The 144,179-nt window shown below is 45.1% G+C and overlaps 1 protein-coding gene and 1 non-coding gene across 10 annotated transcripts; both read left to right on the plus strand.

Annotated features, from left to right (window-relative positions):
* The first annotated feature begins 32,664 nt into the window (after positions 1-32,664).
* Snx10 (sorting nexin 10) lies at positions 32,665-95,462 on the plus strand. 9 transcript variants are annotated; one of them, XM_052173733.1, is made up of 9 exons: positions 32,665-32,784; positions 40,183-40,329; positions 41,450-41,496; positions 69,105-69,151; positions 80,518-80,604; positions 85,473-85,573; positions 85,923-86,021; positions 93,718-93,930; positions 94,381-95,462. In XM_052173733.1, the coding sequence occupies exons 4-9, from the start codon at positions 69,128-69,130 to the stop codon at positions 94,454-94,456; spliced, it is 600 nt and encodes a 199-aa protein (XP_052029693.1). In that variant the 5' UTR covers positions 32,665-32,784; positions 40,183-40,329; positions 41,450-41,496; positions 69,105-69,127; the 3' UTR covers positions 94,457-95,462. The 9 variants fall into 9 exon arrangements, with proteins under 9 accessions (XP_052029693.1, XP_052029692.1, XP_052029695.1 ...); XM_052173732.1 differs by lacking the exon at positions 40,183-40,329; XM_052173734.1 differs by lacking the exons at positions 32,665-32,784; positions 40,183-40,329; positions 41,450-41,496 and adding exons at positions 52,546-52,640; positions 52,724-52,754.
* LOC127679516 (U1 spliceosomal RNA) lies at positions 44,340-44,496 on the plus strand. Its single transcript, XR_007976818.1, has one exon. It is a non-coding gene; the product is annotated as a U1 spliceosomal RNA (small nuclear RNA).
* Positions 95,463-144,179: the final 48,717 nt, after the last annotated feature.

Here is a 144,179-nt window from a genome sequence, read left to right on the forward strand (position 1 = left end):
GAAAAGCTACAAACAGGCAGAACGGCTTTCATTCAGTAGGAAAGAAAACTGTAGCATGTAGTTTCTACTAACCCGCTTTAAGTTCTGGGCAGACTGGATTACCAGCAATCATCCTGGTACCCTAGGATTAGTGGATAAAACACACACAAACACACACACAGCTCACTTTTAACCTGCCTCATGGTTCAGCAGCTGGGCTCTTGTAAGCCTCTCCTTTACTCCTTGCTCAACACTAAATATCCCCTTAGTGTAGTTGTCTAGCTACCTTCTCCTTGTTCAACACCTGCCCTCGGTTTGCATTTCTAATCTTCCATTTTGGGAAGCCACCAATGGACACTCCACCGATAAGACTCCAACCCTCAGTAAGTGGTACTTACTTCAGATGCCCCCAAGTGAGACACAGAGATGCAGACCAATACAAAAACAGGCAGTTTTTCTGGCGTATTGGGGTCAACACTCAATCAGTCCCTCTAGGCAAGTGACAAGAAAGTTATTACAAGCAGTTTTATACTTTTTTTAAGGACACAGATTTCATCAGCAAGGTTACAGTTCAAACTTACTAGTTAAGCACATTGACCTTTAAGTCTATTGACTACATAGAGAAATATAAAAATGCAACAGCCAATAAATATTTGGGGGAATGTTTTGTTCTTGTTTGATTTTTGGTTGTATCTTGTTTGGGTGGGTGGGTGGGTGGTTGACTTTTTGTTTGTTTGTTTGTTTGTTTGTTTCAGACAGGGTTTCTCTGTGTAGCCCTGGCTGTCCTGGAACTCACTTTGTAGACCAGGCTGGCCTCAAACTCAAAATCAGAAATTTGCCTGCCTCTGCCTCCCAGTGCTGGTTTTTTTGTTTGTTTGTTTGGGTTTTTTGTTGTTGTTGTTTTGTTTTTTGGTCCTGGAACTTTCGGATAGACAGGGCAAACCTTGGGTTTACAAAGACCTGCCTGCCTCTGTCTCCAGAGTGCTAGAATTTAAGGTGTATGGCACCATTGGCAGCCAAATAATTATTTTTAAAAGTGTTGGGAATTTCTAGCTATTAGGGAAATGCAAATTAAAAATGCTGTGAGATTTAATCTCACCCCAGTCAAGAAGATTACAGCTGAGAAAACAAAAGCAGGTGTGGTGACCTACACCTTTATTGTTCAAGAGGGAGAGGTGGGTGTTCAAAGCTAGTCTGATATATATAGTGAGTTCCAGGCCGCCCAAAACAGAAGACATATTTACATATATTTGTTGGCTTTTTCCTCTTCTTTCTTCTTTTAATCTAATACATTATGAACAATTGTTACTGATGGCCAAGGTCCAGGTCAGGTCTTTTCAGGTACCTTTTATTCAAAAACCTGAAAATAGCCAGCCAGTGATTGAGCATGCCTTTAATCCCAGCACTTGAGAGGCAGGCAGATTTCTGAGTTGGAGGCCAGCCTGGTCTACAGAGTGAGTTCTAGGACAGCCAGGGCTATACAGAGAAATCCTGTCCCGGGAAAAAAAAAAAATCCCAAAAACCAAAAACCAAACAAACCAAAAAAAAAAAAAAAAAAAAAAAAAAAAAACAAAAACCAAACAAACAAACTGAAAATAAGAATTTAATCAAAGTTGTTTTGGGGGTTGGGAAATCTCACTCGATAACCTTGGCTGGCTTGGAATATACTACGTAGACCAAGTAGGCCTTGAACTCACAAAGATCTGCCTGCCTCTGCCTCCACCTCTTCCTAAGTGCTGGGGTTAAAGGTATGCATGCCCATCTATCATACCCTTTAAAATAAAGTTTTGCTCACCATCTAGTCATAATGATACAAGCCTGTGACACTAGTGTATGAGTAGCTATAACTAGAGGATTACTGTGAGTTGAAGGTCAACATAGACTACATAAGACTTGTTCTCAAAAAACAAAGCAATGCAGTTGGCATAGTTGTGCAGTATGTTATGAAGTGGAAATTTCTGGTTTCCTTGGAGACTCAATTGTGTCATGTGATATTTTTCTGGAAACCATCTTAGAAGAGGATGCTTTGTTGAAGTTTACATGTGGAAGGATGTTTTTCTGGAAGATGTCGAGAAAGTGGGCATGTGATATTTTGCTAGAGCAGATGCTTGAGAGAACATATGATGTTTGGAAAGGATATAAAGACAACCCAACAGACAGTGGATGATGTTGGATGGTATTGGTATGCCTTGCTATTCTTTGCAGGTCATTGTAGGGCTTGGCTGATGCTGGTCTTTGCTGGTGTCTCTGGGTGGTATTAGTACACCTTACCATTCTTTACTGGTCATCATTCATTGTGACTTCATAAAGAGAAATGCACCAAAAAACTTCTGGTAGTATTCTGGCAACGTCTTGCCACTTCCACAGTCTTGGGCCAATTGGTAGAGCCTTGAGGTTTCTTCTGGATCGACCTGCTATTCTAGACTCATGAACGGTGTTTGCAAGTCCTACCAATGGTGATTCATAAATAATGTTTGTGACGCCGGGCCGTGGTGGCGCACTCCTGTAATCCCAGCACTTGGGAGGTAGAGGCAGGTGGATTTCTGAGTTCGAGGCCAGCCTGGTCTACAGAGTAAGGTCCAGGACAGCCAGGGCTACACAGAGAAACCCTGTCTCAAAAAACCAAAAAAATAAAAAAAATAAAAATAATAATAATGTTTGTGAGTGGATTGAGCTGCCTTTGCTGATTTGTGTGAACTAAACTGCTGATATCCTGACAACACAGATTGTATTTGCTCCAAAGAAACATTTCTGAACAGGTCCACATCCTCTTTGTTCTGTTAACCTTGTTTCCACCACCTCAGGTAGGTAGTGGACTAGAAGGGATGTGGTATATTTACACTATGGAATACTACTACCTTATTAAAAGTACGTATTAAAAAAAAAACAAGCTTACACAGGGGATGGGAAAGCTGGGGCAGATGACTGGGACCCTTTATAGAGCCAGGTTGGGGGGTTTGGGAGTGAAGAAATCATTGCAGTTTCAGGGAACTAGGACTACAGTTTCTCCTGCAGTCTATTTTTCCTGAAACTGTTTGCCCAGGGTGAGACATACGATCAGACATTCCTCTCTGGGATGACTGATAGTAACTGGGTATAGTCACCTGTAATCTCACACAAATACCCTGTTTTACAACCAAGGCAGTCTATCACTGAAGAGATAGCTCAATGACTTAGAGAATCTACTGATCTTCATAGTATTTATCCTTTTAAATTTACTTAATAAATTATACCTGTAAAGACATGGGATGTGGGAGCTGAGGTAAAAACCTGCTAGCTCATCGAGGTAACTTTATTTTCTTAACTATATACAAAATATCTATTTACAAGCCATATTCTACAACTAAACTGTTAGCTCCTTAAAAATCTCTTTCTGTGTTGTTCTTCTGAACCACTCTATCTTTCTCTGAGCACTCCCAAACCCAAGTGGGCTCCTTAGCTCTCTTTCCTAGAATCCTATGTTCTGCTAGCTGCTTCTTTGTGATTCCTGAAAGCCAAGAAAGTAAATCCCCATTTCTTAGTCAGAGCTTCTTCCATGACACTCTTCTAAGCCAAGTGGGGGGCCAAAAGAGCAAGTTCTGAAAGGTCCAATTGGCATCAAAGATGTCTCTAGCTTCTCCCCTACACTCTTGGCAATCTAAACCAGGTTGCTGTCATGGTGGGGGGTGGGGCTCCAAGTCATGGGGGCTGAACCATTTCTCCACCATCCAGCTGAGTTTGACCTGTGTCTCCCCCACCCCTGCCCCCACAGGGTTTCTCTATATAGCCCTGGCTGTCCTGAAACTCACTCTGTAGACCAGGCTGGCCTCGAACTCAGAAATCTGCCTGCCTCTGCTTCCCAAGTACTGGGATTAAAGGCGTATGCCACCACTGCCTGGCGCCCTGTGTCATAGAACAATGACCACAAGACCAAGCAATTTGCCTCACAATAGGCAGGACCTTTCTTTAAAGTTCTTAAATTCTTTAGCATTCTTGTTATAGGAGGCTTTTAGAGGTACACCCAAACTGTATCTCTGTAGTACACACCTAACTACACCTGACAATTGCAATATCTTTCTAAGCTTCTATATTTTGCTAACAATTAGCTCTTCTTTGTACAAATAATCAAATATCCTGTAACATCTTATAGAGTACCCAGGCCTGGAAGCTCACAGCTGCTTATTAACTCCAGCTCCAGAGAACTTAATACCCTCTAGAGAACTCTGTGGCTACCTGAATTCACACATTCTCACACACAGACACATACACATGTAAAAACTTTTTAAAACATTTAAAAAACATCTTTTTGTTTAATTAATTAAATAATTAATTGTTTGTCTGTGGCAGAAATAGATGAACAACAGTATGAACAGGGAAGTTAAAGAGTTGACTCTTTCTTTCCCCCATTTTGGTTCCAGGTTTGACAAAGAATGTAGACAAGTACCTTTACCTAATATGATCTCTCCCTGATTTTTTTTTTTTTTTAGATAGCCACATGTGGTTATGCTAAGATTATATAAACCCCATTTTAGAACCAAGCCTGACTTTAAAAGGAAAAGTTATCAGTTCCAGGAACGGACCATAAAACCCCCCTAAGTCATCAGTCTCAGGAACTAGGTCACAAGCCACCAGCTCCAGGAAAAGACCATAAATCCCAGAAACAAAGCCATAGAATCCCCCTCCAAGGAATAACCTGGAGATATCCACAAGGATGGGAAGATATCTTATCTCAGGATGGACCATCTGTACTGGGCAGCCTTCTATGGATTGGGTATCTCATCCTGTGGTTAAACGTTCATGACACAGGAATGCAGCCCACTGACCTCGTGGACACAAGCCAATTAGAAATGGACCCATGTAATGTCTCCAGCACCCACCAGTGAAGTTTTAGATTACCTAACCCTAGCTAAAATTCCCCTAGTTCCCTATTAAAAAAAAAAAAAAAAGCCTGTGTGCCCTTGTCGAAGGTCATCACCATTTTTGTAAGTGGCCAACTCCTGCACACAGGCTTTTATGGAATAAAAACACTCAAGTGAGTGTCTTTGTGTGATGCTTTCAGACTTAACACATGACTTTAATCCCAGCGCTCTGGAGGCTAAGGCAGTTGAATCTTTGTGAGTTTGAGATCAGCCTTGTCTACACAGAAAGTTGTTCCCCCTCATATTTTTATAAAGATAAGATCTCACAGTATTCCAGGCCGACCTAGAACTCACAACAATCCTCCTGCCTCAGTTTTCTGAGTATTGGCATTACAAGCATCAGCCACTGCACAGAGAGCTCTTTTTTCCCCCTGGTTGCTGTCAGTGACTTGTTTGTTTATTCTGAGGCAGTGCCTCACACTATACTCACACAGGTCAGTACAGGCTGACCTGAAACTCATCATGTATACCAAGTTAGTCTCAAAATTATAATTTTTCTGCCTCACCTTCTGTTTTAAGTTAGGATTTCATTACTGTGAAGAGACACCATGACCATGTCAACTCTTATAAAAGAAACTTTAATTTGGGATGGCTTACAATTTCAGAGGTTTAATCCATTATCATCATGGTGCAAGCATGGTCACATACAGGTAGACATGGTGCTGGAGGACCCCAAAATTCTACATCTTGATCCTCAGGCACGAGAAGATGACTGTGTCACACTGGATGGAGCTTGAACATATATAAGACCTCAAAGCTGGCCTCCAAAGTGACATACTTCTTCTAACAAGGCCACACCTCCTACTAGTACCACTCCCAAGGGGCCAAGTATTCAAACACATGAGTCAATGGAGCCAAACCTATTCAAACCAGTACATCCTCTCAAAAGCTGTGCTTAGAGATGTGAGCCATATAGGCCAAGATTTATATAAGTTTGAAGCCAATTTGGACTGTATAAAAAAATAAAAACTCATTAAATCTGGAGGTGAGCATGGTAGTCCTTGCTTTCAATCCTAGCACTCAGGAGGCAGAGGTAGGTGGATTTCTATGAGTTGCAAGCTAGCCTGGTACACAAAGCAAGTTCCAGGACATCTAGGGCTCCCCCAACCCCAAACCAAAAAAAAAAAAAAAAAAGAGAGAGAGAGAGAGAGAGAGATGCCAGATGGCAGTAGTGCACGCCTTTAACTACAGCACTGGGGAGGCAGATGAATCTGAGTTCCAGGCCAGCCTAAACTACAGAGCGTCTTCCAGGACAAACAGGGCTATGCAGAGAAACCGTGTCTTGAAAAACAAAAGAGAAAGAAAAAGAACAAGAAAGAAAAGAAAAAAAAGAAAGATAAAAGAATCTTAGAGCATATTAGGTCAAGAATGAACCCAAGTTTGAGTTCTCCACTTCTCTCCCTGGGTCTTTCATCTGCCTGTAGTTTGTGTCAGTGCATGTTTCACGACTGTCTGTTACTAACAAAAGGTTTTTGTAGGCTTAGATTTTTTTTAACCTACTTTTAATAAGAGTTCACAAATGCTTCAACCGCCCTTGTAGCCTACCGTCTAAAGGTAGGGAAGAAAAGAAGGTATATAGGTCAAGGGGATGTGGACCTGTTTAGAAGTAGTAGTTCCTTCGGGCAATTTCAATCTCCATTTCTTCAGTAGTGTCAGGATACCAAACATGAATCAGCTAGATCCAGCAGAAATAGCCAGGCCTCCAACAAATCAGCACAAGTCAGTGGGAACAACCAGAATCAGCCCAGATGCCAGAAGTTCTCTGCCTTGCGTCCCTCAACGAAGGTCAGCAGCAACAAAGATCGGAGACCAGCGCTGGGCAGTGGTGGCACACGCCTTTAATCCCAGCACTCTGGGAGGCAGAGGCAGGCAGATTTCTGAGTTCGAGGCCAGCCTGGTCTACAGAGTGAGTTCCAGGACAGCCAGGGCTACACAGAGAAACCCTGTCTTGAGAAAAACAAAACAAACAAACAAACAAAAACAGCAAAAAAAAGACTGGAGACCAGCAAAGCTGGCTATGCAAGCTCCCCTCCACTGTCCCGAGTCCTATTTATCCTCTCTCTAAACATCATGAGTCCTCCCATGGGTCTTGACTTAGCAAAACATCACGTGAGTCTGTATCACATGACATATCCAGAAACTTCCACTTCAGGTTTTGCTATCTATTAAGTGAATATCACAGAAAACAAGGTGTGGGAAAGGAATGAGGGGTACTTTCTACAAAAGTCTTTAACAGTTTTACAAGGGAAGAAGCCACTTAACTGGCCTAGAACTACAAACAGATGTTACCAAACTATCCGCGGGCTGCTCCCTATATTTATGGTGGATAATTATCCTAAGGTTACTTTCAACCTGTTAGCTGCTTTCAGCAAGTGATTATCTCAACACACACCAACACACACACACACACACACACACACACACATTATTCTGGACCAGGGGCATGGAAGACTATATAATTTAAGATTAAGCCTAGGAAGTTATGGTTTATCAGTTGTAAAAGCCGATTACACGGTGTGCTGGCTGCTTTTAATTCAACTTGGCACAAACCAGGGTCATCTAAGAGGAGGGAACCACTATCAGATGGGGCTGTAGGTGAGCCTGAAAATCATTTTCTTACTTAGTGATTGATGTGGGCAATGCCGCATTTGGGCTGGTAGTCCTGCGTTCTATACGAAACCGGGTTGAGTAAGCTATAAAGAGCGAGTCAGTAAGCAGCACTACTTCATGGGCTCTGCCTCCAGAATTCTGTCAGGTTTGAGTTCCTGCCTTGGCTTCCCTCAGTGGACTATAATTCAGGATATATGAGCCAAATAAACCTTTTCCTTCCCAAGTTGCTTTTGGTCAGGGGTTTCATTGCAACAATAACTGCAACTAGGACACATAAGTCAAATACATGGTAAGGTTGTTTATATTATTTTCTTAATGCAAGTTGAAATTAGAGTCCACAGTAAGAAGACAGACTGAGAACACAGTATTAAGTGATCCCAAGGCACATCATGAACTTGGTTGCAAAGTCTGGCAAATGCTTAGTTTCTGAAGCAGAACTGCACTTTCAGAAAAAGTTGTTTCCACGGTTAATGCCATCAGGGCTAGTAAGACTGTGGTCCTGAAGGGAGATTCTCTTCTGTTCCAGAGAAACAAAGGTTCCAAGGGGCCAGCCTAGGAGGGGTTCCAAACCATGTGACATAGGCCACCTGTCATGAGCCATAGATAAAAGAAAAATTATAATTGAAGGTTGTCTTGGACCTGGGGATGAAGTTGGGGACTGAGGAACTGAGTTAGATCTCCAGAACCCACATACACACCCTCATGGCCATGCATACAGCATACACACACACACACACACACACACATTGAATAAGTAAATGTAAATATAAATGGTTTGCTTTTTTTTTTAAATAGAGTCTGTCTTTGTTGGAGTTTTATTGCTGTGAAGAGACAACATGACCATGACAACTTGAATCATTTATTTAATTGGAGCTGGCTTACAGTTCAGAGGTTTACTCCATTAGTGTCACGGTGGGAAGCGTGGCAGCATGCAGGCAGACATGGTGCTGGAGGAGCCGAGAGTTCTACATCTGGATCCACGGGCAGCAGAAGGAGACTGTGTGTCATACTGGGCAGAGCTTCAGCATATATAAGACCTCAAAGCCTGCCCCTATGGTGACACACTTCCTCCAACAAGGCCACACTTCCTAATAGTGCCCCTTCCTATGGCCAAGTATTCAAACACATGAGTCTATGGGAGCCATTCCTATTAAATCACCACAGAGTCTATGTATCCACTGGCTGTCTTAAAACTCACTTGTCAAGCAGGCTAGCCTCCGACTCACAGAGATCAAACTGGCTCAACATCCCAAGTGCTGGGATTAAAGCCATGAGCCATCCCACTAGGCTACTAAGTGTAACAATTTTTAAGTGAAAAGATGGAGGTTACAGAGATGACTCAGTGAAATTACCTTTAACTCCAGATCCAGGGACCCTGGTGCCACTTCTGACCTTTTTGAGAACATACGCACATGGCACAGACACGTAAATTAAAAAAAAAAATTAAATCTTAAAAAAACCATTTTTTGAGAGTGAAAAGATATACTGTACACCATACTGGGTAGGTCACAGACCCTAGTGGGGAAGGTGCCACAGTTGTTCTCTTAAGTAGATATGTTGTATCCATCAGCATTGTCTTCTAAATATTCGTGTCCATGCCCATGACTGGTGCTGCCATCAGTTTGGGTCAGGGAAGCCTCCATCAGTTTGGGTCAGGGAAGCCTCCTGGGCAGTGGCAGTTACTGCAGAGACTGTAGAGTTGAGGTTCTGAGAGTAGCGGCTAGTAGCTAGTGTGAATGCTGGCCCTGAGTGGGGCATCTACACCACCCCGCCAAGCCGCCAAGCCTCAAGTTAGGGATAGGAACAAATAGTAAATGAGGAGTTATCAGATTGTCTTACCCTGTTATAGGAAACCTCAGCAGGGAAGCCTCACCACTGAAATAGCAGCAGAAACAGTCTCGAGGATCGAGATGTTTATCACATTGACGGCAGTTCAGGAGTTGTCTCTGAAGCTCCTGCACTGCCTACTGAGCTACTGCACAGAGGGTGTTTTCACTTATTTATTTTTTGGCAATATGTATAGGCTTTTCAGCATTATTTTTAACTACTTCATCATTGGAAGGGTTAACTCTCTATCAGCCTTAGAGAGTCCACAGGACAAAGATCAAATTGAGGAATCTCTTGTGGTCAGGCATAGAGACAGAAGCAGATAGAGTGCTGAGGTTAGGACATCTTCCCTTCTTGTAAAGCATGGTAATTGCAGGCAGCTGTCTCCCCAGATAGCTGTAACCAACCGTTCCCTCTAGGTTGTCTCTACAGTTGTTTTCTCCTTTCATTTTGTTTCGACTTTATTTGTTCCTTCAATCCAGTAGGTTAGTCCAGCAATGGCTTCCCACTTGAGAGACTGAGAATCTAGTAGTCTCCAACAAGCCTGGGGGCCTCAGCAGTCCCAACTTGACACCAAAGGCCTGAAGAATTCCTAGAGCACCACTGGTTTTCTGTCCAAGTAGGAAGCCAGAAGTGGTTTGTTTCTCTCGGGGAGCTCACCATCTAGAGTGCAGGCCAAGAGCAAAACTACCATCATGCTTCTCATCTTCTGGTCCTTTCACTTGCTACCTTCACGAGGCGTACCCACATGTAGGGCGGGTCTTCCCACATCAGCTAGGCAATCAAGACAACCTCCCTCCCCAGACCTTCTCCCAGATCAGCTCAATGTGGACAATCCTTCTGTGAGATTCTTTGCCCAGGTGATTTTAGGCTGAATCAAACTGATAATTAAAGCTAACTATTGCACGGCAGTGATAGTACACGCCTTTAATCCCAGCACCTGGCAGGCAGAGGCAGGTGGATTTCTGAGTTCGGGGCCAGCCTGGTCTACAGAGTGAGTTCCAGGACAGCCAGGGCTACACAGAGAAACCAATAAACAAACAAACAAACAAACAAACAAACAAACAAAAGCTAAACCATTACAATCACCCTCACCAAAAAGTGTCTTAGTGGATGCTCTATTGCTGTTAAGAGACACCATGACCAAGGCACCTCTTGTAGAGTACACAAGTGCCCACAGATAAGCTCTGGAGAAACTCATGTTACTCATGCAGAGTTGACTCCTCAGCAGAGTTGATGTTTACCTGTTTACTACCAGGAAGGCTGGGGTGGATGTCGCTAATGACCTGACGATCCTTGCTACCAGTAGGACCAGGCCTCACCCAAATCCCCCAGAATGTTTATCCCAGACTCTCCCTCCCTAGACATTTATCTTCAACTTTGTTTGTCAGTCAATTGAACCCATCCTTAGGGGAGATGTCACATTTGCTTTATAGCCTGGCGACATCAGATCCTACAAACAAGAAGCTGTTTGAATCAGTTAACACACCAGCGAGAGTGAGGCCCTTAAGCTAGAAAGAGAACCCATCTTCATGGTACAGATCACCTGTACTTTGCAAAAGTGTTCTGATGTAGTCATGCCTTAGGTTTTATTGTACATAAGGGATTGGGATAATTGATAACAAACTCTTTTCCAAAATTGTACTGGATTTCAATATGTCTAAAATAAACTGGTCTGGTGTCGGACTCCAGAAGTTTGAACCAGCACCAACTAAGTTGTGCTGAACTTCTTACTTTATTTTGACTGTTTCTCTGCCAGCTGTGCTGCTTGCAAAGATACCACAGACTCCTATAAAAGAGAGCATACAGCCGGGCGGTGGTAGTGCACGCCTTTAATCCCAGCACTTGGGAGGCAGAGGCAGGTGGATTTCTGAGTTCGAGGCCAGCCTGGTCTACAGAGTGAGTTCCAGGATATCCAGGGCTACACAGAAAAATCCTGTCTCGAAAAAACAAGCAAAAAAACCCAACACACAAACCAACACACAAAAGAGAACATACAGTTTCAGAGGTTTAGTCCATTAACATCATATCAAGGATCATGGCAGCATACAGGGCAGTCACTGGAACAGGAAATGGGAGCTACATCGTAATCTGCAGGGAGTGGGGGAAAGAGAGACAGAGTGGGAGAGGGAGAGAAAAAGGGAGAGACACCCACACAGAGACAAAAAAGACAGGAAGAACTGGGCCTGGCATGAACTTTGAAAGTGCCAAGCCTACCAGCAGGGCTCTGCTTACTACCAACAAGGCCACGCCTCCTAATCCGTCTCAAATAGTGCCCTCCCTGACGACTAATCACTCACACCTAAAAAGCCTAAGGTGGCCATTCATTCACACCACCCCAGAGGGGTAGGAAGGAATGTAAGAGTTGAGAAAGGCTGGAGAGATGATGCGCTGTTAAGAGCACATGCTGCCCTTCAGCAGGAGCTGAGTTCATTCTAGCATCCACATCAGGTGGCTTACAGTCATCTGTAACTCCAGCTTCCAGGCACCTGCATTCAAAAGCACACTCCTTCCACAACACATATATAATTAAAAAAATATTAATAACAATGATGAGGAAGGGGTGGAGTGTGGTGGATGCTGTTTTCTGTCTGTGTCATGACTGCTGTGCTCACCAACTCACAGCAGCTGTGAATACTTGTGCAAGACCTACACACAGGGCTGGAGAGATGGCTCAGGGGTTAAGAGCACTACCTGCTCTTCCAAAGGTCCTGAGTTCAAATCCCAGCAACCACATGGTGGCTCACAACCATCCGTAAAGAGATCTGATGCCCTCTTCTGGTGTGTCTGAGACAGCTGCAGTGTGCTTAGATATAATAATAAATAAATCTTTAAAAAAAAAAAGGAGCATTAAAGACCTACACAGGGCTGGGGTGCAAGTGTGGGAAGGTATGGGGAAGTATAGATGCAGGGCATGGTCCTGACGTGAGGGTAGGGTTTAAATAGAAAGTAAGAATCATGCATAACTAAACAGTCCAGCAAAGTGTGTGGTTCTTGCCTGTACTTTACCAGACTCTCCGACAAGGTCATCTGATAAAATCGAAACTATTTCTGCAGGAGATTAGCTCCTGTACAGGCTACTCCCAGGGACTCTGCTATGTCTTCTCCCAGCAGGAAATTTCTGGGGAGAGTTTAATTCCTGAGGGTCCTTTCTTTAAATAGTCTGGTGGCACAAGTGTCTCTTTAGAATATATTCATTTCCGTCAATCTGGGCAATATCATTAAAAATAGTAAAATAGAGAACCTAACAGTAAGTTGAATAAAAGATATGCAAAGCCATGATCCTGGAGAAGATATTATTACCTAAAAAAATTCGGTTTAAGAGCATAAACAAAACAACAACAAAACCCTTGTAAACTCTGAGTCTGGGGATATAGTCAGGGTGGCAAGGAGAGCGCTTGTTTTGCATTCACAAAGTCTCCAGTTTATTCCCCAGTACTGCCTGAATAGAACATGATAGGATATTGCTGTAACCCTAGCACTTGGGAGGCAGCAAGGAGGATTAGAAATCTAAGATTGGGGCTGGAGAGATTGCCCAGTGATTAAGAGCACCTTGGGTACTTGGGTTTAATTTACAGAATCCACAGGTGACAAACAATTATCTCTAACTCCAGGCCTAGGAAATCTGATACCCTCCTTGGGCACTGGGTTCACATAACACAGGGCGCAGAGACATAAATGCATGCAAAACATACATAAATGAATAAAGTATGGGCGGTCATTTGTAAGAGCTCCAGACCCTTCGTAGGCCCCTACACCTTAGCACGACTGACTCCATGTTATGCAGGCCATAAAACTCAGCATATAAACAGTATCACTTGCCAAAACGGAAACTAAGGCATTATCCATTAAAGTCCATAGTTCTGGGAAAGTCTCTGTGGTAATTTGTATATGCTTGGCCAGGGAGTGGTAGTATTAGGAGGTGTGGCTTTGTTGGAGTGGGCGTGGCCTTGTTAGAGGAAGTGTGGGTGGGCTTTGAGATCCTCTTCCTAGCCATGTGAGAGGCTTCTGTTTGCCTTCAGAACAAGATGTAGAACTCTCAGCCGGGCAGTGGTGGTCCATACCTTTAATCCCAGCACCCGGGAGGCAGGGGCAGGAACAAAGCAACAAAATAAAAGGCTGGTTTCAGACCAACTTTGCAGCGACCTTATGAGGAAAGTGTACAGGGAGACAAGCAAACAGGGCCACTCCGGGGATGAATAAAGTTTACAGGGGTTGGGCGGTGGCGGTAAGGGCACATGCCGCTAATCTCAGCAGAGACAGTAGGATCTGTGAGTTCGAGGACAGCATGGTCTACAGAATGAGGTCCAGGACAGCCAAATCTACACAGGAAACCCTCTCTCAAAAACACAAAAACAAAAACAAACAAAAACAGTTCCTGGGAGCAAACTGCTGGGCTGCGTCTGAGAGCCCTGGAGAGTGCCAGCAGGTTTTAGCTGAAGGAGGGCAGGTGAGCAGGCTCTTTGAGCTGATAGAACTAGACGCCCTCAGGTGGGTGAGGCTGTGGGGGAGGGGTGCGGGCAGATAAGGGCGGTATTGGGTTTTCTTGGTAAGTAGAAATCCATGCACTACCACTGCCTGGCTTCTTTCTTCTTTTAATCAAATACATTATGAGCAATTGTTACTGATGGCCTAGGTCCAGGCCAGGTCTTTTCAGGTATCTTTTATTCAAAAAACTGAAAATAGCCGGCCAGTGGTTGAGCACGCCTTTAATCCCAGCACTTGAGAGGCACAGGCAGGCAGATTTCTGAGTTCAAGACCAGCCTGGTCTACAGAGTGAGTTCCAGGACAGCCAAGGCTATACAGAAAAACCAAAATTTAAAAAAAAAAGTTTTATTTATTTCAATTTTATGTTTTTAACTGCTGAGACATCTCTCCAGCCCCATATACGTATAGGTTTGTAGACTGTGTGTATGTGTGTGATTTCATAGGTATTTTTTATACAAATTTATTTATATAGTTTTGTAATGTTTGGTTTTTTTTTTTTTTTTTTTTTTTTTTTTTGGTTTTTTGAGACAGGTTTCTCTGTATAGCCCTGGCTGTCCTAGAACTCTGTAGACCAGGCTGGCCTCGAACTCAGAAATCCGCCTGCCTCTGCCTCCCAGAGTGCTGGGATTACAGGCATGTGCCACCGCCGCCCGGCTGTTTTGTAATGTTTTAAACTTAACATATATTACCATATTATTCAACATATGATAATAATTTAGTATTTCTTTTATGGTTGTTTGTGTGTATGAGGGTACAGGCACATTTGTGGGTATGTACATGTTGTGGATGGCAGGGATTAACCTCAGAGGTGTTGGTTATTAAATATATATATATACACACACACACACACACACACACACGCGCGCGCGCGCGCGTATGTGTGTATAATGTATGAGTGTTTTGCTGGCATGAGTATCTTTGTTGTTTTTTTTTTGTTTGTTTTTTTTTGTTTTTTTTTGTTTTTGGTTTTTTGGATTTGGTTTTTCGAGACAGGTTTTTCTGTATAGCCCTGGCTGTCCTGGAACTCACTCTGTAGATCAGAAATCTACCTGCCTCTGCCTCCCAGAGTGCTGGGATCACAGGCGTGCGCCACCACTGCCCAGCTTGTGTATCTTTGTAATATGTGCGTGCAATGTCTTTGGGACTAGAGTTACAGATGATTGTGAGCTGCCATGTGGGTGCTAGGAATCAAACCTGGGTCCTCTGGAAGAGCAACAGTGCTCTTAACCACTAAGCTCTGTCTCTGCCCTCTTGTTTTGTTTTTAACCAGGGTTTCTCTTTAGCCTGGAACTTGCTAGATTAGGCTGCTTGCTTACTGAGGAGTCAGAGATCCATCCACCTTTTCTATCTCTCCGGATCTGGGGCTCCGGGTGCATCCCACCCTGTCTGGTTTGTGGTTTTTATTGTTTTTGTTTGTTTGTTTTTAACTCGGGTGCGGGAATAAACTCAGAGTTCATGGAAAGCACCCTACTAGCTTAGCATAGACTTACTTACTTACTTATTTACTTAAGGTTGAATATCATTCTGTAGCCCAGGCTAGCCTCAAAAAATCAAGACAGCTCTCCTACTTCTACCTCCAGTCAGCTGGATCCCGCCTCAGGGCTCTCCGCGGTCAGGATTACTGGTGGCTTCCAGGTGCTAACCTGAGATACAGCGCCACCTTCCCTCCTCCAGCAGCTAGAAGAGCCCCTTCCTGAGATCCCTCTACTCGGGCGAAGACAGATTCTTTTTTCACTTTTTTTTATTGAATATTTTCTTTATTTACATTTCAAATGTTTTCCCCTTTCCAGGTCTCCCCTTCAGAAACCCCCTATCCCATCTCCCTTCCCCAGCCTCTACGAGGGTGCTCCCCCCCTCCACACACACACACATAGACAGATTCTTAATACATGGAAGAATTCCTGCAGGAAGCAGTTATGGGTTTCTGACTAGCAGGGATGACTTAATGACCATGAGTTAAGCCCTAGGCTAGAAGGCCGAAGGGGTTTATCAGCCATTTTGTTAGTTTTTGTTTTGTTTTCTTTTATTGTAAATGAGAGTTTAGTTTTGCTTTTGAGGTTCCCAGAAAATGCCTGGGTGGGAGTCAGGAAGAGAGAAAGCAATATGGTCTTCTTCATAATTACACAGGTTCCGGCCCTGAGCAGGGGTCATGGCTAATCTAGCATTGGTTGTTTTTTTTTTTGTTTGTTTGTTTGTTTGTTTTTTTGTTTTGTTTTTGCTTTTTTTTTTTTTTAACAGAGCTGAGAACTGAACCCAGGGCCTTGCGCTTGCTAGGCAAGTGCTCTACTACTGAGCTAAATCCCCAACCCCTCTAGCATTGTTATCACATCCGTTTTGGGTGGTCAACTGGCAGCCGGAGCTGACAACTATGCTGCATTCTTTGGTCTTGGTTGCTGAGAGCTTTCAACCAGACTCCTTCCTTCCCTCCTGAGCTCCCTTAATTTCCTGTCTTTTTGTCCTGCCTGAGGATTATAGACATAAGCCCCACAGCTGGCTAAATTGATGGTTCTCATGTCTGGCCGTCTACTGCAATTACCCAGAAGGAATATAAAACTGCAGAGTCTAGGTCGTACTCCACATAGTTGGACCGTTAAACCTCTTTAGGTGATTCAGTGAGACACTTTCTCTTTATTTATTTTTTTCTTTTTGAAACCAGTCTCACTGTGTAGGCTTTAGAACTCATTTTGTACCCCAGGCTAAACTCACACTCAACAGAAATCAGTCTGCCTCCCTCTGAGTGCTGAGATTAAAGGCAAGTGCCACCACACCCAGTTTATGTAGTGCAGGGGACAAAACCTTGGCATCCTGCAAGTGGGGCACGCACTCCACCATCGGGGCTACATTTCCAGGGAAACACCCTTAAATGTTATCCTGCCTCAAGGTTCGCTGGGGCTGGCACTGAGTGTGGGGGGGCCAGTCCCATCGTTTAAGTTAAATACAGTTCACTTTCTCTCTACCTCCCAGCTAAGTAGGAACTGAATTTCCCAGGAAGGGGGTTGTGGGGGAGCCACACCTATCTCAATGATTTTGCACGGCTGGCTGGTTAGAACGTCAGGATTGTGGAGCATTAGAATGTTGCAGATTCAGAGATAAATTATCCTGAGCAATCTTTGATCCCCTTCATAGCTATCTGTTGCCTACATCTGTGTATGAGCTGTGTGTCACTTGTGTTGGGGTGTATTTTTTGCTTGTTTGTTGTGCCTCCCCCCCACCCCCAGCCCAAGACAGGGTTTCTCTGTGTAGCCCTGGCTGTCCTGGAACTCACTCTGAAGATCAGGCTGGCCTCGAACTCAAAAATCTGCCTGCTTTGTTTCCCAAGTGCTGGGATTAAAGGTGTGCACCACCACCACTCGTCATGTTGGGGTGTGTTAAGGCACTACTTTTCACCAATCCCAAAGCCAAGAATAGCTATAGATAGCATCTCAAAGCTATGGTAGAGACTCCCGTTTATTATAATCTGTTTGCCCGGTGTTGTCACCAGTTTGGAGAAGCACATTAATTTATGGCTGCTTTGTTCTGTAACTGCTCCCATGTTAGACATGTTTGACATTTGTGGTCACCTGACTGTCCTCAAGCATAGTCACTCCTAACTACTTTCAGCATAAACACTCCTCCTGTGGTGAGAGCTGTGTTCCGAGGAAGGGACTGTGGAGTCTGAAGGAGTCTGGGCATTCCCTTGGGATAGCATTTTCTTCCTAAGCAGATTCGAGTCTTTGTTGCTTTATTGAAAAACTGGGGATGGGAATTAATACAGAAAGATGGTTTGTACTTAATTTTTTTTGGCTAGAACTGGGAAGGCAAGAGCCCTCAGCTTCTTTCTACATTGCTTGCAGCAGCGTTATGATTTCCAAAGAAGAAAGGAGCGCAGGCAGTGCGCAGGCTCAGCTGTGAGCGGTTTCCCCTGGGGGACAGCGCCGCCTCTGGCTTGCTCAAGCGTTTGAGATTCTTATCGACGCCAGCATGGAACTTTCTGGATAAATTTTAATTCTTTCAGGTCCTTGTTAGAGAGCTTAAACTCCGAGGAGAGAAAGATTAGAACGTTGAAAAAGGATCAACTGATCGGACGGATTAAGCTTACCTCTGAAGCTGCTTCCTGGTGGCCTGGTCGAAAGAACCTTAGTGAGCTGGACAGTTTTTTGTTTTGGTTTGGTTTGGTTTTGGTTTTTCAAGACAGGGTTTCTCTGTGTAGGCCTGGCTGTCCTGGAACTCACTCTGTAGACCAGGTTGGCCTCAAACTCAGAAACCCGCCTGCCTGTGCCTCCCAAGTGCTGGGATTACAGGTGAGCGGGCACTGCCAGGCAAACTGGACAGTTTTATGTCCGTCAACTCGTCACAGGCTGAAGGCATCTGAGAGGAGGGAGGCTCAGCTGAGAACATGCCTCTATAAAACCAGGCTTTAGGAAAGCCTGTAGGGCATTTTCTTAATTAGTGATTGGTGGACGAGGCCCAGCTCATTGTGGTTAGGGTGGACTGGTGGTCGTGGGTTCTCTAAGAAAGCAGGCTGAGCAAGCCACTAGGAGCAAGTCAGTAAATAGCACCCTTCCGCGGCCTCTGCACCATCTCCTGCCTGCAGGTTGCTTCTTGACTTCCTCTGATCATGAGCAGTGCTGTGGAAGCCTAAAACAAATAAACTCTTTCCTTCCCAAGCAGCTTTGATCGTGACGTTTAATCAGAGTGATTATAACCCTAAGACATTTAGCTTTACGGGATCCTGTCGTTGGATTCCCATGGCTCTGTCCCATGAGGGACGTGATCTGCACCGTCTCCTGCTCTTTCAAACTCCAGCTTCAGTGTGTTGTTCTATCTTGAACTCTTTTTATTCCTTAGTTTGAACTATTCAGCCTTTGTAGCTCTGAGTCGAAGGGGATGGCTCAGGACATCCTTCCAGAAGAGGGCGCTGTTCTACCCTCGCTGAAATCATTCTGAGAGCCATCAGGTTTTAAGGGTCCCAGCACTAGCAGGAGCCAAGCTATTCCAGAGAGATTTGTGTTCCTAATAAGCAGAGGCTAGTGGCTCTCTGTGAGTTCCAGGCCAGCCTGATCTACAAAGACCCAGTCTCAAAAAACAAAATGAAAAGAGAGGTATACAGTTGCCAGAAAATTGTGCTTGATAGAAAACAACCAACCAAAACTCTCCTCTATTATCTGGCGTGCCTGATGTTCATTTTAAAATATAGTGGCAGAGGCAGATGGATCCTTGTGTGGTCAAGGCCAGCCTGATCTACAGAATGAGTTCTAGGACAGCCAGGGCTACACAGAAAAATCCTGTCTCAGAAAACCAAAGGCAAATCCACCACCAACAAAGCACTATTTATTTATTTGTTTATTTATTTGAAATTCTTTCTCAGAAAAACCAACAAGAACAAAACTTTATTTGAGAAACCCTGTCTCAGAAAACCAAAGGAAAAGCCACCACCAACAAAACATTATCAATTAATTAATTAATTAAATGTATATGCATGTGCTTGTGTGCATGCACTCCATAGTGTACATCATAGGAATCAGTTCTCTTCTTCTACCAAGGGGGCTCAAGGGATTGAATGCAGGTCATCAGGTTTGGTGGCAAGTACCTTTAACCGCTGAGCCATCCTGCTGACTCACCAGGATGCAGTGAGCTCAAGGTAAGAACCTGTATTTAAGTGTATAGAGAAGCTCTCGTGATGTAATTTGCCCTGACTGAGCACTGCCCGGCCTTCTCAAACCCTGTCTGCAAGGACTGTGTTAGGACACTTCATTTTCTGGTTCACCAAAGTCCTGGAAATCTGTGGTCTTGGAATGAACTTTGGGGCTTTAACAAAAATTCCCCTTTTAGAGAAGGCAGGAAGTAGCAAAGATCTGCCCAGAGGCCCGTCTTGCAAGCTTAAACAATGGTTAACTTAGAGATAAGGACTAAGACTGTTGTTGGAAACCCCAGGATTCCAAGATCTCTTGGGCTTTGTCCCAACGCGGCAGGGGCATCCTGGGGGGTGGCGGGTAGGATCAGAGGCTGATTCCCTCTCCTATGGTCTAGTGAAGCAGAAGATTAGAGAATCAGAGTAAGAGTGGATGGGTGGTGAACAAAAGAGGCTGGATAGAAAGGGCAGGATATGGGGTGATAGTAGCATAAGCTATGTATACAATTCAAGCTCTGGCTGAGGTGTGGCTCCGTAGCCTAGTACTTACCTAGTGAACCCAAGGCTCCAGGGTCCATTAGTAACTCTGTGGAATGAATACTACAATAAAAAGCAAAAAACTGAAAGATCAAGGCCCAGAGTGTAAATAACGATTCTATGAATGTATGTATGGTGTGTGTATGTGTGGTGTGTGTGGTACATGTGTGTGATGCATGTCATGCATGGTATATTTTATTTTTCAAGATTAATTTTATTTTTTTATGTGTATAGGTCTTTTGCCTGCATGTACGTCTGTGCATCTAGTGCCCATGTGGGCCAGAAGAGTGAACCAGATACCCTGACCTGGAGTTACAGAGGATTGTTATCTACCATATAGGTCCAGGAATCAGAACTGAAGCCCTCTGCAAGAGCAACAAGTGCTCTTAACTGTTGAGCCATCTTTCCAGCCTTCAATGGGAAGTTTTAAATAGAATGGAAATATGTGCAGATTGCCACTTTTAGAAGGTAACTCTACATAGTACTTAGAAGGAAAATGGTAACTACAAGAACAATAGGAACCAGATGTCTGGGCTCTTGACTCAGCAGATAAAGGCCCTAGCCACTAAGGCTGGCCACCAGCTTTCAATCCCTCGGACCCACCCATTCGATAATGAAGGTTTTAGAATGTGGGCCAATGGAACAAGGCAGTAAACAGCATTCTTTCTGTAGCCTTTGTTTTCGTCGCTGTTTCCAGGTTCCTGCTTTGACTTCCCTTCATGACAGACTGTGATTTCTACAGGTAAGCCAGAGAAACCCTTTCCTCCCTGGTTGGTTTTAGTCAGTGTTTGATCACAGCCACAAAAAAAGCAAACTAATTGTACTGGCTGGTTTTGTGTGTCAACTTGACACAGGATGGAGTTATCACAGAGAAAGGAGCTTCAGTTGGGGAAGTGCCTCCATGAGATCCAGCTGGGGGTCATTTTCAAAATTGGTAATCAAGGTGGGAGGGTGGTCCCGTCTCTGGGCTGGTGGTCTTGGGTTCTATAAGGGAGCAGGCTGAGCAAGCCAAGGGAAGCAAACCAGTAAGAAACATCCCTTCATGGCCTCTGCATCAGCTCCTGCTTCCTGACCTGCTTGAGTTCCAGTCCTGACTTCCTTTAGTGATGAACAGCAATGTGGAAGTGTACGCTGAATAAACCCTTTCCTCCCCAACTTGCTTCTTGGTCATGTTGTTTTGTGCAGGAATAAAAACCCTGACAAAGACAAATTGGTACCAGCATAATGGGGTATTCCTGTGACCACCTGACCATGTTTTGAGGAGGACTGTGGAACTTTGGGCTAGACGATCCATTCGGTGTTAAGAATTCTGTGTGGGGCTGGTAAGATGTTCAGCAGTTAAGAGCACTGACTGCTCTTCCAGAGGTCCTGAGTTCAATTCCCAGCAACTACATGGTGGCTCACAACCATCTGTAATGAGATCTGATGCCCTCTTCTGGTGTGTCTCTAGACAGCAATAGTGTGCTCACAAATAATAAATAAATCTTTAAAAAAAAAAAAAGTAAAAGCTCTGTGGCATGTTGTGTAGGAGCTTGGGAGATAATATTGAGAACAATGCAGAAGATGGAGGCCTGGCTTGTGAAATTTCAGACTCTTATCAGGGCCATGTTTTGATTGTGAAGATTCTGTGGTTTTTGGTTAGCTGGGGCTGAGGAATTAGCTGTGATTAACAAGATACCAGAACCACTAAAGCAAACCTTTGTGTTAGCTGGAGCTAAGAAATTAGCGGTGATTAAGAGGAGACCAGGCCGGGGTGTTGGGGGGGGGGGTGGCGCACGCCTGTAATCCCAGCACTTGGGAGGCAGAGGCAGGTGGATTTCTGAGTTTGAGGTCAGCCTGGTCTACAGAGTGAGTTCCAGGATAGCCAGGGCTACACAGAGAAACCTTGTCTGGGGTGGTGGTGGTGAGGGGGAGGGAGACCAGCATCATTGAAGTGGTATTTTCTGTAAAAGTGTTTTCTGAGAGCCCAGAGGCTGTGTTCCAGAGAGAGCCAAGGTTGTACCTTGTGCTGGGGCTGGACTTGGTAATATGTAAGAGTCACCCGGTGGTACTGGTTTTGAAGGCATGAAGGGATCATGAAGAACAGCTGAGGCTTAGAACTGTGAGAGGCTGTAGAAGGCCATTGGTGAAGGTGCATTCTCAGTTGCAATTGATGGCCCAGGACTGAAGGGGTCATGCAAAGGAATTGAGGCTTGGCACCATGAAGACAGCCTATGAGAGGCTATTGGTGAAACCTAGTTACAGTGGAAGATAGCAGTGTTTTTGTGACGCCAGTACCATGAGATGACCACTAAGAACAGCAGCAGCAGTGGAGTACAGGCATCTGGAGCCTAGAAGACAACCTATGTGCTACCAAAGGCGGGGCTGGAGAAGTGATCCAAGCCCTTGGAGGAGCCCAGAAGATCGTGAATTGGATCCCAGACATTCGATGGTTAGAGTTTGATCTTGCTTTTGATTGTGACTGTTCCCTGATATTTTTCTCTCTTGACGGAAGAAAGTATTTTAGTGGAGTCTACAGTTTAGAGACTTTGAATTTTTAAAAGACTTTTTTTTTTAAAAGGCTTATTTATTGTTCTAAATACACTGTATCTGTCTTCAGATGCACCAGAAGAGGGTGTTCATTACATATGGTTGTGAACCACCATGTGGTTGCTAGGATTTGAACTTGGGACCTTTGGGAGAGCAGTCAGTGCTCTTAAGCGCTGAGCTACTGTGGGTCTGTGAAAGGCAGTCTGTGGTCTGGTTGAGCGAGGCTTACTCTGGAGACCCAGTAGAATATTCTACAAGGGACAGAACCAGTGAGCCATGATCCCAGATACTCTGGCTCATACTCTTGACTCCTCAGCTCCATAATCCTGTGGCCATCAGTCACGTGGGGCCAGGCCCCTGGTTTTCTGGCTGGACTCCACCCCCACAATCACCTGGCTACAGCCAGTTTTTTCCCCACCCCATAGTTACTTGGCAACAGCCAGGTAACCCAGCCCACTTTAAAAGGAGGCTTCTTGGCCCCTCCTAGCTCTCCTCTCTTGCTTTTCTCTCTCCTCCTTGCTCTTGATCCCCTCTTCTCCTTCTCTCCCCCTTTTCCCCCTCTTCCCACGTGGTCATTGTTGGTATTCTGTCTAAGCTCCACCCCACACCTTCCTGGCAATAGCCAGGTATGCCCCGCCCCATAGATCTGGCCCACTATAAAAGGGGCTACTTGCCCCTCCACTCTTCTCCCTCCCCTCTCCCACATCCTACTCTCACCTCTCTGCCCCTTGGGCTCTCCTCCCCCCCTCTCTCCACGTGGTTATGGCAGGCCTCCACTCCACTTCTCTACTCTCTCTCTCTCTCTCTCTCTCTCTCTCTGCCTTTCTCTACCACTAACTCCCATCCTCTACCCTGAGTAAACTCTATTCTATACCATGCCTGTGTGTGTGGTCCTTCAGGGGGAAGAGGTGCCTGGGCAAGGGCCTGCCTGGGCACCCCCTTCCCCCACACTGCCGTGCCACATTCCCTTAACCCCCATCCTCTCTTTTTTTTTTAAGATTTATTTATTTATTTATTATATGTAAGTACACTGTAGCTGTCTTCAGACACACCACAAGAGGGCATCAGATCTAATTACAGATGGTTGTGAGCCACCATGTGGTTGCTGGGATTAGAACTCAGGACCTTCGGAAAAGCAGTCAGTGCTCTTAACCTCTGAGCCATCTCTCCAGCCCCGCCATCCTCTCTTTTTAAGCCCCTTCAGTCATGGACAGCTCTCATCCCTCTATCTTTTCTTTCTCTCTTTACTTCTCTATCTCCTTTCCTCTTCCTAGCATTGAAACTATGGACTGTCTCTTCTTATCAAAACCTGCCGTGTAGGAGCATGGAACAGGCCTCAGCGTCTCCAGCCACCAGGAAAGGACCCAGGACTCCCTGCCTGGGCAGTCTCTCTCTCTCTCTCTCTCTCTCTCTCTCTCTCTCTCTCTCTCTCTCTCTCTCGACAGGTACTCGGGCACCCGCTGTCCCTATCCTAGTTCAGTGTGCTGGCCCCACCCATTTTCCCAGCTGTACTGCTTGGTGGCTATAGCTGGGCAGCTTCCCCTCTGCCAGCTTTCTCTATGGCTGATATGTGAGCCCCGCCCATTTTTCCCACAAGCCATCTCTCCAGCTCGCTTTAAAGACTTTGAATTTTAAAAGATATTGGATATTTTAAAAGTATTGAAACTTTTAATATGTAAAGACTGGGACTTTTAAAGTTATTTAGATCTTGGGGACGAATAAGAAAGTAAGGGTTGAGGCTTAATAGTGATGCATTTGTGTGTCAAGTTGACAAGGGGTCAATTGTACTGACTGGCTTTGTGTGTCACCTTGACACAGGCTGGAGTTATCACAGAGAAAGGAGCTTCAGTTGGGGAAGTGCCTCCATGAGATCCAACTGGGGGACATTTTCTCAGTTGGTGATAAAGTGGGGAGGGCCCCTTGGGGGCAGTACCATCTCTGGGCTGTTATTCTTGGGTTCTATAAGAGAGCAGGCTGAGCAAGCCAGGGGAAGCAAGCCAGTAAGGAACATCTCTCCATGGCCTCTGCATCAGCTCCTGCTTCCTGACCTGCTTGAGTTCCAGTCCTGACTTCCTTTAGTGATGAACAACAATGCAGAACTGTAAGCTGAATAAACCCTTTCCTCCCCAGCTTGCTTCTTGGTCATGTTTTTGTGCAGAAAGAGAAACCCCGACTAAGACACTAACATAGTAATAAGGTAATATATATATATATTGATATTTGTAATAATAATAATACGATATGTACGTACTTGGTTGAGAGTGTTTATTGATGTTGCAGAGGACTAGAGTTCAATTCCTAGCACACATGTCAGGTGGCTCACATCTGCTTATAAATTCCAGTTTCAAGAACTCTTAACACTTGTGGCCTCCAAAGACACTTTGTCTCATATACACTTCCTTCTCTCTTTCTTTCTCCCTCTTACACATCTATCTATCCATCCATCCTGTCATTTATCAACCTATCATCTATCTACCTGCCTATCATCTATTTATCATCTATCTACCTAACATCTATCTACCTATCTATCTATTTGCCTGTTTATTTGAGATGGATCTTACTATGCACCTCTCACTTTTTACTTTCTCCTTACCTAAGTGTAACCTTCCAGAGAGAGACCTCGCTTACCTGCACATGGCACGGGCACAGCACTGAAACCATATGAATGAGTGAAGCACGTGTGGTGTTTTGAATAAGCTTAGCCCCAGGAGTGGTACTATTTGGGGGTGTGGCCTTGTTGGAAGAATTGTGTCACTGTGTGGTTGGGTTTTGAGACCCTCCTCTTAGCTACCTAGGAGGTAGATTCAAGTCTTAACCTGTTTGTCTTTGGAAAAAGATGTAGAACTCTCAGCTCCTCTAGTGCCATGTCTGCCTGGATGCTTGAACTTTGGACTATCAGCAGGAGTCTTGGAAGGCCACTCCATCTATTGGCTGCACACGGCTATCCACTGCAACGCACCTGTGCTCTAAAGCAGAGCAGGGTAAGGACTAGCGTCTCGAGCCGAGCACAGCAGAACAACAGTGCCTCAGAGAAGAAGACATTTCCAGCAGACGCTCACTCAGGCTTTGTAGTATTAGTCACACCACAGCAGGACTGATTTCAAAAGTCCAGTAATTAAAGTTTAGGTTCAAGAGATATTCAATAACACTAAAGTTGTTTTTAACAGATTTTCCTTTGTTTGTTTGACACAGGGTCTTTCTACATAGCCTTGGCTATCCTGGAACCCACTATGAGACCAAATTGGCCTGGAGATTAGCTAAACTCAGAGAGATTAGCCTGCCTCTGCCTCTCTCTCTCTCTCTCTCTCTCTCTCTCTCTCTCTCTCTGTGTGTGTGTGTGTGTGTGTGTGTGTGTGTGTTGGGGGAGGGGAGATTAAGCCAGGAGCCACCACTCCCTGCTTTTCTTTGTCAGTTGTAACTAACCAACTTATTATTTTTAGTTTGTAGCAATAGCATCAAATTTGCCATTTCAATTAATGTTTATTTATTTAACAGTATTGACTTATATTTTATTTTTTAAAAAGATTTATTTATTTTATGTATATTAGTAGCTGTACAGATGGTTGTGAGCCATCATGTGGTTTCTGGGGATTGAATTTAGGACTGCTGCTCACTACCCGCTTGCTCAGGCCCAAATATTTATGTATTTATTATTATATGTAAGTACACTGTAACTGCCTTCAGACACACCAGAAGAGGGTGTCAGATCTCATTACAGATGGTTGTGAGCCACCAGTGGTTACTGGGATTTGAACTCAGAACCTTCAGGAGAGTAGTCAGTGCTCTTACCCACTAAGCCATCTCACCAGCCCCAATATTAATTTTTAAAATGAGCTGTCTTTAGCTGGACACACCAAAGGGAGAAGTGGGTCAGAGCTCAAGGTCATCCTGTGTTACAGGACTAGCTAGAGTCAGCCTGGGACACATTAGATAGACCCCTGGTGGTTCAGGCTTTCAATCCTTTTTTTTTTTTAAATTTATTTGTTTATTTATTATATGTGAGAACACTGTAGCTGTCTTCAGATACTCTAGAAGAGAGTGTCAGATCTCATTACGGATGGTTGTGAGCCACCATGTGGTTGCTGGGACTTGAACTCGTGACCTTTGGAAGAGCAGTCATTGCTCTTAACCACTGAGCCATCTCTCCAGCCCCAAGGCTTTCAATCCTAAAGCCCTCAGAAGAATAAATAAATAAACTGGGCAGTGGTTGCATGCAACTTTAATCCCAGCACTTGGGAGGCAGAGGCAGGCTGAGCTCAGCCTGGTCTACAGAGTGAGTTCCAGGACAGCCAGTCCTACACAACAAAATCCTGTCTTGAAAACTAACAAATACTCAAAAAGGATAAATACACATTTTAATTTTGATAATTCGGTGCTTTCTTGAAGAGGCGGCGTCTTTCTCCCAACCCCCCCCTAAAGTTTGAAGGGATGAGGCTTTTGATTATTTTAAGATAAGGTCTCACTATGTTAGCCTTGGCTGGCCTAGAGTTCACTATGTAGACCAGGCTGGCCTCAAACTCACAAATCTGCCTGCCTGTGTCTCCCCAGTGGTAGGATCAAAGTCTGTACCACCATACCAGGCCAGTTTTCATTTTTTGCTGCCTTGTGCTGTTGAGGCCTAGGTAGAAGGTTAAAGCCTAGGTAATGCTACCTATGTAGCCTGCCATTTTGTGCTGTTAACTAATAGTATAAGGAAACTTTTCTCATATGTTGTTTCTGGTATGGCTAGGAAACTTTCTCATGCCCAGATTGATTATATATTCTGTATATAATCCTGTATCATTACATAATCTGTATGTAATTATGTTCTGTGCTCTTGAAAACCAATCACAACAGATGTCAGTCAGAACTGCTTTGAATAGTTAGCCACAATAAACTTGGACCCAAACCAATCACTAGGCAGCAGCACTTCCTGCATCTGTGTATAAGATTTTTTGGTTTTTGTTTTTATAACCTGCCCCTGGGGTGGACTTCAACACAAGAGAAACACCTGCACCAATATAAGAAGTTATTTGAAATAAGATTTCCATTTTGAGTAGGGAGTCAAGTAAAGTTTTGGTTTGCTTGGTCTGGGAACTGACATCCTACTTGGCAGAAAGAGACTCATACATGGGTAACTGACATCCTGGTTGGCAAGTTAAGACATGAATGCTAGACAAGGCAAGTCTCCTGTCACAGCTGAATACCCCAACCAATGAATGCAGGATAAATGTACAACAAAGACGTGTTCCTAAGGAAGACCCCTATCCCTAAATCCTGATTAGTAAATTAACTTGGCACATATATTTGTGGCTCTCAGGCTTAAAAGCCCTATAAGATCTTGACTCAAGATTGCAGTTAGCTCCCAAATCTGGTCTGCAGCCCTGATTGATCAGTTTCGGAGTGAACACTCAATAAACTATTCCTATCTGAGGAGATTGGTGTTCTCATGGTTTGTAAGTTAACTCCTGGACCTCCATATTGGATCTTGCAATTTTTTTTTTCAGAGGCAGAATAAACACCCAGTTTGAGGCAGAATGGATATAGCCTTTTGTCATGTATTTAATGCATTTAGCTAAGAGATGTTAGAAATACAGGATAAGGATAAAGTTATACTAACAGTTATAATGAGCTGAGTATCATGGCACATTGCTATAATGAAGCATTTGGGAGGCTGAGTCTGCAGGACACCTTTAAGTTGAAGGCCAGTCAGGAATACTTAGTGAGTTCAAGGTCAGCCTGGGCTACTTTTGAGACCTTGTCACAAAAATCAGAACAATAGAGCTAGGGCAGTAACTCAGCTGGTAAAGTGTTTGTCTTGCAAACATGAGGCCTGAGCTGCCTCCTACAGCCCACATAGATAAAAGGTTTGCCCTGTGGCATACACTTGTCATACCAGTACGGGGAAGATAGATGGATCCCTGGAGCTTACTGGCCAGACAGCTTGACCTACTTGCTAAGTTCTAGAGCACTGAGAGACACTGCTTCAAAAAAGAAAAAAAGTAAATGGATTTTGAGGAATGACACCTGTGGTGGCTATCTTGGCTGTCAACCTTACATCTAGAACCCAACCAGCTTGCACGCTATTGAGGGATTTTTTTTTCCTTTTTCTTTTTTTTTTTTTTTTTTTGGAGTGAACACCCACATTAAATCTGGGCCATACCTTCTGGTGGCAGCCCCGCATAAAAGGCCACAGAAGAAGGGAGATTTTGCTGTTTTGACTACTTGTCCTCACTCTTGCTGGCCAGCTCATCTGTCCTGCTGCTGAGACTGCTCATTGCCAGTGTAAGAACTGCTTTGAGATTCCGACATAAATTGAAGACCAGCTGCAATGGTGGTTTGGATGAGAATTGTCCCCACTGGCTCATGTCTTTGAGTATTTGGTTCCCAACTGCTGGATTGTTTAGGAAGGATTAAGAGGTATGGCCTTGTTGGAGAAGACCTGTCACTGTGATGTATGTTACTGTGTGTGGCCTAGAACTTGATAAGCATGGGTCTTTAAAGGAGAATGGCCCCCTTAGGCTTACATATTTGAATTCTTGGTCCCCAGTGGGTGGAATTGTTTGGGAAGGATTATTAGAAGGTGTGGCATTTTGGGAGGAGTTGTGTCACTGGGAGTGGGCTTTGAGGTGTCAAAGGCTGACAACATTCCTAATTAGCTCTCTCTGTGGATTGAGGTGAGCTCCAGTTACTGGTCCTGCAGCATGTTCACCTGCCTTCTGCCACTCTCCCCATTATGATGGTGTGAGACTGGAGCTCAATAAACTCATAGTCTATAAGTTGCTTTGGTCACTGTGTCTTATCCCAGTGACAGAAAAGTCACTAAGACAGTAGTTAGCTCCTAATACAACCAAGCTAGCTTCGAATGTGCTGTGATCCTTCTGCCTCTATCTCCTGAACGCTGAGATTACACAAGTGTGCCAGTCATTACCTTGCCATGCTCTAAATCCATAAAATGTTGTAAATCTTAAGTGCCATTGTCAAACATTAGGCAGAGTAGTGCACGCCTTTAATCCCAGCACTTGGGAGGCAGAGGCAGGCAGATCTCTGTGAGTTTGAAACCATCCTGGTCTAAATAGAGTTCCAGGACAGCTAGAGATATATATAAGACCCTGTCTTAAATAAAAACAAAGAATAAACAAAAACAAAACATAACAAATTCTATTGTCCTCCAATACTGTATACTAACATATTGTAGCTTAAAATCATCTATTAAATCGAACACTTAAAGTATAAAGCAAATGACTATTCCATTAGGGTGAATTTTTGTAGACATTACTTGAATACTTGAACATAGGTTTGAAATGTGCCCAGATTGCTTAAAACTATACATTAACACGACAGGCTTGAACTGCATAAATATCACATATTCAATTCTCAATCTCCAGGGATAAATGCTCTCATAGTAAAGTTTTTGTACTTTTCCTTAAGAGCATTTTTATGGTGATTTTATCAGCAAACTGCTTATTTAAACATATACTTTTATGTCTGTGCGTTCACAAAGGTCAGAGGAAGGAAGGCATCAGATCCCCTGGAGCAGTTGTCCACATAGGTGCTATGATAAAATAATTACGTCCTCTGAGAGGAACAGCAAGTGCTCTTAATCACTGAGCCCTCTCTTTCCAGCCCCAATCAGGCTGTCTTTTTTTATCTATTTTCATTTCCTTTTTTCCTTTATGGTTTTTTTTTTTTTTCTTTTGAGACAGGGTTTCTCCATGTAGCCCTGGCTGTCCTGGAACTCACTCTGTAGACCAGGCTGGCCTCGAACTTAGAAATCTGCCTGCCTCTGCCTCCCAAGTGCTGGGATCAAAGGTGTACGCCACCAACTCCTGGTTCCTTTATGGTTTTGGAGACAGGGTCTCTCTAACCCTAGGTGTCCTGGAATCTAGTATATAGACCAGACTGGCCTTGAACTCACAGAAATGGGCCTGTCTCTGTCTCTTGAGTGCTGGGATCATAGGTGTGCACACCAGGCTAGGCCTAGTTTTTCTTAACTACAACAGAGTGCAGACTTTACCAGTTTTCACTGATGCTATAACAAAAATATCACAGTCTTTAAAAGGTGGCTGTAATAGTTCCTTGAATTCAGATTGCAAATTATGATTCTTAACCCAGAAAAATGATGTAGTTGCCATACTGTTGCTGAATTAGACCAAAACGAACTTTTATTACTTTTAAGATTTGTTTATTTTATGTGTATGGGTATTTTTTTAAAGATTTATTTATTCATTTATTTTATGTATATGAGTACACTGTAACTGTACTGATAGTTGTGAGCCATCATGTGTTTGCTGGGAATTTTGACCTCTCGCTCTGGTCGACACTGCACACTTCAGCCTAAAGATTTATTTATTTATTATAGGTAAGTACACTATAGCTGTCTTCAGACACCCTAGAAGAAGGCATCAGATCTCATTATGGATGGGTGTGAGCCACCATGTAACCACGGCTGGGATTTGAACTCAGGACCTTTGGAAGAACAGTTAGTGCGCTGAACTGCTAAGCCATCTTTCCAGCCACAATAAGTACTCTTATTAATTAAGTATGGCAATGTAAGTTTGTGATTCTAGTACTTAGCGTAGGGAGGCATATGGGTGGTGAGTTCAAGGCCAGGCTGGGCTACTCAAAGAGATTGTATGTCAAGGAGGAAAAAATAAAACAACAAATAAAACCTCAGTGTAGTGGTGTGTCTTAGTGTCTATTACTGTAAAAAAACATCCTGACCAAGGCAACTCTTATAAGGAAAACATTTAATTAGCGCTGGCTTACAGGTTCAGAGGAGCCAAGAATTCTATATCTTGGTCAGAAGGCAGCCAGGAGGAGGGTCTCATTTCACACTGGGTGGAGCTTGAGCATGGAAGCCTTCAAAGCCCGCCTACACAGCGACCACTTCCCCCAACAAGGCCACACCTCCTCCAGTAAGGCCACACCTCCTAATAGTACCACTTCCCATGGGCCAAGTGTACTCAAACTACCACATGGTGTGAACTTGAACTTTTAGCATTTAGAATCACAGGCAAGTGCCACTGTATCTGATTAATTGTAGCTTCTTTCTTCTTTGAATTGTTTTTTTCTCTCTGGCCCATGGCTCTAACAGTAGACACTGGCAAGGTTGCTTGTGGCTCTGCCCAGCGCTATGAGGTCAGGTTCTGAAGTGTTGGGAAGATCATCTGTACTTGTAATCCCAGTACTTGGCACACAGAAAGAGTGATTGCAGTGTGCGGTCCTGGCCGGCCTTGCCTGCATGAGCTCCAGCAAACACTAAAGTCTGAAGTCACGTGCTGGGTAGGCAGGGCTTAGCAGGCACTCTGAATCTTAGCTATGTGGTGTTTTGTTTTCCAGAAAATGAATTTCACTCACTCAAACAAAGATTTGAAGGTAAACAAAAACAAAACTCAAAAACAACCGATAGTTGCATGTATTATAGTTTGGGTGCAATTTTAGGTCATTAAATAGCAAAGATTCAGGACTCAGAGATACGAACAAGTCCAAGATAAGACATTGCATTTTGCTAAGTTTTGTTCAGGACATCAGTGTAGCTATGGAATACAGGCATGGACTTTTCTAGGAGGATCCTGGATGGTCCCAGATTCAAAGAATTCACTCAAATCGCTGAGTTTTTCTTTTTTTTTTGTCCTTAGATTTATTTACTTTGTTTTGTGAGTGTTTTCGCTGCTTGTATGTATATGCACCACGTGGGTGCCAGGGCAGCAGAGGGCGGTGATCTGGAGTTAAAGGCAGTTGTGAGCTGTGGTATGGGTGCTGGATGCCAGGTCCTTCGCAAGGGCAAAAAGTGCTCTTAACACTGAGCCATCTATCTTCCCAGTCTGCACCATGAGGTTTCCCATGCACACAGGTGAGTACGATCCAGCCCAAATGATCTTTAGGAACCGGGCATATCTTTGTCAGACCCTCATAGCTTTCTCCTCACCGTTCATGAAAATACATTTTTTAAAAAAGTTACGGAGATTTTAAAAACATTGTTATAGCAAACAGTCACATGCCCTCCCTCCATCGAGATCCTGCTGTTAGCATCTAGTCATGCTTGTCTGTTACTGACCTCCCTCATCTTGATTCCTCATGGCTGGATAGGGAGAAAGACCCGCTAACTAGGTGGCCTTCCCCACGTTCCGGTAGGAGGCTGGCAGTGGCGGGTGGGGGTGGGGGGCGGCGGCGGGCGCGCAGGGCGGGGCGGGGCGCTGCGTGCGCTGGACGCGGGGCTGCGCTCCTCGCGTGCGCTCCTGGGCGCTCGCCGCCGCCACCGCCACCGCGCCTTGAGTCAGCAAACTCCGCCGTGCTCCGGGCCGGGCGTCCAGGACCGCGCGCGTGAGTAAGCTGAGCCTTGGGGAGCGAGCCGGGTGGCGGATAGCGGGCGCCGCGCCTGCCCGGGCACCTGCTCAGCCGGGCTGGGGACGCCGGAGACTCTGGCGTGAATAGGTTCTTCCCCCCCACCCCCGCGGCCCCCACTTCTTTCTGAATACAAGGCCAGGCACCTTTGAGTTTAGAGGCTGGGAGGGTTTTTGGTTTTGGCTTTTTTTTTTTCTTTTTTTTTTTTTTTCCTTCATGGGATTGTGGGATTGATGGAAAAGGCCGAGGAGGAAACCCACGCTGATGATCGGTTTGCTGAGATAGGGAAGCAACAGCCTGTTTATCGGATCTGGGCAGATCACACTTTGCTAAAATTACAAGGATTGTTAAGGGGATGGTCACGGGATGGCTGCTTCCGCAAAGCACAGGCGCGTGGAGAGCGATGGATTGATTAGGAATTGAGAACACTGATCTCAATTTACGTGATCTCCATCAACCCTTTTAGTTTGCGACAAGGGAAAACCAAGGTCTGAAAGGGTGGAGCAGCATACACCCGGTGGGAGGGGTGTATGAAAATCCCTCTGGGAATGGGCTTGTGGGAGTGGCCGGAAGGGGGCTGGGGACATTAGGGCCGGCTGGGGACATTAGGGGACTCCTTCAACCCTTGGCCAATCCCTGGGGGGCTCTTCTTGGGGGAGGAGAAGAAGGAGTAGGTTAAGTGTTCTGTAACAGTTCCTCAAGTGAGATTGAGGAGTCTGCATGGCTTCGATTGGTTCCTTTCCCTAAAGCAAGGATACAGCCAAACAGTCTTTCGGGTCTTAGTTCCGTGCCTTCCTCCCTTCTGATCCTGATCATATTATTAGCATATTATTTTACCACTGAGCTGCACAGCCTCCGTTTATTTTTTTATTTTATATAGCTGTCTTCAGACACAACAGAAGAGGGCATCACACCCCATTAAGATGGTTGTGAGCCACCATGTGGTTGCTGGGATTTGAACTCAGAACCTCTGGAAGAGCAGTCAGTGTTCTTAACCGCTGGGCCATCTCTCCAGCCAGCCCGTTTGTTTTTAAAGGAGTGGTAGAGTTGAGATTGACTGACATACTGTTTGGAATAGCGATATAAATGTAGATATATTTAGAAGTGACTTATGTGGAGATGTTCAAGACCTCTTTAGCAGCTTCGTCTAGTTAACCAGACCATCCATCCCGGGTTTTGTCAGCGCATTCATAGTTACAGAAACGGGTCTGACTGGCACTCCCCTCTGGGATGTGTGCCCGTGGTGGTGGTGGTGGGGTGGGGTTGCAGCCTTTTGGTCTGCATGCTTCTCTCTCCACTGCTCTGGACCGTGTTACCCACTTCCTCTACTTCACTTCTGGGAAGACCTTCCGAGATTGGCATCTTGAAATAAGTGCCCTCATTCTTCCTGTGTTAGAGTTTCCTTTATCACACAGCCCTCGGCTACTCTAAAGCATTCTTGCCCCCTCCCCTCTTTCAGCCTAGGCAAGGCACTACTTTCATTTTGAGTTAAACCAGTGGGGAACTAGTTTCTTTTTCCTCTTTTGGTATCAGAGCTGGGATGTCACAGCTACTGGAGAACTGCAGAGAACTGCCTGAGAATAGGATCCAGCCTATAAAAGCAGGGCCTTGGCTGAAGTAATGGTGGCTGAGTCCCCTAGACTTTAGGGCGGTTATCACCAAAGGACTTTTTATTTATTTTTTATTTTTTTATTCTTTTAGTAATGCAATAGGTATGAGTTAACATGCAAGTTCTCTGTGCCGTGTTCCAGCTAGAAGCTATGCAGGAAGGACTATGCGTTAGCCACAACTTCTGGTTTCAGATCCTTCTGAGGTGAAATCTTGGTGCCCTTGTTGCTTCTTAAGTTATTGCTAGCAGGTCAGGTCGGGCATGATGGTGCCTATCTGTAATCTGGACACTTGGGAGGTGGCAGCAAGAGGATCAGGGGTTTGAGGCCATCCTTATGAGTCTTTGTCTCAAAATGACTAAACAGTGTTCTGGAACTCAAGATGTGGATTAGGCTGACCTTGAACTAAGAGATCTCCAGCCTCTGCCTCCCAAGGGCTGAGATTAAAGGTGTTACCAAGACAGGCCTGAAACCAGCCCGGAGACACGACACGTGAAAATTTCCCTCAAAAGTAATTAATTAATAATAGCAATAGTGTCAGATATGGTGGCTATTATCTGACACTATTATTATTACTAATTTAATTAATTACTTTTGAGGGACATTCTCATGTGGCCCAGGGCTGGCTTCGGGCACAACCCTCGATCCTTCTGCACCTACTTTCCAAGTGCTGGGATCACAGGTCTGTGCCCGCCACCCGATGATTCAAAGGGGATTTTTCTAGCCGAGCGATGGTGACACTTGATTTTAATCCCAGCACTTAAGAGGTAGGAGGATCTGTGAGTTCAAAGTTAGTTGGGTCTGTAAAACTAGCTCAGGAGAGCCAGGGCTATGCAGAGAAGCCCTTTCTCAAAAACTGAGGAAGACGGGGGAGGTGGGGGACTAGGGGGGGTAGGGGTGGGAGGGTGGACTGAGGGTAGGGCCATGGTGGAGCACTTGGCTGGTATGGGTGAGGACCTGGATTTCATCCCCAGATTGCAAAGTCAATTAGAGCTCTATGTGGTAGAGTCACTAAATCATATGACAAACTATAAAGCCAGTTTTATTATTTTCCTCAGCTAACAGCTGGGGAAACTAAGGCACGAGGTATTTATGCTTCTCCAAACTCAGTTCACAGTTTTAATCAGCAAGCAAATGTCCTTTCTATAAAAGTACTTGTGCATGCCCTTTTAAGCTTTATTTAGTATTGTACTCTGTATATGTGCACATGCGGGTGATTGCTGGGGTGCAAACATGTGGGTACTTGCTGGGATGCACACGTGTGTGCTGGCTGGTGTGCACACGTGGGTGCTGGCTGGTATGCACATGTGGGTGCTAGCTCGACTGCATATATGTATGCTAGGGATTGAGCTCATGCTGTCCAGTTTGGGAGCATACATTTTACTTCTTGCTGGCCCTGAATCTATTCTTTTTGTGTCTTCTATTCTTTATTATACTTTTACTATTTATTTATTTTTGTGTGTATACATTCATATATGGGTTTGCACGTGTCCCCACACATAAGTGGAAATCAGAGAGCAACTTTGGGAGTCATTTCTCTCCTTCCTTCCTGTGGGTCCTGGAGACTGAATTCAGGCCTCCAGGCTTGGCGCAGACACCGTTACCACTGGGGCTTCTCACCGGTTTCCTTGCTCCCGAATCCTTGTTGTTTAATTTGATGTAGCTGAGACTGGCCTTGAACTGCTGATCATCCTATTCCCACCTCGAAGTGCTGGGATTATAGTTGTGTGCCACCTTGCTCATCTCCTGAATCCTTTAAGAAGAGAAGCAAGGTATTTTCTTTTGTTTTGTTTTGTTTTGTTGATAATTATACAAGGTGAGTTTTCTTTTGATAAAATTGTTAAATACCAAGTTAACGATTCATCAATAACTGAGACACATATATGTACCAAGAATTCAACTTCTCACACAGTTCTGTCCTCATTAGCAGTCCTGCTGCCCAAGAAGCAGGCTCTTCTAGTCTTGATAGGTGCTGTTTTTGGAATCAAGTTGAATATTTGTACTAGATTTGATTAATGTCAACACTGACACTGAATCAGTTTGCTGTGCATGGCTGTTGCTTGTCCCCCAAGGGATGGAGGATTTGTCCCCAGTGTGAACCCATAACAGGTTGTAAAACTTGTAAGAGGTGGGGTCCAGTGGGAACTCCTGAAGTTACTGGGGGCTCTGCCCTTAAAAGGGATCGAAGAATGTTCTCCCAGGACCGTGAGTTAACTCTCCTGCGGGAAAGTTGTTCTAAAAACCTGAGGCTGACCTCTGTACTGCTCTTTGACGTTCTGTCTGTCATGTGATGTCTTCATTTTGTGCGCGCTCTGTCCACCTCCAGGCCTTTAGCGTAGCATGCCGATATTCCCATCATGCACTTGTGGTGCTGCACACAAAATACACCTCTTTAAGTTGTGAAGGTACCCAGTTGTAAGTGTTAAGTCACAGATTGGATTAACTTCCAATGGAAAGAAAGGGAGTCTGGAAAGGTAGCAAGGGGCTGAGGGGAGGTGAGGGAGGCCTCTAAGGACAAAGGCGGCCTTGGCCGGGGCCAGTCCTTGTGTCCAAGGAGTGTGATGGAGCTTTCTGATTTCCTTCCAGGGATATTTTATGCTTGTTAGGCACGATGAGACAGATGTTTTATAAAGGCAATGAGGACAGCTATTCACGCTGCCCAAGCACTTTGATTTATGTTATTTAATCCTGTGAAGTAGGAATTGTTATTGTCAGTGGTTCAGAGAGATGCGATGACTTGAACAAATGAAGAGAGAATTTGCATCCCATGCTTTCTCCTGGAATATTCCCATCGCCACGTTTGCCTTCAGAGACAGGATGGTATTCAGATCGCATCCTTCAGGGGTCAGGGGCAGCAGAGAACCTAGGCTTTGTCCCCAGTACCCACATTGGGTGTTATTGAATGATTTGTAATTCCAGTTCCAGGTGTGTAGTTCTGGCCTGCACATTTGTTCTGTGTGGAATCTGCAAATTCCCACCCCCACCAAACCAAAAAACACTACTGCTACCACTGCTGCGGCCACTACTGCCACCACCACCTCTATCACCACCACCACCACCTCCTCCTCCTCCACCCCCTACTCACATACAAATAAAGTTTATCCAGCATAGCGGCATATGCTTGAAATCTCGCACTTTCTGAAGCAGGAAGATCTTGAGTTTGGGGTCAGGTTGGGCCACATATGTAGACATGATTACAAAACAAGGCAAAGGGAAGGAAGGTTGAGGCAACACCGATTTGGGTCTCTCCAGCGGAGGTCAGTAGTGATGGAGAATTTGTAGCAGGTCACTGCTAGCTTTGAAGGACTTTGTCACCGATTTTTCAGGATTCACAGTGCTTCATTCTTCCCTTTGTGCTTTGATTGTTAGGAGACCCCTAAAGTTGGTAGTAGCAACGGGAGCATATGTAAGACACCCCAGGCTGCTGAGACAGCTGCTTGGGACCTGCCATTCAAGCACACAGTCCCTGTCTCCCATGGGCTTCAAGGCTCCTAGGTTCCCTTCTCTGTGCCTCTTCCTGGAATCTTTGTGTTTCATGTGGCTGGCCCGGCGCTGGCCACACCGATGGCCGGGCGCTGGCCACACTGATTTCTGATTCAGTGCTCACTGTGCTCTTGTGCACTTGTTCTTCTCAGTGTGTGCTTTGATTCCAGGTCCTTCCACCGCCCTCTGCTTCTCGGTGCTTCGTTCTGGCCTGATCCTCTGCTTCTCTTAGATCCTTCCAGTGTGTCCTTCTTTCTACACTGGCTCTCTAGATCTGTGCTTTTCAAACTGTAAGGGTCCATGATTCACCAATGATACCCAGACTCAAATACTATGTAAACACAAAGAGTGTTTTATTCTGCCGAAGTCCGGCATGCTGGGGTCTCCCCATTACCAAGGTAGAGAGACAAACAAGTGAGCTTGCAGGCCTAATTTAAAGCACTTTAGTGGAATCTCAGGATAGGTGGGCTTTGCCTTTCTCTATCTCTAGGCATTCCAGAACCATTACCAGGGCATGGTGGCTGGAAACTTGCTGAAGAACCCTGGAGTAGGTGGGCTTTGTCTTACTTTATCTCTAAGGACATTCCATTACTGGAGGGTGGGGCTGGCTGGAAACTGCCCATCCACTGTCCGGGTGGTGGGGCAGTTTCTGACTGGCTGCCTGATGCCAGGGTTTTAAGACCTTGTCTCCTTAGCTGCTAATTTGAAGCATGTCACAGAATCAGACTAGCCTTCTCAAAACATTAAAAATATTTAAATATTATTTATTTAGTTGCGCGCGCGCGCGCGCGTGTGTGTGTGTGTGTGTGTGTGTGTGTGTGTGTATGTGTGTGTGTCTGTTACCTGTGTGTGTATGTGTGTGTTGCCTATGTGTGTATGTGTGTTGCCTGTGTGTGTGCGTGTATACCATGGCATGCAGGTGAGGTCAAAGGACAGCTTGTTGAAGTTGAGGTTGGCTGTATCTGGACATTTTGCTTCTTTGTGGGTCCCTTTTTTTCTTTTACCCTTCTTCATCCTTCTTCTTCTCTTTAGCCTCACCCCAACACTAGGTCGGAAAGAAAAAAGGATAGAAAAGGGGGCAACGATATTGTTAGACTATTTCCTGCTGATTAGGGGCATTGAGTTTCCTAGAGCAAGTTTGATCTTCTGTCAGAATATCTAATTTCTTCTCATCTCTTTGTTATGACTACTTAACAAACTGCAACAAACTGCACCCAACACCAGTGGGCCAACCACCTCCTTCTAGTGGGGCTCTAGAATTAATAGAATTAATAGATCTGAAAAGTCACCAGAATTCCAAATGTCACACACTTGCAAAAACTGTCTGCAGCTGGCAAAATCACATCCCTGCTGGAGCACGAGGCAAATCATAGTCAGCTGCTGTGGACAATCTGAAGCAGCCCCATATCCCACACCTGGGGTTAAAACGAAAACACAGCCTTACTGCATGTCTGTGTGTTTAAAGTTGGCTCTCTTCTTTCAGTTTGTAGGTCTCAGAGATTGAATTCAGGTCTTTGGGCTTGGTGGCAAGTGACGTTACCTGCTATGCTATCTCGTTGGCCCTCTCAGACGTTTTATCTGTAAGAATCATGGGAGAAGAAGCAGATTTTTGGGCCTCAGGGCTTAGTAGGCCTGTGGTGAAACCTGGGAGTCTATTTCTCATTCTCTGAGGCTGTACAAGTGAGGTTTGTACAAATCATTGTTAAGCCAGAGACTGCCTTCTGTGTAGGAGATGGAATTCAGAGTCTCCTAGAGCATGCTGGGCATTGAGCTATACCTTCAGTTCTCAATTCTGAGTTCATTTGTTTCACAAACTTAACCCCTTCCTCACTGATGAGAAATCTAATTCTATTCTAAGGTTTGTCTGTCTGTTGAACCTCCTAGGTTAAAAGAGAAGCCACCTGTGTAGCTCCATGTCCCTCCTGAATTCCAGCACCTTTGTTCTGTAGCTGTGGATACCACTCAGTTCTTCTTTCATTTCTTTTGTTTTTGTTTTAGCTTTATTTCTTTATGTAAAGGCATATAGTAGTTTGAATGAGAGCAATTTGTAGAGGCTCATATTTTGAATGCTTGGTCTCCAGTTGGTAGAACTGTTTGGGAAGGATTCGGAGGTGTGGCCTAGTTGGGGGAGGAGTGTCTCTGGAGGTGGGTTTGGAGGTTTCTAAAGATTCCCATGATTCCCAATGCTTTCTCTCTGTGATTGTGGATCACAATCTGCTATTCTTTTGCTCAGCCATAAGCTAAATTAAGTGCTTTTCTTTTAAAGATTTATTTTCTATGTGAATAGGTATTTTGTCTGCATGTATATCTGTCTACCACATGTGTGCCTGTTTCCTTTGGAGGCCAGAAGAAGGGGTTGGATCCCCTGGAACTGGAGTTACAGACAGTTATGAACCACCACATGGGTGCTGGTAATTGAACCTGGGTCTGTTGGGTGAGTAACAGATGCTCTTACCCACTGAACCATCTCTTAGGCCCCTAAATACTTTCTTTTATACATTGCCCCACTCTATAAAAAAGTAAGGAAGAGATGGCATGTATTCCATGTTATGTGTGTATATGCATGTGTGCCATGGTAGGCAAGGGTTATTTATGGTCAGAGGACAACCGTGGGCGTTCTCTCCTTCCTTCTACATGTGCATCTCAGAGACTGAATTCAGGCTATTGAACATTCTGACATGCCATTTATCAAGTTCTTTTATCTGCTGAGTCACATTGCCATCCCCTTCCCTCTTCTGTGAGAACCAGCTTATACGGGTAATGCATGGAGTAGAACACAGGGCTTCATGGGGAACTAGTATTCCTTGAAGTCACAGACACAGACATACCAGGAGTTCTGCATGGCGCTATGATTCAATTGTGACTTCTTCCTGGCAGAACAGGTAGTGGAATGACATTGGAGGAGATGGGGGAGGCAGGCTGACCCTGCTGCGTGCGAGGCTGGGCTCAGAGGGAATATCTAACTTGCAACCTTTTATTGGTTTGCCTGGGAGTGATCAGGTTCTTGGAAGCCAAGCTTCATCTGTCCTCAGCCTGGGCCATGTTCCCATGGGCTGGGAAGTCAGGGATATGATTTGAATCAGGGCGCTGGGTCATTGCTGGCTTCATGATCAGTTCATTTCTCTGATGGTTGAGCAACTTTGGAAGACTGAAAAACTGTGACCTGTGTTTTGAGAACTTGGCAGAGCTGAGTCTACAGACATATCAGATGCCCTTGGTTTACTTCAGTGTTTCTGGCAAAAATGAAGTTAGGAATAATAACCTTAGTGTTTCACCTCCTTCTAGAAGGACTTTATGTGTATCTTAGACTTCTTCATCTAGGCCAGGCCTTGGATGTCTGAGAGTTAAGTGATGTGACTCTCAAAGCCGATGGCCATGATATACGCTTCACACTGCCATGTGAACCTCAGAACATATAACTGAAAGCATATGTCCCCTAAACATTAGCAGATACAGAGGATATTTTAAGGAGACTGATTATAAAGGACCACGTGACTGGTGGTGGGAGCTGGCACCGGGAGTGCCAGGTACTAGCCTCCATATTCTCTCCACAGATCTTTACAGCAGATCCATGAAGGGCACAGTTGGCTCGATTTAACAGGTAAGGAAACTGAGGCACAGAGATTCTAAACGATTTCCCTTGGCCAAGGGCAGGGTGTGAATGGACAGCCCATCAGTGAACAGCTTCACTCACCATTCCTGTGCCCTTGGCTGAGCGTAGAAACGCCTTGCTCACTCACCGCGTGCTCGCTGTGTCACCAGGCAGACCTCCCTTCTGGCTTGTCACCTCTTCACATTTGGAGCAGTATTCTGTTGGGCCCTTTGTGTTTCATCTTTCTTGGTGCCACACGCCACGGAAACTCCACCCAGCACCAGTTTTTGGCTCCTGTAGCCAGTGTCAAAGGTGGCGATCACCCCGTGTGTTGCAATACTTCTGTTTTTTGTTTCCATTGTGTGGTTTTGATGCAGTGACTCTGTCTGGAGCCCAGGATGTCCTAGATCTCACTCTGTTATCCAAGCTGCCCTGGAGTTTGAGGAAACCTTCCCTGGTTTTCCAAGGGCTATTACCCAGCGTGATCATCACACCCAGCCCCACCTCTCCCTTTCCAAGGAGATGTATCAGTTTCAAGGCAGAACATTTAGCTGTGGATTTTTCTGTAATCCTTGAACCCGTATCATACCTTCCTAATCATGGCTCCAAACAGGGACCTTAGATGTCCTGCGTTGTGCTAGCTCGCTCTTGAGCTGGGTCTTCTCTCTAACTCCAGAGCAGAGGCCCCCTTTGCAGCTTCCTTATCCTGCCTGTGACACCAGCCTTCTTCCAGTCGCTGGTCTGTGAGTCACGTGACTCTTCTTTTCCATCCTGCCCTCCGTCCAAGTTCTTCCTGTTACTCTGGTCTTTTTTGCCTTTTGTAAAGGTTTTTATTTTTATTAATTCTTTGGAATTTATACAATGTATTTTGATTCAATTCACCCCCAGCTCCTCCCAGATGCACCTCTACCTCCTTGTCCCCAGTCGTCTTTGTTTTTTAGAGTGGTTTTAGGCTCACAGAAAACCTGAGCAGAAGTCATAGAGAAAGTAGAACTTGAATTTGCAGTGAAGTATTATAACGTGTCTGTATGGACTGAAGCTACGTGTTAATGTTGTGTTAGATATTGTAAGACTCAAAACTGGACACTCCTGGCACTTGATCAGGAATTCACGGTCATCCTTGCCTGTGTGGTGAGTTTGCAACCAGCCTGGTCCCAAACTCAAAGACCCAGAAAACCATCTGGGAGCCAGTTATAGAGGAGGGTGCCTGCAGGTGCCTGCAGGATATATAAGGACATAATTGAATTTGGGTATGGGGGTGTCAGAGCTGGGGCCTCTGCCTTGTAACACGATAAACCCCCAGGATCTTAGGATCTCTTTTATCCTGAAATGCCCAACCTAGGCCTTGTGATATTTTCCTTGCAATATTCTACCAGCAGAGGCCTCTGCTCCAAGGAACTGTGCCCTCGCATCCACCCCGAACATTGCTGCTTTAAGAAATATTTAGTGTCTGTGTATGTGCATGTGTGTGCCATAGGTTAGAACATTGTAGACTCTTGTCTCCTGAGTGCTGGGATTGACTATGTGTCCTGCCACAAGGTTCCTGCCTTTTCTTGGAATAATCCTCTGTCTCTGTTCGTTCTTCCTCCTTCTGTGGCCCTGCCACCAGCTCTGTGCCTTTTGGGACACTAGACTTTGTTTCACAACTGGCCTGTTTTCATCTCTACCTTAGCATCTTTAGGACATGGACTAGGCAGTGTCACCTGCCCAGAGCAAACCTCAGTCATTACCCTGTGGTTGACTGGTCCTCTAGTTATCCTTGTTTTTGTTCTTTTTCTTTTTCTTTGGTTTTTTTTTTTTTTTTTTTTTTTTTTTTTTTTTGGTTTTTCGAGACAGGGTTCCTCTGTGTAGTCCTGGCTGTTCTGGAACTCACTCTGTAGACCAGGAACTCAGAAATCCGCCTGCCTCTGCCTCTGCGCTACCACTGCCCGGCACCTCTAGTTAACCTCGAGGACCATCCATAGCCAATGACTTTGACCAGGCGTCACATGCGTCACTGCTTCTCCGAGGCTGAGGATGTCACATTCAGCTGCTGGCTTTTCCGGGTTTATAGATGGACAGAACGTGGCCTACCTCTTACCCTGACACATACAAATACTTGGTAATAACCCAGTGTTTGGGTTGGCATTTTCCGTTCCTCGCTGTCTTTTATACCTTCCTGCCCCTTCTCTTCCCCTCTCCCTGTTCCCTCCCTCCTGCCCCCATCGAGATCTTCCAAGCCCTGGGGTTCTTGGTCTGTACCACTGTGCCTTACTTTATTTATTCTGAAGGTCAAGGGCAGGCACCCTGTTAGTTGGAGGTTCCCATGTGGTAAGGATGAGGCATTTTCTGAGTCCATCTGGCCATTCATTGATCCTGGCTTCTTCATTTACCAGTCCAATACCCAGTTCCTTAGTTTAAAATTCGTGGTATTAATGATATGTAACTTGAGCGGCTGTCTGGGAATCCAACAGGTGAGTTCATGTTACAGGCTTCAAACAGTGTCTAATAATAATAAGTTATGTTTGATTGCTTGTAAAATTGTATTATTTACATATTTATTGTGTTTGGTATTGAACCTAGGGCCTTGACATTCCAAGCAAGTGTTCTGTCACTGAGCTGCACCCTCAGCCCAGCCTTTTCTTTCTTTACTTTTTTTCCCATCCATTTTTGTGACAGGGTCTAGATGTGTAGACCAGGCTGGCCTTCAGCTTGAACTGAGCGCCTTTCCTCGCTCAGGTTACACCGTATCTGACTCACGCTTTCTTTTCCTTCTCTTTCCCCTCCCTCCAGCTCCTCACCCTCTTTGTCTTGTCTATTTTCTTTCTTCCTTTCTTTCTTAAGGTAGAAAAGGTTAATTAAAAATTTATTTGATACTTACCTGGCATGGGAGATACCTTGATCACAAAGGTGGTTTTTCCAGGGCGAGGCTTATCCATTGCACCCTGACCTCTGTGATTTCCCCAAATGCGGGGAAAACTCGACTGCATAATTTGTGGTAGTGGGGGACTGTGTTCGTGCTCTCCCCTGGGGGGGGGGATTATTTGATGTGATTTGTGTGGGTGTTTTGCCTACATGTAGGCCTGGATATATGCCTGGGCATCACATGGACGCTGTGTTCACCAAGGCTAGAAAAAGGCACCGGATCCCCTGGAACTGGAGTTACAGGCCATTATGAGTCAGCAAGTGGATGTGGATGCTGGGAACTGAACAAGGGTCCTCTAAAAGAGCAGCCAGTGCTCTTAACTCCTGGGCTACTTCTTCACCCCACCTCCGTTTTGTTTGGAAATAGGGTTTCTAAGTAGCCCTGGCTGTCCTTGAACTCCCAGAGTTCCTGCCCCTGCTTCCCAAGTGCTGGGATTAAAGACATGGAATTGTAATGCTCAGCTGGCTACCTGCCTATCTGCTTGCCTGCCCACTTGTCTTCCTTCCTTCCTTCCTTCTTTTTTTTTTTTTTTTTATTTTGGATACAGAGTCCTTTGTAACCTAGGCTGCCTGTGATTTCTACTCTTCCTGTTTCTACCTCTGGAATAGTAGGATTCTGGATATGGAATGGTCCCCATTCGTGTGCTGGGGACCAAACTGGGGGCTTCTCACTATCAGGAGGTACTGCCCATTGACATTCGTCTTTAGTCACCCACTTTTCTCTTTTTAAAAGATGTCTTGTTAGTGTACGTTAACTGCATGATGAAAGGACTCACTTTGTAATGTATTTTGATCATAGTCTTCCCCGTGACCCTCTTTTTTTTTTTTTTTTTTTTTTTTTGTTTTGGTTTTTTGAGTCGGGGTTTCACTGTGTAGTCCTGGCTGTCCTGGAACTCACTCTGTAGACCAGGCTGGCCTCGAACTCAGAAATCCGCCTGCCTCTGCCTCCCAAGTGCTGGGATTACAGGCGTGTGCCACCACTGCCCGGCCCCCGTGACCCTCTTATCTTCTCCTGCTGATCTCCTTTCTCTTTCCAAACTATTCTCTCGTCTGCTTTGACGGGTTATGGACAGGGACATGAGTGAGGGTTATTTACAGAACCGTGAGCACCTTACCACTGGCTTAGAGCGTCAAGAACAATGTCTCTCCTTCCTCCATTGTCTGAGCTAGTATTCTATTGCTGTGAAGAGACAGCATGGCCACCATTGGGGCTTGCTAACAGTTTCAGAGAGACAGAGACAGAAACAAGAGACACTGGGCCTGGCCTGGGCTTTTGAAACCTCAAAACCTACACTCAATGACACATCTTCCCGAAGGCCACACCTCCTAATCTTTCCAAATGGTTTTTTTTTTGTTTGTTTGTTTGTTTGTTTAAGATTTATTTCATTTACCTGAGTACATTACAGCTGTCTTCAGACACACTAGAACAGGGTATTAGATCCCCATTACAGATGGTTGTGAACCACCATGTGGTTGCTGGGAATTGAACTCAGGACCTCTAGAGGAACAGTCAGTGCTCTTAACCTCTGAACCAACTCTCCAGCTCCCCAAACAGTTCTTTGACTAGAGACAAAGCATGCACACATCTGAGCCTATAAGGGCCGTTCTCACCTGAACCACCATATCCATCAATCACTGACTGCATCTAAATTCTCAGGGAAAGATAGGAACTCATGAGCCTGCTCCTTTTATCAGTGGCAAAATGTTAGCATTGTTCCTATGTCTCCGCTCATCCTCCACAGTGCAGTGGAGTCAAGATCATGGAGACAGTGAAAGCAGTGTGTTCTTTCAGACATTATCTGTGGATGGTGTTGGGGAAATGGCTTTTTTCTTCACACGATGAAAGGTGCCTTAGGGTTGGTTATACTGCTCTGAACAGACACCATGACCAAGGTAAGTCTTATAAAGGACAACATTTACTTGGGGCTGGCTTACAGGTTCAGAGGTTCAGTCCAGTATCATCAAGGTGGGAGCATGGCAGCGTCCAGGCAGGCCTGGAGTGGCAGGAGCTGAGAGTTCTACATCTCCAGACAAAGGAAGCCAGGAGCAGACAGTCTTCCAGGCTGCTGGGAGGAGGGTCTCAAAGCCCACACCCACAGCACACACTTTCTTTAACAAAGCCACACCTCCTCATAGAGCCTCTCCTTGGGCCAGGCACACTCAAACCACCACAAAGGGTTAACCATGCTGGAGGGAGGCGAGCTGGCATGGGAGGCAGCTGTTCTTACATCCACCTTTCCATCTCCGGTGGCTGGGCTCTTCAGAAACTTGATGATGCAGAAATGGAATTTTCTGGAACTCTTTCAGTCAGGTTTAATGCACCCAGTATTTATTGAGTACTGACTCTCTGCCAGGCACTGTGCTAAGCGAATGCTGGGTTTTAAAGCATAAATGGTTTGGACAAGGCCTCTGCCCTCTGGGGACTTTTGAGATGACAGATAATAAACACAGAAATAAATTAATGGTTAAAACAGTGCCAACTGCAATAAAGATAAAGTTCAACAAAGTGGGGCATTGCCTCTCTGAGGAGGTGGAGAGACGTACTCGAAGGATGAGAAGGCGCCATTGCGGTGAACGGGGTAAGGGGGTGAGATGAAGGAATGTCAAGGGAAGGGTTTTGGTAGGAAGGTTGAGGACTAATATGGGTGGTGGAAATGGTGTGGGGTGTGTGCAGAAAGTTAAAGAGGTAGGCATAGTTGAGGACCTCCCAGGGGTGTGACTTATAGGGCTAACACAGATGAGATCTACTCTGGAATGGGGCATTCACAGATTTCCTGTCGTAGGTACACTAGAGAGACATGGGTGCGTGGGTGGGACTGTCGAGGTGTGTGGCTTTGGGTATTTGTGGTTTAGATGTCTTCTACCTTAGAGTCGCTGCCCCAGAGTCTACTGCTTGTGTGTGTGGTGAGAGAGGCAGTGTAGATCTTTCGCCATAGGACAGATAAGGCTTGTGCAAACCTGCCTGAATGACCATTTAAATGCTGAGTGAACAGGAGTGGTTTGTCTCCAGATGTGTCTGGGAGCACATTAGGGTGAGGCTACAGCTCATAAGCTACAGCTTATGACCATGGTGGGCGTGCTTCAGTTGGGGAAGTGCCTCCATGAGATCCAGCTGTGGGGCATTTTCTCAATTAGTGATCAAGGGGGGAGGGCTCCTTGTGGGTGGTACCAACTTTGGGCTGGTAGTCTTGGGTTCTATAAGAGAGCAGGCTGAGCAAGCCAGGGGAAGCAAGCCAGTAAGTAACATCCCTCCATGGCCTCTGCATCAGCTCCTGCATCCTGACCTGCTTGAGTTCCAGTCCTGACTTCCTTTGGTGGTGAACAGCAGTGTGGAACTTTGGCTGAATAAACCCTTTCCTCCTCAACTTGCTTCTTGGTCATGATGTTTGTGCAGGAATAGAAACCCTGACTAAGACAGTGGGCCTCTATTGTTCATGGCTGGCCTCTCTCTAAGAGACTCAAAGGGAAATGGTCTTGTACATTTATGAAATAAAATTCATTACTTAAAAACAAAAACACACAGCCCAGCAAACCCCAGAGTGGACAAAACCCAACAACCAGGAAACTGTAATTCCCGTTATTTGTTAAGGATCAGTTAATAGAAAAAAACCCTGCAAGTTAGCTAAGACAAGAACAAGCACTCTGAAGAAGATAGTTGAGAACCACACTCAACTATCAACAGGTGCAGGCCTGTTGGGCTGGCACTAGAAAGGTTGAGACAGGAGGATCAAGAGTTCAAGGCTGCCAGGCAGTGGTGGCGCATGCCTAAAGTCCCAGCACTTGGGAGGCAGAGGTAGGTGGATTTCTGAGTTCGAGGCCAACCTGGTCTACAGAGTGAGTTCCAGGACTGCCAGGACTACAGAGAAACCCTGACTCGAAAAAAACCAAAACCAACCAACCAAACAAACAAACAAAAAAAGAGTTCAAGGCCATCCTGAGTACCGCAAACTAAAGTGGTTAAAGGATCCAAACCCAAACAACTCATGCAAAAGGAATTAGTGGATCCTAAGTACACTGAAGGGGCTTAGCCTTACACATGCTTAAAAAAACACACACAAAAAACTTTACCTCAGAAAACAAACAAAACAGTCCAGTTAACTCTCACTTGAGTAGAGCTGGCAGGCCGGCTCAGCAGGTGCTGCCACCAAGCCTGATGGCCTGGCTCAGTTTTCCACAGGATGGAAGGAGAGCGCCGACTCCCATGCGTTGTCTTCTGACCTCCACACGAAAGCCACAGATAAATGTGATTAAAGCAAGGCACTTACGCAGACTCTTTTACTTCCCTGGAAAAACATGTGGGAACTGATCGCATTAGGAAAGACTTGGAAAACAGCTCGCTCAACTGAGAACTCTGCAGAAGGTACAGATCTGTCAGAGTTAATAGTTCACCTGACCCTATGAACCCAGACATTCCTCTTGTAGATAGTTGTTTCCCAGATGTACTCAGGGGGGTATTCATTCAGCACAGTTGATAACAGTGCCAGTGTGTGGCTGTCAGTGAAATGAGTAAGGAAACATCTTCATGGTGGAGTAGTATGCAGGTGCAAAACCAGGCAACTTGGCTTTTCTTCTGGATAGCTGGGTGCAGGCTACATTGTTAGTCTTGGGTTTTTTTTTTTTTTTTTTTTTTTTTTTTTGGTTTGGTTTTTTTCGAGACAGGGTTTCTCTGTATAGCCCTGGCTGTCCTGGAACTCACATCTGTAGACCAGGCTGCCCTCAACTCAGAAATCTGCCTGCCTCTGCCTCCCAGAGTGCTGGGATTACAGGCATGCGCCACCACCGCCCGGCTGTTAAGTCTTAAGAATGAGGCTTATGAAGATGTGTGAGTTGGTACCATTGCCGGAAAGGAGGGGCATTAACTAGAGGTGTATATACTTGCATATGAACAGAGTGTCTGGAGGGCTGGGGGAGGGGGAGTTTTCATTTTGTCCTTGTATTCTTCACTTTTCCAAATGTGTTAAAAATATTTTTGTTATTAAAAAAAGATATCTGTGGGAACTGGAGAGATGGCTCAGGGATTAAGAGCACTTGCAGCTCTTGCAGAGGACCGGGGGTCAGTTACAAACACTCACATGGTGGCTCCTAGCAGTCCATAACTCCAGTTCCAGGGGATCTGATGCCCTCTGACCTCTGAAGGTATTAGACTTGCACGTGATGCCCAGGCGTTCATGGAGGCAAAACACTTGTACATTAAAGAAATAAAGCTTTGTAGAGTCTGCCTTAAAAAGTGTGTGTGTGTGTGTGTGTGTACGTATATAACAAGCATGTGCATGCATGTATGTGTAAGTGTGGAGGAGAGAGGTATCAGGTCCCCCTTGAATCTGGAGTTAAAAGCAGTTATGAGTTGCTCTACATGGGCGCTGGAACTGAAGTGGGGTCCTCAGCTAGAGCAGTGTGGGCTTCTACTGCTGAGCCATCTCACCAAATGTGTTAAACCAGGAACCTGTGAAAAACAAAGCAAAGAATGTTGGGATGGAGATGGAACGTGGGATCCACCGTTGGATTGTCTCCAGGGTCCAGCATGTCTCCTGTGGTACAGCTTTCACTGCTGAGGGGGACCAAGGCTTCAACCTGGTTAGTCCGGGGACACGGGACATAATCAGAGGCTATAGGTGGATCATGTGATCACCCATTCAGGGGCTGTGGGCAGGTCATGTGATCACCTAGGTAGGGTCTGGCACAGCTGAGGGTATTAGTTCCATGCCTGTCAGTGGACCACTCTATTCAAATTCAGCTTTTACTTTGTTTAAGAAGCCCCGCCTGGAGCCCACTCTTCAATAATGAGTTTCTGCTCCTTCCGCCTCTTCAACAAGTGCTGCAGTGACAGACTTGACCACCATGTCAGGGTCTGTCTTCACACAGTGCCTCTCTGGCCTCTGGGGAATGAGAAGGACATTTTTCCCAGTGTTGTGGTTACTTGTAAGTCACCCACGCTCCTGTAAGTAACCTATCATTTATGTTCCTGTAGGGTAACTGTGGGTTAGGAAAAAAAAATCACAGGTAGATGATTTTCATTCCTGAAATGTATGAATTAGTCACTTATAGGATGTGCCTATGTTAAGGAACTTAACCCTCTCTCTCTCACTCTCCCCCCCCCCCCCTTCCTGTTTTTCTTTTTTGAGACAGGGTCTCTCTGTATAGCTCTGGCTGGCTTGGAACTTGCTATGTAGACCCAGGCTGGCCTCGAACTCACAGAGATCCATTTGTTAGACAAAAGAACTGGACTTTTAAAAAATATACATATTATTATTGTGTGAGTGTGAATATACTGTGTGCATGGGCCAGGATGGGGGAAAACCTGGACATAAAAACAATTACAGCAAAGTAAAACCAGGATCCAGCAGTGTAAATCTAAATCCCGCCACTTAGAACTGGCATCTTTGAGGCTTTGATCCTTTGGTCTCCAAAGAGCCCGGGCAGCCCTGCCTCTCCAGCTTTGCCATCCACAGCACCCAAATCCTGTCTTTTAGGCCACCTCCATCTGAAACTCTTCTAGGTGAGTGTTTTATGGTCCTGGTATCTCCAATATCCTGTGATCTCCATGGCAACTAGAGACTGACCTTCATCAATAGCTCCTCAGACCCTCACTTGTGCTCTGACCCTGCCACGAGATGCCAAGCCTCAGATGCTCTCCTCTCAGAAGCCTCATACCTTCAAAACTAGTAATACACACAGAACACTCTAACCTTGCCAAGTTGAACTCAAGGTGTAGTCAGTCTTCCTTGGACCACAGCCATATCAGCTTTGGTGTGTTGACCTTGGGAAATACTTTCTTGTTCAGTGATGCTGAGTTCTTGTTAGCAGTAGCTGATTCTTCAGTCAGTCCTAGCCTGATCAGCACCAGTCACAGTCCATCATGTGGGTCACAGTAGCAGGAGCCCAAGGAACAAGTCACAGGACGTGTGTGCAGGGGTCTGAGGATAACTTCCCGATGTAGTTTTTCTCCGATGGTCAGGGATTGAACTCAAGCTATCAGGCTTTTGCAGCAAGTGCTCGTATCTGCTGAGCCATCTTGCTGATCCTACTCTGGGTTATCCAGATAAGTCCTTGAAAGCTGCCCAGCTGACTATGGACAGTGGGAGAAGTGACCTCAGGCCTGGTGGTGCCCTGTGGACCCTTTGATGTTTAGCTTGGAGAGCCCCATGTCCAACTGTGACTACCAAAAGTGTAATAAGCAGTCTCTGCTGTTGAAAGTCACTTAATTGGGTGAGATTGGTCTGTTTCTCATTTTTAGTCTCCCTTAGAGGACTAATTAGAACACCGCTCAGCATATGGTACCTAATTTTTATTTCCTTTTTAAAGATGTATACATTTTTATTATTATTTTTTCTTTTTTTATTTTATTTTTTATATTTTTTGTTTACATTCCAAATGATTTCCCCTTTCCTGGTTCCCCCCTCCCCATATGTCCCATAAGTCTTCTTCTCTTCACCCATTCTCCAATTACCTCCCTCCTTTTTCTCTGTCCTGGTACTCCCCTACAATGCTGGATCAAGTCTTTCCCAGATCAGGGCCCTCTCCTTCCTACTTCCTGGGAGTCATTTGTTATGCTAATTGTGTCTTGGGTATTCAGAGCTTCTGGGCTAATTAATATCCACGTATCAGAGATTACATTCCATGTGTATTCTTTTGTGATTGGGTTACCTCACTTAGGATGATATTTTCCAGTTCCAACCATTTGCCTACAAGTTTCATGAATTCATTGTTTTTAATTGCTGAGTTGTATTCCATTGTGTAAATGTACCACATTTTCTGTAAGATGTATACATTTTTGTTGTGTGATGTGTATGTTTGTTTGCCTGCATGTATGTCTGTATACTATTTCGGACGGTAAAGAAGCGTATTTGATGTCATCCGAATCATTGACCTCTTTCACCCTGCTCACCTTTGCCTGAGGCACTCTCTGTGTTGGGGGGCGGGGGGGGGGGGATTTGGTTTTTCTCACTTTGCCTGATTGTTTCACGGTGGAGAAAGGCCTCAGAGGCTCTGCAGGGGTGTGAAAAGAGCAACAGGACGGCTAGCACACGGTTTAAACCATTAGGCACCAGACAAAAGAAACCGGAGTGCCTTTAGGTTGTTTTTGCCTAATCATTCCTGTAACAAGCCACACCCCCTGCCTGTCTCCGCCTTCTTCCTCTTCTCAAGGCTCAGGCGGGTTAGCTGTGTAAGAACAAAATACCCTGGGATGTCCAGTGTGTCATCAGAACTGATGAGCAAACAAAGCCACAGCCCCTAAGAACTCCTGAGAGGTAGACATACATTTTTATGTTTTTTTTTTTTTTTGCAAATGCTATTCCGTTTTCCTTCATTAGAAGGTTGGTTTGTTTCCTAGGCTGTGTTTTCAAAGTTCATCCTGTGAGCAGGTAGGTGCCTTAGCTTGCTGAGTGTGTTTGATTTGTGTTTGAGTGGCTGTGTGGTGATTCTGAGAGGCTTGTTTAAAATACATTGGTCTGAAACCCTTGGGCAGCCTCCTTGCCGTGTTGACCAGTTGTGAGGGAGTGCTGAGATTTAATTATGATTTTAAAAAAGATTTATTTGATTTTAATTATTTGTGTGGGTGTGCATAAATGAGTGAAGGTGTCCTTGGAGGAGCTTTGGAATTGGAACTACAGGTACTTGTGAGCTACTGGTGTGGGCACTGGGAACTGAACTCAGGTCTTTCGGAAGAGCATCAAGTGCCCTTAACCACTGAGCCATCCCTGTCTCCCTCCCTCCCTCCCTCCCTCCTTCCCTCCCTCCCTTCCTTCCTCTCTCCTTTTTCTTTTTAATGATTTGTTTTCTGTGTGTGTGTGTGTGTGTGTGTGTGTGTGTGTGTAAGAGACAGAGACAGAGAGAGACACACACAGAGACAGACAGAGAATGCCTATGGCCTGGTGACAGCTTCCTCTGCCTTGAAGCTGGAGTTCTAGGCGGGTGTAAGCCACTGGGCATGTGTTCTGGGAACCCAATTCAGATCCTGGCAGATAAAAGCGGGTTTTTTTTTTTCTTTTTTGTTCTGAAGTTTTCCCTTAATTGTAGCTGCTTTCACTTTCATTGCCTAGTGTCAGAGGCGAAGCACTGGGACTGCATTGGCTCTGCGGGAAGCATTTTAAGAAGGAGGACCCCAGGGAAGAGAATATCAGATTAAAGCAGCAGGCAGAGCAGCCCAAGATCCAGAACCCACATACAGCGTGAGAAGGGCACTGCACACAGAAGCGTTAGCTGGGTTCCGAGGAGCGATTAACTGTGTGTAAGTTCAGAGTGAGCTGTGGTGTGTGCTCATGGGAATGCCAGTGTCCAGGAGTCTAGCCTGAAGCCAGGCGGTGGTTTACACTTGTAACCCCAGAACCAGGAGCCAGAGGCAGGAGGAGTGTGGCGTGTTTGAGGCCAGCCTAGGCTACATAGCAAATTCCAGGATAGCCAGAGCTACATGCAGTAGATGTGTAGGTCTGCATGTGTGAGTTTCTGAGGAGGCCAGACTCTAGGAGCTGAGCTACAGGTGGTTGTCGGGAGTCAGCCAGTGTGGGCACTGTTGGTGCTCCTACCCGCCGCCCCCCCCCCCCCCAGATGTCTCTCCTGCCCCTTTTGTAACTTCTGAAAAGCACAAAACTCTTGATAATATTTTAATTCCAAGGTAGCTAGTAGGCATAACAAATCAGATGAATTTTTTTCCTATTAAGAAATCAACTATAGGGGCTGGAGAGATGGCTCAGTGATTAAGAGCACTGACTGCTCTTCTAGAGGTCCTGAGTTCAATTCCCAGCAACCACATGGTGGCTCATGGCCATCTGTAATGGGATCTGATGACCTCTTCTCGAGTGTCTGAAGAGAGCAATAGTGTACTCACATATATAAAAATGAATAAATAAATCTTTTTTTTTACAAAAAAACCCAACTATAAACTGTATAAACTACATATAAAACTACAATTCTGAAAGCATTCTGAAGCTGTCAACTTTGACATTTTGATATATCAAATTAATATGTTTGGCATTGTACCTTGGTAAACAATTGGGGCCCTGTTTCCTTGAGCAGGTAATAACTGGGGACTCTTGTCTAACTGAGTTGACCTAAAGTCACATGTCTTCAGAATTGAAAGTAACACAGATTGTCCAGAATCCCAGTGTGCTTTCTGAGACGCATGACACATTGGTGCAATTGCATCATCTTTTAAACAGCCGTTATGTATTCAGTGGTCAGAAGAAGAGCAAGCCCTGGCTCCTCAGCCCTTACAGCCTGTGGTTCTGTGTTTGTATCACACCTTCTAGCAGACATCAGCAGTGGTAATCGTATGTGCTTTTCAATAGCAAGCCTTTAGTCTTAGGTGTTCTTGCCTTGGTTTGTTTGTTGCTCAATAACAATAGAAGCAGATTCTGCTATCAGCTCTTATTTTATATAGAAGGCTACTAGGCAAGTAGAGGTGGAGCAGGTGGCCAAAGGTTACTTAGCAGTGGTCTAGGCAGACTGACCTGACGGTGCTTGAGTAGACCCTCAGACTTGTAGTCAGAAGTGCTGGTAGCCCCCTGCTGTGAGGCTTGACCTTTGAGCTTTACCTTGGGGTATCAACACTAGGCGAATGCTGGTCGCCTCTCGCTTTGTTAGCCTGGTGCCCTAAGCTCTTGGATGACTTCTGGGCATTGTTTCTTACCACCATTTTGTCAGTGTAATATGAGAGGGAGTCCACTGTGTGCTGTCTCGAAGGTTGAGACCATGGATCCCAAATAAATAAGGATGGAAGGGAGCTGTGCTGTTTGGACTTTATAGTTCAGCGGGAAACAGATTGTAATTCAGTGTTTACCGGATAAGGCCAAAAATATTCTGATCAGATCTCCCAAGACAAATTATACAAAGGAAACATATATTGTAGGCTGGGCGTAATGAAACATGCCTTTATTTCTAGCAATTGGGAGACAGAGGCAGGTGAATCTCTGTGAGTTTGAGGCTAGCCTGGTCTACATATTGAGTTCCAGGATAGCCAGTATTATACAGAGAGAACTGTTTTCAACAACAATGTTACACTGTATTTATTTTCATTTGAAGGGTCAGTATGCACAGGACAGTGGAGGTCAGAACACACTGGGAGGAGTTGGTTCTCTCCTAGCAATTGACCCTAGCTTAGCACTGTTGGTGACTTATTGTTGGCAGCTATATTGTTGGCCCATATCCGGGATGAGAAAATTAGGGTAAGCCCCTCTCGGTTAGTGAGCAGAGCCAGCATCCTAAAAGTGACAGGCAGTTCAAGGTCAAGTTTGGTGACCTTGAACAAATCACTCTGAGCTTCAGCCTCCATGTGCAGGGCAGGCAGAGTGCTCCATACAGGGTTGACCAGGAGTTAGAAGTGGCAACTATTTGTTTTTTTTTTTTTTGTGCATTTGCTTGTGAGCCATCGTGTGGTTGCTGAGAATTGAACTCATGAGCTCTCCTTGCTCCAGGCCCTGCTCAATTTGGGCCTGCTTGCTCCGGCCCAAAGATTTATTTATTATATGTGAGTACACTGTAGCTGTCTTCAGACACCCCAGAAGAGGGCATCAGATCTTGTCACGGATGGTTGTGAGCCACCATGTGGTTGCTGGGATTTGAACTTAGGACCTTCAGAAGAGCAGTCAGTGCTCTGCCATCTCACCAGCCTGTGGCAGCTGTTTTTATTCTTGTGAGTATTTTATGGTGGTTTAATGAGAACCTTCTTTTTCTTTTCTTTTCTTTTTCTGAGATTTTAATTATTTTTATTTTATGTGTATGAGTGTTTTGCCTGTGTTTATGTCTGTGCACTATGTACATGAAATGCCCTCGGATTCCAGAAGAGAGCATTGGATCCCTTCTAACTGGAGTTCCAGATGGTTGTGAGCTACAGTGTGAGTGCTGGGATCCAACTCGGGTCTTCTGGAACATCATCAAGTGTTCTTAACAGCTGAGCCATCCCTCCAACCAATATGGAGTTACCTTTCTAACTTACAAAAGTAGCATTGGCTTTTAAGGTTTTGATAATCTAGAGGGTATAATTCCCTGGTTCTGTTTATCTATCTATCTATCTATCTATCTATCTATCTATCTATCTATCTATCTATCTATGCACACCCTTCTGTGTGTATACATCTCCATCTTTGCATATATGTAAGGATCTAAGTTTATGTTGTGTTACGAGTCTCCTCCCACAACTGAGTATTTTTCCCGTCCCCTCTCTGGATCATGTAACCTGTGACAGCAACCGAGCAGTGAAGGAGACATTTATTCTTGGCTAAGAATAGCAGAAGAGGGCTTAAAACTCCTACATCTGTCTCTCTGCCTTTGGTGGGCGATGGGGAGGAGCCGACTAGCAAAGGGAGGGGCGTCATTTCTGCAACTGTAGGTTTCTCATCCTTCTTTCGTCTCTTCATGTTTGCTTGTTTGTTTGTTACTGCCATAGCCCTATGTGTATATGCCAGTTAGCGTGCACGGGGTTATAAAGAAACGAGAGAGCTGGGCTGTGGTGTCACATGCCTTTAATCCCACCACTTGGGAGGTAGTGGCAGTCAGGTCTCTGTGAGTTCAAAGCCAGCCAGAGAGACAGAGACACAGACACAGACACAGAGAGACAGAGTTAGTTCTAGGATAGCCAGGGCTGCACAGAGAAACAAACAAACGAAAGGTTGTCTAGTGGTCACTCTGACAGCGATAGATCTGACAGAAATATCGGCCAGCCTACCAAAGAAGACTTCTGGACCCCAGACAGCCTGTCCTCGGCAATAAATAAGACCAAAGCAGGGTAGAAATTCAGCCGAGCACTGTGTAGCGCTCACTCAGTGAGGTGCAGCTGGGGGGTATCCAGAATGGCAGCCTGAGAGCCCTCAGGTCAGAGAATTACACTCAGGTGCGTGGGCATGACTGCTCTTTTCATTTCTGTGTCATGGATGTCCCCTGGCTCAACATTCACACTGTTGCCTCTTTCTCCCAAACAGGGTTTACCACAGATGTGCTGTATTTAACAGGTATCTCCTTTCCAGTGGACATGTCAGTTCTCCCAGCCTTGTAGATTATAAGCATGGATGCCTGCGGGTGTGGCTCAATGGTGGAGACTCTGACCTACAAAGGGACACTGCAGCCACTTTGTAACAAGTTTTCCTGGAAATGCTTTGCACTGATCCTGTGTCTGGTATACCTGCTCGGAACCCCAACAACAGGTCTCATCTAGGGAAGCCTTGGTTTGCCTCATGAGGGAATTACTGTGTAGACACTATTAGGACTGCTACAGCAGTACAAAACCGAGGCAGGGTGTTTGCTGAGGCGGGGAGGGAGTCAGAGCCTGGCTGAGGCAGAGCTCGGGGTGGGAGTGTGGATGCTTGTTGGCCTCAGTGAGAGCTCTGGAGATGGGACAGGTTAAGAGGTGAAGGGGAAAGGTGAAGTCAGACTAGGGAGGAGAGAACCCCAAGGGATGTGTGGTTCCGGGAGAGCTTCAGCTAGGCCAGACCTGTGTGCCTCAGGGCTGAGGGCGTTGTGGATAATAGACTAAGCACGCAATGGGTCCGTTCGTGGTTTTCAGATAGTATTTATTGTATTTATAGTATTTCATAAAGTTTTATCCATTCAAAGTATACAATTCAATGGTCTTTAGTCATAGTCATGGGTGAGTGTTGACATAGTCAAATTAAAATAGTCTCATTGGGGCTGGAGAGATGGCTAAGTGGTTAAGAGCATTGGCTGCTCTTCCAGAGGTCCTGAGTTCAATTCCCAGCAACCACATGGTGGCTCACAACCATCCATAATGAGATCTGACGCCCTCTTCTGGTATCTCTGAAGACAGCTACAGTGTACTTATATATACATTAAATAAATAAAAAAAATGCAGGCAAAGCATAGAATAGTTTCATTAACTTAAAAAAAAGAATTAACCTCTGTACCTGTCAATATCACTTCCCAATATCAAGAATAGTTTTCTTGGGGGCTCCTCGCTCTCTGCCAGCCCTAAGCTCCCGACGTACATTGCATCCTGCCTGTGGATACCTCCGCTCTGGACTCCCACGCAAATGGAGAAGTCATTCATGTGTGGACTTCTGGGACCAGCTTCCTTCACTCAGTGTGGTGCTGTCAAGGGCTATCTAGAATGTAGGGTGTGTCAGAACTGCATGTCACTCTTTTAAAATGTTCCGTTGTGTGGACAGACCAGGTTTGGTTTATCTGTTTATCCTCTGATGGAATTTGCGACTGGTTTCCTTTTGGCTGGGTGAGCTATGTGGCTGTGAATCTCACACGTAGGTTTTTGTGATGGTGTTTTCCTTACTCTTGGATGTGTACCTGGGAGCGGAATCTGAGCCGAGGGGTAACTCTGTGGATGCTTAAAAACAGCCAGAGTTGCTGTGCCAGTTTTCACGTGCACCAAAGGTCCCAGTGTCTCTGTATTTTGTCCATATTTCTTATCCAGCCTTTTGCTTCTACCCTTCAGCCTCATGGGACATGTGGTCCTGTTTTGGTCTTTCGTTTCCCTGATTGTGGTGGTGTTGAGCCACAGTTCCTGTGCTTCCTGACTGTCTGCTCAGCTTCTTTGCAGAAATGTCTGATGGGGATCCTTTGCCTCTTTGAATTGGCTTTTAAGAGTTCCTTATATAAAATGTAAATAAGTCTCTTATTAAATGTGTGCCCAGGGCCTTGTGCTGGGTGAGCATTACAGGACTGGGCTCTGCTTTGGTTTTAGGAGCCTTTTCTTTTTTTTCTTTTTTCTTTTTTTTCCGAGACAGGGTTTCTCTGTATAGCCCTGGCTGTCCTGGAGCTCACTCTGTAGACCAGGCTGGCCTTGAACTCAGAAATCTGCCTGCTTCTGCCTCCCAAGTGCTGGGATTACAGGTGTGCGCCACCATGCCTGACTCTTTTCTTCACTCTTGATCGATGACTGAGAAGCTCTGTGGTCTTGTGGTGGCTGCGATGGTTTGACGACTTCCGGCCTTTCCGTTTTGGTTTGGAGATAGGATCTCTTTGATGGATGCTTTAGATTGGTTTTGAACTTGGTCTCTTTCTGTCTCGCCTCCTCGGTAGCTGGGATCACAGACCTGTGCTACCAAGTCAAGTGTGTACTTTGCAACATTCTTCATGAGGTTAGGTTTAATTATTTTTTGTTGTTTATGTTGTTGCTACCTTTATCTGAAAATCATTTGCTAAATCTAAGGGCATAGGTGTTTACCCCTTTTTCTTTTAGTTTTCTTTTCTTTTCTTTTTTTTTTTTAAGGAGGGCTTTAAGCTTTAGCACACTGGGGATTAATCCCAGGTCCTATGCCTGCTGGGCAAGCACTCTACCACTGAACTACTTCCCTAGACTTTTGGAGTTGATTTTAATATATGATAGAAGGGAGCATTCTCTTGTATTGACCTAAGCACTATAGGTTGAAAATTCTTCTTTCCATACATTGCTCTTGACACCCTCTTGCTTCCTGTTGCTGTGATGAAACACCATCATGAAGGGAAGTCAGGTCAGGAACCTTGAGGCAGGAACTAAAGCAAAGGTCACGGAAGAGTGCTGCTGACTGACTTGCTCCCATGGACTGGCTTTCTTAGAGAACTCAGGCTAGGCAGTGGTGGCGCACGCCTTTAATTCCAGCACTTGGGAGGCAGAGGCAGGCGGATTTAGAGTTACAGGACAGCCCAAATTACACAGAGAAACCCTATCTCAAAAGACAAACAGAGAGAGAGAGAGAGAGAGAGAGAGAGAGAGAGAGAGAGAGCTGAGAAACCTCTGCTGAGAGATAATACTATCCCTAGTGGGCTGGGCTCTTTCACATTAAGAAACTGCTGACAGCCTTGCCTGCAGGCCAATCTGATATCAGATGACTCTTGCTTGGGTCAAGTTGGAAAATCTAACCAGTATACAGTCAAAGATCATCTGACCACAGAAGCGGGCTTTACTTTGGGACTTTGCTTTCTGCTTACTTGATCCCTACACCATCCATGCGCCTGTAGCCTTGTGTATAGCACTGCAGCTTTGGAGTTGGTGTGGGAATCAGGAAGTAGGAGCCCGTCTTCCTCCTGCTTCCTTTTCAGGATTGTTTTGGCTACAGGTCTCTTGTCAGCAAGTAAAAGGTATCTATCTGAATATAAATATGGGCTAATTTAGGCTGGCCTGGCACCCATTACATAGCTGAGCCTGGCCTCTGGCTTGTGGCTGTCCTCCTGCCTCTGACAATGCGAGGGTTGGAGGTGTGAGCTGCTACACTCAGTTCAGAAAGTCATTTGAAGACAGATGTCATCTGGGCTAGTGAGTGTTCATCTGCAGTGGGCGGGGGACCTTTCATCTAATGTTTTCTAAGCCATGAGCATGGGGTGCTTTCTCCTTAGTTAGCCTTCCTTTAATTTTCCTTTCGTGGGAGGTAGGGAAGGGCTGTTGTGACTGTGTTACATGTAGCCAAAGCTGACTTTGAACTCCTGGTCCTCCATCTTCAGCGTGCTGGGATTTCTTTAAATTTTGATAGTGTTCTGTCTGTTCTGATAGTATTTTTTGAAGTTTTTAATTTATTATTAATTTTATTTTACTCTTTTGAGTCTCATACAATTCATGCTTGCCTGGGGCTTGCTATTAAGTTCCTAATCTATCCCTCCCAACTACCCCCGTCTAAGCACTTAGCATGTAAGTATGTGCCCCCACTCCATACCACGTGAGACCCTGTCTTAAAAAAAAAGATCCTTCAGCAAGGACCAGGAGGGGCGCTAGAGAACTCCAAATACCCCGCTGTCAGTCAGTTACCCCTCTTTTTATTTATTTGCTCATTTTTTGAGGCGGGGCCATCCTTGGTAGCCCGGGTCAGCTTGGATGGGCAGCCTCCTGAAGATGCTCAGGATCGCGGGGGCATGCACTACCACGCCTGCATTCACCAGCTGTTCTAAGACGGAAATAAGCAAGAGGGAGGGGAGGGAAGGGAGCCGTGTTAGCATAAAGCTCACTGAGGGGGCTGGAGAGATGGCTCAGCGGTTAAGGGCACTGACTGCTCATCCAGAGGTCCTGAGTTCAATTCCCAGGAATCACATGGTCACTCACAACCATCTGTAATGGAATCCGATGCCCTCTTCTGATGTGTCTGAGGACAGCAACAGTGTACTCATATACATTATATATACAATAGAGATCACTGAGGAGGCGGGAGGAGTACTTGCTGGGAGGTGAGGGCTGTGTCTACTTGAGGATCTCTCCGCCCATAAAGACATCCTCATTATTCGGATGCGGCTCTGGAGGCAGCCCTGGCACTTCCTCTGCTGTTCCTGAAGGTCTTTCACCTTCTCCCCTCACGTGGGTTCGTTCCCCTTACCATATTGCAATGGCATTTCTATCATGAGGAGTCCCAACGTGTTCTGCACACAGATCTACACCGAGTTCCAAGCAGAACGTTGTCAAAATAGTTGTGAAGTTCATTTTTTTCCTCGTTTGCTAATTTTAAACCCTCAATTTGGTCACGTTTAGCACCATAAGTTTAACTTCTAACATGTGTTGTAGAGATTTGAACGTTAGTGCTTTGTTGATTTTTTTTTTTTCATTCAAATAGCCTCTTAAAAGTCTGTGGTGGTTTGAATAGAAATGGCTCATAGGTTCGTGTATTTGACTATTTGGGATTCCAGGTCAAGTAGGATGTTTAGGGAAGATTAGGAGGTGTAACCTCGTTGGAGGAGCTGTGTCTTTGGGGGTGAGCTTTGAGGTTTCAAAAACCCACACTACTATATGTAAGCAGGACAAGTGCTGCAGAGACATGCCTGCCTGCTTGTTGCCATACCTTTTACCTTTTGCCTTGAGGACTAACTTTCACATTGTAAGCAAGCCCCCCCCCCATGCTCCCTCCCTCCCTCCCTCCCTCCCTCCCTCCCTCCCTCCCTCCTTTCCTTCTTTCTCCTTGTAGCCTTGGCTGTAGACCAGGCTGGCCCCAGACTCCCAGATCCACCTGGGATTAAAGGCATGTGACACCACACCCTGCTAGCCTTCCTTTGTAAGTTGCCGTGGTCACGTGCTCACGTGGTCACGGTGTGTGCTCACAGTAGTGGAACAGTGACTCAGACAGAATTGTGGCTCGCTAGCTCAATGCATGCAGGTCCCTGAGTCAGACCGAGCAGCACACACAGGCACCCGGTCTGTGACAAGCTGAACGCTCCCCACCTTCTCTCCACATCCTTTTTTTACAGTTAACCTCTGAGCCGTTTAGCTGGGGCATCCTTATCTCTCCCATTTCCTGTAACCACTTTCCAGCCTTTGCTAAGTGCTTCCAAGCAGTGCTCCAGGGTTTCCTGGTTCAAATGCTGAGAGAGAGCTATCATTTAACCGTGGGGTGGTACCCGAGGCACCGGGCCTGTGGGTTGGCTACCCTGGAGTCCAACACACATCCTTGGTGTTGCAACTCATGCTTAGGGAGGGTCACAAAAGTAGGCCTAAGGTCATGTAGCTCTGGACAGGATCCTGGCCTCCCAGAGCCCTGGGAGTCCTGGGCATGTGTGGGAGAAGGCTTGCCCTGCAGTGGGCAGAGACAGCAGGTAAGGAAACTGCTCCTCAGAAAACGGTGAAATATCTAGTGTCCTTGAATTTGAGCATATGAAGTCAGCAGTAATTTAAAACTTTAAATTAGAAAGATAGCCAAGTATCTTAAGAAGAAGTGGAGCACAGAAAAGTGAAGCTAACTTAGTTCCTGTGAGTGTTTGGGTGGTGCATGTCTGCGTGCATGTGTGTGTGTGTGTGTGTGTGTGTGTGTTTGAATGCCTGTATGTGCCATAACATCGAATCTGTTGGTTATCTGGTTTCTTGAAGGAGTTGGTTCTCCACTGTTTGGGTCCAGGAGTTGAGTTTAGGTCGTCATGCTCGGCAGGGAGCACCTCTGTCTGTTAAATCATCTTTCTCGTCCCTGTCCCTGTATTTCCTTTATTAATTATAAAGACTTATTTGATTTTATGTATTCGAGTGCTTTGATTGAGTGCGTGTATGCGCATGCCTGGTACACGGGCCAGAAAAGGGCCCTGGGTCCCGGAACTGGAGGGATAGATGATTGAGAGCCTCCATGTGGGTGCTGGGTGCTGGGAACCCAGCATCACCGAGCCACTTTTCCAGCCCCAATTTTTTTTTTTTTTTTTTTTTTTTTAGGAAGAGTCTCACTGTATATCCTTAGTTGGCATGGAATGTGCTATGTAGACCAGGTTGGCCTCAAACTCAGAATATCTGCCTGCTTGTTGGATTAAAGGCATGCACCACCATGCCTCTGTGTGTGTGTGTATGTGTGTTTGTGTGTGTTTGTTGTTTAGTTTTGTTATTGTTGTTTTGTATTTTTTTCTTTTTTTAAACTTTATTTGATATATTTTTATTTACATTTCAAATGATTTCCCCTTTTCTGCTCTCCCACTCCCCGAAAGTCACATAAGCCCCCTTCCCTCCCCCTGTTCTCCCACCCACCCCTTCCCACTTCCCTGTTCTGGTTTTGCCTTATACAGCTACACTGAGTCTTTCCAGAACCAGGGGCCACTCCTCCGTTCTTCTTGGACCTCATTTGATGTGTGGATTATGTTTTGGGTATTCCAGTTTTCCAGGCTAATATCCACTTATTAGTGAGTGCATACCATGATTGATCTTTTGAGACTGGGTTACCTCACTTAGTATGATGTTCTCCAGCTCCATCCATTTGCCTAAGAATTTCATGAATTCATTGTTTCTAATGGCTGAATAGTACTCCCCCCCCCCCCCCCCGCCTTGATGATAATGGACTGAACCTCTGAACCTGTAAGCCAGTCCCAGTTAAATGTTGTCCTTATGAGAGTGGCCTTGGTCATGGTGTCTCTTCATAGCAGTAAAACCCTAACTAAGACATGAATGACTATCTCTTTGAGATCCTACATTCACTTCTTAAAAAAATACATACTGAGAGCCTGGAGGGATGGGTCAGTGGTTAAGAGCTGCTGGGTTGGGGTCCCAGCACCCGTGTTGTGGATCACGAACATCTGTAGCTCCAATTCCATGGGATCTGACACCTTCTTCTGACCTCTGTGGGCAGTTTGCAGGCATGGCGTGCATAGACATACATGAGACACTCATATGCAGAAAACAAAATAATACAAAATAGGGGCTGGAGAGATGGCTCAGTGTAAGAACACCGACTGCTCTTCCGAAGGTTCTGAGTTGGAATCCCAGCACCCACATGGTGGCTCACAACCGTCCATAATGAGATCTGACGCCTCTTCTGGGGTGTCTGAAGACAGCTACAGTGTACTTACATATAATAAGTAAATAAATCTTAAAAAATAATACAAAATAAAATATATACTCAGAAGTGAAATTGCTATATGTAGGACTTTATTTTTAAAAATATTGTTATCATTATCAACATCATCATTATAACCATATGGTCTTTCTGTGCCCGCCCTAACTCTGAATAATGACACAGAGACGTGTATTTATTTATAATAGCTTCAGGCCTTAGGTTACTCTTGTTCCCAACTAACTTTTATAATTTATGTTCTGCACGTGGCTCGTTACGTTCAGAGTCTCTAGTCCTGGCACCTGCTTTTTCCTCCGTAGCGAACTCACCACGCCTGATTCTGTTCCAGAGTGCCTAACTCTGGCCGGAAGTCCCACCACTTCTCTCCTCCTTTGCTCCAGGCCCTCGGCTGTTTATTAAAACCAATCATAAGGTGAGCGAGGATATAAAATATGTTTATAAAATATGACGCAGCCTTATGAATAACAGTACCAAAGTCCGGTCTGCACCCAACTCTCTGCCGGCATAGAAATCAGCGTTTGAATAAATACAAAGATGACCTTTATACAGTGCACAGAAAGATCACCCCAGCAACCATCACCATCATCATCATCATCATCATCATCATCATCATCATTAACCGAGGAGTATATTATTTAAACACTAGATGAGGTCTGGGGCATAGCTGTTAGTGGAGCCCATGCCTAGCATATGTAGGATCCCGAGTTCAATTCCATGTACCACACACTCAAATATGACCAGATGTGAACCCCGATGAGCTGACATGATGAGTTGGCAAACAGAGTTGAAGGGCTGAAGGAAGAAACTTTCTGCAAGAGATAGGGACAAGGAAGAAGAAGTGGATTGATTGCTTCCTTGTTGAGTTAAAACAGAATAGCTTGTTCATCCTACTGCCTTGTGATTGATTGGTTTTAATTTTAAAGTTCACTGATTGCTTGGTATGGGATAGGAGACTGTGTTGTGGTTTGATCAGTCTGTTGGGCTTGGTGTGAGAACTCAGGCCAAATCAAAGGCTTTGTGTACATTTTATTAAAGTACCTTATTTTTTATTTATTTATTTATTTATTTATTTATTTATTTATTTATTTTTGGTTTCATGGATTTGATTTTTTTTGAGACAGGGTTTCTCTGTATAGCCCTGGCTGTCCTGGAACTCACTCTGTAGACCAGACTGGCTTCAAACTCAGAAATTCACCTGACTCTGCCTCACAGAGTGCTGGGATTACAGGTGTGCACCACCACCGCCCGGCCTAAAGTACCTTTTTGGTTTTAGCTTTATGTGTTGATTGTTGAAACTCTTGCTCACCCTCTTCTACAGAAATATTTGTTGGTATAGACTTACAAGAGCGTTTATTTCGTGACTTGATCTGTTCATTGTTCGTCATGTTATAAATAACTTATTGTTTGACTTGCTTTTTTTGGAAACTTATTTTTATTCATGTGTATGTGTGTATGCCTGGTTGTCTGCGCGTGTATCGGGGTCTACAGGGGCTGGAAGAGGGCATCTAATAGAATTGGAGTTCACAAGTAGTTGCTGGGAACCGAACCCATGTCCTTCACAAGAGCGTCAGGTGCTCCTAACTGCTGAGCTATCTTTCTTGGACGTTTGTCTTTTTTTACCCCCCTGAGACAAACCACAGATTTAAATTCTCATGTGTTTGTATTAATTGCTGGTTTCCCAATCTTTGTATTGATTTTGTATTTTTGTAGGTTGTAAGGTTGTAACTTTGTTGCTAGGACCTGTCACCTGTGTGTAGAGAAGCATTGCTTAGGAGGCCTCAGTGTTGGAGGCCTTTCCCACACAGTGGCCACAGAGCTAACTCAGCAGCATGACTGGGGTTTCCCCTGCTGGGCAGTGAGTGCACTGTCAGGTACAGGGTAGACAGACAACACAGCTTCCTTCCTGTGAGCTTTCCGGAGTAAAGGCTTCTCAAGAGCTGCGTGTCAGGGTAAGGAGTTTGTTTTCATCTTGAGGGTTGTAAGTTTCTGAGGACAGCAAACCAGCACAGCTCTCAGATGCCTTGGAAACAACCCCTTTTTCTTCCTTCCTTCCTTCCTTCCTTCCTTCCTTCCTTCCTTCCTTCCTTCCTTCCTTCCTTCCTTCCTTCCTTCCTTCCTTCCTTCCTTCCTTCCTTCCTTCCCTCCCTCCCTCCCTCCCTCCTCCCTCCCTCCCTCCCTCCCTCCTCCCTCCCTCCCCCCCCTCCCTCCCTCCCTTTTTCCCTCCCTCCCTCCCTCCTTCCCTCCCTTCCTTTCTCTCCCCCCCCCCCTCGTTATTTCTTTTTGTTTCTTGAGACAGAGGTTTTCTGTATAGCCCTGGCTGTCCTGAAACTTGCTTTGTAGACCAGGCTGACTTCTAACTCAGAGATCCACCTGCCTCTGCCTCCCAAGTGCCGGGATTAAAGGTGTACTACACCACCACCACTACCACCACCACCACCACCACCACCACCACCACCACCACCACCACCACCAGCTGAGTGACTTCAGTATTAAGGAGGCAGTGTTGTTGAGGGCCAGGGTGGTGTGTACTGGAGGAGGTGCTGTCAAGGAAACATGGTAAGACAGAGCAGGGAATACTAGAAAGGTCTATTGGGGCCCCTCTGTTGACAGATGTGGGTATCTGCTCTTGGGACCTGGCCCCACATCCACAGGGGAGATATGGACAAGGTGGACAAGGGTTTGTTGGATGATTTTCATTCATAATCTTCCTCCCGCCTCCTCCTTCGCTCCCCACTAGGGGATCTGCCTGTTTCCGCCTCCCCAGAGCTGGCATTGCAAATGCATGCCACCATACCTGGCTTTTTAATGGGTGCTAGGGATCAAACTGAGTGCCTCTATAACAAGCGCTTTTCTGACTAAGCTATCACCCATAATTCTCTTAATCAGCCAATAAAAGAGATTAAAAACTTGTTTCCTTAATAATAAAACCCACCAGTTTCTCCCTGTGTCTTTGGAAGGCCCTTGCCACTCCACGGTTAGGGACGAATCCACCCAGCCTTCCCTGTGGTGAGTAAGAGCTGGGGCTGGGATGAAGACCTCACCTTGACCCGTTGGTCTCTGCCGGGCTGGCGTGGAGCCAGAGCCAGGACTAGAGAGGGAAACGGACGGGCTTGAGTTGAAATGACACTTGTGGTCTTTCCTTCCTTTCGAGACTGGGCAAGTATAATTCCTCAGCTACATGCAGTGAGCATGTCAGGTCTCCCTCACAGGGTGGGAATACACATAAGCCTCGCAGTTAAAAAGCCTCACAGTTCTGTTCTGTTGGAGAGATGCGGTAGAACGTGTGCGTGCGCATGCGTGCGTGCGCATGTGTATGTGTGTGTGTGTGTGAGAATATAAATTATATAAGATATATATGAGATACTATAATAATCATTTGTAAATATATAGATCATTTGTTGAGATTCAGTTGCTGGTAGAAGGTGTATAACCAGTATCCAGAATTCTTTAACTTGTGAACTGAAACTGCCATTGAACAATGCCCCCAAGCTGCACCCCTGCCCCCTCCCCCATTTAGCTTCTGTCTGTGACAACTGTAGACGTTCCCTGCATATCTGTGTTTTGGTGATGGTCCCTTTCCCCTTGACACAGTGACCTCTGGGTTCATCTGTGGGTGTGTCCCTCCAGTCTTGTCACACGGTTCCAGTCTTTCATGTCACCCATGCTGTAATTGTAATCCCACGAGCTGGGTCTGCTCTGCATTCTGTTCATGTCTGGGTCAGCACATGGTCTCTTATTGTTGAGAGAGTGTTTGGACAGATGTAGAGTCCCCACATTCCTAGTTGTACCCTAGGTCATGGTTCTGATCACCCCCACATTGACGCCTTCTGTACTTACGTGCTGCGTTACTGCACACTCCATCAAACCAGAGAAATGCATCCTTAGACAGTTCTAGAGACCGGAAGTTCAAAGCTGAGGTCTTAGCAGGATGCTGCTCCCTCTAGAAGCTTAGATCTCTTCCGTCTGGGTCTCACTCTGTAGCCCAGGCTAGCCTAGAACTCCTGACAATCCTAGTGCTTCAGCTTCCTGAGTACTGGGGCTCCAGGCATGAGCCACCACACCTGGCCCTCTTCTTTCTCCTATGAGGATACTCGTCACTAGCTATGGTGGCAGACACTTTTAAATCCAGGACTTAGATAATAGAGGTAGGAGGGCCAGAACCACCTAAAAGGTGAATTCAAGGACCACATGGGATATATGACACCGTATCCCCCATTGTCATTAGATTTAGGATGCCTTGAGTAGGCTAGAATGACTATCTGTGTACTCTTAACTGCAGTTCCAAATAGCGCCACATTCATAGGCCTGGCAGCTGGGGTAGGAATGCCCTTTAGGCAGCCACACTTCCACTCCGTCCTCTGAGGTCTGTCCGCCTTGACCACACATCACTCTTTTAAATCACATGTTCTTTTTACAGGGCTGGAGGGAGGGACCCGGAAGCTGTGAACGAAAGATTCAGTTCCACGAATTGAAGAGTGGGGTACGGGGGACTCTACAGTGGAACTTTGATGTCACAAATATTGATACCTTATTTTTCAGGTTGATTGTGTCCTGTGCTGAAGATGTTCCCAGAACAGCAGAAAGAGGTAAGATGCTACCCATTCGTTTATGGAAAATCTGGGCTGAAAATAATAACCCACGAACATTGGCCCATCACAGACTAGTCTGAGAAGTTACTAGAAACAGGTGACATCTGAGGAGAGGGCTGAAAGAAGAACAGACACTCCCTGTCCCCTGTAGACATCCCATGCTGTTTCCTTTCTGGTTCTGTGACTAAGCTCTAGCACCCTCTGCCCCCCTCTCATCCGTCTAAAGCACTGGCCCCAGACCCAGAGTCCGCCCAGGTTCTGCCCAGCGCCCTCTGCCTGAGCATCTCTTCCACGCTGCTTGCTTGGTCTTCTGCTCGATTGTCTCATCCCTGGATATTCTCAGCTTGAGTAGGGACCCAGGAAAGTGTCAGCTGGCCGGTACTTTCAGTCTGACCTGTTTGTTGCTTTTTAGAGTTCTGTTTTGTTGTTGTTTTGTGTTTGTTTGTTTCCCATACACCTCAACAAGACTCTCTTTTCTTGATTGCATTCTGGACTTACAGGCTCCAAAGCCAGTTTCCTGGGCTTCCATCTGGGGTAGGGCTAATTTAGCTGTCCTTCACTACCCACAAGGCACTGGTTCTAGGAAACCACCCACCAAAGTCTCAGGTGATCAAGCCCTTTGTATAATATCCGTGTAGTGTTTGCATCTAGCCTGCCCAGTCCTTCCAGGTATTTACATATTTCTTCAGCCTCTAAGGTGGGATACCAGGCTGACTTTGAACTCATTGTGCGGCCAACATAGGCCTTAAATCTCTGATCTTTCTGCTTCTACCTTCCCAGGGATAGGATTACAAGGGTTGCCTCTATATCCAGCTTCTCAGATACTTTAAACCATCTCTGGAAGACTTATAATCCTAAGTGCAATGTAATTGCTGAGGTAATAGCTATCTCGTTTAGGGCAGAATGACCAGGAAAAAGTTTATATATCTGGGAGAGATACACTGTGTAGCTCAAGATGGCCCTCACCTAGGTGTGAACCACCATGTCCAGCTTCTTTCCAGTTGTGTATGTGTGCACTGGTGCTTGTGTGTGGAGGCGGGGGTGGGGGTGGGTTGGGGGTGGGTTGGGGGGTGGGGGTGTCCCACCATGGGTGATGTTCCTCAGATGGCTGTCCAACTTACGTGTTGAGAATCAGTCACTCACTGGCATCTGGGGCCTTTCAGTTAGGTTAGATTGGCTGGCCATTGAGCCCTGGCAATCCTCCTGTCTCCACCTCTCCAGTCTGCGATTACAGATGCATGCCACCATGACCTGCTTTTTATATGGATTCTGAGGATCAAACTCAGGACCTTATGCTTGCGTGGCAAATACTCTATAGACTGTTGTTTTTGACATGTTTTGAGCATCTTTTAGTTGCTGTGATAAAGTACCCTGACAAAAGCAACCTTCAGGAGAAATGGCTTATTCTGGTTCACAGTTCATGATGCAGTTATTATGGTAGGGGAGCCATGGTGGCAGGAGGTGGAGATAGCTACAGCTGATCATGCTGTGTCCACAGTCAGGAAGCAGAGCACTATGAGTTCTCATGATCAACTTTGTTCCTTTTATGAAGTCCGGGACGCAAGCATAGGGAATGGTGACACCCATGATTAGGGTGAGACCTCCCACCTCAGTTAACCGAGGCAAGATAATCCCTTGTAGGCATGCCTGGAGGGATTTTCATCTCCTTGATTACTCCAAGAATACCCTGTATTGTTCGGGTGATTCCAGATCCTGTCAAGCTGATAATCAATATTAACCATCACACCAACTATATAAAGATAACCTATCAGTGATCTTGAAAATGTCATCTCTGATGAAATAACTTCATAACAATCTCATATCATTAATGAATTTAAAAATGGCAATTTCTTCAGTTGGAAAGGGAAAAACATACTGTAAATAGATGATGTGCAAATAGATGTGCAACATTCAAAGATTTTTCTTTTGGTTTTTGTTTGTTTGTTTGTTTGTTTTCGAGACAGGGTTTCTCTGTGTAGCCCTGGCTGTCCTGGAACTCACTCTGTAGATCAGTCTGGCCTCGAACTCAGAAATCCGCCCGCCTCTGCCTCCCAAGTGCTAGGATTAAAGACGTGCGCCACCACCGCCCGGCTTATACGCGTTTGAAGATTTAGCTTAGCTTCTATCAGGAAGAATAAATATAGAGAGGTGAGATCCTAGTGTGCTGTAGTATAACATCTGGCTGCTTATCAGCTGTTTGTCCATCCTCCTTGTGGACCCACAATGCTAAGCTGTAGCCTTTTGAGCATAGCCAGAATTCCTGCACTTTGGCCTTTAGGGACCTGCAAGCTCAGTGTCTTTCCCAGACTTCCTTCTTCTCCCCAGTGCCGGGGCACTGCTTGCTGTCTGTTTCTGAGCTTATTTTGGAACCTTGAAAGCTCCGTGCAGTCTTGGCCCTGGGCTGTTTCTAGTAGTGCCCCCTTGCCCAACCTCAGCTTCCATACATTGTTGAAGGCCTCTGTTCCTTCAGGCCTCAGTTGGGTATCACAAAGAAACTTCCAACAACCTTATCTTTAAAAAGGTATTTTTGTTGGGCAGTGGTGGCACACATCTTTAATCCCAGCACTTGGGGGGGCAGAGGCAGGCAGATCTGAGTTCGAGGCCAGCCTGGGCTACAGAGTGAGTTCCAGGAAGGCCAGAGTTACACACATACATGTACAAGAGGTGTTTTCATCTCCTTGATTACTCCAAGAGTACCCTGTATTCAAGGCCAGCTAGAGTTATTGAAGTCTGTAGAGCCTAGTGATTGATTATTGTTCAGTGTAATAATAGTCAGGATCCCCCCTAATCACACATGTAGGGGTCACATGCAGTATCGCTGTTGTCCTAGAACTTAGTCCAGTATTTGTACAAGCACTTCCAATTGATGCCCATAGATAGCAGTCATTCCCCATTAATCACGGGATTGGCACTCGGACTAAGACCTACCCACCGCCATCATTGTTCAAGATACAGATGGCTAGGAGTGACATGCCAGTCATAGTTGGTGGTACCAGTCTTGAGGTTTGGTAATTTTTAAAAAAGATTTGGGAAATGTAGTCTCTCTTGTCAAGGCAGCTTTATTACCATAATAAATCTAGCAAGAGGAGAGAAGGGAGTGAGAGTCTCCCTTGTTAGTTAAACACGTTCCATTTGCGCATTGGTTTGAATTCCCAGGAGAGCAGTATCTCCGCTGATGGATTGTCCCTATAAAAAGGCCTTGGCATTGGGCCATTGTAAAATTAAAATGAATTCAGACTCATTCATGCATGCAACTTTAATTTACAATTAAAATATTATGGTTACATATTTTAATAAGAATAATTAGACGGACCCTACTGAATCAACCCCTGTGTTTAATGAGACAGAACCCAGATCCAAATGGAAAGGCAGGTGGGTGTGACAGGGCATGCGTTTCAGTCAGCATCTTTTGTGGAGTCAGGCATTTTTGCCCCTTTTATATCCGAATGCCCGGGAGGGGCAGCATCATTTCTCTGCAGCACTGGGACCTTTGTCCCTTCTGTGGGAAGCTCGTTTTCCTCGAGATTCACATTTTCCTCGAGATTCACATCCTGCTCTTAACCGTCTTGGGCTGCTGATCCCCGAGGAAGGAGCCCTGTTTCTTCCTCAGCCGCTGTAACTGGAGCATCCCTCCTAGGGATGAGACTTTATATATGTGTGTGTGTGTGTTCACGTGTGTGTATCCCTTCTTCCCGGGTCACGATAGCTGCATTCTCCCTTTAAAGCAGCAACCTATGGGTCATGTATCACGGGGGTCACGTATCACGGGGGTCACGTATCACGGGGGTCACGTATCAGATATCCTGTGTAGCAGAGATTTGCATTATGATTCATAACAGTAGCAAAATTGCAGTTATGAAGTAGCAACAAAAATAATTTTAGGGAGACCATAAGGTGAGGAACTGTATTAAAGGGTCGCAGCGTTAGGGAAATAGATAACTACTGCTTTAGAGACTTATACCTTAAAGATAGAATTTCCTTCTTCAAAGAACATTTACTTTGTGTTGGGAAAGAACAGCGACTCTCAGGCAACCACCGGTTATTGACACTTGAATGAGTTCTTTGTTTTTATTCTTTTGGAGTTTTGAGACCCTGTGTGTGTAACCCTCACTGGTCTGGATTTACTATGTAGATCAAGTTAGCCTTGACCACGAGTTCAGGTTCATAGAGATGCACCTGCCTCTGCCCCCTGAGTGCTGGGATTAAAGGTTTGTGCCTGTCATGGGTGAGCTAGGCAGGGAGCACCCAGAATACGGCAAGCCTAAGTGTCCCAAGAGAGTTCCACACACCACCAGGTCCCCATCACTAACAGAGGACAGAGGGTGGCAGAGTTGCCAGGGACCTGTTGCCATTTTAGATGAAGAGCCCTGCTGAATGGATGAACAGTGTTAATAGGTTTAAGATACAGTTTGTTTCCAAGGGAAACATTTTGGACTCCCTTTAAGAAAGGGAGGTGGCTGGGCAGTGGTGGTGCATCCTTTAATCCCAGTACTTAGGAGGCAGAGGCAAGTGGATCTCTATGCATTTGAGGCCAGCCTGGACTACAGAGTAAGCTCCAAGATAGCCAGGGCTACACAGAGACCTTGGCTTGAACACTACTTCCCCATCCCACCCGCACCCCCAAAAAAAAGAAAAGAAGAGAGAGAAAGCTGTTTTTCTTTGTTTAGACATTTGAGGTAAGGTCTCACGATGTAGGCCAGGCTGGCCCTGCCACTCCTTATTTAGCCAGGGGAGGCCTCAGGCATGTGGCGATCCTCTTACCTGGGCCTCTCAAGTGCTGGGATTACAGGTATACACATGATATCCGGTTTTGGTATTTTTTTGTTTGTGCTTTTGTGGTGCCAGGACCAGCAAACACGTAGCATCCATTCTACCACTGAACTGTCCCCCAGCCTGGAAACACAGGGATGCAGCTTTCGATATCGGGTACTGACTGGAAGCTGGCTAGGGTTTAACCGAAAGGCTGTCACTTAAAAAATAGAGACCAGTGTCTCATGTCTTGTGACCCTTTAAACACTCTGTTAAACCTAAATTCTACCGTTTTTTTTTTTTTTTTTCTCTTCCTTTCATGTCCACACCTCTTCTTATTCTCAGCTGCTGGAATTCTACCCAGTTACTGAGTTTTCCTACTGAAAAAATGGAACCCTTTCTATGGCTGGAGAGATGGCTCAGCCTTTAAGAGTACTTGCTGTTCTTTCCAAGGAATATTCTCAAAGATTAAGCTTTGATTCTCAGTACCGACTGTGAGTGTGGCAGCTCACAACTGTCTGTAACTCCAGTCCAAGGAGATCCAGTGCCCTCTTCTGGACTTTTTCCTGCACCAATCATGTATGAGGTACACAGACATACATTCTAGCAAAGCACCCGTAAGCCTAAATATAAATAAAGAAAAATTAAAAGTAATAGTACAGTTTCAGTAATAAAATCAAAGCAGCCTGGAAAGCCAGGGAGCACTGCTATCATTCTGAGCCCGTTTGTGTGACAGTCACCAGGGAGCTTTGTTTCATTCTGCCCGAGTCTCAACAACGGATTTTATTTTCATCTCCCAGATTTGAAAAGATTTGTTCACTACAGAACATACGTTCTAAGGAAAAGATAGATGCTTGAGCTATTCCTTCCCAGCCCTTTCTTGTACTTAATGTGTATGCAGTTTTAGGAAATGGAGACGATAAAGGATTTATAGTTTAATATCCCTCTCTTTCATGTTAGCATTCTAATGCATTTTAAATATTAGAACTACTTTGCCAGCTACAACTAAATTAGAAGTGACTGGAAAAAATTAGCATATGTTTATCTTCACATTTATTAGCAGACAAGAAACAGGAAGCTTATGATGGAAAAATCAGCCAGTCACAGTCTCAGCCAGGTGACCAACGTGAAACAGTGGTGAAGACTCCCAGGGACAGCAGGTGCCTTTGACGTGCTGAAAGGTGGGGCTTCATCGCCCCTTTCCCTTCCAAACACGGAGAACCCCACTCTAGACCTGAGACAAACATTAGATAGACCCCGACTGAGGAACAGCTACAAAAGACGCAGCAAGTTCTCAGAATCATCTAGGTCACCCAAACCAAGGGAGGCCCGTGAGAGTGCCACAGGCCAAAGGGAACCCAAAGAGACACGATGACCAAACCTTTGTCATCCTGGGTGGGAGGGGCAGCTGCAGAAGAGCTGATGTTTACTGATAACAGCAGATGATCCCACTGGGTGGGAACACGGTGGCATCATTGCTGCCAAAGGAACCTCTAGAGTCCAGGATTTGGACAGGAGGCAAATCCGAGCTGTAAACTCAGCCCAGTCTTGCTGGTCCTCTGACTTTTGGGCTGGCTACTTAAGCTTCTTTTATCTGTAGGACTGGGGCAGTGTTGCCCAGCTGTTAGGGAAGAAGAGGCTAAGCAGACAGATAAGCTTGGAGCTGGGTCAGGGGTCAGGGAGAAACAGGGGCCGTGGAAATCAAAGAGCACACAGTGATTGGGTTCTCACAGACCTCATGGCCTGCTTTCTCACAGAGTGCAGTAAGAATCAGTTACTTTAAATTTTTAATTCTATTCCTCCTGCATTTCCTTTCATAGCAGATGTAGTCATTAGGCCCAAGAAGTCATTAAAGTGTTTAATAAGGTTATTAAATTGACTAACAGCACCTTTGGAAGCCATTTCCATAGGAAATCCATATGATTCCAGGTATGGGACATGGGGCTGTCCTCTGTGGCGGACAGCCTGTCAGCATCCCCGTGAAGGATGGTAGGCAGGTCGTGAGGGATGCGTCTAATTAAAGAGATTATAGGTGAACCTCGGCTGTCTGGGCATGCTGTTCATAGCTGGAAGTGTGTTGAAAGTTCACTAATTCCTACTAATTGCAGGGTGGGGGAGGAGAGGTCCATCCAGATTACAGAATATTTTAAAATAAATGCACTTTTATTACATTCAAGTACATATTTTAACTCCAACTAGGCCAACAAATTGTTGCCTTGCACAAGTCTTAGGGGACAAAGTTACTGAGAGTATCAGAGTGATTTTCAATTATTTCTATGTAAATAGGCATTTCTGAAGTTCTTTAGGATGTTTGAAGACGGTTTGTTCACATAGATCTTAAGCATTGCACCGGTTGAGGCCTATGGTTAATTGGCACACCCTTGGAGGATGGGATGGGTAAATTAAGATAAACTTGAGGCCATCTAGGAGATAACTTAATTCAATGATAAGTGGTGTCCAAGAGGCCAGGTGGAAGAGGTTTTTATTTCAGCTCAAGTTTAATTTAGTTTTCCCCATGAAGGCAATCTGCTCATTTGTGCAGGCATCCACTGACTGGTCGACTGATGTCGGTAGAGGCACGGACGTGTCAGGCCTTCTTGTCTGGAAAGCCAGCCCGAGTTGCTTATGGTAGGATTCAGGAGAGGAGGCCCACTGGTTAGTGCCGTGCGCCATTGAGAGCCAGGGAGCAAGAGATTCTCCTAGGACAGTCAAATCACACCAGGAGAGATCTGAGAGTGCTGACTGAGTCGCATGTGGAAAATGATCGGATTAGGGAACAAAAAGCAACAAAAGGTTAGGGTAGGAGGCAGAGGAAGAAAGGGAAAATGGCTGGCTTTAATCATCTAGGCAGGAAGGCCAGCATTCAGCGTTCAAGGGCGGGAACAGACCTGTGCCCTGCTGCAGTCCCAGAGCCCTCTGCCCAACCTCTGGCGGCTGCAATGGAGTCTGCTCTCCCCAGCAAAGGTCACCACTCTTGGACTGCTGGAGGGTGGAGCCTTGTGTGGTCCTTTAGCTCTCTGTCCTAGGAGGCCCTGTTCTCTGCAGGGGGTTGGGACTGGGGGTTGGGACTGGGGGTCAGGTGGCGGTGCTGAGGGGCACTGTTGCCTTAGGGAGGATTTCAGTACACAGGAAGAGAGTGTGACAGAGTGAACCAGTCTATGGCTGGAGCCACAAGTCAGAGAAATCTGGGCTTGGGAACTGAGGTGTGTTGGGGGAGCCTGAGCTAGGACTGAGAGTTCAAAGCTAGTTTGGGTTACATGGTGACCAGGAAGGAAGGAAGGAAGGAAAGGAAGGAAGGAAGGAAGGAAGGAAGGAAGGAAGGAAGGAAGGAAGGAAGGAAGGAAGTAGGGAGGAATGGAGGAAAAGAGGGAGGGAGGAAAGGAGGAAAAGAGGGAAGGAGGGAGGGAGGGAAGAAGGGAAAGAGGGAAGGGCCGGCCAGTGTGATCATGGTGATTTGAGGCAAGGTCTCACTGTGTAGCCCTGGCTGGCCTGGTACTCACTATGAGGTGATTCTGCTCCTGAGTGCTGGAATTATGGTTGTGCACCAATAGGCTCAGGCTCAGATTGAAATTTTTAATTTCTTCCCCCCCCCATCTTTTTCTTTTCTTTATACTGAAACTGGATTTTCTCCTTCATTAACAAGGCCTAGATTAGATTTTCTTTTCTTTCCCCCTCCCTTAACCACTCCCCTCTCCTCCCTCTCCCCTTCTTTTTTTCTGAGTCAGAGCTTCTCTATGTAGCCCTGGCTGTCCTAGAATGTGATTGCCCATAAACCAGGCTGACCTTGAGTTCAGACATCCTCCTGCCTCTGCCTCCCATTTGCTGGGATTAAAGACGAGGGCCACCATGTCTGGCTAGCTTTTCTTTTTTCTTGATGCTGGCGCTCTGAGTTGCTAAACTTCTCCCTTGACGTGATTTGCTTTGTGTTTGCTTAGCTGTAGTGGGACATTTCCAGATGTTTTCAGTGATGTTTTGTTATTTCATCTGCTTAACAGCTGAAATAGGGGCGGTCTTCCCATTTTCTGGAGGCAGAAAGTGAGGCTTGGTGAACTCATCATGGGTGAAGTGGGCAAGGAGCTTGGATTTATTTGTAGTTTTGTGACTAGAAATTCTGTCCAAGTTGAAATGCCAGCACTGGGGAAGAGCAAAGAATTACGGTGAGAAAAGCATGCATGTGCTGACGTCAGAGCCACTTGACTGTTGTTACAGTGGATTGCTAAGATGCTGTGTATCTGCACAGATGTGGAGTTTACAGTTCAGACGATGACAGATGTGCGTCTGCCCTTCCAGTTCTTTGGCTGTGGGTTTGTTTTTGACATAGAGTCTCACCTGGTGTACCTGACTTGTTGGGAACTCAGTATAAGGCTGGGGGCCTTGAATTCTGGACAATCCAGCCTCCACCTCCTGAGTGCTGGGATTGTAAGTATGAGCCTCTGTGCCTGGAGTCCGCTTCCGATGCTTGAGGCCCTACCATTTCAGTGCTGGCAGATGTTTTCCGTCTCTGTTAACGTGTGACATTGAGTGGTTGGAAAGAGTTGGCTTCTGTTCCGACTCATCCGAGAATGTGCGCCTCTTCGTGGAAAGCTGGTACTACCAATACCCTCCGTGGGAACGCGGTCCCACGGGACACGGTGACTGGGAACTGTCCCCTAGTCCTCCACTAGGCACAGCGCCAAGGACAGCGCTACTTTTGAGGGCCAGAGAAACTGTTATAATTTCTTTTAAAATTAGAAGAGGTCAAAGAAAGGCCCATAAAAGCCAGAATGGAGGACTGGAGAGATGGCTTGGTGGTTAAGAGCACTGGCTGCTCTTCCAGAGGTCCTGAGTTCAATTCCCAGCAACCACATGGTGTGGCTCACAGCCACCTATAATCAGATCTGGTGCGCTCTTCTGGCATGCTGTATACATAATACATACATACATCATACATACATACATACATATATACATACATACATACATATATACATATATACATACATACATATACACACATATACATGCATACATATACATACATACACATATATATACATACATATATACATACATACATACATAATCTTTTTTAAAAAGCCATAATGGAGCCTTATGTGTGCAGGGTTGGGAGACTTGGAAGGGGTGTCATCTTCTGAAGGCTTGTGGTCTTGCTTCTCTTCCCAACCTGCTTATTTGATGAGATTGGATGTGTTCAGGATGGTGTGGCTGTGAGTCCTAACTCCCTCCCCATCACTCTCTTCCTCTCCCTTATTCCCTCCCCTTCCCCCGTCTACTGGCCAAGCAAACATAGATTGATTTATTTATCTGTATTGTTTTTTTTTTTTTTTCAGGATGGAATTTCTCTGTGTAGCCCCGGCTGTCCTGAAACTCTCTCAGTAGACTATGCTGGCCTTGAACTCCCAGAGATCTGCCTGCCTCTGCCTCCCTAGGACCCTGAGGGCACGCGGTGAGGCACATTCTCAAAAGCAGGATCGGAGGGTTTGCTGCTTTTTAAGACAAGATGTACTGGATGCAGTGTTACTGTGAGGAAGCATGCACTACTTTTCTGCTTTTGAAAAGTGTCTTACGGACTAAAGAAAACCTCTTGTTGGTTATGTGACCTGCCTTCCTCTTCTCCTTTGAATCTTTTAAAAAAAATCAAAAATCTTTATGTGTATAGGTATTCTTTCTGCATGTGTATATGTGCACCACAAGCCTGCAGTGCCCGGGCAGCCCAGAAGAGAGGGTCGAATTCCCCAGGAACTGGAGTTAACATGTGGGTGCGGGGAACGGACTCCTTGGTCCTCCGGAAGAGCAACAAATGCTCGCCCCAACTCTTTTCTTCTACTCGTACTGTCTTTAAAAACAAACATTTATCTACAATAACTGTTTTTTTTATGTGTTTACTTACTAATTTATTTTGTTGTTTTGACTCGGACTCTGGCTCTGTGGCTAAGCCTGGCCTGGAACTAATGCCACTCCTTCCTACCCCCCCCCCCCCCCCCCGCCCCCCGCGCGCCCAGAGTGCTGGGCTGCAGGCGTGCCCTTGTGCCTCTGCTTTAGAAAACTTCCCTTTTCCTCATAACACAAAGATAAAGGGGAAATGACTTGGGGTATAGAAAATATAATTAAACATTGTGGGAGAGAGGGAGTGTGTCTTCCTCTGTTAAGTTCCTATGGCCCGTGTTCTCCAGGCCGGGCAGGACAGTGTGGTCCCCAGTGCTTTCTTTTTGCCAGACCTTTGTTATTTCCCTTTCTTTGTGACCTTTATTTGCTTGACAGGTCACAGATACTGGAGATGGTGTTAGTAACTGTTGCACTGAGAAGCTGAGACAAGGGGCACCTTATTTTTCAAAGGTTTAGTATTAAGGGCCAGTTTCAGAACTATATTCTTGATTCTCTCCTGATACCCTTAACACGCTGGCCAGAGGCACTCTCCGCTCAGTTTTGCGTTATTTAAGTTTCCATTTGTGGCAGAGTGTCTTCTGGACTCTGGTGACACCTGATTCATGGTCTCTACTTCCTCCTTTCTGAGGGACGGCAAGCACACTGGCTGGCACCTCCAGTTCTGTCCTGGCTCCTTCCAGCCCTTTCCGTAACCCTGACTCCGTTCTTTATTCCCAATGCCCCTACAGGAGTTCGTGAGTGTCTGGGTCCGAGACCCCAGGATTCAGAAGGAGGACTTTTGGCACTCTTACATCGACTATGAGATATGCATTCACGTAAGTACACAGCCAGTAGGAATCAGGTTTTAGGCGGTGAACATTTTATGTGACAGAATGGTGCTAAGAACTGAAAACCTCCTTTAGTCATAGAACTGAGTTGGGGTAATTGCAGCTAAGCTTGTATCACAAATGAAGCAGGGAGTTGAAGAGTTGCTTCTTTGAAGCTCATATTGTACTTGTTTAAACTATTACTATTTCTTTATATTTACTTATAAAGATGTGACTATTTTAAAAATTTATGGTTAAAAAGTATAACTTATCAGTTGTATTTCTTTGTGCTATTATATTTTTTCTTTTTTAAAAATTTACTTGTTTGTGTATGAGTGTACTATTTGCACGTACACTTGCATGCCAGAAGAGGGCGTCAGACCCCATTACAGGTTGTGAGCCACCATGTGGTTTCTGGGAATTAAACGCAGGACTTCTGGAAAAGCAGCTTTTAACCGCTGAGCCATCTCTTTAGCCTGTGATATTATATTTCAAGATAATATATTATTTGGTAACTCTTAAATTTTGAGAGAACATAGAATTTTGGAGAAAAGAGATACAATATTAACATTTTAGATTAGTACATGGTAGTAGGTTTTTGTTTTTTTTTTTTGTTTTTTTTTGTTTTTTTTTTTTTTTTCGAGACAGGGTTTCTCTGTATAGCTCTGGCTGTCCTAGAACTCACTCTGTAGACCAGGCTGACCTTGAACTCAGAAATCCGCCTGCCTCTGCCTCCCAAGTGCTGGGATTAAAGGTGTGCGCCACCACTGCCTGGTTACTGTAGTATTTTTATTTATATGTGCCTTTATTATACCTTGCCCTATTTTATATATAGAATCAGAAGTTTGGAAATGACTAGATTTTGAGTCATTAGACAAAGAGGAAGCTAGTCAAAGCAGCATTCGCCCAAGTGGAAATAACACCGAGCCATAAGTTTCCGAAATGTCTGTTCAGTGCCGAGTCTGCTGTGTGTGTCCTGAACAAGGCCAGCGACCTGTCCTGCAGGGGGCCACGTGGAAACATCCCGCCACTGCGGCTGTGCTGCGGCTCCCACTGCTGCTGTGGAACAAGAGCAGCAGAGAGTTTGTAAAGGGACACCTGCATTTGTACCTCAGAGCTCCTGGAGGAGGCGGGGCGGACAGGAGGCAGGGCGGACAGAAGGCAGGGCGGACAGGAGGCAGGGTGGACAGGAGGCAGGGCGGACAGGAGGCAGGGCAGACAGGGGGCAGGGCAGACAGGAGGCAGGGCAGACAGGAGGCAGGGCAGACAGGGGGCAGGGCAGACAGGAGGCAGGGCAGACAGGAGGCAGGGCAGACAGGGGGCAGGGCAGACAGGGGGCAGGGCAGACAGGGGGCAGGGCAGACAGGGGGCAGGGCAGACAGGAGGCAGGGCAGACAGGAGGCAGGGCAGACAGGAGGCAGGGCAGACAGGCCCCAGACACTTGGCTCACTGGCTCCTCATCTTGAAGAGACATTCTTTCCTGTCTCACCGGGCCGTCAGCTGCATCTCAGACTGTATCTAGCACAAGCATCTGATGTATCTGGCACAAGTGAAGTGACACCATTCAGTGTCATCAGGCATACTGGAAATCTGAACACCACTCTAAAAATTTTTCCTTCGAGAGTCCCCAATTTAGAAAATAAGCTAGGTATAAAAACTCTGCACTGCCCCTGCCCCATTTTTCTCTTTTTGTGGTTATTTTCTAAGCCACTAACATTGCTAATTTGCTTTTGTTTTATGTAAAACTCACACCAAAGATGCATTCTGTGTGCAAAGTTATGAGCACATAAGAATAGGCATTTGAGGGCTGGAGAGGTAGCTCAGTGGTTAAGAGCACTGACTGCTCTTCCAAAGGTCCTGAGTTCAAATCCCAGCAACCACATGGTGGCTCACAACCATCCATAATGAGATCTGATACCTTCTGGTGGGGTGTCTGAAGACAACTACAGTGTACTTACATGTAATAAATAAATAAATCTTTAAAAAAAAGTATTTAAAAAAAAAAGAATAGGCATTTGGGCTGGAGAGCTTGCTGGCTCAGCAGTTACGAGCACTGGCTTTTGCAGGGGACCTGGAGTTCAGTCCCAGTACCCACATGGCAGCCCGCCGCGGCTGGAACTCCAGTCTCAGGGCCTCCAGCCTCTCTTCTGATGTCCTTAGGCTTTTGCAGGCACTTGGTGCACCGACATACACTCAGGAGCACACACACACACACACACACACACACGCACACACATGAAATTAAATGAATTAAGTATTATTAAAAAGGAATAGACATTTGAAGCAGATGTGGGGCCCAAAGGAATGGGGAAAAAAAAGCGTTTGACTACACCTTAGCTGTCTTCAGACACCCCAGAAGAGGGCATCAGATCCCATTACAGATGGTTGTGAGCCACCATGTGGTTGCTGGGAATTGAACTCAGGACCTCTGGAAGAGCAGCCAGTGCTCTTAACCGCTGAGCCGGCTCTCCATCCCCTAAGAATAAGCATTTGAAACAAAATGGAATTTTTAAATTTTTTAAATTATTTAATTGCTTCTAAGAGTGTTTGTGGGCCCATCACATACTTCAGAGCATTATGAAATTTGATTATTTTCAGGAGATAATCAAATATAGATTATTTGGTGCTAATTGAATGGTACGAATTCAGAAATGTACACATATGAATAAAAATGCTGTAATAAAACCCATTGTCACATATTAATATAAAATGGTTAATATTGTATCTCTCCCCCTCACCCCCCCAATTCTATGTCCTTGGACAATTACTTGTGTGTTCTGGTGTCTCTCTGAAGTAATACTCAGTTGACAAAAGTAGGTCTCTAGGCTTGGCAGTGGCCGAGACAAGCATGTGGACTTAAAGGGACTGAGCCAGTCAGTGCAGACCTACTCACAAGGTACAATTCAAAGCGGGCAGGTGAATAAGGCTTTTGGCTGGCCTCCATTAGTAAGCTCTGAGGGCATCCACTGAGGATCCGTTCACTCAAATGAACCTCAAGGGATATGAAACCAGGTGACTCTGGAATGCCCACATTTTCTTGGGGTTATAAACCCAGTAATGATAGAGCTGACTGGCCCTTCAAGTATCTTCCCCTGACCCTATCCTTTGGTAGAGAGACTCACAGATGGGCCTCATTCTGGTATCAATAGCAGGTAGGGTTTTGTTTCTGACACCCGTCACTGTGTGCTGGGAAACTGGATTTAAATGGGTCCAGCCTCTACTGGCGATGTAAGAAGTCCCTGTGGTGGCCTGACTCTCTCTGAGGAGAGGGTACTGAGAGGATGGACCTTGTTAGGGCCGTGACTCTGGTATAACAAAGTCTGCTGCCTTGGTCCCCAAGGAGTGCATTAGTCAGGTAGCGCTGTGCTTTGAAGTTGTCCCTCAGAATGCTGTGATGCCATAGGCATCTCTGGTAGGCTTTGCCTCTGTGGCAGTGTAAGTGGCTAGGTGTTGTGCTGTGGACTTTGCGGGTGAGTCTCTTAACCTCCCTGCATCCGGGAACTTTGCCCTGTGTTTCATGGGGACAGCCCATGAACAAAATGTACACAGTGATTGAGATTTCCAAGAAAACAGCGGGACATCACTGGCAGGATAGTTTTTTAAATAATGAAGCTCTCAGTAGCAAAAGTTAATTTCTCATTTAGCAATGTAATGATTATGAAGTGGGTCTTCATTTAAAATGCATATATAAAATAGAGGGTGATTTTTGTTTGTTTGTTTGTTTTTTTGTAGGGGTGGTTGAGATTTTACACAGGGTCTTACTCTGAAATTCACCCTGTAGTCTAAACTGGCCCCAAACAGGTGGCCATCCTCCGGCCCCAGCCTCTGAGTTCTAGGTGGGAGCTACCACACTCAGCTGAGTTGGCCTTGTTTTTGGAAACTAGTAGACACAGATGTTTGTCAGCTTTGTGCTTACCCAGAGGACACTATTTGCTCATTCTGTGTTTACCCAGAGGAGTGGCATTGTGGCTTCGCCTAGGCTGGGGACTTAGACCTGTTTATTTCCCAAGTCTGCCTCAGGGCTGCTACAGGGAAACAGGCGGCTGGTACCCGATGGCATCAACTATACCTGCCGGGTGCTTTCTGGTCATCTTCATGTTCACCCTGTCTGTCCCACTTGGGGAACTAGCGCTGATGCCATTTTCCTGGAGGAGACCCAGGGCTGACTTTTGTGCCTGTTGTAGGTATGGACACTGAGCCCTTCTACTGGGTTCCCGACTCAGATTGCCCTTCCCTCCCATTGTCTAGTAGGGTGGGAAAGCTGTGTAGGTGAGCAGTGATTTTAGGATTCCCAGTCCATGTTGCGATGCAGAGGTCTGTGATGCTTTGTGAAGAGCAGCAGGAAGTCAGTTCTGACCCACACACGCCTCAGGATGGTTTGAAAGCTGCAATGGCCACACCTGAGTATTGCACATTTTAGGGCTTGTGTGTGTTTATCAAGATGGGATCTCACTGTGTGATCCAGGCTGGATTTGAACCCAGTCTTCCTGCCTCCTGCCTGAGTCTGAGATGACAGGTTGGGCAACCATACCCACTAGGGTTTTCCTTAATGATCCATCTTTGGGAACAATGCTTGTAGTTAGGAGAGTACAGGTCTCCTTCAGGACTCTGGTCAGGGGTGGGCCACGCTTCCCAGGGCTAACTCTGCTCTTTGACGTCATCGTGATGGCTTCTTCGGGGCTGAGACTGATGAGTTACATGAAAGATTTTGCAGTGCACATATAAATGCACATGTTTCATGGCTCAAATACTACCTAGAGGGTTACATCATGAGTTTTATGTGTGTGTGTGTGTGTGTGTGTGTGTGTGTGTGTGTGTGTGTGTAAGAAAGTGCTTTTCCCCCTAGGTGAGGCTCATGGTTTTCTGTTTCTGTACAGACGAATAGCATGTGTTTTACAATGAAAACATCTTGTGTAAGAAGAAGGTATAGAGAGTTCGTGTGGCTGAGGCAAAGACTCCAAAGCAACGCATTGCTGGTGTAAGTGACTTACGGTTTAATTCCTGGGAGTAGCTACAACAGTCTGGGTCTGAAAGTTGGTAGCACTAAGATGCATGCGGTAAGAACAGGGCTAGCTCCCATTAGTTCTGTGCCTACTGCATCTGAATTTAATATCCATCTCGTAACTCTACCAGCTTTTATGGATATTAATCACGAATGGCCCCAGAAGTGTTTAAAGACAGATTTTCCTTTAAATTAATATTATACAACGATAATTAGGTGATAGCTGCGTGACAATTATTACCATGCACAGCGTGCCTTCACTTTGAGGGATGTCTGTAGCTAAGTCACTGTGATTTGCTGATTGACTTTTTTTCTTTCTTATCAGACAATTACCAGAACTTCCATCTAAAAACCTATTTTTCAACATGAATAATCGCCAGCATGTCGACCAGCGCCGCCAGGGCTTGGAAGATTTCCTCAGAAAGTAAGTGTCTACACCAGACAAGGGATGTGGGCAGAGGGGGTCTGTGTGGGAGATTTCCACTCTGAAGTGATGCTGGACTGCAGGCCACATACATTCATGTCCTGTATTAGAGCGCCATCTTGTGGCTGGCATCAAATAGTACAGATGTGAACAGAGCTTGCAAACAATAGGTGTCTGAATCAGAATAAACACATGGTCTCTTAAGAGCAGAGACAGCACGGGCGTACACTTCTAATGGAAGCACTTGTGAGGTTGAGGCAGGAGGATTTCTGTGAGTTTGAGGCCAGACCAGGCTTTGCAGTGAGTTCCAGGCCAGTCCTTGTCAAACAAATACAACAAATAAATATCCCAAAACAGCGACCAACCCAGGCAAACAGCACAAAGGTAAAACAGATACAAGTTACGCAGGAGTCTGGCTGACAGAAGTACAGTTCCCAGGAGATAAGTGTGCCTTGTGTTTACAAGAAGCACCTCTTTAAAACTAGCTTCAGATACAGCAGTTAGAACAGACAGACCGAAGTGGCCTTGAAGGCCCTTCTCTGAGTGCATGACTCAGTTCGTCCTTGCAGAGGGCCATTTGTCAAGTGCGTGTGTCATCTGAGTGCCCTCAGTAGCTTGGCTCTGATTTCTGCGACGGGGCCGGCTTCCACGCTTCGACCCTTCCACAGGAGCTGCCTGGAGTCCAGGTCACTAGAACTTTCCATTGTCTCACTCCTCCCTAGAGCACCAGGACAAGAGGCCTGCCCCTCCCTCAGTTGCACACAGATTCTGAAGCTGGGCTGCTGAGGTTCAAATCCTGGATCTGCCACTTTAGTAGCTGGGAGTCAGGCCTGTGTTGTCCCGTCTATAAAACGGGGACAATGATGGCCCTTCCCCCACAAGGGCTGAGACAATTAAGTGGGCTAAGGGCCACAGTGGTGTCTGACAACCTTATGTTGGAGTGTTGGCAGTTATTATTTTAGTACTCAGGGCTGAAACAGCTGTGAGCTTGTCTTTCCATCCTCTAGATAAGGAGTCAGGCGAGTACCAGTTAGGGGCAGGGCCCCAACTCTCCATTCCTCTAGTGACTTTGGTTCTGAAATTCTCTCTTTTTGAATTCACTAAACAGGACCCCGAGCTGGTCTGAAATAGCTGCTTTCTACCATGGACTTGCTTAGAATGGGTCTGGATGTTAGTGTGCACATGAATATTAATATTTGTTTCTATTAGATTGGCATGGTGCCTTTCTGGGAGGTCCCTGGGACACACAGAAAGCTGGGAGCTGATGAACTGAGGCAGGGGAGTGATCCTCGTGAAAAGAGCCCAGAGGAGCTATCAGATGAGCTGAGTCTGAAAACAGGACAGCGGGGTCCTTTGTCATATCACAGGTGTGACAGAACCAAGTGCTGGTCAAGACTTTCATCATTTTCCCCTTAGGGACAATTTTTTATATTATTATTATAGTATTTTTATATATTTACATATAAATAATACATATTATATGCTTTAATATTATTTTTAAAATATAAGCATTTTTATTTTGTGTATATTCGTGTTTTGCCTGCGTGGATGTCTGTGCCAGATCCCTTGAAACTGGAGTTATAGGCAGTTGGGAGTGCCGTGTGGGTGCTGGGAATTAAACCCAGGTCCTCTGGGGGATCAGCCAGCGCTCTTAACCCATGAGCCATCTTTCTCCAGCTCCTAGGGAGAGCTCTGTTAATTGTCGTCTCTAAGGTCCCCAGGTGGCCGATGGCTGGTGGGGTCTCCCTTAAGATGGAGTTCACATTTGCTCCATTCCAGATTCCATGGACTCGGCAGCCTGGCCTGGGGGGTGGCGCTGGGTAGGGTGGCGCTGGGCAGGAGGGTGGGGAGGAGGGATCCCTTAGCCCTGGGGGTACAGGGGGAGGGGGAGGGGGAGGAGTGGTTGGGCTATTGTAGGCTCAGGGACAGCAAGTGTCTGTGTTTCTGTCACTGGGGAAATTCAGACCGCTGACCACTTCTCTCTTGCTGGCCTTGTACAAGTCTCATGCCGTCTACACTGGCCTCAGACCTGTGTACTTGAGTCTGGTCCTGATCGCCTGCCCAGCTTGGGATTACAGGTGTGCGCCACCGTGCCCAGCTTCCAGAGTCTGCTCCCGGCACTGTGTTTAAACACTGTGCTCACTCTCACAGTAGGTGTACACACCACAGTAGGTGTGCTGACCTCTGCTCCCGAGGGTTCCCGTTGAGCTGCTGCAGAGGTGAGGTGTTTTGTACTGTGTATTGTTTAGCTGTTCGTTCACTGGCTTTGTTTGACATGCGTCACAGAGGAGAACATCTTGCTTCAAGAGCTCAAGGAACGTGGGTCTAAGTCTCCCATCAGCCCTGGCTCTTGATATTTTCCGAGCTGCGGAATCCGGGTTCTTTTGAGTCCCCTGATTCCTTTGGTTGTCGTGGAGTGGAGTAGTAGCCAGGGCATTGCTCTCTCTGCTGGGAACTGTGCTGTTCAGACAATTGACTGCTTGGAAAAGACTCTGAAAAGTACGTGCTGACTGACCCTTCACCCAGCCGCCGTGTGCCAGGGACGTAGGCACAGGCACAGCCTAGGACTGAACAGACAGAGAGCTTATAAATCATTCTTCCCTTGAAACTTCTTTTACTTTCATTTGGGAGCTCTTGCTGCCATGTCTGAATTAATTAAAACTTGATCTGGGAGCTGGAGGGATGGTTCAGTGGGGAAGAGCATGTACTGATCTTCCAGAGGACCCAGGTTCAGTTCCCAGATCACAACCCTCTGAAACTCAACTTCCAAGGGACTCCAAGGCCACGTCCAGCCTCCATGGGCACCTGGCATGCACATGTATGTATGGTACACATACATACATATAGGAAGTTGGATATCGATTGTCACCTTAGGATCCAATCACAGAGCAGCCATCTCTCTGATGGTATTCCCAAGTATGGTGTATAAGCATTTATTTCCAACATATACAAAAATAAACTGAATAGATCTAATTTAAAAGTTAAAAAAATAAAATAAAAACAGGTAAACCCGGATGATGTGAGTTGGGTCCCTGGGAACCACCCGGGAGGTGAGGGTGAGAGCAGATTTCGGGGAACTTCCTCCTGTGGCATGCACATCTCCCCACAACCAGGCACACAGAATAAAGGAATAAATAAATAAAGATGGTTAGCTTTGGACTGGGCCCAGTGGCTGAGTCTCCTGTTCGGTCCAGTTTGGCATGAGTAGCAGCCGACTGGCGAGAAGCACGCCAGCACTGTGCCTGAGCACACTCGGTGTCCCCTCTGCGGCACTGACTGCTTCCCGGTTAAGGAGGGTCATCAGGCCGCAGCCAATGCCTCAGAGGTGTGAGGCCTCTGGAATCAATACCATTAAAGAGGACATAGGCCGGTTACAGGCTTTAATAAGCATAGATTTAAATTTGACTCTTATGTCAATTTTTAAGTTCTTAAAATTCCACGAAGGCATAATATCTCTCCATATATATGGGTGTATAATGTAAAATGAAATGTTCATTTTTAAGATCATTTGTGTAATAATATATACTTAATATGGGTATAATGCATATTCAGGCCGACTACTACAGAAGAATTGGAGACTCGTTTCTCTCATTGGCTGTCAGGGAAGATCATGTGCTGATCTTGTGCAGGCTTGAAGGTGTAGGTGCTCTGTCTCAGCATGTACCGGTGTTGGCTGGTGGGATTGTCTCAGCTGTACAACTGTAGGAAAGGCAGGGGTCCCGTGTTCTGGGCACTGCTGTGTTTATGATCAGCAGGGTGGCCAGCTGAACTGGTCACTGTGACTGTGAATTTTTAAACATCCATTGTCCCTTGTGACTGTAATTTTCTTTTTGTATTCGTTCTCCTAATTACAAGTCGTAAGCTCTTATAATAGCAACATAGACATAAAGTTATAGATTGGAGTTATAAGCTCATAAGTCTCCAACTGTGATAGAAGCCCTACTAATTTCTTAGGTTTAATTGCTATGAACAGGAGCCAACTCTTGTGTATAGAATGCTTCCTGGTGATAGCAAACATAACCTGCAGTTAGACTGTGGTTTTACATAATTTTTCTTCATTTTTTTTGTTGTTTTAGGACAGCCCAGGCTGACCTTGAACTGCCTATGTAATGGAGAATGACCCCAAACTTCTGATCCTCCTGTTCTACCTCTCAGTGCTGGCTTTATTAAGTGTATGACACCACGACGACTATGGTGGGAAAGTTTTTTTTTTTTTTAAACAAAAAACACATACATACAGGCATGCACATAGATACGCACAGAGAGAGAGACACTCCCCACAAAACACACACACACACATACACACACACACATATGCATATAATTTTTTTATAAATATTTATGTTCAATAGAGGGCACCACAGCATAGATTATGAATATCTTTGAATGAAAGTTTATAGTTTAAATTATTTTTATCTTGGTGAGAAGTTAAATGGGCTGAGCTAACTTTCTTTTTTCAACATCAGACTACATGATACAGAGGTGTGTAGCATCATATGGACAGAGATCAGAAGATCCAGGGCATATGTAGAATTAAATGATTTTGTAAACTATATTGTTCTTCAACTGAACCACTATATAATATGCTTCATAAAATCCCATTAAGGAAAACTAGACTTCACTATGTCCAATGCAGAGGAAAAGCAGGCCTTGTTTTGTCTAGCATAGTTACCATGGTGAGGGAGGACAACTTTTAACTTGCATTGTAAATATATTTTTAGAAATTCCTTTAAAATTCTGTAGACTGAGTTGTGAAAGTCGTGGTATAAAGGCTTGGAAATAACTACATTTATCTATTGATTGAATGATTGATTTATAGATGGTCTTAATATATAGGACAAGCTGTCCTAGAACTCAGTGTGTAAACCAGGCTGGTCTTGAACTCATGACCTCTACCTGCCTGTGCCTCTGCCTCTGCCTCCTAAGTGATGGGTTTAAAGGCATGTCCCACCATATCCAGCCTATGCATTTATTGTTATGGAGGCTTCTATCAACTATGGTTTATTGATTGTTTTACAACGTACAACAATCTTTAAAGCAGGCTTGAAGTTGATTTTCTACTGTTAGGCTTTTTGGGGAAAATGTGGCACATATATGACCACAGAGAGCAAAGGCCCTTTTTTCTGTTACGGTGGTGGCCACGATGCTGACAAAGCGAGTGTCACTCGGAGGAGGCACAGTGCCCTCTGGTCCTCCCAAAGGTCACATTTTTAAAATTAAAAATATTTATTGTTGTTGTTATTGTTATTTGAGATGGCCTCACAGTGTTGTTCTGGCTATCCTGGAACTTGGTTCTCCTGCCTCAGCTTCCCAGGAGCTGGGATTATAGGTGAGCACCGCCACTCCAAACTCTAAAAATTTATATTTTAAATTTTACATTGTAAACTCTCCGACTGCAAAGTGAAAACATGAATATATCCTAAAGTAGTTTTTTCTTTGTTACTTTCAAATTTATACCCGTGCAGACCTGGTGGCCTAACCTTAGCCACCAAGACGCAAGAATTAAAAAAGTAAAACCCTGCTCCGCAGGCCAGTTGGATCTGCACTTTCTCAGGCCCCGTGAATGTGAGTATTCAGGCAGGCCATCCTGAATACTTTTCTTTCTTCCTGTGGAACTGTTCTCCCTCCTTCCCCTCATGTCCTCCAGGTGGCAGTATTCAGCAGAAAACTGGGAACTGAGGCGCCTAATGTGCAGTCAAATTGGAAATTGAATTATGGCAGAAGAAAAGGGACGGTAGCCTTGAGGTCTCCATCAGCCTGGACTCTGATCACTTTTGTTTGCGGTGCCCATGTGTTAGGTATCCAGCGAGTTAATAACAGCACGTGAGCCGTTCAAGGCTCAGTAGAATTGCTTTAGACATGAAATAAAGCTGAAATGAATTTGTGTCCAATATCGTTGCTATTAGCGTGCATTACTTCTGTGCTGTAATGCCTCAAACCATCTAAAATCAATTTTAAAGATCACCCATTATTTTATAGAGAAAATAAAACACATTTCCAACAGAAGCAAAGCCGTATGTACAGTCCTATGAACAGCCACTTGTCCTGTGGCTGGTGGGTAGCTACCAACAGGCGGCCACCGGAAACGCTTGGCTAGGACGTCACAGCGGGTCCAAGTTCGTAGCATGGGCTTGTTGCTGTAAAGCTCTCTCCTAATTTGAATTATTTGGGTCGTGATTAGAAAGCACTTGTAAATGAGGAAGATGGATTTTAGTGCAGAGGCTTTTCCTGTGTGACCAATGCACCTTTCTCAGGCAGCAGGGCCGTGTTCTGGGAGGACCAGGGCAGAGGACACAGAGTTGAACACTTAGATTCTTTGAGATTTTCTCTTTGCAAAGCACAGTACTATTGCTTTTGTTCTTAATAAAGTACCTCTTTCCCCTCAAATTACTTTGTAAATCTGTCGAAGCAAAGGGGATGGCTGGGTTTTGCTTGTTTGTAGACACTGCCTTCTTCAAGAAATAATTGTATTCTTTGGAAGAGAAGGATGTGGTATTGTGATGTACTTGGTATTTAACAATATTGCTGTCAACGACCAGAAAAGAATCACTTTTCTAGTAACTTGTTTAAACGTGCAGGATACAAGGCAATGTTCATTTGGCCTGAAATGTATAATCTAGTCTGGTATGAGAAAATCCCGTGTCAGGCAAAATGACTTGTGGGTTGTAGTGTCTTCTTGCCTTTAGGTCATACATTGTGGTTATGGTATCTCTTGTGATATCACCACTGAAATGTTAATACTTAATATTATATATAAAAAATATTTGCTAAAAGGATGTGAAGCCAGTTTTCAGTGAAGTATGACGGGATACTTTGACCTGATTCCCTATTCTGGGACACTACAGAAAAACACACACGAGGCTGATGATATGAATTTGATTTGACCACGCTAGATTCCTGCTGCAGGGGTTGATTTTAATCTTCCATCTGGTTCTCATGTGTTCGCTGAAATGTGTGCTGTCTTTAATAAGCTTCAGTCTGTCCTGTTGGATGGCCAGTGTGTCCTTAGCACCACCTTGGCCTACTCGGGAAAATGGCTTGGGGTCAAGTTTACCAAGTTACTATTTTGGCAATATAGAGACACATTGCTGCGGAGGATTTTACAGAAGTTTCTAGTCAGCTTTAGGTGTTAGAAAAGCCACCTCAAAGGAGCCCTTGTCAGCTTGTACTTAGGTACACAGTGTACCAGTAAAGGTTTAAGGTGCAGAATGTGCTGGGGAGTGTATTGAACTTTTCATATAATTTTAACGATAGTTGAAAGTTTTGATGTTTCTTGACAGCTTGTCCAATAAAGACTGCCACACTCATGCGCTATTGGCCATAAATTTTTAAAAGTAGAATAAATTTTTATAACCATGTAAGCAAAGTATTCCCATAATTAATCCACATGGTCCTCACAGATGGTTAAATTGAAGAAATGCCCTTGAAGTTATTCTTTTAACAGATGTTCTCAACCATTAGCTTTGTGTTTTTACTCACCTAAGATTCCAAATAATTGAGTAAAAGTTAGCATATGCTTTCGCGACGTTAGTGGGCAGAGCCCAGCATCAGGGTAAAGTTCTCTAGTGAAGAGATCAGTAGTACAGTTTGTAAGGGTGGCCTGCCTTCTACCCATCTCTGCCCCTGCCTGCCTGATCACCAGTTATTTTCTTTTCTTTTTTCCTTTTTCCTTTTTTTTTTTTTTTTTTTTGCCCAGAGTCCTGCAGAATGCACTCTTGCTTTCCGACAGCAGCCTCCACCTCTTCCTGCAGAGCCATCTGAGCTCCGAGGACATTGAAGCATGTGTTTCTGGGCAGACCAAGTACTCAGTGGAAGAAGCCATTCACAAGTTCGCCTTGATGAACAGACGGTTCCCCGAAGAAGATGAAGAAGGGAAGAAAGACACCGACGTGGAGTATGATTCAGAGAGGTATTCCTTTACGCTTTGATTTAACAGACACATTTATATAACACAGTGTCCATGTGTATGCACATATATATACAGACACATTTTGCTTTTTGTTGATGTAATAGTAAGATAATGAAAAAATTAATTGACTGAGATTTTATTGAGCTGTGACAGCTCATCATAGTGGTCTTCACACACACCTCCACACTGAATTAATGAATGCAGCAGAAATTCAATTATCTGCATTCTGATTATGTGACTTTCATTTAGTCAGACTTGAATTATTCGCGTTTAAATTATCTAGCTAAAAAAATATCCAACTGCACTCCAAATGGCTAATTAAAAGTCCAAATTTCCTGTCTCTCTTTGTGACTGGAGATAATTAAAGTTCCCCTCTGTTACTCAGGCTTTGAGTGTGTTGTGAAAACCAATTTCCTCTTTTTATTATTTTCCCCCTCTCTTCTTTTCCAGTTCATCCTCTGGGCTTGGACACAGTAGTGATGACAGCAGTGGATGTAAACCGAGCCCAGCTCTGCAGGAGTCCTGAGAAGGAATTCTAGGGCTTAGGAACGGGACTGTGCCCAGCCAGAAGGAATGCTTGCTTGTAATAGATTCTTACCCAGCGCCACTGTCAGCATCCTAGGTAGTGAAATTCTTAAAGTGGTGGGTTATTATTATTAGTTTTATGTTGTCCGACTCTAGCCGAGCTTCTGGGTGAAGCTATAAGGTCTGTGAATGCCATGTGACCCTTTATTGCTATCCAATACTTGTAAATATGATCCTGCTCTCCAGTGAAAGGAGTTATGCTATGTATACACAGTTGCTCTTAACTGAATTGTGAAGAGCTAGGTGCGTTAGCAGCATTTAGAGCCAGACAGGGCATCCTTGGCGTATCAGTGAGAAGTTGCTGTAAACAGTGTGGGACTGGAGCCAGAGCATGGAGTCGTGGCGCAGCAGACTGCCTGCCGCTCTGACACGTGGCTCTGGTTTGTGGGGACTTCTCTGGAAAATACTTTGCCTTCAGGTATTTGATTGAAATATTTAAGAGTATTTAAGCTTTCCAGTATACTGTATCATGTGTAAATGGAAAATGTGTCTCACAAATAGAGATGTACTAAAAAAAAAAATTTACATCTTAGGAGGGAAAAAACAAGTCTTTGTAATTTTGCTTAAATTTGCCATACACAGATATAGAAATACATTCTCACCGTCCGAAATCAGTGTAAGCACGGCTTCTGGCGACAAGTCATTCTTTTACCATTGTGCAATTAGGAACGTAGCTTATGATTTATTTTCTGTCATTTAAAAAAAATGTACATTAAAAAAAAGTCACCAGGTAACTTCTGTTGGGGGTGGCTCCTTGCTGTTCATTTCTTCAGTTAGAAGAAGGTTTTTATAAGAGTTAATTTTACTCATAAATATTTCAGTAATTTGGGAGTGGAACTTGGGTTACTCAAGTCAGAGCTCATGTTCGAGAAGTGAAGCCCTTTCTTCTTAGGTGTCTCCCAGAAGATTGGCTTAATTTGAATAAAATAACTTTTTTTTTTTTTAAAGTGGCTCAAAGATAAGGTGTCTTGGGTCCACCATGAGCTTCCAGTTTCGGACGAGGCAGCATTTTTCCTGGGATAATTAGCCAAAGGCTCCCCAGAACCTTCCCAGGTATCTCTGGGAGCCAGCGGAAGGATCTCTCACCCAAGCAGGATAACTTGTTGCTTCCAATGAGTGGCTCCCACTCTCCGTGCAAAAGCTGTTGCAAAAAGCAGCCATTTACTTGGGTACGTAGAGTTATTGCATTAATAAAAAGTTATTGAAATGTCCTTTGAGATGCTTGTTACAGAGAATTGTAAAAACGAAACAAACATTCAATTTGGAATAAGAATGATTTTTTTAAGTTCTGTCTGAAATATAGTTAAACTTCTATAAATATTTTGATTTATGTCTTATTTTAGATCCTGTTAACCGTGTCCTCTAATTGTCTCTATTTTAATGCCAAAAGGAAGCGATTCCATTACGCAGCTGTATGTAAAGTTTCAGAGCAGCCCTCACTCCTCAGCAGCATAGATGAATTCATACCATTTATGCTTTATGGCATTTCTTGGAAAGCATAGATTGTGACATCAGTTATCATACTACTTCTTGGTGACATAATGTAACCTTCGAAGTTACTGTGAAGTGATGCTTCATGTTTGCTCCGTAAACTCCACAGTCACTGTTTTCACATTAAACATGAAAAAAAAACCCAAACCTTTGTTCGATCACTTACTTGACATAGGAGAATATATTTCTTTTTTTACTTACTGGTGATTTCTTATTGAAGAGCTTTGGTAAGCTTGGTGTGATGCTCAGTGTGGTTGTATTTGCTCTGCTTTTCCTGTCATAGCAGCTGACAGGAGTTTCTTCACACTGACTTTCTGGGGAGGAGATATTTAGATGAACTTCAGTTTCCAGTGGGTCCTGTGCTTTCATATGCTCAAGTCTGTAGGAAAGCAAGTAGCGAAGTATGTAACATGTAACTAAGCAGAGGATACATTTAGTGCTCTTTCTAATTAAGCTTTAAGAATCCTAATTCCGGATGCCTTATGGTTTACATGCAGCAAAACTTGATTTTTCTAGAGTTTTCTGCAGACTTAGCACCGGGAAGGTCATAGTCCTCTGTATTTTGTTTTAAAGTTGGCTTTATAAGTGGCTGAAGGTGTCAGCAATGAGAGTCAACAACCTGTTACTTAAGACTTAAAGTCTCCGGCTGGGCAGTGGTGGCGTACACCTGTAATCCCAGCACTCTGGGAGACAGAGGCAGATGGATTTCTGAGTTCGAGGTCAGCCTGGTCTACAGAGTGAGTTCCAGGACAGCCAGGGCTATACAGAGAAACCTTGTCTCGAAAAAAAACAAAAAACAAAAAAACAAAAAAACAAAACAAAACAAAAAAAAGACTTAAAGTCTCCTTTGCTAAAAAAGTGATTTTCATTGTAGTTAGAATTTTCAGTTTAAAAAAAAACCACTAGGGGAAACCACAAATGTTTGTCGTCAATCATTTGTCATTCCTTAAGATACTAAATATATTTTGCCAGAGCTCTTCAGGTCTACTTCAATTTTCAATCCAATACAAACAAGTTATTAGCAAACGTGGAGCAGCAAAAGCATAAAACTTCTTACACGACATTAAGAATTTAATCAAATTTATTTAGTTTATCCATGTTATATCCAGTGGTGGCAGCTGGATGTTGTTTTGAACCCAGCTTCTTTATTTCAGCACTTCTTTAAGGGCCTATTATCAGGTTAAATGTGTACAATAACGTTGTCAGGATTGAGCCTTTTTCATGCAAGGCCTAATTTTTTTTTTAAGTACAAAAATTAGGAAGGCTTATTCTGTTTCCAAATCGTCTTCCTTTTAATATTTAAATTAGTTAGCTGGTGCTGGATGAATACAATGGTGTCTTTTCCACAGAGAAAACATTTATTTCAATACAGTTTTGTTTCGGAAGAAAACCATTTCTTAATTTGCTATGAGCACATTTTCAAGCATAAAATGTCTGAACTTAGTTGTGGCAACTTGACATTCATTAAAGGCAGAGATACAGCTTTCTTTGCAAGTCAAGAAATGCAGACATTTTAATAAAATGGAACTAAAAATAATTTAGCATGTAAAGAAACAATTCCCTTGGATTTTGATACATTTACAACGGATTTGGGGCTTTGTTCTTGGCTGCATGCATTTTACAGTCCAGTCATCATTGTCAACCCTTTAAGTCAAACCCTTTTCCTCTTGCTGGAAACTTCTAGGTCCTTGTTAAAAACAGTGCATTGGACACTAATTTATTTTAGCAGCGCAAACTCTTGTAGTTCATGACCCTTTTCCTTCAAAATTCCAAAGACTTATTTTCAAAAGATAAATTAGAAAAGAGGGAGAGAAGAACACTAAGCTACAAAAATGTCTGCAGAATCCACTCTTTAAGCTAAAGAGAAGCAGAGATGCTGCCGAAGCCAGCAAGCTCTGCGTGGCATAGCGTGGATTTGTCTCTTACCTGGGCCTTCTTTATAGCTCAGCCCCACCCCCACCCCCACCCCCACCCCCACCCCCACCCCATGGGCCTTAGCTCGGCAGCCCGCAAGCTCCTGCCATCCCACGCATGCTCCCACTTCCTTGGTTGGGTAACCCATAGCAACCGCCCTGGTAACCCATAGCAACTGCTCTGCGGAACCAGGTGGGGGATGGGAGGAAGCCATTTGGAGTGGGCGGGTGGAGAGCGATTTACCACGGCCCACCTGCCTCGGGCACCGCCAGCGTCCCGCACCCAGACAGTGAGGACCAAACAAAGCCACCGCACACGTGCCGGGCGTGGGTGGGGGAGGCACGTGGGCCTTTGTTCTTCAGACGCCGCCCGCCAAGAGTGCACATGGCTCCTTTAGCTCCAGCCTTAGCAGACCCCACGCTGCGCTGTGCATGTATTCCCGGAGCCTAGAACCTTCCAGACCGGAGCCCAATAAACGTTCTTCTCACGTCTGACCCGGTTGCGCCCCGGAGCGGGACTTTTGCCCCTGGGGAAGAATTGGCGTGCGTTAGGGTTCAGGGTAGCGCGTGGGGGAGTTGCAAGTCCTCAAGTTTCTGAGCCAGATCCCTTGAGGCTGACCGGTGGTGCGAGGCCACGGGAGGACGGACGGGGTCGCTGTCGGGCAGCGTGGCGCGTTGATTCCCTGCAGTCTATGCTCAGAGAGAGCATCATCTGCCCGCTTGTGCTCTCCAGACTTCAAGCCTGTGGTGAGATGGGTCAGGCTATATTTGCATCGGGCCACAAAGCAAGACAGAGCGGTGAAAGGGGAGATGGCACTAGGTGTTGAGAGTCATGTCACAGCAGATCACCTAGCTGGGACTCCAAGCTCATTTGGACATAGAAAGGAAAAGAAAACATTTGGCCCGGATAATTTTATGGCCTTCTGAGTCCGTTCTATTCTCTGAGCTCAATTCTATTCTCTATAGGTGCATATCAGTTATAAATCTAAATAGCAAAGCCACTAGGAGCATCCTTTTTGTCAACAAGAATGACACATGTACCTTATACTCTTGTATAATGTGCCTATCTTTTCTAGTTAACCAGGTCTAGTGTGGGTTACATGTTAATACACTCTTAACACCTGACGAGAAGCTGGACTCAGATTTTGATCCTTTCATTCAAAAAAAAAAATTCCACAGTCTATATTTGCTAGTATTGTTCTTAGAGGAACTGGGTTTATTTTCACAATCACAACCTTCTGGCTCTTCGCGCAGAGCATGGGTACGGAAGAGTCTGTATGCACTGTTAGAGGCAGGGCCGGGTGTCTCCTTACCCAAGCTGCTGCTCAGTACGGTTCCAGCCCTCAGCACGATGCTGTGTTAGGAGCCCGTACTTTAATTTTTTTTTTTTTTTTTTAACAAAAGCAATTACAGAAAAGTGCACATTTAACGTGTGACATTTAACATTTTGCCGTGGCAGGCAGCCTCCACTTAAATGGGGCCTTTCTTCGGAACAACAGGAGCCAAAAGGCCTTGTGTCACGGAGTAATGTAAGACACAATCTGGGCTGCAAACGCACAATGAATCGGGAAGGATTTATGTAATTAATTGACCAGTCTTAACCTGTTATCGTGATGTAAGGAATTTGGAACTCATTAATTTGGGCTCTGACAGATTTCATATTAGAGCTGGCAAATATGGATTGAGCCTCTTATTCTTGTAGCAGCTGGAATTTCCATGACAGTGAGGATTACTGAAGAAGACCTATTGCTAGAGTCAAACTGCTTTTTTGCAATCAGTGGCCCTGCTCTGCATTAAAGGGATAATGAAAAATAAAATTACCTGGTATGGAAAGTGGAAGGGGGTGAGGTCACCCCACCTCAGTGTGTGGTGAGGGCAAGCATTTGCAGCCAGAAAAAACAAACCAAAAAAACAACAAAAAATTTTAATTTCAATCCTAAAGTTACTTGGTTTCTTAAGTACCCTGAGATAGAAGAGTCTTGGGGTCAAGGTCTTTTGTTGTCAACGTTAAAAAGGAATTAAAAGAGGGAGTCTTGGAGCCTCCACCATCTGGACAGAGACTGCATGAAAAAGGACTTTACAGGGCTGAAGAGATGGCTTAGAGATCAAGAACACTGACTGCTCTCCCAGAGTTCCTGAGTTCAAGTCCCAGCAACCATAGGGTGGCTCACAACCATCTGTAATGGGATCCAACGCCCTCCTCTGGTGTGTGTCAGAAGACAGAGTACTCATACACATTAAATAAATAAATCTTAAAGAGAAAGGAAGGAAGAGAAAGCTTTCCAGGGATCGGGAGTTCTGGTGTGCCTGTCCACAGATGAGCAGTTCAGAGCTCTGAAGGAGTGGCGTTCTCCAGAGCCCCCGCCTGCCGCCTTGTCAGGGCTCCTTAGCAGAGCCCACAGAGCCGGGACTTGGCGCAGAGGATAATCTAATCTGGGCTCTCTTTGCACTGTATGGTGTTAAGTAAGTCGCCCATTTGAAAACATTTAGCTTCTTTGTGATTTTACAAAAACTCAGTAAAAGCTCAACTTTCATTTTTCACTCCGCTTGACAGTCAGAAAATTGCCAGGGTTAGGAAAGGGTCTGTGAGATTAGACGGCTGCTTTCTCCCGTTCCTTGCACTTTAGGTGTCCCTTGTTACTCTTCCGTGTGATAAGGTTAGTACAACAACTGCCATAGGATCATTAATACAGATAGATAAGCCACGTCGCACATTTAAAATGTTTGCTGGGATCATTTGCCTCCCCCTGCCGATAAGGAATACTTTGGAAACAAATCCAGGGCAGGGGCACAGGATACTTAACTTTTTAGCGCAAAGGCCCAGTTGACCTTTCCTAATGCATTATTATTCATAAACACTCCTCACAGTTCAGTATTGACTGCTCATGAGATTTACTTGTACTCGTCACCTTAAGAACTTAATGCCGTTGTAACAACTTATGTTTTAGTAGAAGAAATATGGTTAATAAACCTTTGGGGAGAACAAACTGATATCCACCACGCACTCTGGAGTTTTTCCTGGTTTTCTTGTCTTTATTTCAACCAGGTGGCACAGAACTTTAGTTAGGCTGATAGGATTTCATCTCTTAGTGAAGTGGCGCGGTGAGGAATTTGGTTGGGGTGTCCTCGTTAAGGAGTGATTTCTTCAGCTTCGTCGCCATCAAAATGATGGCACCGTGATAAACACTGGGCATTTGCATCAATATTTTCACATTATCCTTCACACCCAGCAACGAGAGCGCTGGTCGTTGTGATCGATGTTATTTCAGTGGGACGGCAATGAAGATAAACCACCGATAGCAAGGCTTGGGCAACTACCGTAAACCTGACAGCGTGGGTGAACACACTCGAGGCTTATGTGCGTGATCTCGGATCTCATATGGGGATTTTTTTTTTAAACAAAGGGGGATGCAGGTGTAACTTGACAATTGTGGCTTGTTATCAGCTCTCTGTGTATACTGTTTGTGAGGCGGACAGACTGAAGCCCGGTTAACCAGAGACAGTGTTGACCAGTAGTCTGGCAAACCAGATTTTGGCCCAGCTACTGGACTATTCTTGAGGGTTCCCAACTCTCTGGACCTCCATTTCCACATCAGTACTCAAGACATCTGAGTCTCGGCTGTCCTATAGATGTTCCCTAGAGTGTTCGGTCTGAGGAAGCCAAGTAACTTTTCCTAGAATAAAAAGGGCGGAGGCTTCAGCGGTCAGCCGTGCTCCATACGCATTGGAATAAGCAACATTTAACACCAAACCATGGCTCCTCGGTGCCTCTTGCGTGTTTGCTGCTTCTTTTGAATCTGTGTGTCAGAAACAGGAGGGGACGGTATGCAGTTTTTTCTTAAACTGTTTTGAAGAAGGAAATCTAAACATCTTTGAAACTATGGATTTTTTTTTCTCAGAACATTTCTGAAGCTCTTTTTATTCCCTCTTGGTGTTCTTGAGGCCAGAGTGCAAGGGACAAGTGGAACTCTGAAACATTCCCTGTCCAGACTTGTCACCAAGCAGCACGCTTGTAAACCTAACACTCAGGAAACAGAGGCAGAAACCCAGTCATCCTCAGCTACATGGTGGGTTCAAGGCAAGTCTAGACAGCATGACATGCTGTCTGATAAATGAGTAGTCTCCTTCAAGACAATGTTCTTGGAGAGGCAGAAAGTATGGTGGGGAGTTTAAAATGAGTGCCTGAGCAAGTCTCTTAGCCATTATTCTGATATTTGCTTCTTTGATTCTGCACATGAGACTCCATGTTCAGTGAAAGTGGACATCCCTGTAAGGCATGTACGATCCCTCTGCATGTTCAGTGCAAGTGGACATCCCTGTAAGGCATGTTCGATCCCTCTGCATGTTCAGTGCAAGTGAACATCCCTGTAAGGCATGTACGATCCCTCTGCATGTTCAGTGCAAGTGGACATCCCTGTAAGGCATGTTCGATCCCTCTGCTTGCACGGGATTCACCCAGGTCCTCCCCAAAGCCCTTGAGCTTGGCCAGTTTCTGTTAGTGACTTATGATTTATAAAATGTCCTGTTGCTCTGACCATACCCACTGGAAGGTCTCTGTATTTTCGAAGTCCTGCCTTCCCCATCTCCAGATGTTTTTCTGAAAACACCCAGGACTTTATTATGCATGCTTTGTTACCTGACCATGCCTGTCTTCAGGCCTCCGCTGGAAGATGGGGACCCCATTTCACCTTGGATCGCTTTTCCCTCTTGAGCCACCAGCCAAGTGCTACAGGCAGAACACAGGGTGAAATGATTCCTATTGAAGTAAGAAGCCCACGGCCCGGCCTGAAGCCCCTTTCCTGTGGCAGGTCCTCCAGCAGCAGGCCTCAGAGCCTGGTTAGAGCCTTGTTGGGTGTGAGAATCTCCAACTCTCCTGAGGGCAAACAAAATCATCTGAGTACCAATTTTCAAGTCATAGAGACTCTGGGGGAAGTGGGAAAGTTGTTCCTTTCCTGGGACTTTGACACTGTAGTCAAAATAATAGTCTGCCCAGGACTTGCTTTTCTCCTTGACTAAAGGGGAATTCTTTGGTCATTTTCTGGAATCTCTTTCTGGGCTATTTCTTTTGGTCAATCTGTTTCTAATTTGGTTCTGTGTCTATTATAACATGTATGAGTTAAAATGTACACTTAATAAGGAAGTGGTAAATTGAAATACTCACCTATGCAGATAGTTGAGCATTTTCTCTAAAGGTCTGCTGCTATGCCACAGAGGCCCACACAGTTAGGAGCCAGGCAGGCAGAGGCAGGCAGAGGCAGGCAGATCTCTTCTGAGGCCAGCCTGGTCTACAGAGTGAGTTCCAGGACTGCCAGGGCTACACAGAGAAATCTTGTCTCAAAACAAAACAAAACAAAAAGCAACGACAACCACAACAAACAAAAGAAAGAAAAAGAGAAAAGAAAGTCAGAGAAGGAGCTTAAAGCTTGACTAAGGTCTAATGCCATTGAACAAGGGACTCTTATTTAACCCCGTAAACTTTTTTTTTTTTTGGTTTTTTGGATTTGTTTTTTTTTTTTTTTTTCAAGACAGGGTTTCTCTATGTAACCCTGGCTGTCCTGGAACTCACTCTATAGACCAAGCTGGCCTCGAACTCAGAAATCTGCCTGCCTCTGCCTCCCAGAGTGCTGGGATTACAGGTGTGCGCCACCACTGCCCGGCCCCTGTAAACTTCTTAAAAGCCTGGCTTCTCTTTCTTCTCTTTCTCTCTTTACACACACACACACACACACACACACACACACACACACACACACACGGAACATGGGCATCATACATATGGGCACATATACAGACACACACCCCACAGGGTCATGTGGGGACACACGTACAGACACACAAACACACCACGACACACATGAACACACACACACACACACACACACACACACCATTCTTTGCCACTGCTTTTCTTCCCTTTTCTACATTGCCAACCTCAGCCCCACTGGTTCTGCTCTGTCCTTGTTTCTCCACCACCCCTAGTTTTGTTTTGTTTCTTTTTCCAGAAGGACTTGGTACACACGTGACCTGCCCTCTCCAACCCACTCATTTCATTCACACTAATTCCAACTCCCACCAATAACAGTTTAGCACTGGTCTGAGTAGAAGGGGGATGGATGGTGTGTGTGTGTGTGTGTGTATGAGCATAGACTGACAAGGATGACAGTAGATGGAGTTCAGCCTGCAGCCAAATTCCTCATATGGTTTAGGTTAATGAACACCACTTGCATCTGATTTCAGCTTTACGCTTTGCAGATCTGTCTGTCAAATTTATTCCCTGACTTCAGGAGACTTGCTCCTAAAATCCTGGTGTGAGAACCAACCAGTTCCCATGGATGCCTGGATGAAGTCTGTGGTCTCTGGGCAATCCATGATGAGGACGAGAACTCCTCTCAGAAGACATCCTCCACCCACATGACCCCATACTCCATGTGAAGCCCAGTCTGTGGTAGAGCCCCAGGTCTCTGTGCTGTTGTCCGTGCACCGAGAGGCTACCGGGGTGGACAGACTACAGTCGAAGCACACTGAAATGCACAAATCTGGACATCAGTGTTGAGCTGGTCCCAATCTAGAGAGAGGAAAACCAAGCCAACCAACCACCAAACAAAAGCTTCACCCAGCTACAAGGTGGTTTACAGTAAGCTGTGTTTAGACTAAAAAAGATTTAATTTTTATTTTTAATTATGTATGTGTGTGTGTGAGTATAGCCCAGAGGAGGACTTTGGATCTCCTGGGCTTGGAGTCACAGGTAGTTGTGAGATGCCCAACTTAGGTGCTGGGAACTTAACTTTGGTTCTCTCAAGAGCAGTACACACCTTTTAAAAATTATTGTTTTTTTTTCATACAATATATATTGATCATTTCTTCCCCACTGCTCTCAGATCTTCCTCTCCTTCCTACCCACCCAACTTTAAACACAGACACACACAAACACCAGTAAGACAAAACAAAACAAAATTAATAAATAAAAAACCCACCATCTCCCACTCCCTCTTCGCTTTGCTCTCCCTGCCTCCTCCCTCTCCATCTTCTTTATGTTTCCAGATGGGGTTTCTCTGTGTAGCCCTGGCTGTCCTGGAATTAACTCTGTAGACCAGGCTAATCTGAACTCAGAAATCTGCCTGCTTCTGCTTCTCAAGTGCTGAGACTAAAGGCATGTGCCACTACCGGGCTAGGTCATACTTTTAACTGCTGAGCCTTCTCATCATGGAATAGCAGTTTGTTTTGTTTTTTGAGACAGGGTCTCACTATGTAGCCCAACTGGCCTGGAACTCATGTTGCCCACAGTGGTTTCAAACTCACAGAGACCTGCCTGTCTTTGCCTCCCAAATACTAGGATTGAAGACATGAGTCACCATGACCAGCTTACATTTTTCTTTTTTAACCTTCTTTTTTCCAGTTGAAATGTTTTCAACATTACTGTTTCATCCTAAGTTGTTCCTCATTGTTTGTATGTTTTCTTTTTGGTATTTTTGCATGTTGGCAGATGCTGGCGAGAGTATATGGGTTACATCGTTGTTAGAGGAAAGGATATGGGTTTAGATGGAATGGAAATAGATGAGGAGCCTGATTTACCCGGAGAACCTCAAGACTGTTATGGAGATGCCCCAATAGCTCACGTGGCTGATGAGTCAGTTTCTCTTTTAGGCAACTCTCCTGAGGCAGGAGGGCAAGCCTGGCTCCAGGAAGGCACCCAGGGTCCAGGAGGAGCTCTGCTGTTCCCATGTGCAGTTTTTAATTGTCATTCTATCCAGTGTTTTCTCCAGCCAGTGGAGAAGAGAGAACACAATAGGGGAAAGTATCTTTTAATTTCTATTTCTTTCTTTGCTGTTTGTCTGTCTGTCCGTCTGTCCGTCCATCCGTCCGTCCGTCCATCCATCCACCTGTCTTTCCGTCTGTCTGTCCGTCCATCTGTCTGTTCGCCCGCCCATCCATCCATCCATCCACCCACCCACCCGTCTGTCTGTCTATCTATCTATCTATCTATCTATCTATCTATCTATCTATCTATCTATCTATCTTTCATCTATTGTGTGTGCATGTGTGTGACATAGCTCATGTGTGAAGGTCAGAGGGCAACCCCCATGGGAGTTGGTTCTTTTTTCCCACCATATGGATTCTGGGAATTAAAGCCCTCTCACTAGCCCCTTAGTTTGTTTCTTAGTAGCAATTTTGGATGATGAAATAGCATACCAGCCACGTGTGCCCAACGAACACTTCTAGTCTTCAAAGATGCCCCATGCCCTGTCCCCTATCTGAATTATTTAAAACCAAGCCCTAGGTATCTTTAAGCAGATGGTCTGGAAGTTGTCCGCATCACTCCATTAATCAATGAGACCTCTGTCCCATGGCCACACCTAGCCACAAGCAAGGCTGGGCAGATGTATGCCCAGGAAGAAGCAGGGAATGCCATTCTTACTTAGGATCACAGAATTTTAGTGTGAGTGTATGTGTGGGTGTGCATATGCAGGTGTGGAGGCCAGATATCAACCTTGGGTGTTGTTTGTTGGGAGATATCTACCTTTCTTAAAATAAAAGTTTTGTTTATTTAATGTATATCTGCATGTACAACTGCATACCAGTAGAGGGCATCACATCTCATTATGAGTGGTTGTGAGCCACCATGTGGTTGCTGGGAATCAAACTCAGTACCTGTGGAAGGGCAGCCAGTGCTCTTAATTGCGGAGCCATCTCTCTAGCCCCTGTCTACCTTGTTTTTATCTTCTTTTTTTCTTTTTTGGTGAAGATTTATTTATAGATTTATGTATGTATTGTTATCTGTGTGTACATACATGCCTGTTTGTGCAACTGTGTGCTCACATCTATCTGCCTGCCTGCCTGTCTACCTACCTGTCTTCCTGTCTGTCTGTCTGTCTGTCTGTCTATCTATCTATCGTGTGTGTGTGTGCATATGTGTATGCCACAGCTCATGTGTGAAGGTCAGAGACCACAGATGGTCACGTGCACAGGAGGTCAGAAGAGGGTGCCAAGGTTCTCTTGTATCTCTGCCCACTTGTTCCTTTGAGACAGGGTCTCTTCCTGAACCAGAGGCATGCAGTTTCTTAGCTGTGCCGGAAGCTAGCAGCTAGCAAGCCCTGGTGACCCTTCTGTCTCTCTCTGTCTTGAAACTAGAGTTACAGGCTTGCACTGGACCATTGGTTTCTTATGTGGATGCTGAATCCTGAACCCAGGTCCTTGTGATTGTGGAGCAAGCGGAGTCATCTTTCCAGCTCCTTGTTCCCTGAGACAGGGTCTGTCACTGGTCACTCACAGGTAGGCTGGGCTGGCTGAGCAGTGAACTCCAGGGGTGCACTTCCTCAGTGCTGGGGTTCCGGGCATGCCATATTACAGGGTCAGCTTCCAGAGACTGAACTCGGGTCCTTCTGCTTGGGTGGTATCGGCCCCAGGACTGTAAAATCTGAGGATGGTGGTGCCTGAAAAGGGCTTTAGATTGAAATTAAATTATTCAAAGAGGGGCCAAGGTCATTTCTACTCTAGTAGAATCTAAGTGATGACACTGCACATGGAGGGCTCCGGAGGGGACACAGCGAATCCTGTGCTTTGCATTTTTAGCAAGTGCAACATTTGCTGAATGTAAACAGCAGCAAAAGCCCGTGTGGCCGAGGAAGGCAGAGCTGCATTCCTTGCTCACCTGTGTAAAATCCACAGAGATGACAACAGTAGAGGAGAGGTCACTAGGTGTGTGAGTCACAAAACCGCGTATCTCCTTCTGTTGGGATCCTGTCATTCAGCTGTGACGAGATGCAGATTGGTTTGAGACTTGATGTGGTTTTGTGTGCTAAAAAGACAAGCTGTCCTAGAACTTGAAATGAGCAAAAGAATGAATCTAGAGTACCTTAAGGAGTCAGGTCATCAATTCATATCAATTCATATGGATTGAGCATGCGCCTGAGGAGGATTGGCCTCAGGCCTGGGGATCCATGATAAACATCTACTCCTTGTCCCGAGGGATGATCTGAGGCTGACACACAAGAGTCTCTGACCATACTACAGGGCAGAGTGAATTAGGTTCACATCGTGTTCTCAGAAGCGAGACTGCCATGAAGCCACATGGGCGAGCCCGGCCGGAAGCATCCTGGGCTCACCACACATGTGAAGTTGGATTGATGTTGGTCATTGAATTACTGTGGAAAAGTCTCCTGTTGCCATTTTTAAATAACCCCCACATTCAGATATTGCCACCCCATACCTGGCCCACAGTTGATGAAGCCATGTTCTGACTAATCCACTTCCTTGGGTTGACTAGCTCACTCCCAGGATAACAGCCTCAATCCACTCATGGGGCTGGTGCTCTCTGGGCCTAACCACCTCTTAAGGTCCTACCCCCTAAGCTGTCAAAGGGCAGTTAAATTGCAACACGGTGTTGGAGAGACACTCACACCGAAGCAAGCAGTGTGGTGGCACTTGGCATTCAAAGTTGGTTGTGAGGGTTTGGATCAGAGTCCTGCTATTTATGGATTATTCAAGTTTGAGTAAATCTCTGAATTTTGGAGCCTCAGTTCTTTATCTGTAACCGACCCTATCCTCAAGCGTAATTTTAAGGAGAAACTGAGTTACTTACTGTATGCGGATGGCAAGTTGGTGCCGTTACTGAGTTTCAGTGGATAGAAAAAGATATATAAGGCTAAAGAAAATCGTGCAAATGTCTGTAGCCATTATTATTTGAAATTATAATTTCATGCCAAACCAAATACACACCGAGTCCCGCTGGCTCTTGTGTGATTGTTTGAGACTGAGCTTTTGCATGTATGAGTTTGAATTTGGGTTTTTTCTTCATTGTGTGGGTTTCTGGCTTGTCATCTGCCTTTTTGCCGAGGCTGTTTATGCACACGTGTGACCTCAGTGACAGTGTTTAAGTTCTTTGCCAACTAGGCTGGAAACCTCCACAAAGTATCCCCTCCCCCGCCCCTCAAGGGCATCTTGTTTTCAGAAGATGTTTCATTTTCTTCCATCTTGAAAAAAAAAAAAACATGATTTTATTTTGCATCAGCCTTTGATGTAGGTTTTGAGTTAGGTTCAGTCTCTGTGCCTGAAAGTTCAAGATTTTCTGAAATTTTCCTTCAAAATCACAATCACATTTGGTAAGCAAAGAAGCCCTCCCTGGGGCGGGGGTGGGGGGGTGGGAGGGCGCCGTACTTCCTATTGCTTGGTTATACATAAGGGCGTGCTGGCAGAAATCTGAAAGCATTTGCATACATACGACTGTCTGTCTGATGTTTGCTTCCATGCTCGCTCTCCTCCTCTGGCCCCTGTTCTCTTTTGTGCAGCCAATTACCAATACAAATACAGATAATGAAATTTCTGATCCAGCCTGCAAAGCAGATGTGTGTTTTGGAAGGCATCTGGGGAGAATGAATAGGCTCTCCTGCTCTTGTTGCTTTATCCAGACAGGGCAGCGGAGAGGAGAAAGTAATTACAAGGACTTGTCTTTGGATGCAGCCTGAGTGGCACTGACAGGATCTCTTTTACGAGGAATCTTGTAAGGATGCTATTTTCTGGTTAATAGCAGTAGGTGTTATTCCTGGAGATGGAGTTTACGGATTAAATGTCTGTTCAGCAGATGGGACACCGTGGGCAGGAGGCGGAGCAAGATCTGTGCTCCTGGCTTCAGAATGGATTCTGTCTGGGGTGTGAGAAAGTTGCCCCCAGCCTGAGGCATTGCCCAGCATGAGACTCTGCCCTGGAGAGGGATGAGCAGCTGCCGGCTCCTGTGTATTAAGGAGTGGCCAAGTCCCCAAGGAGGAGCAGGACTTGTTTGGGCAACTAGCAAGGCTGGTTCCATGACTCTGCTTAGGAAACAACAATGTCAGACCCTTTCATGACAGTTAGCTTCTAGAAGGCTCCTCAGAGACCCAAAACATCTTTAACTGATTTTTTTCTTCAAGGTAGCAAACATTTTCTTCTGTTTATATCCTCATGGTAGACCTGAAGGCAATACTCTAGCAAGCATAAAATTAACATGAAGCCCTTACACCCTGGCTTGTGAGAGAGGGCTTAACACAGGGTCTTGTTATGTAGTCCTTGGATGTGTCGTCCTGGCTCTGCCTCCCAAATGCTGGGAATATAGCTCTGCACCTCTATGCCTAGCTTTAAACCATACTTTCAATTTTTTTAAGATAAGCAAGCAAGCAAGTAAACAAACAAATAAACGTTAGTGTGTGCATATGTGTGCATGTCTGCCCATGTTCATACACCACGGCGCACACGTGGAGGTCAGAGGGCAGCTTTGTGCAGTTGGTTCTTTCCTCCATCTTTACATGGGTTCCACGGGTTCCAGGGACTCCCACAAATTACCATGGTTGCATGGCAAAGCACTTTCCCCCCCTCTGAGTCAGCTCACTAGCCCGACCTAGGCTGTCTTAAAGGACCAAACAAAGCCATTTTAACGGTCAATATTCTAGATAATTTAAAGCATAACACAGTCACCTTTGATTCCACAAATGCATAGTGAATCTCCTTTTCTTTCAAATAAGCTTCAACGTTACCTGTTGTTGACCTTTTAGCATAGATCATGTAGTAAAAACCAATTCTGTTTGTCTGAACAGGTTTCTCAACAACCCAAGTTTGTGCTGACAGCTTGCACGAAAAGAACAAATATTTGCTTTTTATTTCACGTAAATATTGCACGCTGTCAAACAAGATGGGCTTAAAGAGGCTAAGATTTTATCTTTCATAGCTCACTAAGGGACAGCTAATCTATAGCAGAAATAATTTTAAATGTAGCACTGCTGTGTGGAAAATATAGACCTCCTACTGGTTGAGATGACATTAGTAGAAAAAAAACGAAGCTGAAAAATGTTACAAAATGTTTATTTTGTCATACAGCTTAAAATATGCTGAGGAGAGAGTAAAAAGAGAAAAACGGCTCAGAGATGGTTTCTACCAGCTATGGCTTTGTCAGAAATTAGTTTAGAGGTATTATAACATCCTAAATAGGCATATGAAAGTGGTGTAACACCACTATCACCCAACCACGTAACAGAACACAACAACAACAGTGTCATCTTGGGATGTATAAATGAGCTATGAAGGTCTTTGGACAGCCACTGGGTTCTTGGTTTCCTGTCTGTTCCTCTGTGCTCTGTTTTTTTCCATCCCAGTCCTGCTGTCCGACCACACACTGTGAAGGCTTAAGTCAGTATCTGAATTTTCATTTGCTGATATAATGCACTCTTGTCTATGCAGAAAATATTCATCCTGCGCCTTACTGCTTCTGTTTGGATCCATGCTGTCTGCCATCTTAGGGGCTGTGGGCCACCTTCCTGGGGCTCATTTCCGCATCCGCTAAACTCACTGTGCAAAGCTACTAGCTTGTCAGCCCCTGAGCTACCTGACTGGTGTGACTGGCGTCCCCCCAACCCCCTTTCCATTGTGCCTTGAAGAATTAACTGTTGGGTACTGTCAACAGCCTTATGTGACATACTTTGTAACACAGAAAGAGAATTTTAATAGGGCCTCCAAGGGTTCTGCTGCCATCTTTAGAGGGAAGGCTTCCTGCAAGGAAGTGCATGGAAACTCCCAGGAGGCAGCTGTCGCAGCAGCCCCTGCTGAAAGGAAGCAGTGTCATCCTCTCAGCTGTCAACTCAGCCCTAGCCTGATTCTGACAGGCTGCTCTTCCCGGGTATAGCTAGTGCTGCTTAGTGTCACTTTCTTGGTTGAACATCTTTATTTCTGACTTGTTACAAACCATTAACTAGTTTTCAGGTTTCAATGTCCTGGCTACTTTTGACTAGTCAGTCATTTGGCATAACAAGGTTTTTCCTTTATCTCCTCACTAAAGCAAATCTCTACAAGAAATGATCAATGTTCCAATTTTTATGAGTCCTAGCAGATAGGAAGTGCTTGTCACCGGATGCAGGGCATCTTTTCTGAAAGCGTATCCTACTTCAGATAATAGAACTTGACAGACACTGAAGGTACCGTTACAGTGACGGTAGCAGCCTTCAAACAATTTGAGTGCTGAGAATTTTACAAATACACTTGCTTGTGATCGTTTCAAATAGACATAACAACATTGTTATTAATTTGAATTCCAAGATGCAATGCTAGAATTCCTTGAGTCTGTTTTGAAAAGCATTAAACAGTTGTCAATCTCTATAAACATAACTTTAAAGGTGTTAGTTGTATATTGTATGGCTACAATGAAGACTGGCTGCTTGGATATTGATGTTAAATATGATCTATATAGACATGGAGTTTGATGACTTGTTACTAAAGCATTAAACACGTAGGCATTGGCTTGCTTTTGCACAGAGCTCTCACATAATGAAATTGAAGCTTAAAACTTTTTCTGCCTTATTCTGTATTGTTAAGGTTTTAAAAATAACAGTCCCTTTAAAATGTGCTTAAATATTATGGGTACTTCTATTAATGAAACATCACGTTATTTAATGCTCATTTTTTTTAAGATTGTTGTTTAATTAATAAGTTAGGGAGTTTCAAAAATCAATTACTGTCCCAGTGATTCTAACAGGAATCTATCAGAGAGCAGGAGGTTAGCAAATTCATAAGTGCACAGTCAGTATATATTGCATTTTGTTGTTGCTTTCTGCTCTTGAGACAGTTTTGCTATGTAGCTCAGGCTGGCCTTGACATCCCAGTCTTCTTGCCTCAGCCTGCCAAGTGCTGGGACAACAGTCTGGCATTGTTTTTCACTTATGAAAATTTAGCAATGCATTAGGGAGGGTATAGTTAAGTATGCACTGCGCAGCTGTCAGAGGGATCGCCGATTTTAAAAATGAGCAGCAGACAGATGTCCTGATAAGCGTGGGCATTCAAGTAGCTTTGTCGAGGAAGGATTAAACTGATCACAGTATCTGAGCACAGAGGGGACTTTCAATCCCCACCTCCGCTTTACCTGCACAAACACAGAAAACGGTCTGGAGAGAGACATCCTACACAACCACAAGGTGTGGAGACCCCTGGCAAACAAGGAGGCAGAGCTGGCTTTTGTTTTATCACCAATACTATTTGAACTTAGACTTCATACTATTTATGGACACGATGAGTTAACAACCTGATGTAATAATTTTTAAAATGAAATCTCCATGTTGTAGAAAGGATCAGATGGAAAGAGATAAAAGTACTTGAAATTTCCAACAGCAGTGCATCCTTCTCCCATCCAGCTAACCCTGGCATTTGGAGTGTCTGTGTCTCTTTAGATGTTTTAACAGCCTCCAAGTATGGGTGCACATCTTGAAAACCCCCAATGTTTGTCACCTCAGGTAGCAGCCATGGCTCTCCATGGGTTCCCTGGTGCCGTATTTCAAATCAGTTCATAAATTATTAATCATACACAGGTAGGCCAGAGGCACACTGACCCTGACAATCATCCCATAATATTCTCTCTTTAGCACTCAAAGAGAAGGGGGTGATCAATATGCACTATCAGAGGTACATCTCACATAGACACGGTGCGTGCATGGAGAATAAAAGATCTTTACAAAAACCTGTCAGCCTGGCATTAATCTTGTATTATGAGTAATGTGGCTATCTATGAATCTTTAATATTCCTTAAATGATGAAATTGTATGGTGTGCTCTACCAAAGCAAATCAGATAAAATGTGCAACTAGTTTGATCAAAGAAGGTGTGAATGCACATGACTGGAGACCTTAAAGCAGCTCGTGGAAGTAGAGGGGAACAGCTGGGGAAACTCTGAGCCCAGAATCACCGAGGTCTGCCCATGTCCACAGTGCCTTGGGAGTTAACCGTTTAGTAATGTAACTATTTGGTTAAAACCATTGTGCCACAAGACATGCATGCATCTCTGGCTAAATGCTGCTAACAGCCAATATAGTACTGGTTTCCAGTGCATAATAAAAACTGCATCTGAAAATTAACAAACATGCAGATTCGTGTTTCATACTTAAGATCTTTAAGAGAGACTATGAATCCAGTGGTTTGCTGAAGTGCTGCTGTATTCATTTTTGCCCACAAAGTAGCACTGGAATAATTTGTTCCAGGTTTAATTTTTGATGAAATAAAAGTAGATCAAGAACTTATGAAATTTGCCTAATGAAGAAAATTTAATCAGTGCTTGTTGAACTGAAGATAAAAAATATAGTTTGTTTCTTCAGATTTGAGGAGAATTAACATGTATCTGATTGTTAATATTTGATTCTTGTTTAATTATTTATGATATCAAGGAATGAATCTGTCAAGTAAATAATGAAATGCATACACGCGGCATATGTAATTAGGTTAGGTGCATAAATCCAAAGTGTTCGCTTTAGACTTGTCAGTGCAAAATTTATTAATAATGAGCAGCGTTAAGTGAAGAAAGTTCCTAGCGTATCCTAGCTCGTTAGTGTGGACCATGGCGATTGTTGGCCAAAGAAGAAAAGGAGGACGAGGAGAGGAAGAAGAAAGGTCGTGGTTGGCCTTCATTTCCTTGTCTGTGCTTTAATGGTTTAAAAATCAGAGTGAACTGAAGCCTGTCTTAATTCCTTCTATTTAGAGACATATGACTTGATCAAAATGGCTTGTGGGTTTGAATGACTGTTGCTAATGGAAGAATTCTATACTGGAAAGATACAAGTTCCCAGGGCTTCCAAATCCAAACATTGATTTCAGGGAGAAAAATCCAAAAGGACTCTGGTGGGTGGTGGTGGAGATATAGCTCAGTGGTAGAACACTCCCTGTGCACATGCAAGGTACTGGGCTCCATCCCAGTACCGCAGACAAAACACATATTCTTATGCAGGACCGTCAGAGCCTAGACTAAGTTGTGGCTTTAAGTTTACTGCGAAGGTAAAAGGATGCTTAGCAATGCTGACTACCATTCAATTCTGACTACCATTCTACCTCCCCATTCTTCATGGGCTGATCTGACTGGGAGCAAGAGCCTGACTACATACGCCCCAGAGCTGCAGGTTTGAAGAGATGCAGGAATGAGTAGGATTCAGGGGGTAGAGGAGATATGAGGGACCCGTGTGTGAGACCCAAAGGGGTAGAGGTTGGAATCGCTGGGCTCTGATGGCCTGGAGGCTAGAGGCCTCCAGGATGCTCGTTGTCTCCAGGATGCCGAGTAGGTCCTTACTCTTCTGAGTTGTGTGGAACGGGCAATGCTACCTGGAATTGAAAATCTAAGGTGATCACCTGATTGGAGTGAGCTCTACCCTTCAAGTTAACTATCAAAGGCATCGTGTGACATAAAGACCAACAAGAAAAGAAGGAAGTCAGGAAGTTTGCTCACACCATCGTCAACCAGCATAGTTCCCAGAAAGTTACTTAAACTCTAGGGTTTCAGTTTCTCCACTGGATTTAATGGTCCCTGATTCACAGACATGCCATCGTGGCACACGAGATTATATGTAAGCAACGACTATGTGTGTGTGTATATAGCGTCTTTAAGACAAGGGAGCAAAAGAAACAGAACTTTGTGAGCGTCAGCATCTGACTCTTCTAGTTACGGAGGTGGCTTACTTCTGCTTGCTGAAAATTAATAAAACATAGTATCTATTTTGTACAGTTTTGCTTTTTTTAATGAAAAAACACATAATTTAAATCACACAATTTGAAAAGAGCAATGGTGGCGCACACCTTTAATTCCAGCACTTGGGAGGCAGAGGCAGGCGGATTTCTGAGTTTGAGGCCAGCCTGGTCTACAGAGTGAGTTTCAGGACAGCCAGGGCTATACAGAAAAACCCTGTCTCAAAAAAAGAAAACAAAAACTCTGTCTCAAAAACAGAGAGAGAGAGAGAGAGAGAGAGAGAGAGAGAGAGAGAGAGATTATAAAAAATCTTACTTTCCTTTCTCGCTCTCCCTCTCTCCTTTTTATTGCTCTGTAGCATCTGTCTATGTATCTATGTATTTATCCATCCATCCACCCACCCATCCATCCATCCACCCACCCACCCACCCATCCATCCATCCATCCATCCATCCATCCATCTATCTATCTATCTATCTATCTATCTATCTATCTATCTATCTATCTATCTAATCTATCATAGGGTTTCTCTGTGTAACAGCCCTGGCTGTCCTGGAAGTTGCTTTGTAAACCAGGCTGGCCTTGAATTCACAGAGATCTGCCTGCCTCTGCCTCCCAAGTGCTGACATTCACAGGCCTTCAACCCTAGACTTGAATGTAGCAACCCTAGGCTTCTTATGTAGCTTTTAAACACAAAACTTGGTAAGCCTCTAAGTCTCCCGCAACAAAGGAGAGCTTTGTTGCCTTTCTCTTCTGTAGTTACTAGGTTAAAACACACACACATACACACACACACAGACACACACACACCCCACCCAGTTGAGTACTGGAAATCTCTTCCATGGGATACTTTCTTAGGACAAGAAGTTTCTGTTTCCTGGACGCTTCCTGCTGATGTCTCTTCAAATGGTGTTGGTTAGAACTGGTGACACACTCTTTTCAAATCTAACCCTTGGACACTGCGAGGAACTGATCTCGGAAGGCTGAGACCACTTGCCCTGATCTCTGGTTGCACTGGCAGAGGGAGGGTAAAGTGGTAGGTAGGTCCTGTCTATGTACAAGAAGGGCCCAGGAAAGGAAATTTCCAGAGTGGTGGGAATATACCGTCTTCTTAGCTCGATTACTCTGGGTTCCTTTCTAGGCTTAGCTAAACTGCAGTTTCCAGGACAGCCATAGGGTATGTGGTACACATCGAGAAAAGCAGGTGGCCTTGCCTTGCACTTAATATACAGAGGGCCTTGAAGGTGTGCTCAGTTACTGTCATGATGGCCTAATTCTGCCTTCCATGGGGATTGTCACAAGGTGTGACATCTTGCTAAGGATGAGACCTCCGTTTTTCTACGCCAAAGGTCAAAGGCTCTGGTAAATATCGTTTTTTTCTGGTAAATACCGTTTTTTCCCCTGTTTGCCTTAGTTTCCCTTCTGGAGGAACTCGGGCCTTGGATTAGGGGAGATGGTCCTGCAGGTGCCTCCGTGTCCTCCGGGTGGCAGCAGGACCCGAAAGGCTGGGCAGCACGAGCAGCGTGCAGTTCCTCATTCCCAGCTGGATGGGCAGGAAACCTTCTTAAGGCTGAGGCCGCGTGCCCTCAGGGATGGTGACAGGCATAGGCAGGACCTATGGGTTCTCAGGGTTCAAGGTTAGGAACGCCACTCTCCTGAGAACCCAGAGCCAGGCAAGGGAGACTTTGCGGAGCCTGGGCAACGCCCTGGACGCCGTCCGGGCTCTGCCCGCCGGCGGGGAGGAGGCGCCTTGGGCCGCTCATTACCCCGGCGCGGTGGCGGCTCGGGGCTCGCAGCCCCGCGGCGGAGCGGGGGCAGGCGGCCGAGACGCTCGAGCCATTTGCATTCCCCGGCAGTCATTTTTATATGCGGAGGTAATGAAGTTGTCAGCGGCGCCCCGAGTGTGGCAGAGCCTGATATTCAAATCGCCTGCCGTGTCGCCTGCCATCCCCCGCCCCCGCCCAGGCTGTCCCTTGAGTCCCAGGGCTGCACCGCCCGCACCCGCAACTCTCTCATCCCAGTCGCTTTGTCTCTGTTGTCACTCTCCTCCCTCTCCTTTGTGTCTCTGACGGGACTCCTAGTCTCAGATCAGAGGCCGCCCCTAGGTCTAGTGACCCTGTGACCCCGGGGATGCACAACCAACCACCTTCACACTGAAGGCCTTTCTGCACCCTTCTCTCTCTCCCCTGGCGCTGGCGTCCTTAATCATCTTCAGCTTCTGCTGCAAGAAAGACGACCTAAAGCTGGAGTTAGCTATGGGGCCCAAAGGACTGTCCTCTTGTCTTTCTAAATACGTATTTATGAGCATGCTTATGATTACAAAGCCCATACCGGACCTATCCACCCAGGCCACCATGAAAACACTAGACTATCAGTCTTGATAAGGAAAGGAGGAGGAAAGGCCGGCCGGCTCACTGTTCATCAGCATGCCCTGGCTGCCTGGGACCTGCAGTGTGGTTCAAATCCTGCAGAGCAGGGAGATGCAGTGTGAGGGAAAGTGCGTGAACTTTCTCGATAGTCATTGTAAAGTACTGGTTAGATGTTGAAAGGCTCATATTCTCGATGTAGTGTGTGAAATAAAATAGAGTGCTATGATCAAATATTGCTTTCCGTTCTTTAAAGCTGTGTGGCTGCGGACAACATTTACAATTATGTCTGTGACTCATATTCTATTTCTGTTGGGCAGTTGGTCTGGAGGTGCAAGACCAAAGGAACTTTCTAGCTCTGACTGTAACTCGCCCACTCTCCCTCTGCATATGAATTGAAACTGGGCAGGGAAGAGGGCAGTCATCAGAAGTGGTTGTCTTGGCGTGGGACCTCCTGACAACACACAGCGCGGCCGCAGCTTGGCTTAAACGGGTATTCGCTCCTTCCTTTGTTTACTGTAGGCGTGCACACAGCCCTACCACAGTCTCTTGGGGTGCCGTGTTGGCTTCTAGGAGTGTTTTGTGCCATTTAGGGGTTATTTGTCCCACGCTAAACTCACTGACATGTCATTTAGAAAAGTGAGTATTGTGTATGTGCTGTGACTGTTTCATGAGTACTTTTGGTGTGTATTGTTCCTCATCACGCCCAGGCAGCAGAGTAAGGGCTCCCGGAGTATGCATTGGCACCACACGCGCTACAAATGATCTGCCCTGGGGGAGTCCCGGAGTGTGTGCTGGTTCCACACGTGGCCATGGCTCCTACTGGGCTCTTATGGTACGCCTCACCAATGATCCGTGCACTAAAGACTCCCGGAATACACATTGACACGACAGACTGCAGTTGTTTGGGTCTATCGTGGCAATGATCCGGGGATAATGGCCATATCTTGAGATTGGAGTGCTCGTGGTCCTAAGGCACAACCAGAAATGTCCCAGTTACGCCTTCCCGTGGCTCCCAGTCCAGGGCGCCTGGGTCTTTGACCTCCTGCATCCGGGCACTGTGGCATCATCAATGTCTGTTGGTGTTGAGACTTTTCCCCTACATATAAAATTTGAAACTCAGGGGCAGGAGAGATGGCTCAGAAGTTAAAGGCACTGACTGTCCTTCTGGTGGTTCAGAGTTCAATTCCCAGCAACCACATGGTGGCTCGCAATCATTTGTAATGGGGTCCAATGCCCTCTTCTGGTGTGTCTGAAGAGATTGGCAATGTACTCACATACATAAAATAAATAAATCCTTTTTAAAAAATTGAAACTCAGTACTTACAGTGAGGTTCATGTGCTAGGGTTTTTCTGATTAACCACAGGCCGAGGAGCTGGGGACGGCTATATTTAAAGGGAAGAAATGGTTCAGGGACAACACACTTGGGAAATAGATTTATGTTAGAGAGAGAATTAATACAAAATAAATAACCTCAATCTTGAGAAAACCTAATGGCTAACCCAAGATAGATAAAACAAGGGTGAGAAAGAAGATGAAAGAGGCTAGAAATCATGAAGGCGAAACATTCAGAAGTAACAAAATTCAACTGTATAAAACAAGATAAAAATCTTCCCTCCGCTCCCTTGAAATGTCAACAACCACTGATAATTATTTTTGTATATTTTTCTAGTACTTTTGTACTCAGACAATTGTATGTTTCTGTTCTTTGGTTACACAAATGAGTTAACATGAAACATTATTCTTCAAGGTCTTGACTTTTAATTAATAATAGATTGAACATCTCTCCTCATCTTTTGTAATGACTGCATGAGTTCTACAGGATAAGGAAACCATTTTTTTTAAATGCTTGCCATTTCTACCTTCACAACAGTAGACATCCTCAGATATGTTTGCACTTCCAAATTTGGACAAACGTTTATAGGGTAAATTTTCAGCAGTGGAAATTCTGAGACAAAGAAATGTACAGTTAAATGCTGGCCCACACTGCCAAGTCAATCATCAGCAACTAACAATTGTGTGTCTGCTTTCCTACTCCTGGCCCAAGATGTGTTCTATCACACAGCACACTTGTGATATGCGTGGTGGTGAATTCTAACACCAAGTTTTCCACTCAGCTCTCTGCTGAGAGTCCAGCTCTGGTGCTGTGGTAAAGACAGTGAATGTAGAAGTCACACTAGAGAGTAGGAAGTCCCGTTAGTGAAGATAAAAACGTGATTGAGCCACTAATCGCTCTAAGAGCAGTTGAATTTTGGCGACAGCTCACCACTGTGGGAGAACTAGAATAAACTCACACCAATTTATGATCTCAGCAAATATTCATTGAAAAATTATAAACAGTAAGAGTTCTCTTTTCAATGGCTTTCTGCTGCCTTTGACTTCTGAGAAAATTAACAGGCACTCTTGCTGGACTGACTTGGTTCCACATCAACAAAATACCGGGTTTGGTTCAGTTAGGACTCAAGCCTACAGGCCTTCATAGTAGTGGATCCTATGATGAGGCCATCTCGCTGGAAGCTATTTTGGAGACCACTAATATTAATATACAAGGCAGATAGATGGTCAGGCTATGCTAGGTCTCACCTGAGTCTCTCTGGATTTTTGTTTTCTTTTGTGAAGTTCAAGTCTTCAAAAAAAGACTGGCAGGGCCAACAAGACGGTCTTCTTCACTTATCTGAGAATTCCACCAAACTCCTTCATATTTGGCACATCAAGCATCATAAGAGATGTTAATTTATTACATCATTGGTCTTACGGGTGCTCTGCTGAGGTGTATTTTGTTTCCTTCTGGGTAAACTGAGACACATGGGAAACATCTTGAGTCTTGTGGTAGTTTGAATGATGTCCCCCATAGACTCACACATGTGACTATTTGGTTCCCACTTGGCAGGGCAGTTTAGGAGGTTTAGGAGGTGTGGCCCTGTTGGTGGAAGTATGTCCCCAGAGGTGGGCTTTGAGGGCTTAGAAACTGTAGTGTTTCCAGTTGCCCTCTCTGCTTCATGCTTGTTCAAAGCTTGAGCCCTTAGCTGGCTGCCTCAGCCACCAGGCCTGCTGCTTGCTACCTACAGCCATGCTGCCCCAGAGGTTGTGGTGTTTGAGTAAAAGTGACCCTCATAGGCTCATATGTTTGAAGACTTGGTCCACAGTGGTGGGACTTTTGGGAAAGGATTAGAAGGTGTGGTCTTGTTGGAGAAGGTGTGTCACTGAGGCAGACTTTGCGGTTCCAAAAGACTGACCCCATCGCAGTGTGCCCTCTCTGCCTCCTACTGTGGGCCAAGATGTGAGCTCTGAGCTCTTCCTGCTACCATGCTTTGCTCTGCCATCATGTACATCAACCCACGAAACCATAAACACAACGAAATGTTTCCTTTTATAAGTTGCCCTGGGCATGGGGTTTTGTTACAGAAATATGAGAGAAATTAATACAAGTTTAAACATTGAGGGGAGCATATGCGGTTCATGTGGATGCCGGTATGGACTTCAAATAAGTCTTGGACAAGATGAACCAACTCATTGTCAGGGCTTCTGGGATCTGCAGATCTTTGTTCGGAAAAGGATGGATGTCCACATGGCATTTTGGTACTGTAAGGTATGAAGCAGAGCGGCTGGCAGAGGGTGCCACACAGACCAATGGGACCAGCAAGCATAAGTGTTTCTATTCCAGCGAAGACCGGCAAGTCTTAAAAGTACTGTTGGGGTACCATATAGACTGGCTTCTCATCCCTAAGTGGTAATATAGCACCCTAAATTTCATGGCCATTTGCCCAGGCTATTGAGATTTCAGGGCCATTAGCTATGGCTGTAACTAAGTTGTGATTGTGGAATTTGGTCCCTCTTGGAGAAGCTTGGAAGAGGAAGAAGTAATAAGGTTTAGAATTATTATTGTTTCAGTGGACTAGAGAGACGGCTCAGGGGTCTGGGAGCTTCTGCCCAAATCTGACAGGCTGAGGCTGGAGTCTCAGGACTAACAGAAAAGCCAGGCTCAGTGGTGACACACACATCCGTAATTACAGTGTGCCCCTCCCAGGAGACGGGAGAATCATCAAAAGCTTGAGGACACTAGAGGTTGTCTTCCGACTTCCAGACTTGCTCTGTGGTACCACAGCCACTCACACCTGCACCCGAATGATTTTGTGCCTATGATGTGCAAAGCTACTGGAACACATTCAGGTGATCAACAATGAACCCCTCACCCCCTCAGAGAGGATCTCATGCTAAGCCTAATCTTCCTGCTGACATCTCCCAAGTGCTGGGATTATGTGTCTATACCACCACTGTCTGCTAAACAAGGACTGCTCTCATGAATTCATGAATGAGAAAGGTAGGACCTAGTATTTAAGTAACTAAAGGCTACAGAATTATTATATTACTACTACTACTACTACTACTACTACTACCTCATATGCTTACTAGGTATGAGGAAAGAAACAACATGTAGATGATAAAAGCCTAACTACTTGTTACAAAATTTAAAAAGACAGAAAATAATTAGAAAAAAAAATCTTTTTTTTTTTTTTTGATTTTTGGTGTTGTTTTGAGACAGGGTTTCTCTGTGTAGCCCTGGCTGTCCTGGAACTCACTCTGTAGACCAGGCTGGCCTCGAACTCTGGAATCCACCTGGCACCGCCGCCGCCACCGCTGCCACCACCACCACCACCACCACCACCTGGCTAGAAAAAAAAAATCTTGAGGCCACTAAATTTAAAAAATAAATAAATAAATAAAAGGCAAGACCTCGCAATGCAAACTATGCTTAAATCTAGATATGCCACAATTGGCTTGAAATCTAACAAGACAGCTTTATGTCATGGAGATCTGAACTGCACTAATGTCTTAACACTTAAAACCCGGAAAATCACATTAACTGGACCGAGGAAGAGGAGCCCAACAGAACCTGCGAAGGTCAACTCCAAACTTAGAAAAAGTCAGGAAAATTTCAAGAAAGACTGTTTTTCCCTCTTAGAAGGCACATGCTATGTTTGATAAGTCAAGTGCAACTGCATAGAAAATAGTAAAGTCATTAAAGGGAAAAGTAAAGTCGCTTAGCTGAGGAAGAGCCACTCTACGACTTCACACCATGGAGCTGCAGAGAATTCAGTGTTGTAGTGATTGTTTGCCTGGGAATGAAAAGTAAGAGGTCATGCCCAACATGGCCGCACATGCCTTTAATCTCAAGATTCAGTAGAAGAGACTGGCACCCTGGAGCTCCCGGGGACTGGACCACCAACCAAAGAATACACATGGAGTGGCCCTTGGCGCTGGCCGCATATGTGGCAGAGGATGGCCCGTTGGACATCAATGGGGGGAGAGGTCCTTGGGCCTGAGGGTGTTTGATGCCCCAGCGTAGGGGGAGTGCCAGGGCATAGGAAGCTGGAGTGGGTGGGTGGGTGGGTGCACCCTCCTAGAGGCAGGGGGAATGGGGATGGGATGGGGTTTCTGAAGGGAAGACCTGGAAAGGGGAAATATTTGAAATGTAAATAAAGAAAATATCCAATCAAAAATAAATAAATTTAGAGAGAGAGAGAGAGAGAGAGAGAGAGAGAGAGAGAGAGAGAGAGACTGGAGTTCTAGGCCAGCCAGAGCTACATAAGGAGTGCCTTGGAACAAGCAATTCCCGGCACTACAACAAATAAACAAAAAATTGTTTCTTTTAGTGTGTCCTATGTTCACTTTTTAAAATAATTGTTTTGAAGATTTATGTGTATGAATGGTCTATCTGCATGTACATCTGCATGCCAGAAGATGGCATCAGATCATACCATGTGGTTGCTAGGAATTGAACTCAGGACCTCTGGAAGAGCAGTCAGTGTTCTTAACCACTGAACCATCTCTCCAGACCCTTTGTTCATTTTTAAAAATTCCTTTTTTTTTTTTTTTTGGTTTCTTGAGACAGGGTTTCTCTGTATAGCCCTGGCTGTCCTGGGCTACACTCTGTAGACCAGGCTGGCCTCAAACTCAGAAATCCACCTGCCTCTGCCTCCCAAGTGCTAGGATTAAAGGCATGCACCACCACTGCCCAGCCCTAAAATTTACTTTTATGTCCTTAGTGTGTGTGTGCACATGTGTGTGTGTGCACATGTGTGTGTGTGTGTGTTTGTTAGCACTCACATGCAGGTGTGTGCGTGCACACGTGGAAAGTCAAAGGACAGTCTGTGGAGCTAGTTCTGTCTTTCCACCCGTGGGTCCAGAGGAATGAGTTTCCATCAGACTTCAGTGGCAAGTACCTTCACTTGCTAAACTCTCCTGCTGGCCTTGTTCGTTACAGGCAACAACAAAATCAAACAAGGTTTGACAGGAAAGTGCATGCTTGTGATTTCCTGGCTCTTGGAAGGTAGAGACCAGAGACTCAGAAGCTCAAGGTCATCTTCACCTACATGTCTGGTTCTAGTCCAGCCTGCTACGCCAGACCCCATCTCAAAACCAAAGCTAAGAACAAAGCCATGGGGTTGGGAAGCATAGCAGGGTAGTTTATTCACTGTGTTTAAGATCTGCGATGCTAACCCGTTGGACGCCTTATTCGTCGCTACTCTTGCTCCAGATTATTGTTTGCCCTTTTCAGTAAAACTCACAGGGTTTTACATTACTTATGAAATAAAATTTATCAGGTTTTTTCCTTTCTGCCTTTTGATTCAGAATCAAGACTGCCATTTCTCCTGGGTAATAAAAGCCTCCGCCCATTTCCCTCCATTACTTTTACTGTCCCGATTCTCACATATAAGTCATTGATCCCACTAGAATTTAGCACAGCATAAAGAAGGAAGCCGGGATTGGCTCTCTTCATTTCTTCCAATAGAGTAGCTAGCTTTCTCGAGGCCATCCTGGAATAATTTATCTTAGTCCACTGATGGACATTTCTCCTTTGACCATGTGCTAAATGTCCACACACGCTTCTGGGCCCATGACGGTCATTGGGTCAGTTTCTGAGGCAATGCCATGCTTCGTTTAGAACTTGAATGTTCTGCCAGAAGAATGTAAAGATTACTTTTTTCAAGTTTCAAAAAGATCCTATTGGGGTTTTCACTGCAGTCGTATAATTTATGCCATTTATATTTAAGTAAATCAATAGATAAACTTGGGGAGAATTTTCATAATTCTGAGTCTTATATGAGAATCAAACATTTTTGTTTGAATACCTCTGTGTGTGTGTGTGTGTGTAATGGAATTTGTCTTTGTTTTTGGGACGTGGGGTTGAGACAGGTCTCTCGTAGCTCAGTCTGACCCTAAACTTGCTGTATAGTTGACAATGACCTTGGGTCACTGGTCCTCCAGTCTCCACTCCTGATTAAATTCTGAGACTACAAGTATTTGCCACCACACCCAACTCATTATCTATTAATTTGTTTCCTGAAATTTATCTCTGGGGATTTTTTTTTTTTTTTTTTTGGAGTTCTTTTGGCTGACCATTGAGTTCCTAGATATTAGATTAGTATTAGGTAAGTCACTCCCTGGCATAAAATGTAAGCTTGGAACTGGAATGCAGCAGTTCTGAGATCTACCAAAGGTAGATCCCCTACCCACACAGGCCAGGGGGTGGGATTTGTAAGTGTTAATTACTTGATACTTTGTGGGGGCATCAGACAAGGAACTGCTTGAAGGGCAAGCTAAAGTGCTTGTCTCCAAATGATCCCAATGCTGGGATTCCTTGAAACCTTCACTCAAGAGCTCCTACCCTTCATAGCCTATTTCCTGTGAATCTGAGAGCCAGTCCAGAGGCTGGCTCTGTGCTCCACTGCTGAAAACTTAGAGGCAGCTACTTCACAATGGGAGGCCTGGCTCCTTCTTATCCATTTAATTAATGATCCACTTGGGGTGTGGGGTGTGGGGCTTCCAAATGGTAATGGCTTAGAAAAATGCATCGGAGGCACACAGACCATTTGGAGTACCCAGTTAAGAATGATTTGCCACATACAGGAGAGCTTCACAAAGACTTTCCCAAACATGGGCATTCAGCTCTGCTGATAGCCCCACATTCTTAATGGCATAATCACCAACATAATCCATTCAGAATAATGGCCTTTTAATACAGAAACAATTACTTCAGATAATAAAATAACACTTTAATTTGCTTGACACCAAATTTGACCTATGCGATCATCTGATGGCGAGGTGAGGGGAAGGGAGATCGGCTGAGCTCTAAATACATTACAAAGCGATAACACACCATGCACTTCAGGCCTGAAATGCTTTAAAAGGCTTGGCAGAAAAATAAAACGATAATCGGAGTAAGTTATTACTTTGGAATTTACAAAATACTTGGTAATTTGTGTATTGACTTCTTCCAGTTTCCTTAGAGAGAGAAAGCTAAGCCTTCAAGTTAATGCACTTAGATTAAATTTGTTCATTTTGAACACCTACTGTGGGAAGGGATTTAAGGCATGCAATCACTCAACAAATTGTTATTGTGTGACAACTAATACTATGTCCTAGAAGGGAAATGCAAATGGAATCCATTGCTTCGCTACAGTATCATGGCTTTAGATCTGTCTTCCAGCTCTTATAAGCTGTTTTTATTGTGTCTTTAATAGAACTGTTTTCTTAAGTGTCTTCAAATTCTTTGGAGAATTGGTGAGTTTTAAGTCTTAAATAATTAAAAGCTTCCCTATGTAATGCCCCCTAAATTGGGAAATGAGCACCTTTTCTGTGCTTAGTTTCATGGACTGTTGGGATCGACAAGGACTCATTCTTTCTCATTTGGAAAGAGAAAATCTGGGAACAGGTTTTCAGGTAACATCCAAAGCCTCCTTTGATGATTGACTTCAAAGTGCCATTGCACAGTGTTAAGTTAGTTTCTCAACGCTAATGAAATGAGCCAGTTTGAGCCAGATTATATTATGTTATATTATATTTATTATGTCATATTATATTATATTGTATTATATTATATTAATACAGGTTTATTTGGAAGACGCTTTTGGGTGGGCAAGTTCACTGACCCCAAGGAAGGAGGTCAGGAAAGTTTTCATTGGAAGGAAGGGAGAGAGAGAGAGAGAGAGAGAGAGAGAGAGAGAGAGAGAGACAGAGAGAGGGGGGATGAGAGAGCAAGAAAGAAAGCGTGCAAAGAGAGAAGAGAAGAAGTGAGAGAGAGACAGAGACAGAGAGAGACAGGGAGAGAGACGGAGACAGAGACAGAGAGACAGAAAGAAGAGAGAAGAGAAGAAGAATAGAGAGAGAAAAGAAGAGACTGAATTATCTGGATTATATAGGGCTGAGCACTGAGGGAAGAGCAGCCCGGACCCTGGTCTGGAAAGTTCAGGGTTGGGGGCAGGGCATGCCCGGTAGGGACTGAGGGATGCGGGGAGAACTTGGAGGCCAGGACTGCTTTGAGGAGTGAAATAGGCATCTCAGTCTCTTGTTCCCTGAGAAAACCAAACACATAGCCAACAACTGAAGTCTTGACCATGAATTTCTGATAGCTAATTTTGTCTCTTATTAAGTTAAATATTTCTTAGGATATAAGAAGATGACATATTAATCATTTATACTTTAGTGAGAATTAATTCATAGCAATTTTCTTGCAATAAGTGAGATAATTGGTATTTTTTTTTAAACAAAGAGGAATACAGACTGATAGCAACCTACCAACTTGTAATTTACACCAGTAAGGCTTATAGTCTTAATATTAGATATTGATGCATTAGAGATAAGATCATATTTGTTTTGGGGGGAGGGTAGATCCGAGACAGGGTTTCTCTGTTTACAGCCCTAGCTGTCTTGAACTGGCTTTGTAGACCAGGCTGGCCTCAAACTCACAGAGATCTGCCTGCCTCTGCCTCCTGAGTGCTGGGATCAAAGGTGTGCGTCATCATGCCCAGCTTCATATCTGTGATTCAATATTGTACACTGTCTTAGTTAGGGCCTCCATTGTGGTGAACAGACACCATGGCCAAGGCAACTCTTAAAAAGGACAACATTTAATTGGGGCTGGCTTACAGGTTCAGAGGTCGAATCCATTATCATCAAGGCAGGAAGCATGGCAGCATCCAGGCAGGTGTGGTGCTGAAGGAGCTGAGAGTTCTACATCAGTTCAGAAGGCAAACAGGAGAAGACCGGCATCCTCAGGCAGCTAGGAGGAAGCCCTCTCAAAGCCCACCCCCACAGTGACACGCTTCCTCCAACAAGGCCTCACCTACCCCAATAAGGCCACACTTCCTATTAGTGCCACTCCCTGGGCCAAGCATGTTTAAACCACCACCTACGCTTATCTTGTTTTCTTTAAATGTTTTAGGTATTTCTCCATTAAAATTTCTTTGATATAAACTGCCATCTAAAGTTGGGTCTCTATCCATAGATTAATGCAGTGCTCAGACCTCAGCAGAGAAGTTTCTTAGTGCAGTATATGATGGTTAACTTAGAAACGCCCACTGCTCAGAGTGCAGAGAATAAATGTCCGTGGAGTGCCCAGTCATAGATGGGATATGATATCATACCCTCACCACAAGACTCAGGGAGTCACTTCAGAGGAGGATGCAGCAAGACTGTAAGAGCCAGAGGTCGGGGGGCCAGGAGCTCACCAGTGCCTTACCGACATCATAGGACCACTGCACTCGTGAGCTCACAGTGGCTGTAGTTACCCGTACTACAGTCTAGCATGGAGTGGGGAGGAGCTATTGAGAATTGATGGTTTCTGGGGAAAGGAGAGTCAGTTTTCTTTAAGGGTATTGTTTCTGGTAGATCAATCAAGTTGCATTGGATGTCCCCAAACATCTGCGTATACAGACAGTACAAATTACACTTGGGTTATATGGTGGTTTGAATAGGTATGGCCCCCATAGACTCGTGTGTTTGAGTGCTTGGCCCATAGGGAGTGGCACTATAAGGAGGTGTGGCCTGGTTGGAGTAGGCATGGCCTTGTTGGAGAAAGTATATTACTGTGGGGGCGGGCTTTGAGGTCTCCTGTGCTCAAGCTATGCCCAGTGTGGCACACAGTCTTCCTTTGCTATCTGAGGATCAAGATGTAGAACTCTGTGCTCCTCCAGCACCATGCCTGCCTGCCTGCTGCCGTGCTTTCTACTATTATAATCGACTGAATTTCTGAAATTGTAAGCCAGCCTCAGTCAAATGTTTTCTTTACAGTCATGGTGTCCCTTCACAGCAATGAAAACCCTAACTAAGACAAGTGACAAGAAAGGAAAAGAAAAGGGGAGGACATGAAGTTGGGAGGGAGTGGAGTTTGGATCTTGGAGGAGTTAGGGGGAGGAGTGGGGGTGAATATGATCAGCATACATTGTATGCATCATGAAATTCTCAAACAATTAATAAAAATATTATTTTAAAATATTTGATATTGCCACTTCTCTGGACTGAATAATGTGCCCCCAAATTCATCAGGTGAAACGGTAGCCCCTCTTCCCCCGTGGCACTGTATGTGGACACAGAGCCTTTGTGGATGGGATGATGGCTATAAAAGGTGCACTGCTTAAGTTTTCGTCAGCTTTTGTCAAGCTAAGGTCATTTTGGAAGAAGGAGTCTCCTTTGAGAAAGTGCCTCCTTCAAATTGGCTTATGGACAAGCGTGTGTGTAACTTTAATTTTTTCAAACCTTATTTTTAATGATGGTTCTTAAATGCTTTAACCTTCCTTGCAGCCCACCACCCACCAGAGGTAGTGGGGGAAAATGATGGGAGTGGGGAGTGGACCTGTTTAGAAAGGTTTTTTGGAGCCACTGTCTGTGTTGGCTGGAAATCCGCAGGCAGTTCAGTTTACAGGTTAGCAGGCAGCAGCAGCTTGAGTCACTAGAAAACACCTCATGGATACACCAGCAGTCCCAGGTTAGCAACAGCTGTGACACGACCTAGCAGAGACAGCCAGACCTCTCAACCTTGGCTCGAGTCAGCAGGAAGGACCAACTGGAACACCAGAAGTTCTCAGATGTGCCTCTCTCAACGAAGATCAGCGGAGACTTGAGACCCACAAGTGCTGCACAGGTGGCCGTACCAGCCAGCCAAGCTCTGTCTCTGTCACTCCGTGGAGTCCTGTTTATACCCTCCACACACCACGCGTCCTCCATAGGCCTTGCTTCAGCTCGTGCATCCAATCAGCCGAGTCTGCAGAGTCCTGACAAATGGAGCTCAACTACGAAATGTAAGGTGGACCACTACATGTGTGCTGATACCAAAGAATCCTCCATCACGTGGCCTTTCACGTTTGCTTTAGCAGAACATCCTCTCTCCTGTGTCTGCTTCAGTGAAACGTTCCTTCACGAGTCTGCCTTAGTCTTTCACCTGTGTCCACTTCAGGAAAACACTTCTTCACGTGTTTGCCCCAGCATCCAACACAACCGACTTTCCAAAGAACCCTTAAGTTTTCACTTCACATAGAAGCATTTTCTTGACCAATGATCAATGTGGGAGTGCCTTGGCCAATAGGGTAGGGGCACTGTGTTAGGCACCACTGCCAGGGCAGGCTGTCCTGGGCTGAACCATAAAGCAAGCTGAGGCAGCCATGGGAATCAAGCCAGGAAGTAGCCCAGCCTCAGTTCCTGCTTCTGCTCCTGCCTAGATTTCCTGCCCAGACTTCCCTCAGTGGTGGACCGTGATCAAGACGTTTAAGTCATACAAATCCTTTCTTTTTCTAGCTGATTTGATAGTCATGGTCATTATGACAGGAGCAGAAAGAAAACCAGGACTTGTGGAGCTGTGTGTGAGGCTCTTACTGACACAGTTGATATGCTTATTCAAAAAGATAGGCTGCGCTCATGCTGACTGCCGGCTCCGAACACTGGAAGAAGAAGGCATCTGTCTGCCAACCAGGAAGTGAGCTCTTGTCAGAAATCTTCCTTTAGGAATTTGGTCTGGGATACTAGCGGAGAGAGCAAATAATACACAGTGTATAAGGAATTAATCCAGAGATTCACTGGAGGAAAAACAATTCCACCATTTGAAGCAGGCTTTTAAATTTTCTTTCTTTCTTTCTTTCTTTCTTTCTTTCTTTCTTTCTTTCTTTCTTTCTTTCTTTCTTTCTTTCTTTCTTTCTTTCTTTCTTTCTTTCTTTCTTTCTTCTCTCTCTCTCTCTCTCTCTCTCTCTCTCTCTCTCTCTCTCTCTCTCTCCCTCCCTCCCTTCCCCCCTCTCTCTTATTACTTGTTACTTACTCACTTTATAGCCCACTCACTGCTCCCCTCCTGGTCACCTCCCACAATCCTTCTCTCCACCCCTCTTCTTTTCCTCTGAGTGGGTGGGATCCCCTTGGGTATCCCCCAACCCTGGCATATTAAAACTATGTGAGGCTAGGCACATCCTCTCCTACTGAGGCCAGACAAGGCAGCCCAGCTATAAGAACATATCCCATGTACTTTTGGGACAGCCCCCGCTCCAGTTGTTCAGGATTCACATGAAGACCAAGCTGCACATCTGCTATATATGTGTGGGGAAGCCTAGGTCCAGCCTGTGTATGTTCTTTGGTTGGTGGTTCAGATTCTGAGGGCCCCAAGGGTCTGTTAGCTGACTCTGTTGGTCTTCCTGTGGAGGTCCTATCCCCTTTGGGGATGGGGGCTATAATCCTTCTTCCTACTCTTCCATAAGAGTCCCGAAGCTCACTCTGCTGTTTGACTGTGGATGTCTGCATCTGTCTGAGTCAGCTGCTAGATAGAACCTCTCAGAGGACAGTCATGCTAGACGCCTGTCTGGAAGTATAACAGAGTATCATTAATTGTGTCAGGGATTGGTGTGTGCCCATGGGATGGATCTCAAGTTGGGCCAGTTATTGGTTGGCCATTCCCTCAGTCTTTGCACCATCCCCCATCCTTATATTTCTTGTAGACAGGATAAATTTTGGGTAGAAAATTTTGTCAGTGGGTTGGTGTCCCTATTGCTTGATTGGGATTCCTGCCTGACTATAGGAGATGTCTGATTCAGGTTCCATATTCCCAGTGCTGTGAGTCACAGCTAAGGTCACCTTCCATTGATTCCCATTCCCTTCTCTCTCCCTCCCACCCAGTTCCTTGCCCCCCCTCTGCCTTTTATGACTATTTTAGTCCCCCTTCTATGTGAGATTTGAGCTTCCTAGCTAAGGCCTTCCTTCTTGTTTAACTTCTTTGGGTCTGTGGAATGTAGGATGGATATCCTGTATTTTATGGCTAATATCCATTTATAAGTAACTACATGCCATGAATGTCCTTTTAGGACTGGGTTACCTCACTCCAGATGATATCCTCAAAATCCATCTACTTGCCTTCAAAATATATGATGTCTTTTTTTTAAATAGCTGAATAGTATTCCATTGTGTAGATGCACCACATTTCTTTATCTATTCTTCAGTTGAGGAACATCTAGGCTGTTTCCAGTTTCTGGATGTCAGAAATAAAGCTGCTATGAATATAGTCGAGCAAGTGTCTTTGTGGGATGGTGGAGCATCTTTTGGGTATATGCCCAGGAGTAGTATAGCTGTGAAGCAGGCTTTATTAAATATTAAATACTGACCAAGAGATGGATTTTCATAAGGACCACTCCCTGGAATTTCCCAGCTGAGTAGCACTAAGACATGTGCTGCTAGGGTTTTCATGGACAAAACTCATATGTAGAGGGTGCTTCTGATGCTTTGATTTAATTGGGAATCTATGCTTACTAATGTTGAAGGTCCTTGCGCCCAACTGGTCCTTGATCAATCAATAAAGAGGCCTTTGCACTCACTGGCCTTTGTTATACTAAGGAGTGGTCAGAGATGGGCTTGAAGGATATAAAAAAGGTTGGGTTCTGAGTCTTATGTGGCGAGCATATTAGGACTCTGCGTTATGCCATGGGAAATGGACCAACCAGATAACCAAGCACTCTTCCTCCCTGAGGGTCGGCAGTGAAGCTCACTCCTGTCCAGAGGAAAGAATGTAAAGCACAGGGCAGTGACGCTCCTGTGACCCTCAGAGCATATGTCTCAGTGCTGCTCAGCTGGGAAATTCCAGGGAGTGGTCCTTATGAAAATCCATCTCTTGGTCAGTATTTAATATTTAATAAAGCCTGCTTCACAGATATACTACTCCTGGGCATATACCCAAAAGATGCTCCACCATCCCACAAAGACACTTGCTCAACTATATTCATAGCAGCTTTATTTGTGACAGCCAGAAACTGGAGACAGCCTAGATGTTCCTCAACTGAAGAATAGATAAAGAAAATGTGGTACGTCTACACAATGGAATGCTATTCAGCTATTAAAAAAAAGACAGTTTAAGCAGAAAGTCCCTTAAACTGAAACTCTGCCTCCCTCAGCCTTGCGTGTATTTCGAGACATTTGCTGTAGTTTTTTTTTTTCTTTTCTTTTTTTTTATTCGATATAATTTATTTACATTTCAAATGATTTCCCCTTTTCTACCCCCCCCCCACTCCCCGAAAGTCCCGTAAGCCCCCTTCTCTTCCCCTGTCCTCCCTCCCACCCCTTCCCAGTTCCCCGTTCTGGTTTTGCCAAATACTGTTTCACTGAGTCTTTCCAGAACCAGGGACCACTCCTGCTTTCTTCTTGTACCTCATTTGATGTGTGGATTATGTTTTGGGTATTCCAGTTTTCTAGGTTAGTATCCACTTAATAGTGAGTGCATACCATGATTCACCTTTTGAGTCTGGGTTACCTCACTTAGTATGATGTTCTCTAGCTCCATCCATTTGCCTAAGAATTTCATGAATTCATTGTTTCTAATGGCTGAATAGTACTCCATTGTGTAGATATACCACATTTTTTGTATCCACTCTTCTGTTGAGGGATACCTGGGTTCTTAAAACTCTCTGTTCCTTGACTCCACACATGAAAACATGGGAGTAATCATAGGATTAGCTCTGTGCCACATGCTACTGGTAAGGTGCTTAGCGCGGGCCCTGGCAAGTGTTAAGAATCCAGCTGAAGATTCTTTTTTTTTTTTTTTTTTTTGGTTTTTTGGATTTGGTTTTTCCGGGACAGGGTTTCTCTGTGTAGCCCTGGCTGTCCTGGAACTCACTCTATAAGCCAGGCTGGCCTCGAACTCAGAAATCTGCCTGCCTCTGCTTTCCAGAGTGCTGGGATTACAGGCGTGTACCATCATTGCCCGGCTCCAGCTGAAGATTCTAGAAGCTTTTCTTGTTATAGCTGCAAAATACACAGCTCTCAAGTGAAGTAACCCCGCTCTTACTTTCTTTGTAAATCAGCCTATCTATGGTCCAGAAGCCATTTGTGTTTGTCTTTTATGGAGGTTGGGACTCCATCCTTTTCGGGGCAACTTGGACCAGGCCTGGCAGGCCAGGAAATCACTAACCCTTCACAGCACCGAGCCGTGTTCCTTCCTTCCCTGCCTTCAGCTTATCAAAAGCTCCAAGTGTTTATCTCACTCTTGCCAGAGCCCATCCGTTTGGATTGTCCTGAGTTTTACTGTCTTGTCCTGTTTACAATCGTCATGTGAACACAGTGGCCTGAGACGAGGTGAGAGATGGGTGTCTGTGACAGGCCCATGTCTGGCATGCTGAGAGCCGTGTGTGGGTCTTGCTTTGCTCGCATCCTGCTGAGCATAGTTCCTGCTACTGGCTTGATGGATCAGAGCTGAGAGAGAGCACGACAATCTGGCCTCTGACCTGACTGTACTGTTAATGGCCTCTGAGTCTCAGTGTAAAATGGGGACCTTAGCAGAAACCTGACTGTGTGACTGTGGTGACAGAATGAGACAACCTTTGAGAAGTGTTCTCAAGCCTGGTGTGATGGCATGAGCCCTTAATCCCAGCACTGGGGAGGCAGAGGCAAGCGTATCTATGTGAGCTGGAGGCCAGTGTGGTCTATAGAGTGAGTTCCAGGACAGCCAGGGTAACTCTGTCTTGAAAAAACAGAAAGAGAGAGACAGACAGAAGGAGAGACAGAGAAAGACAGAGGCAGACAGAGATGGAGAGAGACAAAAACAGAGAGACAGAGAGAGAAGAGGAGAAAGAGAGGGAGGGGCGAGCGGGATTCTTATGCACAGAAGATGTAAATGCTAAGTCACTCTCGCTCTATCAGCTTTGGATATCTCTTCTCACTTTGGTGCACTAAATGCAGAAGGCTAACACAAACGCACAGGGTGAATTTACTAGAACACAGTCTCTATTGCAGGGACCTGCCTATTTTATTCATTGTTCTGTGTCCAAGCTCTATAACAACATAAGCGACAATGGCTAATCAATTCACAAATACTGAACAAATAAAAGTGAAGCCCACAGTCACATCACCTGCTGCCTGCCCCCTTCCACACTTGCAGATCTGACCCATAGTGAGACACCTCATAGAAGTAGAAGTTTGGAAAAACAGTTTTGTGATTAGTTGTGTGGATAGCTCAATAACGACATTCCTTCTGCTGTCTGCCCTGGTTAGGTGCCCCTCCATTGCCATAAACAGCTGCTGTTCCAGACATCACGAGGTGAGAACAGTTGGAACAGGAAGAGAACCCCTCTCCCTCCTGTCTTGAGTCTCTTCCACAGTGGCAAAGCCTATTGAGATCTGACAGCTGACCTCTGCTCCTTGCCCATGTTTAAGTCAGTCACCAGCTTGGGCCTGTCAGAATCAATGCTGAGTTGTGTATGGGAAGGGGAAACAGTCAGGCCTTTTCCCAAATGGACAACCCAAGGGCAGTAAAGTTTGCTCCCTGCACCTACTTGCAGGAGTATTGGGGGTGGGTAGCAGGAAGAGAGCGATGGGGCAAAAAATAAATTGAACAAGTTCACGGCAAAGGAGATGTTTGTCCTATGCAAAGAGAGATCTACCGATAGGAATAAGTTCTAGTTCTGTGGGAGCAGAGATGATCTCATTGGGCAGCAAGTGGAGTCAGGGTTTCCTGTTGTTTAGAATTGGAACCGTGTAAAAAGGACAGCAGGAAATGTGACTGTGTGCATTGATTTGCCCAGTATATATTAATGGCCAGTGATAATGAGAGGCTTTGATTTTGAGACAGTTTGGGAGATTGTACTCCGCTCAGCTGCTGGAACCAACATGCATTGCTGCCAACTGCCTATGTCAAAGGAGATGCCTCAGTGCAAGGTTAGGTAAGTCATACTGTGTGCTGTTACAGTGTCTCCTGCATTAGATTAGAGATTCAGATACACTGTGACAGTTGTAGTATCATCTTATGGATGCATCTTCCGATACTTCTGAGCATGTGCTAGTTCATTTGGTCAAGCTGGTGTTGACTTACTTCAAGAGAGAAATTATATGTAAAAGAGGTAACTCTCCAGGTAGGAGTGCAAAGAATGTGTTGACTTATTACACTGGCATCTGATATGATCATCTACAAATAGTATTTACCGTATTATCTAAACAAGAGCCTGGAGCCTATGGTTGACACATTAATGACCTGCCGATGAAGGTATCATTCAGATGCAGAATTATCCAAAGTGGTACATTCTAAAATACTTGGCAATACAAATCCTTTAATTTGGCCACCTCCATACCTGAAGCTAGTTTGACTCTGTGAGGTTTTCTGGAGTCCTCAGACCTCAGGATACTTAGGTTGGCAATAACACCACAGGAGGTACTCGCGCCCAGGGGGCATGCGCACCCAGGTTTCTGGTGCTGGTACTGTGAGGGTGTTGAGGCTAAACTAGGTCCCACACTCGGCAGCATGGCTTCTGAGTGTGAAACCTGGGTGGTCCCACTCCTGGTTGATACGATACATAGCTTGGCTTTGTGTTATTGGTGAGAGTTCGAGTAAGTTTGACTCCATCTGCATCCCTCAGGTCCTCATTTAAGATGGAAATGTTGGTAAGCACTGCCCAAATAGAAAGTCGTTATAACAGTGCCCGGCTCACAGTATTATTAAACTGTGTGCTATTTATATGATATCTCGAACATACAGGTTCAGCCTGCCTTGAGTGAATCTCAGGCCTTGAGTGAATCAATTGTAAGTGTCTAGGAAGTCACTTTCTTTCCATGTCTCTTGAAATGTGACACTTAACCTAGTTTGCCTCTCGTGTCTCCGAACAGCCATGATACAGCAGAAGTAAATGTTTGATGAGTTCCAACATTTTAATAAGTTCTGTTATCAACAAACTGCTTAACCCCTCCAGAAGTTTGCAATGATTTGATTACGAGTATTTGAATAGGCATTTTACCTCTGTTTACCACCGAGCTAAGCACAGTAGATTGAATATACACCTTCAGCTTTGAGTTAACATTAGCATTTTTATTTAGGCTCAAACTTGGTTGACTTAACTAATGCCATTTGTTTAGAAACTGTTAGTACTTGTCACATTAGGGAGAAGAAATGCATTGCCTAGTGACCTATTTAGATACCTTTTATTTTATTTTTTATTTATTATTATTATTATTTTTTTTTATGAATTGTCTTGCTAGAGGTCAGGATGTGTCTGACTTGGGCAATGAAAGGAGACACTCTCCACACTCACGGCTCTGGGGCTTCGCCACTTTGCTGAGGCTGGTGGCCGACCGTGGGCATGTGAGCTGCACCCTGTTTAAGTATCCTTAAGGTTACCAGGGGCCTGGGCTCTGTGTGGAGCTGCAAGACGCTTTGTTTTCTCCATTCTGAGAGGTAGGGAAATCAATTGACCTCTTGCCTGTCTCTGGAATTCTCTGTATCTTTCCGAGCACTGGGGTATTGTTCCCTCTTAGGTTCTGGCTTAGACGCAGTGAGAAATTAGCCAGCCTCATTAAGAATCTCACACACCCCCTTTTAAGAATCTTCCAGGAGCCTCAAGACCTAGAAAGTTATCTGGGTAGGGGATCATCATCAGTTTAACATAGATCTCTGGTTGTTTTACGAACTAGTCCTTCTTTGAGCCTCCGAAGGGTGAATTTGAAATAAGAGGCCCTATGTTCAAGGTATAGTCCCCCAAATACTGATTTTTATGTTCCTGTCCATGGCACACGTGTGTTCTCCTATGGTGCTTGTCATGAACTTAGTTCTTTGTGTTTCCTTTTCCTCAACAGTTGAAGAAAGGAGTCAGATGTTCTCACAATGTATGGGCAGCCTGGAGAAAAGTACTATTGTTTGGAGAGCTGGCCTGGCATTCCTCTCAGGGAGGAGACTCTCTGGCTCCTGAATAGAGGCATTTGGCCATAGAGATAAAACCTCAGAGACTGCCTGGACAGGCTGGAGCTGGATGAAGAGATAGCAAACTGCTCTGAGGAAGAAGTTTACAGGACCATGGAAACGGAAGGACAGAGGAGAAAGAACTGGGGGTGGGGGTGGGGAGGATGGAATCAGGGAGAAAGCAAGATGGCAAAGAGACAGGAAACGGAAGGTCGGCTTCCCACGGAAGGACACTTTGAGACTTTTGGGGCCAGAAATAAAGTGAAAAGGGTTGTGTACAAGGTCTAGATTCTTACTTAGCCACAAGAGACCAGTGACAAGTGTGATCAAGAATCTAGCTGTAAGGAGCCATTGGAGAGAGAGACAGTGACCCTGAGAACATTGACTCTCAGCCATTCTCAGCCATCTAGGGGCAGGATGCTGGCCTTCCCACAGGATGTGGGCCAGCGCTGGAGCCAGTTTTTGTTTAAGAGAGAGAGAGAGTGATAGTAGTTGACACCCATGTTACATCTGTTCCAGGGCAGGGTGGGGAAGGCGTTGGCAGGGGTGGGGGGAGGGGGATAGAAGCGGTTCCCCTCCCCCCCCCCCAGTTGGAGAATTTTTGGAATACCGCTCTGGAGGTGAATGAAACGTTAGAGTAAGTTTTATGACTTGTGTCTCCTAAGAAGAAAAACACAGCAGCAGCATTTATAAAAAGTTATTTTAAAGGATTTCTTCATCCTAATGGATAGAGATTGTCTTCAGATGATGCAAATATCCAAAGATTTAATGAAGTTATCGGGAGCCTTGTTGACATTAATTAGAGTTCTGTAATTAGAATTATAGTTATAGAAGCTTCTTCCTGCAAACCAGAGGCACATATTTCAGCATCTCGGGTTTGCAGTGCCTCTGGGCTCAGTACCTGACGTCTTTTATTTTTTTATATAGCAGTGCTTTCATAATTCTTTTTAAATAACCATGTTGATAGATATTTAATCGTTTTTTAATTAATGGCGGAGTAAAGCCCATTTATACTTGTGCTCCTCTTCCTCTGCCTCTGTTCACAAGCAAACTGTCAGCCGCCACCGCTGCCAGTGCACACAGCCACCCAAAGTGCTGGTGACACCGAATCCAATCAGGAAAGCAGCGTGAAGATGAAAGGTCTCACCAATAGGACGTGAACTTGCTAAAGTATGCCTTTCAATGGATTTGGACAAAACTGAAAAATGTTGTTGATATCAGATCCTTAGGCCGATTACTGAAGCGTTCGATTTTTCAGTGTGTCAATTCATCACTGTCTACCTGGTTATGTTTAACATTTTCTCCTGTGCCTAGTGTGTCTGCTGAGATAGGCACTTGCTGTCACTGGGTATCTGCCTCTCTAGAAGGTCAGCAGATGAGGGGAGGCGATGGTCCCCCACCCCCGCTGCTCACCCCCATCCTTCCTCAGGTATTGGTGACGGCAGATGGAGCCTCTGTGTCTTGTGGGATCTGAAATATTAATAAGCTAAGGCTTTTATCCTTCAAACAGGTTAGCCTTTCCTTTTAGAGGTTCTGAAAAGTGTCCTGACTGTTAATGCATGACACTGGCTCTCCAGAAAGATCTGCCACCACTCCAGACACCTGAACCCCACTTTCCCAAACCTCCCTCCTCTTCATCAGTGTGCTGTTCAAATTTTAAATCACCCCCAGTTTTCAGGGGCTCTCAATTTCATTTTGAAATGAGAGGTCTTGGGGTGTGCTTTAATAAATATTTGATGGAGATGCTGGACTGGGGGGTGTTATTCTTATTTCCAAAGTTGTAGAGAGATGGGTATCTCAGAGGAGAGCTTAACTTGACGAAGCAGCGAGCACCATCTCAAGGTGCCTGGCCCCCTTTCAGAACACAGCTGTGGTCCATGGCCCCAGTTTTAGAAGCAGTGATTGAACTGCAGGGCACTTCTGGTGATGCCAGTTACAGGCACACTGTCTACTCAACAGTCATCGTACTTTTAAGTGGAAAGCCAAATCCACTCTTCTGCATACTCCTGCATGTTTCTACAAAATCCATATTGTGTGGTGCGCAGTTTAGATTGTTTTAAGGGGCTGTAATGGCTTTGGTTTAGCTAGTCCATTCTAGCCAAGCAATGACTATCAATTTTGTTAATTAAGAATTTCAGACTCTTTAAATTTATAGTACAATTACAATTTACTTCATATTGAAGAGGGTCTTTACCCCGTGGCACCATTAGCAAAATGCACACTTATGTTGTTTGCTGACAGTTTTAAGGCAGCCAGCTTTCCTGGGAAGAGTTTTGACCTCTGCACTGAAATTTCTCACTTAGGTGTCAACTGCTCTTCAGCAGAATCTAACCATGAAGACTTTTGACTTAAATCTTTTTTTTTTCCTTTTTGGTTTCTCCCCTAAAGAAAAAGCCAATTCATCAGGTGGGAAAGGACTGCCTTCTGCAGTGCCAGGTCCTGCCAGAGACAAATGACTGTAAAAATTTAAAATCAATCATTAACAGATTAGCTGTTGGTCCAAAGTAAATAGCAATCAGCTTATTAGGCATCAGGCAGAGTGAGATAAAGGGAGAGAGGTATTGAAAATGAGGATGCTGTCTGGGGCTCTGCTCATGTGTGCGGTAGCGCAGAGGAAGCCGTTTCTTTGTTACTGTAATAACAAGTGGGCAGGAAGGCAGCTGGTTGTGCTAGCCAGGGTCCTGTGGTTTTGGTTCTCCTCCTTGGCTTGACTCGCTCTGGTGACATGGAAGCTGGCTTGTTCCCAGCTCTTCCTTTCATTGACGAAGTTCTTCAAGACCAGAGAAAGGTTGTTTGTAGCCCGGAGATGTGGCTGGAAGTCACCAATCCGAGGGCTTTCCACTCTGCATGCTTAGTTCAGGGCTCTTTATTGGTTTGGTTGGGGGTGGATTTGAAAGGACAGTTCAGTAGTGACTCCCTCTACATCGTTGGCTACTTTGGGGTTCAAATCAGTTGAGGAGAGCCTGAGGAAACACACTGTCTATGGTCTCTTCCCTAAGGTGGTTACCAACCTCAAAAAGAAAAACAACAACACTACAACATTTTAAAAAACCAAAATGAAAAAATGAAACGAACAAAACCACCCAAACCAAACCAAACCAAACCAAACTAAGCAAACCAAAAACCAAAAACCAAACCAAAACTCCAAAAAAACAAACAAACAAACAAACAAAAAAAACCCCAAAAACTCCCTAAACCAAAACAAAAACACAAAACAAAAACCCCATTAACTAGATGATGGTGAGTTCCTGCAGACACTCTTCAACCAAGCAGTCAAAGCTGATGTCACTAGCAACAAGATAGTATCCCTCAGCACTCCAGAGGACACAGCATTGTTCTTATGGTTTCTTAAACTAACACAGAAACACACAGAGACACACAGAGACACACAGACACAGATACACACACACACACAGACACAAACACACACACACACAAACACACACAGACACACAAACAGGCACAAACACAGACACACACACAGACACACACACAGACACACACAGACACACACACATATACACACACACACACACACACACACACACACACACACACACACACACATACACACACACACACCAAAGAAGACTATGGGAATGCTGGGATGGGAGGAAAAGAGCAGAAATAGAACATTTTTTTCCTGTAAGTATAAAATAAATTCAAAATAAAAGTTAAAAATTAAGAAGAGAAAAGAAAAGAAAGGAAAAAGAAAGACACATTGACAGAAAATTGGACTCTCCAGAAGCCTTGGTGTTGGGACCTAGTCCGTGCCTGGGCCAGCTTTACCTTTTATTTATTGCTTTGTTTTCTTTGGGTAAAACTAGAGACCACAGTAGCTTTGTTCTAATGTATTTTCTTTAAAATGTGTTTCTGTTACTGGGTGTCGGCTGTTCAACCATTGCTTTCAATAGGAAGGACAGCTTCTCACCAGGGTCCTGCTTCTTCGATGGTAGCAAGCGTTCACTGAGGCACAGTCACAGCCGTGGGGTGCTGGGCTCCTGCTCTGAAGTGGCTTTGATGCTATAAAGAAGGGTTACAGTGTGCTGCTTATATATGTTATAATCTATAGCTGGCCAGCCAGCTTGGTTCTGTCTCATTCTGTAGGCTCAAGTCTTCACTGTGTTGAATCCAGGGATAACTGAAAGTCAAGACAGAAATACAAATTGACAAACCCAAAACATAAGCACATTTTAAGCCTTAGGTATGACCTATTCCAGTTAGTCAAAACGATTCACATGGCCAGGCCCAAAGTCAAAGTGTAGGGAGGGGTCCTCCTCTAATCTGCCCTAGTGTTATATAAACACATTACATATACTGTGCGTACCTACAATTTCTTTAGTGTGTGTATTTGTATGTGCATGTGTGCTGTGGTGTGTATGTGGAGGGCAGGGCAGGAATTGGTTCTGTCATTCTGCTTTGTTGAGGCCGACTCTCTGGTGTTTCTGCTGTTGCACCAGCTTTTATGTTAGTTCTGGGGATCAAACGTGGATGGTCAGACTGTGGGACGAATGCTTTTATCCACTGCACCAGCTCCCAACTCCATCTTGTTCTGTTTGAGACAGGGTTTACATAACCTGGGCTAGCTTCAGAACTTGCTATGTAGCCCAGGCTGGCTTTGAACTTCTAATTCTTTTGCCTCAGCTTCCCAAGTGCTAGAATTACAAGTGTGAGGTGCATGTCTGGCCAACTGGCTTTTGTTGCCTGTTGCTGGGCTCTCTTTCCTATGTGAATATAGGTAGACTGGCCTGCCAGGATGAATCCATTCTTCTGCTTTGTCACAGCCAGCAGTGAGATGCTTACCCACGGTGTAAAAGCAGTCAATCCCATGGCACTGTCATTGGAATACTGAGCTATTAACTCAGTATCCGAAAGCCCCTCTCTCAGTTTCTGCCTGGGTCTGTGGACATCATCATGGGCAGAGGCTCCAGGAAGAAGGCAGCTTTGCAGAGTTAGCACTCCCCTCTAATCCTTTCCAAAGACTAGCTGGCCTTGCCAGGTCCTTTCCACACAAGAGTTTTTTCTCACTGTCTTCGTCAGTGTTCTATTGAAGAGACACCATGACTACAGCAACTCTTATAAAAAAGAAAACATATAATTGGGATCTGTTTACAGTTTCAGAGGTTTAGTCCACAATCATTATGGCAGAGAGCATGGCGGCACATGGGCAGACAAGGTGCTGGAGAAGAAGCTGAGAGTTCTATGTCCAGATCCACAGGCAGGAGAGAGAGAGGGAGGGAGGGAGAGAGCGAGAGAGGGAGAGAGGGAGGGAGGGAGGGAGGGAGGGAGAGAGAGAGAGAGAGAGAGAGAGAGAGAGAGAGAGAGAGAGGAGTGGGGGAAAGAGAGAGGAGGGGGAGGGGGAGACTGGGGCTGACTTGGGCCTTTGAAAATCTCAAAGCCCACCTCCCAGTAACACTTCCTCCAACAAGACCACACCCCCTAATCCTTGCAGATAGGCACTTAAGTCTATGAGCCTACAGAGACCACTCTCATTCAAACCACCACATTCACCAGCCCTTCATCCCCTCACTACTGGCTCCGAGGCTCCCTCTCTCCAAATGTAATGTCTTGCACTGAGCAAATCGAAAACCATAGTTCAAGTTGGGCATGGTCCCACAGGCTTGTAATCACAATTTTCAGGAGACCGAGGCAGGAGATCATGAGTTCAAGGCCTGCAAGAACACCATTCAAAGCAAAAAAGCGCCCCCCCCCAGAAACCCAAAACAAACAAACAAACAAAAAACCAACCAACCAAAACAAAACAAAACAAAAACCCAAAAGGTAATGTTCAGTGGTAGAGCACTTGCCTAGCATGCTGTGGGAAGCCTTAGATTCAATCCCAAATATTACCAAAACAAACAAACAAGCAAGCAAAACCCCCAACAGATAGTTCAAGTTGATACCCTTGTTCATTTGGATTTGGGGAAGATTCCTCAGTGCCTCACCCTCATCTCTCTACACAATAGTGTCCCTACTCCTAGGACATCGTGTCTTCGATTTACTGCCTCCAGCTTCCAAGTGCTGGGATTACAGGTTTATACTTCCACACTTGGCAGTATTTTTTGACTGGAAATATAATTTAAAGCACATAGGAGGTGCTCAAGAAATTAATGACGCCTCAAAATATAAGTTTCAGAATAAATCTCACTATCTCTCTAGTGAAGAAGTGAGGTAGGGGAGGATCAGAGACACAGGTAGTGAAGAGCTTGTCACCAAGGCTGAGGACCTGCGTTCAGGCTCCTAGAACATGTGCAAGAAGCTATGCATGGTGGCTCATGCCTCTGATTTCACTGTAGGGAAGGCGGAGGCAGGAGGCTCCCAGGGGCTTGCTGGACAGTTAGTCTAGCCAAATTGGTGCACTCCAAACAGGGGGAGAGAGATCTTGTCTCAAAAAATAAGGTAGACAGTGATTGGAAAAGATCCCCATGTCAGCCTCTAACCTCCATGCCACCACACGCATGTCCACACGTGAACACAGACAC

This window comes from Apodemus sylvaticus, chromosome 2 (assembly GCF_947179515.1).
Source record: "Apodemus sylvaticus chromosome 2, mApoSyl1.1, whole genome shotgun sequence".
Lineage (NCBI taxonomy): Eukaryota > Metazoa > Chordata > Mammalia > Rodentia > Muridae > Apodemus > Apodemus sylvaticus.

Excerpts from the sequence above, each read along its gene's own strand:
- Snx10 (XM_052173735.1), top strand. The coding sequence starts at position 69,128 with ATGTTCCCAGAACAGCAGAAAGAG. Across the intron at positions 85,574-85,922 it reads CAAAGCAACGCATTGCTGGT|ACAATTACCAGAACTTCCAT; the intron begins GTAAGTGACTTA and ends CTTTCTTATCAG. Across the intron at positions 93,931-94,380 it reads GTGGAGTATGATTCAGAGAG|TTCATCCTCTGGGCTTGGAC; the intron begins GTATTCCTTTAC and ends CTTCTTTTCCAG.